The 128,219-nt window shown below is 45.4% G+C and overlaps 1 protein-coding gene across 1 annotated transcript; it reads right to left on the bottom strand.

The window, feature by feature from the left end:
- Positions 1-12,700: 12,700 nt before the first annotated feature.
- Positions 12,701-74,286, bottom strand: GPC2 (glypican 2). The gene is made up of 11 exons (XM_082255956.1): positions 74,152-74,286; positions 61,012-61,182; positions 59,059-59,217; positions 47,662-47,975; positions 37,536-37,616; positions 35,114-35,279; positions 23,811-23,941; positions 17,735-17,869; positions 17,511-17,647; positions 17,242-17,417; positions 12,701-13,196 (listed from the first exon to the last, which is right to left on the bottom strand). Exons 2-11 carry the CDS (start codon positions 61,163-61,165, stop codon positions 12,940-12,942), a joined length of 1,710 nt encoding a protein of 569 aa, XP_082112082.1. The 5' UTR covers positions 61,166-61,182; positions 74,152-74,286; the 3' UTR covers positions 12,701-12,939.
- Positions 74,287-128,219: the final 53,933 nt, after the last annotated feature.

Consider the following 128,219-nt stretch of genomic DNA (forward strand, 5'->3'; position numbering starts at 1 on the left):
ACACTCATTACAATCACAACAGTTTCAGGAAACCAATTACAGGATTTGTTGCTCTTCCTGTCACTTTAAAGGAAGATTCCACTTTTAACTTGTTTTCAAAGTGTCTCTAGGCAAATTTTTTTTTATTTTTTTGGGGTTTTGGATGGAGTCGGCAAGAGTTTGGCCTTCTGGGGGAGATATAATAAAACTGGTGTACCGTATTTTCCGGCGTATAAGACGACCCCCCCTAATTTTCAAGTTAAAACATAGGTTTTGGGCTATACTCGCCGTATAAGACTACCTCCCTTCCGAAGCAAGGCAACACCATTGTAAAACAGATTTCTTATAGATCTCCAAGGTTCCCTAGTACTGTAATACATGTAATCTCTCATAATATCTCTAAGGTACCCTAAGTATTACCAGTAGATGTAATCTCAAGACGCTGGCTGTGCGGGAATCCTGTACTGGTATACCGTATGTACCGTAGATTCGGCTACATACAGTATACAGCGCTGAGCCAATCACAGTGAGCGATGTATTCTATTATTGAATGCAAAGCCTGCTCGGATTGGCAGAGTCAGAGAGGCGGGCTAATGTCACTATGCAAATCCGAGGAGGCTTTGCATTCAATAATAGAATACATCGCTCTCCCTGATTGGCTCAGCGCGGTACACTGTATGTAGCCGAGGCTACGGTAAATGCGGTATACCGGTACAGGATTCCCACACAGACAGCGTCATGAAAGATTACATCTACCGGTAATCCTTATACTTAGGTTACCTTAGAGATATTATACTCGGTGTATAAGACGACCCCCCCATTTTTGGGGGATTCTTTTGAGGTTCAAAAGTAGTCTTATACACCAGAAAATACAGTATACAGAATCTGGTGCAGCTGAGTATAGTAACCAATCAGCTTCTAGGTTTATTTGACAATGCGCAATTGAACAAGCCAGAGTTAGAAGCTGATTACTAATGCTGGTCCACTGAAGCCACTCTGCATTGGACCTTTTTGTTGCCCCTTATGTCTATGTCATTACGCCTGCAGGATCATTGTCCACATCATGGGTGTCCAACCTGCAGCCCTCCAGCTGTTTCAAAACTACAAGTCCCATCATACCTCTGCCTTTGGGAGTCATGCTTGCAACTGTTAGCCTTGCAATGCCTCAAGGGACTGGCCTTGCAATGCCTTATGGGACTTTTAGTTCTGCACCAGTTGGAGGGCCGCAGGTTGGACACCCATGGTCCACATCATCAAGCTGGGGCATGGGGGCTGCCAAATGTGTCCCCCCACATTCCAGTGCTGATGAGTAGACATGTGCACGTCGGAAATGTTTGTTTAGTCTCTTTTCTTTTCAAATGCATCTATTCATTGAAGAAATGTATTTCGTCATATTTGTTATGTTGACTCGACTCGTTTTCAGAATTTGTTTTGTATATTCGGCATTAGTTTTGTATATTCTAAAAATGTTGATGTTTTTCTAGAAGATTGATATATATTTCCTATATATTATTAAATCAGATGCTAGTCCAACCCACCAAGAGAAATAGCATTAGCTAATTGGACAATATCGACCAACGTCATGTGCATCCAAATTATTTAATGGAATAAAATTTGGATCCATTTGTTATCCAAATCCAAATTATTGAACGAATTTGAAAATATAATTAATTTCCCAATGGACACAAACTACTATTGCATCATGTGACATCCGAATGAAACACACATGCATTTGACAATTTCGATATACAGTCAATTATTTTTGGATTTATCGATTCGTTATGGAATGAAATTTACGTCCGAAAAAGCATACTAAACCGAAACACACATGTCTACTGATGAGTAGAGAACTGGAAAGCTAGAGATCTCCAGACCTCACATTTTGGTGAGTATTTCTGGCAGGACACTTCTTTAGAAGCAAAGCAAGACATTGTTGAGGAGCAGCCACGGAATTCAGTTGGAAATGACTGTGGCCTACATTAATCAAGGGGGCATTGAAGAGGGTGCAGCTCAGAAGGAAGCAGATTTGGGCCTGGGCAGAATTTCAGGTTCTGGCCCGTTTGCTGTTCACATCTATAGAAATCCAAAATTTGAGACCGCACTCAAGGTATATGGTGAAATCAGAAAACTTTATTTTATTCTTCATAAATGAAATAGACAGACAGTGTGCAAACAGACGTGTCGGGTTGACGCGTTTCACGACGCTGTAGGTTGCTTACTCAAAATCACACGGTGTGGTTATGAGTAAGCGACCTACAGCGTCGTGAAACGCGTCAACCCGACACGTTTGTTTGCACACTGTCTGTCTATTTCATTTATGAGGAATAAATTAAACTTTTTTGATTTCACCATATACCTTGAGTGCGGTCTCAAATTTTGGATTTCTTCAGTTCTCGGATGTCGGATCTGACCTGCACCAGGACACACCTGAACACACACCTGAGCGGCTTCCCCCTTCTCATTGCTTCTGCTGTTCACATCTAAGGCATGGAAATATGGCCGGTGGGCTTTCTTGCTTATCGGCATCTGGAACTGAGAGTTCCTTATTCCATGGCCAGTGTTCTGCGTTAAGGACTCCTTGGCTCACAGTGTCTCCCCTTCTTCTCCTAGTCTCCAGTTATACCGATGTGCAGGAGATTACAGGAATCTACTACATGCACAGATTGAGGCCCTTTAAGCATTAAATGTATTTTTTAGTAAAAAATTAACTGGAATAAATGTGACTGTTTTATAACTGCTTACATTTTAAATGCACCTGCATGCTACTGATTGAGATGTCTGCATGTTCAAGGTGGAAGCTCTCAAATGATGTGTGCTTCCTATCCACTGCTCTGCACAGACCCAGAATTATCTGTCAGATCCACATACATTTGTAGAGATAACTAGGATGGTGCAGAATAGCAGACAGAGGCAAACAAGGGTCAGAAGTCTCTGAAGATGCAGACCCCTGGAACGTGGGCATGAGGATAAGTGGAGCCTACTTCAATTTATCCTCCTTCCTTAATATGAACAACTATTTTTTTTACCTGAATGTGGGTGATGTCATGGCGCTCTCTGATATTGTTGGGTAGTGCAAAATAAGGAGGGGGGGGGGGGGGAGATGGTGTATGGAGCAGTGGAGAAAGGATTCCAATAGGTGGTAGGGGGGGGGCCACGTTCGGCGGCTGCCAGCTGGAGCATGGAGGCGCTCTAAGGAATATAAAGCAGGAGAGAGCGGTGCCGGTGTTATGTGAGAATTACCTACCCGTGAGAAAAACCTACCCTCGTCACTTCCGATGCACGGCACTATATGTAATGCAGTGGTTACATTAAAAACAACTGTGCTGCAATATGAGTCATCTCCGCTCCTGTCCCTTCCCTGCTCTCGGCAAGTAAATATAAAAGCGGCAGCGGGTGTATGAAAACATAAATCACGGAGCCGAGAGCCGCTTTTATATTTACCAGCCCAGATCAGGGAAGTGACAGGTACAGGAGCGGAGATGACTCATATTGCAGCACAGCTGTTTTGATGTAACCGCCGGATGGGTAGGTTTAGGTTTTTTTCACGGTACACCGTGATCGTTTCATACTAGTGCGCATGCGCACTAGTCAGCTCCTCATCTGTTGCATTACGTATCCGGGGCTGGGAGCATGCGCACTGCTGCGCTGCTCAGCTGTTCCTGGCCGGGAGTGACGAGGGTAGGTTTTTCTCACGGTTTAGGTAATTCTCACGGAACACCGGCTTAGTGTAGCATAAAATTAATGAATACATAATAAATATAGCAACTTACTCTGAGGTAAGGGTAAACAAGTAAGATGGGTATAGCAGGATCATCTATGAGGTAAGTTACTTAGAACCTAGGAGAAGAAGATAGATGATCCTGCCATACCCATCTTTCCGGTTTACCCTTACCTCAGAGTAAGTTGCTATATTTATTATGTATTAATAAATTGTATGCTACACTAAGCCGGGGCTGCTCTCTCCTGCTTTATTTTTTTTACCTGGCCTTGACCCATAATGAGAAACACAGAGTTGGTCAAGCTCACAGAATAATATCACCTTAAAGTGGATAAGCCCTTTAAACCATCATCTTACTGGGCATGAAAATAAATATAACCAGAGTAAGGACCCATTCACACGTGTGTTGAGACTGCATTGGGCAAGGATGCCCAACACAACCCACAGATTAGCATTACCCAAAGAAGGAAAAATGATTTGAACCATCATTTTACTGGAAATAAAGGTAAAGACAACCACACAAGAGGAAGGGCTTATTCACACTATAAGGAGGGGGGTGGGGGGAGATGGTGTATGGAGCAGTGGAGAAAGGATTCCAATAGGTGGTAGGGGGGGCCACGTTCGGCGGCTGCCAGCTGGAGCATGGAGGCGCTCTAAGGAATATAAAGCAGGAGAGAGCGGCGCCGGTGTTCCATGAGAATTACCTACCCGTGAGAAAAACCTACCCTCGTCACTTCCGATGCACAGCACTGTATGTAATGCAGCGGTTACATTAAAAACAACTGTGCTGCAATACGAGTCATCTCCGCTCCTGTCCCTGTCACTTCCCTGCTCTTGGCAAGTAAATATAAAAGCGGTGGCGGGTGTATAAAAATATACAAGGGCAAGGGCAAAATATGCAAGGGCAGCCCATAGACCAATCTCATCTAAAAGGTGGAAAACCTCTTTCAACCATCATCATCTGGGAATAACTGAATACAACCAGAATTATTGTCAGCTCTCTAGATTTCTATAGGAATACATGGGCCTGTACAGAACAACAGGCAGAGGTAAATAGGGGCCTGAGGTCTCTGAAGATACAGAACCCTGGAACATGGCATGGAGATAAGTAGAGTTAACTTTGATTCACCTCCCTATTGCTTTTTTTTTTACCTAGCCTTGTCCTCTAGTGAAAAGCCCTTTACACCATCATCTGGGAATGACAATAAATATAAGCACACCAGAGTAAGGACCCATATGTACTAGACCAGCCTTGTCCAATGCAGTCCCAACTTACAGACAGGGCAATCAGCCCTTTGTCCTATCATCCTAGTTCAAAACAATGCTCTGCATTGGTGTGCACTGGAAAAAGTAATACAGGATGCATTTTTAGGCTGTGAGTTGTGAGGCGAGTTGTGAGTTGAGGTGTGTTGGGATGCACTACACAGCAAAAAGTGTGCCTTCTCCCAAATCTACTCAGCTATTGGAACTAGTATGATATCAGACAAGCATTTGAACACGTAGGAGGTAATATGCTACCATCCCCCTAATAACTCAGTTTAGATTTTAAATTGAAACGAGTCTTGCTCCAGCCATCATGTGGCCACAAACAAAGGCTGCTGGTCACATCATGTAGATATTCTAAATTACAGGAAGTTGCTCAGAGTGTCCTACTGGTCTTCAGAACCAACCATCAGCAACCAGCCAGTATGTATCCAGTGGAATATAGGCACCTAACCAGCATCTTTGTGTGGTCACAATTGTGAGCAAGACTCGCTACGCACCTATATTTGTTTCCAGGTCAGCAAGACAGACAGGCAATGAGCTTTATCAAAATGAGTCGTGGATACATTTTGTTGATATATTTCTCTCCAAAAAAAAAGAAAAAGGCATTTTAACAAAGATGCAGCACGTATCATGTTTTCAAAAAGTGATATGGAAAGAGAAAAAAAATTGTATGAATTATATTGAGAGGAAATACCTACTCAGCACCACTAGGAGGTGATGCAGCCTTTTATTTTCAGACATATTCACTTTCACTTATTCTCTCTAGCCATGCAGCACCCCATAGTGGCTGTTGGGTGGTAATGCATGTAGTCTTTACACAGCCCAACAAAAAAAATCTTTTTAATTTGTGTCTTGCTTTTTAGACTTGTTCTTGGTGTTATTTGGTGTGCGGATTCAGAAAATTGCTTTGGCTAGACTGCATCAGCTCTAGTTTCTTAGATATGGTTGAATTTATATAATATTTTTACTCCGCTTTTTTAAAAGATCTTGCGGTTTAACTTGTTCTTCTGTTACCTAGTTTATGTTTTTGCATACAAGTTAGCTGATATAGTGAGTGTTTATGTACTTTCAACTGTAAATTTAAATTGGAAACATTGGATTTGCAAGTGTAAGTTATTACCTCAATTATAATCATGATTATATAGGAGGTGTGTGTATATTGCCACCTATATTGTGTAATGCTTGCAGATCAAGCACCGTAGAGGTGATGGCTACTTTAAGACGGTGCTGTCTCAATCATCTCAACATATTTTGCTATATTTATATCCTGATTGGAAGAGTGGTGTATGGCATTTATGTTGCATCTCAAAAACCAGAGCTGATAGGGAAAAACTGGTACCATTTTTGGAATCAGCGGTCAAATTTACCTAGGAACAGGTCTAACATTCAAAGCACAATGGGGTTGATTTACTAAATGCAAATAGACTGTGCACTTTTCAAAATGCAGTTGCTCCAGAGCTTAGTAAATGGGGGAGAGCTCTGCTGACTCCCATCATCCAATCATGTGCAAGCAAAAATGCTGTTTTCTTATTTTCCTTGCACATGATTGGGTATTCTTTGCAAAGTGAAGCTTTACCTCATTTACTAAGCTTTGAAACAACTGCACTTTGCAAAATGCACAGTCTATTTGCCTTTAGTCAGAGGCGTAACTAGAACCTTCAGGGTGCAAGAAACCATGAAGGGCCCCCCCCCCCAGACCCCTGGCCGGGGCCCTTCCCTTGAAGCCTGGGTCTCTTCCCACTGATCCTGGGGCCCTTTACTTTCGTTGCGGGACCCTTTATTACGGTCCTGCAGAGGGACCCTTTCACAAGTTCTGCATTGGGCCCCCTTCCTGCCATCTTGGGGCCTCCCCACGGTGGTGGAATGCCAGGGCCCGGTCGCAAGTGTGACCTTTGCGATCCTGGAAGTTCGGCCACTGGTGTCAGTAGTTTTTATTTTTTGGTATTTTAATTGTATTATTTTTTTTATCATTTTATTTTATTTTTTTACAATGTCACTGACTATGACTCTGTCCATTCAGGAAAGGAAGGAGCTGGTAAATTACATATTTACCGACCCCTTCCTGGTTCTCTATTGTAAAACATCCCCTGCAGCAGCCGACAGGAGAGGGAAGGGAGCACAATGGGGGGGGGGGGGCAGCACAGTAGAGGGGGGAGGACCAGGGGAGCATACAGGGGCCCAGGGACAGCAGAACACAAGTGAACTGGATAGGAGGAGTGGCGGGGGCAGCATACAGAGGAACCAATCTCCTTCATTTTCCTCCCGCAGCTACAGGAGGAAAAAGGAGGACAGTGATTTCTCTACATGCTGCTCCCACCGCCTCTCCTATCCAGGAGTACAGGGGAGCTGCACAGGCCTCCTGGAGCATGGGCAACCCGTGCAACCCCTGTAGTTACGCCCATGCCTTTAGTAAATCCACCCCAATGTGTGTTGGTCTGTGTTATTATTCACTAATGAAGGACAATGTAATGGGTAAACAGGATGGAAATATTGGAGGTGCCATGCTGACATGTATTTAAAGTTGGATACCCAAGGTATATTATCCTTATCCTTCCTTCCAGTCACTGACCTAAAACAGGCATCAGATATCCTGACAACTGACATGCATTTGCTTATTCAAGGGGTAGCTTCTGTGTAGTGAAGCAATGCAGATGACCGCCCCAGAGCCCCCACAATTATACAAGACAACAATCATGGCTCACATATTTCTACCTTAATACATTCTCTTTATCAATCCACCAACAAGTGATATTTCAGTTCTAGGAGGAGTTTGGCAGCTGTGTCACCCACCAGCTTCCTAAATGTCTACAACACTTCCGATCTCTCTGCAATATAATCTCCTACTATCTCCGACCCTAGGGCTTTGGGTATTCTCGGCCACCTTGGGTGTCTCACTTTTTTTGTCACATTCTCCAAAATATGAGCACCGTACAAATTTCCAGCACAAAATAATCCCTATTTTTTTCTAGTTTCAGGCTTTGGCCACATCTGCTCCTTGGTATATCACAGCTAAGTTGGTCTGAGAAAGCATGACATATATGAATCTCAGCTCCCATGAGGTACCAGGATCCCTCCTGGAATGAGTTGTGCAGTCACTCGGTTGATGGTATGAGTACAGACACATCATTAGGCAGTGGCTAGTTACAATAAGGACAGACTGGGCAGCTTCCAGGGGCAGTCCATGGGGATGCCCGTAAAAGTTTTGAACATTATTGCTGTTTACAGTAAGTCAAATTCAGCTTTCAAGTCCTAAATCTCAACTCCAGGAATTTTGAGAGTTCTACCTTGGAGTTGGGGCTGTGCCCACACAGCAGGAGTTCAATGCTTGCTTAGGTCTAGGGGGCATAGAAAAGATTTCCTTACCTTATCCAGTGCTCTACCATGCTGCTAGACCAGCCCCTGTAGCAGCTGCTCCCCCATGCTCCAGTGGGCTAGGATCCTGATGTCATCAATATTGATGAAGGGTCCATAGCCCTTCATTGTATGGGATGATGCAGAGGAACAGTCTACTGCTGGTCACATGGAGGAGTGTAATTTTCTATGGGAAGGGGAGGATCGGGTAGGTAAAAATGCTTTTACTCTTTCCTAAAGTAAATGCACAATTAACTCTTGAGGTGCAGGTGCAGCCCCACCGCAAGGGAGAATTATCAAATTTCCCGGAGTTATGCTTCAAGATTTATTTTTGAAGGCCATCAGCAATAGCAGCTTTAAGATTGTGCAATAGCACCTTTAAGATTATCAAATGATCGTACCTGCCACAATATGAGTAGCTTGTAAAGAGTATACTTCCGCAAAAGATCCAATTCAAAAATCAAAATCCTACATTCCATACCTTCAGAAATGCTTCACAAACCCATGTCAGAAACAAAACAGAAATATCTGCATACATGGACCCTCATGTATGATCCCATTAAACTGGCAGGGGGGCCCGTGAACTGGAAACAACCCTGGGTTTACTGTGCAATATATACAATATATACTATATGGCCAAAAGTATGTGGATACCCCACCAAATTGTTAAGTTCAGGTGTTTCCAGTGAAGGATACTGTTAATGCTACAACATATAACAGAATTTTTGTAAAATCTTACCGTAAAAATTCCTTTCTCTGAGTCCTCCGACAGTCGCCGCCCCTCACATAGTCTTCACCAATGGGTATTGACTTCTGCTCCGCAGGAGTAGCTACTCCTGCGGAGCGGAGGTCAATACCCATTGGTGAAGACTCTGTGAGGGGTGGCGACTGTCGGAGGACGTAAGAGAAAAAGAGATTTTAGACAAATCTGGGCTACCATTCTTGTGGTAAAAGTTTGTTTAAGGACTTTTTTTGTTCCAAACCCTGTGCATAAAGCCAGCTCCATAGAGACATGGTTTGAGGAGTTTGGTGTGGAGGAAGTTGAGTACTTTCACAGAGCCCTGACCGCAACCCTACAGAACACGATTGCCAACTGCGACCTACTGTGACTTTGGAATACCGACTGTAAGCTACGCCTTCTCATGGAGTGAAGTGGAGGCTGCTGTAGCTGCCAACTCCATATCAATGGCCATGGTTTTGGAATGAGATGTCCATCAAGCTAAGAGGTGTGATGGTCCGGGGCTTGGCTATTTTTAGATTGTAATCTCTCACAAACTAAGGACACTTTTTGGACCCACTTTTTGGATACTGTATCTGCTCCCCTGTGCATAAAAACAGCTCCATAAGGACATAGTGTGATGAGTTTGATGTGGAGGAGCTTGAGTGACCTTCACCGAGCCCTGACCTCAACCCTACTGAACATGTCGGATTTCCAACTGCGATCTACTGGGACTTAAGAATGCCGACTGTGGGCTATGTCTTTTCATCCAACATCAGTACCTGACCTCACAAATGCTTTTTAGGTTGAATGTGACAAATTCCCACAGACTCACACCAATATATGGATACACTTCCCAGGAGAGTGGAGGCTGGTATAGCTGCCAACTTCCTATTAATGGCCATGGTTTTGGAATGGCTTGTCCATCAAGCCCATAGAGATTTGATGGTTCAGCGTTTGGCTATTTTTAGATTGTAAGCTCTCACAAGCAAGGGACCTGTTTTGTACCAGCATACCTGTACATACACACAGATCCGTAAGGGCATGATTAGAGGAGATTGGTGAGGAGGAACTTGAGTGGCTTTAACAGAGCCCTGACCTCAACCCTACTGAACATGTTGGATTGCCAACTGTGACCTACTGGGACTTTGGAATGCCGACTGTGAGCTACGTCTTCTCATCCAACATCAGTACCTGACCTCACAAATTTTTTTTTTGGTTGAATGTGACGAATTCTCACAGACACGCATCAAAATGTGGATAACCTTCCCAGAAAAGTGGAGGGTGGTATAGCTGCCAACTTATTATCAATTGCCATGGTTTTGGAATGGGATGTCTATCAAGTTCATAGAGATGTGATGGTTTGTGTTAGCCTATTGTTAGAATGTAAGCTCCCACAAGCAAGGGTCCTTTTTTTTTTTTGTACCGGCATATTTGTGCCCTTGTACATAAACACAGCTCCATAGAGACATGTCAGACCGCTGACTGCTACCGACTTGGACATGGGAATGCCGACCTGACCTTACAAATGCTTTTGTGGCTGAACATGACAAATTCCTCAAAATGTGGATAACCTTCCAGAAGAGTGGATGCCGCCATAGCTTCCAACTCGATATCATTGGCCATGGTTTTGGAATAGGATGTCCATCAAGCTCATAGAGGTGTGATGGTCCAGTACTTGGCTATTTTTAGATTGTAAGCTCTCACAAACTAAGTTGCCCTACATACTGCATATGTGCCCCTGTGCATAAAAAAGATACATATGGACAATGTTTGATGAGTTTGATGTGAAGGAACTTAAGAGGCCTACACCGATCCCAGACCTCAACCCTACTGAATATGTTGGATTGCTAACTGTGACCAACTGGATGTTTGAATGCCGACTGACAGCTATGTCTTCTCATCCAACATCAGCACCTGTTTTCACAAATGCTCTTCTGGTTAAATGGGACAAACTCCCACAGATAGATTTCGAAATGTGGATTATCTTCCCAGAAGAGTGGGGGTTGGTATAGCTGCCAACTCCCTATTAATGGCCACGTTTTTGGAACTGTATGTCCATCAACCTCATAGAGGTGTGATGGTCTGGTGTTTGGCTAGTTTTAAAAATGTAAGCGCTCACAGGCAGAGTTATCCTAATTCTCTTGTATTGAATTGCACTGGTGCTCCATAAATCCTGTATCATAATAATAATATTGTGTATGTTCTGCTGATTTTAGGTACTAGAAACCTGCTAATTTACATATTAGCTATTTTCCCCATTTCAAAGAAAATGGGTCAAGAAGACTGGTATTTTGTATTTAATTATTTCAAGTGTCTTATTTTGGAACAAAATACTGACATTTGTTATCCTAAAAACTATGTTTTCACTAGACACGATGAGACTCATTCTATAATTGTTAAATATCCATTTCGTCCGATGATACTTCCTGTCACAGAAAATCTGTAGTTAAAATGATGTAGCCCCACAATACCTTAAAGGGGGTAGAGTATGTTGGAGAGTATTTACTTTGAAATGGAATAACACTTTAAAGAGAACCTGTCATGTTTCTATTGTGAGAAAAAAAAAACCCTGCCCCCCTGATAGTCACCTTAGCTGCAATGCCCCGCCACTCAGAGCCCTCAGTAAATACCTGCTGCAGTATAGGGAGCATGTGACCTCCTCCCAATAAGCAGTACTCAGACCTCAGTGCCCAATCAGCAAGCTTAAACACTGTGACCCGACAAGGAGAAAGAAGTAACACTTTGTACTCTGTGACAAAGAGCTTACACAGCGACAAGACCCCCCGGGTTAGACAACAGAATGGAGGGGTGGAGGGAAGCTAAGAAAGTGAGTGGCAGCGGGTAAGGTGGCTTTCTTAAAAGAGAACCTGTCATTTTTTGCCCTGAATGAGTCTCTTTCAAGAAAACTTTGCAAACCACTACTGGTATAGTACCTGGGTTTGTTACAGGCATTCTGGGTTGAGTTGCTATTTAAAAAAGGCAACACAGACCTATATTTAAACCTTAAAGTGATAATAAACCATCATTTTTTTTTTTTTTTTTTCATTTTAGGAGAAAAGGTCCCCCCGTTCCCTGTTTGCAGGTGTCTACTACAAAGCTAGCTGGGTGCTCTGGAGACATCCTTGGGGGTGTGCTCTAGTCAGAGACCTGACCCGAGCTGTATGCGTCCATAGACACACAATGCACCTGGCAAGCCACACCCCTGTTCCCTCTTCCTCCTAACAATTAGACTGACTGCAGCAGGAGCACATTGTTCTGCTGCCCTTTGTGTCTCCTGTGGAACAAGGAAGTTAGCTGTTCAATCCAGAAGCTGGCAGCAGTAAAATGACACCAGGTGTTATGGGACGGGGGGGGGGTGATTAAACCCACATACTAGGGTGTTTTACCTTAATGCGGTGACTGCATTAGGGTGAAATATGTCTTTAGTACTACTTTAAAGCTATGTTAACACTCTCGCTGAGATGGATATATAAAGTTAAGCAAAATAACTAAAACACTTCCTCTTCCTGGTGCAAATCCTGCTTTAGGCTCCTGAAATTACTGCTCACCACACCCAAAGTCCAAAGGGGAAAATCAGAATTTTTCATTTATCAGCCCCTTCGTGATCATGTGACCAAACACCTAGGCATTTAAAATGTACTAGCAGCATATTCACCTGGAAAGGTAAGCATTTTTTCACCTTTTGTTACTTCTTTTTAACCATCTCAGTAATGCTGTTAACATTTGCCTACAGGTCCATTTTAACCCATTTGCTGTATCCAGTGCTAAAAAAATATGTAGGCTGTATGTTTATAACAAACAATAGGATAAAGGCACACATGTATGTACAGCGATGTCCCATACATGTGCACATGTTGGAATGTATTGGCAAACACACTTTCATTCAGACATTGCAGCTGGTAGGTCATGCAGATATTACAAGTCCCACAAGCAAGACCCCAAATGTGATACTATACTTAGGGGTTATAGACCACCCTGCATCAGCACCGAACCTTCTTCTTTTACGCCCGTCCCCTTTTTTTCCACCAGTATCCTTCTTCTCATCCTTCTTCTTGTCCTTCCCCAGATACTTCTTGTCTTTGGTGTCTCGGTTCTGGACCTTGATTACAGGTTTCTCTGTTACTGGGTCCCCTCCGCCCGAGCTTCCACTGCCTTCGTCAACTGATAGAAGAAGCAAAAATGATAAACAGTGTGACCAAACACGACATAGGGCTTTGGTTTCCTACAGATTACAGTCCTCGTTAAGTAAGCTATACATTATACCATTTTCTTTCCCCTAGTTGATGGAAAGAAAATTGCTTGATTCCCTCATCAACACTGAATGTGTTGATGGAGAAGTCAAACTATTTTCTTTCCTTCAATGCTATTCTATTGCATCTGCTAACAGCATCTGCTATGCTATTGTATTCTGACAGTGGGAGAAAAAAAAACTGACAGGCTGGTTGTACTGAAGTCAATCTATAGAATGACTTTAATTCAAACCATCCTGCCCATAGACGGATCCCGCTAAACCGGAGAAATTTTGATTAGTCAATGGTTGGCCTTATGGTGGCTACCAATATGGAGGAACTGCCAGGGGAGCGAATTGGGGAGCTGCCCTTGCTGAAATTACCAGGCCAAGCACTAACAGTTTCCAGAGGAATGAAGCAGCAGACAGAAATTACACTTAGTGCTCTTGATTGAGACAGGTACACACTATGGATATGCTTTGTTCTTATTATGTCTGAGGTTTACAACCACTTTAATCATAGCATAGTTTCAAACACTCACTCACATGCTGTGTTACGTTGCGTTTTAAAATGTACTATAGCAATTAACTTCAACTAAGTATATTAATTCCCACATTCATATGCGTTACAATACACTCACATGCATTGATGTGCGTTGCCTTACGTAGATTTTACAAATTACATATAATACACTGTTCAAAAAAAATTAAAGGAACACTTTTTAATCAGAGTATAGCGTTAAGTCAAATAAACTCCTGGGATATTGATCTGGTCAGTTAAGAAGCAGAGGGGGTTGTTTATCAGTTTCAGCTGCTTTGATGTTAATTAACAACAGGTGCACTAAATGGGCAACGAGACAACCTCCAAAAAAGGAATGATTTTACAGGTGGAGGCCATTTTTTCCCTAATCATCTTTTCTGACTGTTTTTCACTAGTTTTTCATTTGGCTAGGGTCAGTGTCACTACTGGTAGTATGAGGCAATACCTGGACCCTATGGAGGCTGCACAGGCAGTCCAACTCCTCCAGGATGGCACATCAATACGTGCCATTGCCAGAAGGTTTGCTATGTCTCCCAGCACAGTCTCAAGAGCATGGAAGAGATTCCAGGAGACAGGCAGTTACTCTAGGAGAGCTGGACAGGGCCGTAGAAGGAAATGAATGAAATACACCAGGACACCATCCGTTGTTTATTAGAAGCATGCCCGGACATTGTCAGGCATGCATACAAGTACGTGGGGGGCCATACAAACTACTGAGTATCATTTTGAGTTGCTGCAATGAAATTTCAGCAAAATGGACCAGCCTGCTGCATAATTTTTTCACTTTGATTTTTGGGGTGTCTTTAAATTCAGCCCTCTGTTAGGTGATATTTTATTTTCCACCAAACTTTGTGGCATCATTTTATTCCTAACACATTACCCAGTCCATATCCGTATAGATATCCAGCATGAGATTTTTCCCCATTGAAATCTAAAGTGTTTTCAAAGTGTTCCTTTAATTGTTTTTTGAGCAGTGTATAATAAACACATGCCAGTATTTCCAGGGTGACTTTTGACTTTAGAACCACTTTAGTAATACATTTTTTATCTGTACATTTGACCAGAAGGAGATAAGGGACTGAGGAATTTATTGCTAAAAGAAGAATAGTCCCTCCAAATGAGGGACTGTTGGGAGCTGTATTCTTTATTGGCTGTGCAGATCAATTATGTATGAATCAGAAAGTCAGTATCTTCGTATCCTCTAAACAAGTGTCCATGTGGTTGGAATTTTGCTGAATATGTTACGATTTAAAAAAAACATTTAAGTCTTCGATAGATGGCTCGAATTTTAGACCATTCCTACTGAGTCAGATGAAATGTGAGCCGTAGGTGGTCCTGCAGGTATTACACTCTGCTCCACAAAAATCAATTTAGAAGGTGGAAAATGATCTGCTGAACAGTGACTGCATCCTATAATGATGCTGCGACTGCCTGAATATAATAGCCAGCAGCAGAGATTTGTCATCCATGCTGTTAGCTCTGATGGGAAGGGCGATTGATTTTTCTCTCATTCAGCTGAACAAAAGAAAATTGAGCAACATATGGCAGTCTTAACACTTGCTAATTTACAGTGGCAAGGATAGTGTATTTAAAGCCCAAATCCAGGAAAAGCAAAAAACCCTCCCATGCAATGGGGCTGCACTCTTGCTGCAAGGGTACAATATTTACTTCTGTCTATGGGATGAGAAAAGCACTTTTACTTACTTGATTCTCTGCTCCCTTGGCAGAGGGCATGCCCTCATCTCCTGGCGGTGGATTGTTTCTCAGCGACATCACATCCAATGTAGGGCTATGGGCCCTACATCGGTCTTGATGATGTTAGAGAACCTTAAGCCTGGTACACACAGGCCGAATGTCAGGAGGCATTGGCCGGTTCAATAGAAACCGTCTGACAATAGGCCCGTGTGCACGGCAGCCGTACTGATTGTCATTATGTGATAGATTTGGATACAGTGATACAGCCACAGATGAGAGAAGACCTGTCATGAATCCAGTGCCACCAGCAGTGGAAGACCTCAGAGACAGTGGTGTGCAGAATATGGGGTTATAGGAAAAGCAGTGATAGAACAACTGCACAGAGGCTTAAAGCCCATCTACAGGCAAAAAAAAAAAAAGTTTTCCCTTGCAAGGGTTAATATGCTCCTTTTTGTATAGGGGATTTACCAATGTAAATATACTTACCTGATCCTCTGATCTCCCCACACAAGACTGATCCCTGCAGCTCCTGACCTCGCCCCGCAGTCTAGCGGTAGACTATTCCTGACATCATAAGGCCCATAGCCCTGCTATGAATGTGATAACATCAGGAAAAATCCACCGCTGGATCGTGGGGGAGCGCTGTTCACCAGTGGAATGAGGGATTGGGTGAGTATAAGCTTTCTACTCGCCCCTGGACCAAACAAGCAGTTCACCCTTGCAGTGTGGGCACAGCCCCACTGCAAAGGAAAACTTTTTTTTGCCCGGATTTGGGCTTTAAAGCAAAGCTAAAAGTCTGGAATACTAACCTCTGCTCCAACGGTCTGACGCCCCGTGAGGTCCCTCGCCATTACCGGCATCTACTCTTTTTCTTCTGAATGTTATTGTTCTTCTCTCTTAATTGGCTGGCACGGGATGATGTCATTCACCCCTGCACACTGATACCATGCTGGGAGTGTGAACTGATCTGCGCATGCGTACAGCAGTAAGTGGCCCTTTCTTGCACCTGCTGCTGAACCTTTAGACTTATGGCACTTTTCCACTGCAAGTACCGGATCGGCTCCACTCGGCCCTGCTTGGCTCGGTTTGGTTTTCCACTGCATGGTACCGCATGGTACGGTGTTGGAACGGTTCGGTACGGTTTAGTATGGTTTGCTTTTCCACTAATAGTAAGTGGGTGGGATAACAACGATTCTCTGACCAATCAGTGGCTAGTAGTGACAAACAGTCAAGGCTGCATGCAAGGGATTGTGGGATATGGTACGGCCCTCTTGGAACCACAACCGAGGTTGTACTGTTTAAGCGAGCAGTACCGTTCGGTTCCATGTAGTGGAAAAGCGCCGCCGTACCGTACCAAACCGTTCCAACACCGTACCATGCGGTACCATGCAGTGGAAAAGCGCCATTAATTTTCAGAGAACCAGTACATTTTCTACTTGAACCTGAATAAGTATGTAGCATCGATTACTAAATTCTCCACTCGTTATTGGATTTTTATGAGGAAATATTGTAAATACACTTGTATACACATTTGATTCCTACAGTATATATGTAGTAATTTATCTCTAAAAAAAAAAAAAAAAAAAAAGCTTAAATACTTTATTCTAAAAAGGATGGTGGGGGGGGGTGTTATCAATTGAAAAATATTATTTTGAACTGGAATGCCCCTTTAAGACAAGTTTTAAGTTTATTTTAAGAAAATACCTGGATTTGTTATGCTAGAGTGGCAGATGATCACTTACAAGCATCCTGGGTATCGCTGTCCCTCCCGCTGTATGCGGCCCGCAGTTTGCTCCTGACTACACGCAGTTGTATGCCCAGCTGGCGTGTTCTAGGGTCCGGCGGTGACATCGGCAGCTCCACCTCAGGGTTATTAATCTGATTCACCACACCGTCACCCGTCACCTGTGGGAGGTACCTGTAGGGTCACAGGAAGAAGCCACAATCAAGGCATGTCTTCTTTTAACATATCAGATTTATCCCTTTTGTGTCTTTAAATCTCAATACTCACCGCCCCCTCGACTGTCCATTCCAGCATTTATCTTGGTTACTAAGACCAGCAGAGACTCTGCTATCAGAACAAAGGGACAGAGGGAGGAGCTTCCAGAGACCACGCAGTGGGCGGAGCTTGGACACCACCTCTGACACCTATCACAAAGAAAAGGATTTACAAGGTAAGAAAATACATAGAACATCCAGTATTATTGTATATTCTATGATGTAATCTTTGCTCACCAGTCTGTCTATGTTGGTACCGGCTGCTGACGTAGGCTTCTCATCATTGCTGTACACTCTAAACTTTCTCTTGGGATCTTCTGGTGGGGAGCGTCGTGAGCGTGCTGGAGGCGGAGTTCCACAGGACTGGAAGATCTACAATATATATTGGTAATAATTTAGCAAAACATATCCATAAAAAAAAAAAGAAAGACACTAACTGCATTGTAAATATCTTAACTCTCTTTCCTTGCAACTATATTATTACAAACATTACACAACATTAAAAGGAAGCTAAAATGTATTCTCAGTGTGGTATTACCAGGGCTTTTTTTCTCAGAGAATAGGTGCAGGAACTCCCTCTTTTAGACTTACCCCTTGTCTCCGCCCCTACCTACCTCCGTGAACCGTTCCTTGGTTCCACCCACTATCCACCTCCCAGTACAATCCCTTTTAGAAAATACAGAACAAAGTAGAATTTGTGGTACTAAGTAATTTGTATGGAATTTGTTAATGATAACAAAAAAGCAGTAAAATAGATCCCATGCAGCCAACAACAATAGATCCCCCAGCAACAATAGATCCAGCCAGAAACAATGGGCCATCAGCAGCAACAACAGATCTCCCAGCAGCCAGCATCAATAGACTGCTGCCTAAACAGTAGATCCCTCCCAGCAACAACTGACCCCTCAGCAACATAAGACCCACCCCAGCAACAATAGACCCCCCTGCAAAACAAGATCTCTTCCAGAGACAATAGATCCCCCAGCAGCCACACCAGATCTCCCCAGCAGCAATAAATCCTCCTGCAGGAATAGATCCCCTCCAGCAACAATAGGTTCCGCAGCACCCAGCATCAATAGACAGTGCAGCACAACCCAGCACTCCTTGCCATTACATACATTCAGTGCTGGAGGTGCCGGAACTGCGTTCACCCGCGTTCCCGCTGAAAAAAGCCCTGGGTATTACTGTAATGTTTGTCTGAAAGTAATTCTTCACTTTTTCCTTATATACAGATTTAAAATTTTTTTCCTCTGCTATCTGTATGTCAGTACCACCAAAATATTCAGCCTAGAATAATTTATGAATAAAAAACGTTTCTGAATTGAGTCAGTGGTTCTTCTACATTAAAGTCTAAGCGGCAAAGACTTTCATCTCCTCATTCCTCTGCCTCCAAAACTGCTGACACCAGTGAAAATCCTGGACCAGATCCTTGACCATCAACGAAAAAAGGGGAGAAATCTTTACTGTTATGAATGTAAATTGACACAACCAATGTAAATGCGCACATCACCACTGACCACCAATTTGAGAGAGCACTACACTGACCACTAATGTAAAGGGGCACTACAGTGACCACCAATGTAAAGGGGCAATACAATAACCACCAATGTAAGGGATACTAAGCTGAACACCAATGTAAAGGGTCACTAGAATGACCACCAATGAATAAAAAAAATTTTTCCACTGTTGCACCAATATGAGGGAACACTACAATGAACATTACTGTAGGGGCGCTTCTTCACTGACCAGCAATGTAAGGGGGTGCTTCACCTCCGACCATCAATACAAAAAAAAATACTTCTCCACTGGCATCCATTGTTAGAAGGTACTACACTGACTACCAAAAAAGGGGACAGCCTTGGTTTCTTCTTCAAAACTAGACTATCTGGGGCTGACTCTGGACTCGGCCTTAGCCAGAGTATTTCTTCCTCCTGACAAAATTCAGACACTGCAGGTTGCAGTTCATCTTCTGCTGTCCAGCAGATGGTCGTCATTCCAGACTTGTATGCGGGTACTGGGCCTGATGGAGTCAACCTTCGAGGCGGTCCGGTTTGCGCAGTTCCATGCGGGGTCCATGCAATAGAAGATTCTCATCACATGGGTCGAGAATTAGCAGTCTCTGGGCAACCAAATCCACCTGAGCTAGGGTAGGAGATAGTCCCTGATTTGATGGCTTTGATTCCTGGCGCTCCGGCAGGGCAAAATTATTTTACCCTTGTATTGGACAGTGGTCACCATGGATGCCCGCCTGTCTAGGTGGGGAGGCATCCTTGGCAGAAGTTCTGCCCAGGGGGTCTGGACCCTGGAAGAATCCGGACTACTGTTTAATGTCCTGAGTTACGTGTGATCAGGCTGTGCCTGGAACATTGAATGGATTGTCTACAAGGCTGTCCAGTGTGCATTCAATCAGACAATGCCACGGCCGTGGCTTATGTCAATCTCCAATCGGGCATAAGAAGTGTCCTGGCAGCTCTGGAGGTAGCGGGCATTCTCAGATAGGCAGAATGTTTCGTTCCAGCCCTCCCTGCCGTTTACTTTCCCGGAGTGGAACAATGGCAGGAGGATTACCTCAGATGGCAGACGTTAGACTAAGGGGAATGGTCTCTTCATCCGGAGGTGTCTCCTCAGTTGTATCTCCGGTGGGGCTTCCCCAAGGTTGATCTATTGGCGTCTCGGCTCAACAGTAAGGTACATAGGTTTGTGGCTCGGTCTCGGGATCCTCTGGCGGATGCCACAGACAAGCTGGTGGCCCCGTGTGATCAGTATCATAAGTTTTACGCCTTCCTTCCTCTCAAGCTTCTGCCAAGACTTCTACAGGATCGAGGCAGAAGAGAACTCCTTCAGAGTTTGTATGGTGATCTCCAGGTTTTCCACCAGCGCAGCAGATAATTCTGCTCGCCTAAAGAGATTGTATAAATAGCCCAGGACCGCGATCCCCCGCTGGCGTAACAATGCCAGCACCAGGGCCAACACTGTAATGAAGACCCGGGGAGCAGAGGCAAGACCAAATTGTAACGCCCCAAACTGATAATGTTCCTCTCCCACTGCAAAGCAGGGGAAGCGTTGGTGACCGACACATATTGGAATGGGAAGGTAGGCATCTTTCATGTCTATGGAGGCAAGAAAATCCCCCTTATGCAGGGAAGCCACCACTGTGCGAATGGACTCCATCTTGAACTCCTGCACCCGTACAAAGCAGTTCAGCACCTTGAGGCCCAGGATTGGACGCACCTTGCTCTCCTTCCCGGGAACTGTGAACAGGCTGAGTAAAAACCCCTTAAAAACGTTCCACAATCGGAACCGGGACAATCACCCCTTGAAGCAAAGAACTTGCACCGCCCTAAAGAGGGCCTGTAAGGCGGACTGGGGACAGTCGCACGTTGGAAGGAAAGAACCTTTCCGGAGGGCGAGCATGAAACTCAATCTTGTATCCAGATGGTATAACTATGTAGACCCACTTGTCATGTACTAGGGAAGCCCACGGGTCCAGGAACCAGCAAAGATTGTCACCCCAGATACGGGGGAGGGTGCACCTTCATGCTGAAGGAGCCTTGTCTGCGGATCTGGAGAAGCCTGCTCTCGACTTGCCAGACCAAGTTCACTTAGATCCATCAGGAAAAGGAGGGCCCATTGTCTGCGACAAGGGTCCTTGCCCTTAGTAGTCTGTGGAAGAAAGATACTCTTCCCCCCTGTGAGACCCTAATGATGTCATAATGGTCCACAGACCAGCATGTTAGCCAAGGATCACCGCCAAAACAGAGAGCTGAGCCACTAGGGGAGCCGCATCCAAAGATGCAGCACAGATAAACTGCAGCCCCTGGACCAGCTGGTCCGCCAGCTCAGCAAAGTAAGGTGGGAGCTGTTCTCCCTCCAGGTCACAGCGCAAAACTTATCCCACTCAGTCAGAGTTTGCAACACCAGGGCAATGGTGAACACCGGCCTCAATGCCGAGCCAGCCAGGGTGAACATATTGTGGGCTACAGCCTCCACCTTTTTTGTCAGCTGGGTCCTTAAAGGCCGGAGACTCTTCAACCGGAAGCATGGTTGCTTTGTTTAACCTGGAAATCGGAGGGATATTGCCTAGCAAACCGCTTAGGGACCCCAAGCAGACGCTTTGGTCGTCCTCACTCTTTCGCAACACTTATGACAAAATAGGCGAGGAAAGGGAAACACCTTTCGCCGCTGTGGGTGGTTTGTGAGTGCCAAGGGAACCTGCGCCCTGTCGCAGTCACAGCTGCGTCCCTCCTTTTTAGAGGCTCATGAACAAATACAATCAGTGCATCCACCAGTGCCTTTTCGTGCCAGGTTGCAGACGTGGAGGAATCATCCTCACTATCTGAGTATTCAGGGCACGTGGTTGCAGACCCATCAGGATTACCCACATCCGCAGCGGCTGAATCAGATTCAGGATCTGATGAGACAGGGGAAGGCGGAGGGTGCTTTTTGCTAGCCCGCCGCCCGAAAGCCACCTTCACCTCCACCCAGGACACAAGGGACTCCAGGACCGCCATCAGAGCATGGATGGATGGTTGGGACCCGGAGGGCCCTGTAGCCTCAGAGAGGGGATCAGGTGGGGAGATGTGCTCCAAAGACTCCATTAGCACACCGGGAGGACCCAGAGAATAATTGTAAAAACACTGCTAAGGGACACCCGCGCTGGCAGCACCCCCCGGTCGCCAGCTACAAGCACCAATCGACCCTTTAGCAGAGAGGGAGAGGACCCCACCAGACTCACCACTTGCAGAACCAGGCACCGCTAGTCACCAGGAGAATCTGCACTGCACTCCCACCTTGAACCTCATTCATATAACAGGGTCTGAAACTGCTTGCTACCACTCAGGAGGTAACTGGTAGACCGTAAATAAAACTTGCAGGGTCAAGGTCATAGCAGCACAGAAACAAGCACAGAGAGATCCCAATCGAGCTTTCCACGGGATCCAAACTTGTGAACTTGCTTGTGTGGACTATTTTCCTTTTATCATTGCACTGTCTACACATATTGTGGGATTGTTATATACTAGCACTTTATGATTAGTATTTACACACATGCACTTTACTGTATTGTGGTATAAGTGATGTTTTGTTGATCTGACACATTTGTGTTTTTTATATTGCACAAATACATATTTTATTTGCATAAGTATAGATATTATAAAAAAAAACTAGTAGGCATAGGCTGTGTTAAGTGCTACACTCTATTTGATTGGTTTGTGTACTGATTTGTGTTTCAGACACTTGAGTGTTGCCTTGCTGAGGGGAGGTTGGATGCAGCGCAGACGTTTCTTTTTAATTTATTGTACAGGGATGCTTTTTGAATTATTTTAAGGGGAAGCTTCTCTACTGACCCCTAATTTAAGAGGGCACTTCTTCACAGGCAACCAATGTAAAGGGCTATTTCTCCACTAACCAACAATGTGGAAGCATTACTCCACTGGCAATTATTGTAAGAGGGGCCTTCTTCACAGACTAACAATATAAGGGGACCCTTTACCACTGATGTAAGAGGACAATTCTCCACTGTAAAGACCCTCTTCTCCATTAGCCACCAATGTAAGGAGAACTGCAACAACCATTAATATAAGGGAACACTTCACTGTACACCAACATAAGGGGGCTCCTCACCACTGACCACCAATATGGGCTAATGTTACATATTTACTATCAGTGTAACCAGGGCATTTACACTGTCTACCAATATAAGGAGGCTTTAAATACGGGGTATTGTCCTTTCCACTGGACACATGCATACAGAGGACTTTTACTGAAGGGGGCTCAATGTACATGAGTGTAAAAGTGGTTGAAATATGAGGGGTGCATAGGACACCACAGAGTACCAGAAATTAGATGGTATAAATAAGTAACCAATATAGGTTAATGGTCACCAGTGCTAAAGAGGCTGTAGCTAAGGGTGCAAAATACCAAGTGTTGCAAAGATGCTACTGGAAAAAGGAGGGGAGATTACCAAGCTGTGGGGGTCATTAAAACTTTGCTATGGGGCCTTTTGATTTTTAATTATGTCCCTGCCACTGACCCATCTATGGTGTGCAGTCTGCAACTAAAGGTGAAACACAACATTGCAGTATTTAGCCACCTAATAAAATCTCCTGTATTTGATCCTAGGAAAACAAGGTAGAGGGGAAAAAAAGCAGCATCACTAGGGAGGATTACATCTTTAAATGGACCCCTGGAGCTGTCACGTAGTTTGTATTTTAACAGCCATGCCCCAGGCATTGCAATTATAGAACCCATATACAGTATGCATGCATGCAACAAATTAGGATAGAAGACCCGTTTGATGTCCTTGAGCATATACCTGAGCAGTTAGCTGTACACTCTCCTCCTGCAGTGTCATTATGGCTTCAGATATTTTCACTGCAATTGACTCTGCAGCAAGTTCCACATTAAAAGGTCCTACCAATCGCTCTGCCACCTCCTGCAGTCCATCTGAAGGATGAGAAATAAAAGACACGTTGATACTTTTTCTTTTAACCTTCCCTATTTGTTAACATGTATTTAATATACATTTTTAAAAGCATAGGCTATACAAAGGTAACATTTTAGTTAGAGCTGCAGTTTGCTAGGACAATCATCCCCTTCTATTACTCAAAGCAATGGAAATATGATAATAGTACCCCTTTTATTGGCCATAACAGGTATGCATGTATTTACCGCAGTCCGCAAATGTGAATCCGACACTAAAACATACCAAGATCATATATCACAGAAAGAAGTAAATATTTAAAAGCAGTTTATCCAATCTATCCCTATCATAGAGGTAAGATACTTCTAGAGGAAAGATGCTCCTAAAGGCAGCCATCGGCAGAGCAAATTTTGTTGCTGCAAACACGTGTTGACAGGGGAATCCCTCCCATTGCGTTCTCCTGGTTGGGGTGCGGGATGCCGTCCCCGCTAGGAGAACACAGTAATTATTGCTGGTGGCTATAACAGCTACTAGCAATAACCGCATGTGAAATCCGGTAGGCTGGTTGTACCCTAGTTGATCAATCATTCGGTATATTCAGCCTGCCTATAGAAGGTTACTGCTGAACCTGCCGAGATTTGAAATGTCTATGGCTGGCTTAAGGTACAACTTAATGACACAAATGGGTAGAAGTCTGTGGAATAGACTGAGCAAGAAAGCAGTCATTGTCTAAGAACAAGTAACCAAAATATACTGTATACCTAAAAACTTTAGACTAGTCAGCCTAACATCAATAGTATGTAAACTATTAGAAGAAATGATAAGGGACCATATCCAAGAATTTGATGATTAAAATGTTTATGTTTATATGTATTTTTCTACAAATCTCAATAAATATAGTATAAAAAAAAAAACCGTATTATTATTATTAGTAACCATTATAGATTTATGAAATATCGTTCTTGCCAGCCCAAATTTTTAACATTCTATGAGGAGGCCAGCTGTCTTTTGGATAGAGGAAGGCCTGTGGACATTGTATATCTAGATTTGACACAGTACCCCATAAACTCATAATTTACAAATTAGGATCTTTTTGGATTGATAAGATCATATGTACCTGGATAGAAAACTAGATTTATAAGCAGGGTGCCACAGGGATCAGTCCTGGGACCAATTCTGTTTAACTTGTTCATAAATTATATAGAGGTTGGTATAAATAGTTCAATCTCAGTGTTTGAGGACCATACCAGCAGGGAAATAACTTCACAGCAGGATGCAGCAACTTTACAAGAATACCTTGATTCTATGGAGGGGTGGGAAGCTATATGACAAATGAGATTCAATATTGAATAATGTAAAGTAATGTATTTGAGGTCTAAAAATATGAATGCAAGCTACTCGCTAGGGGGAGAACCTCTGGGGGGAATCAAGGATGGAAAAGGACCTGGGGGTCCTAGTAGATTACAGGCTTAGCAATAGCATGTAATGCCAAGCTGCAGCAAGAGAGGCTATCAGACTATTAGCAGGGTTAAAAACTGATTTTCCTCAAAAAATAAAACTATAATGCTACCATTTTGCAAAACTCTGACTTGGCCACATCTTGAGTATGCCATCCAGTTTTGGTCACCAAGACTTAGGAAAGTGGTGCTGGAACTGGAGAAAGTTCAGAGAAGGGCAACAAAGCTAATAAAAGGGCTAGAGGACCTCAGTTTTGAGGAGCGACTACAAACATTACATTTATTCTCCTTGGAGAAGACGTGCTTAGGAGGGGATATGATGGAAATATACAAAGCTTTAAATGGTGACACTAGTATTGGGAGGAAACATTTTAATCTTAGGTCTTTAACCACTTAAACCCTGGAAGATTTTACCCCCATTCCGACCAGGGGGTATTTTGCGATTCGGCACTGCGTGATTTTAACGGACAATTGCGCGGTCGTGCGACGCTGTACCTAAACAAATTTGGCGTCCTTTTTTTCCCACTAACAGAGCTTTCTTTTGGTGGTATTTGATCACCTGTGCGATTTTTTGATCACGCGCTATAAACAAAAAAAGAGCGTCAATTTTGCAAAAATAGCAATATTTTTCACATTTTTTATATGAAATTCCCCCCAAAAAAAATGTAAAAATCAAAATTTTTTAACATTTTCGGCCAATTTGTTTTATGCTACCTATGTTTGGTAAAAATCGCAAAAAGCGTATTTTGATTGGTTTGCGCAAAAGTTATCGCGTTTACTAACAAAGGGAAAGATTTTTTTCATTTTTGTTGTTTTTTTTTTTAACGCGTAATGGCGGCGATCTGCGATTTTTTTTGCGGTACTGCGACATTGCGGCGGACAGATCGGACCCTTGACTGACATTTTTGACACTTTTGGGGTTACCAGTGACATTTCTACAGTAATCAGTGCTATACATATGCACTGTTACTGTAAAAATACACTGGTAGTGAACGGGTTAACTTTATTAGAGAGGGAGGGGCTGTGTGTGTGTCCCTAGGGGCGTGCTTTCTACTGTGATTGGCTGTGGCTTCAGATGTATGAAGAGTGATCGACGGTTCTACATAGTAGAACCGTATGATCAGCCTTCATACACCGGGGAGAATGACAGGTGGCTTGTTTACACAAGCCGCCTGACTTTCTCCCTCTCCCCCGCCGATCGCCGAGTGACCGGCGGACATTGGGTCCGCTGGTCACACGCGCGGGGGGGTCCGTGACCACGCGGGAGCAGGGGCGCGCGCTCGCTCCCTAGACCCTCACAAGCTAGTGACGTAGCCCTACGTCACTTTGCCTGTGAGGGGCTGACTGCCGACGTAGATCGGCATTAGGCAGTCGGCAAGTGGTTAAAAAAGATATGCAGCTGCACAATGAAGTTGGATGATAAGTAATTCAATCCCAAACTGAGGTTCTTTAGGGCCAATTCACACTAGGAACTGCATGTGAATTGCACAAGTTGCACTACTACTTACTACTTGGTTGCGGTTCAGTGCTGTGAACAGAGCTGCATGTGAATTCATCACAGCACTGAACCGCAACGAAGTATTGGATGCACTCCTTTTGGAATGGCACTGCAACCGAACTGCATGTTACTTTTATACTAAGCGATCCGGTGCGGGCAAACACACTGTGTTTTTGCAAGCTGTGTTTGGGGTGTCATTAACTTTGCTCTGACACCCACAGCAGATCGCTAGGGCAGTGTGATCGAAATGGGGTGCAGGAAACCAGCAAGGTACACAGGTTTCACACACAGCATTCTAGTGTGAAAGGGCTCCTACTAGCGGTAAAGATGTGAAACTCCCTTCCACAGTTGGTGGAGTCATCGGAGAGTGTAGATAAATTCAATATACTTTTGGATGTGTTTCTTAGTGAACACAATGAACAGGGATATGGAAAACGATAGTAACATACACATACACTCAGGTTAAAGTGGATGGACAGGTGTCTTTATTCAACCTTAAAGTGGTTGTAAAGTCAGAAGGTTTTTTTAGCCTAATGCATTCTATGCAGTGGCGGCCCGTTCATTGGGGGTGCAGGGGTGCCGCCCCCCCCCCCCCATCCATGCATCCGGCCCCCTAATCTACATGCAGGGCACCGGACGCATGTATTCCAATAGGGGATTTTTTTTTTGAAGCACATGATTAGAGCCAGAGGCTCTAATAGGCTTCAAATAAGGGTGGGCTCAGGGCGCAGTGAGCCCACCCAGTTGTATGGCAATAGTGCATAAATATTCGCTATTGTCACACTGACTCTCCTCCCAGCCAATCAGGAAAAGTGTTGTGAGACCCCTTTCTCGATTGGCCAAAAGGAGAAGTAATCTTACTGGCCAGTGGCCAGGAAGAGGCAGAAGACACACGGCTGGAGCAGAAGCACAGTGGCTCAGCCATCCAGTACTCCCTGGCTCGGACAGGAGGAAGGAGGAGGTAAGGAGGCAGACCATTCGGGGGGGGAGGGAATGTGTTGCCTGCCGACTGACTGACTGATCAACCGACCAACCGACCGAGGAGGAGGGGGGGGAGTGCATTGGGTTGCTGCCTCCCCCCCGAATTACCGAGCACCAGCCGCCACTGATTCTATGCATTAAGATAATAAGCCTTCGGTGTGCAGCAGCTCACCTCAGCCCCCCTAATACTTACCTCAGCCCGCTCTCGATCTAGGGATGTCAACAAATGCCTCAGCAGTCCTGGACTCTCCCTCCTGATTGGCTGAGGCACAGCAGCGGAGCCACTGGCTCCCGCTACTGTCAGTCAAACTCAGTTAGCCAATGGCGGCAGGGCCAAACCGCAGCTCTGTGTCTGAATAGATACACTGAGCTGCAGCTCGGCTCGGGTGCCCCATAGCAAGCTGCTTGCTGTGGGTGCACTCAACAGGATGGAGGGGAACAAGCTCAAGCCAGGGTCCCGAGAAGTGGAGGATCGGGGCTGCCCAGTGCAAAACCACTGCACAGAGTGGGTAAGTATAAGATGTTTGTTATTTTAATAGAAGAAAAAATGAGACTTTACAATCACTTTAAAGTAGAAATCCGTCTAAGACGCAAATCCCTGCATCTACGAACATCTGTGATCTAACACTAATCCATCTAGCCCTGTAAAGAAGAAATCAGCATACATACATACATACCTTTTTGAAGCCGATCCGACCCAATTCCATGCTGAGCTGTCAGCTGCGGCTTCGCTGTGGAGGCGTGTGCAGGGGACACAGCCGACAAAGGAAGCCCCATGGTAAGTCTATGGGTGACGTCACTTCCCAATCATTTCACAGCCATTGTCAGCTGTGTCCTCTGCAGAGCTTCTGCCGATGGAGACCGGATCGGATCGGCTTTTTTACGGGGCTACATAGGTTCGTTTTAGATCATAGAGGTCTGTATATGCAGGGATTTTAGTTTTAGGGTGGACCTACACTTTAACAATTATGTAACTGTCCTGAGTCCTCAACAACAATAAAAAGGTAGATGGTCAAATACTCACAAATAGGTCCACTTGCACTTAATGTAGAGCAGCCTTTTTCAACCAGGGTGCCTAGGCACACTGGTGTGCCTTCAGAGGTCTTCAGGGGTGCCTTGGCAAAATGCCTAGAAACTGCCCAGAAACATGTATACAAGTAGGCGGGTGGATCAAGCCTACCTATTCATTACACAAAGCCACAGGTTTTCATTGTGCACCATTACAACCTTCTAGTTGCCAGTGTCCTATTATCATCAGTTGATAAGGACATTGGATACCTGCACAATACTCTTATTTGCCCTTCTCCTGCCCCTGTCCATCAGTACTGGGGTAACATTAGCTGAGTGAGGAAGAGAAACTGAGGGAGAAGAGAAACACTGGAATACTAGTCAGTACCAGTGTGCAAAAGTGTTTGTTTTGGAAGAATAAATCACTACTAATGTTGGGTGTCCTACACATATGGGTGTCCTGCATTATGTAAATTTTTTTATTTTGTTTTTTAAATTTTAGAATGGGGTGCCTCGAGATTGTGCGGAATTGTAAAGGGTGCCTTGACTGAAAAAAGGTTGAGAAACACTGATGTAGAGGATCCATTGGCTTGAAGAGGGGCTGAGCAGTTTCCTACAGACAACTTCTTTTACTCTTCAGATTAACGTACCCAGCAGCACTCCAACCTCTTACACCCAAGGAACATACCCAACAGTGCTCAACCATCCATTGATGGAGTTCACCACCAAGCACTGTCTAACAGGAGTCTCACGCAAGTTCCTCAGACAGAATACTAAGAATACTAAAGCGGTTTCTGATGAACCAGACAAAATTTGCTAAGTGAGTAGCCCTGTCGGCAAAAACCAAGAAGCCAGGCGAAAAGATGGTCAGCTGAACAACACCTGCATCATATACAGGCACTATTGGGGTATATTGACAGATGGCGGGGCTGGTTGTCAAAATACAACGTACAGTAGCTGCAGTGGCCGATTCATCCATCTGTGTTACATTGCGTTAATGGAGGAATCTGTGAGGTTTTTTTTTCCATTCAGCCTACAGGCTATCTGTGTGTATGGCTAGCTTAAGCCTTGGTGACCTCACAACAGTATGATACCATCGTCTTTTTCTCTTGGTGCTCCACATATGGCTCAAGGCTTCTCAGATAGGTCTCTCTCTACTACAGTATTTACACTCGGAGATTAATTCCTGTGGCCTAGAATGAGCCCTCCTGGACCCGACAATGACATGAACCTTTGAAAAGGTCCGGTCTCCTCTTTACATATGCAACAGCATTTTACAATTTACCACACTCAGGTCTCACTATTTGGCATTACATATGCATAGAAATGACTGTCCGTGTTTACCTAAATCCAGCTCAAAGCCACACACTAGCTCTACTTCTGCTTAGTGAAACCTACATACAGAGGAAAATCAAAATGTATCCATCCCAAAAACAAAAATGTCATTTATTGCATCTTCCAGTCATTAGATGTGGTGGTTGTATTAGTTTTTTTTTTCAAACTGAGAACATTTTCAGCAAGTACAAAAATCACCTGTTGATCCTGCCAGAAATACAGTGTTCTTGTCAATTTCTGTGAGCTGAAATGACAACATAAACAATGTTATCTCTCTTTTGTAAACTACTGGTCCCTTCAATCCACCATGTAATGGAGATGGTCAAAGGCAGGCATTCCATCCTGTGTGACAACCATGGCTCCTTCCGAAGAAACAGTGGAAAAATGAGTGAAGTCATGAAGAGGTAGAAATGAGTGAAGTCATGAAGAGGGAGAAAGTGTTATTTGCAGCATTAGCAGATAAAAAGAAAAAAAAGCCTGAAAGCCAATGCAGCCACCACCTCCAAGGACTGGTAAACTGCAATATATTACATTTTTGTTTTTGGGTTTCGATACATTCTAAGCCACATTTCACACTGATGCTTAGCCACTGACTATTCATGGCTGTATGTGGATGAGAAGACAATATATGCTGAGAATAAACCTGTCTTTTGCCCATGCAAGACAAGCAACATGTTCACTTTAATGCAGACCTTTCCAGCAGCAAATACTTACCCTACTTTCTTTCCTCCACCTGTTGCATTCCACTGCCAAGAAAAAAAAAGCTAGCCCATTGTAAATTTGGAAAGAGAAAAGCACAGCGCCTTCTAAGTGCAGCAGATTGACAACTTTAGTGTAGGTTTAATAAAAACTTACTCACAAAGGTAAGCTTGTTAAAAGCATGTTTGTTCCACAGAATTTCCCATCTATTGCTTTACCTGCCCCTGCGGTCAGTTCTACTTAGGGCAAACCATTAGAACCCTGAGAAAACGTTTTGGAGAACACCGCCGCCTAGTTGAAGGAGGAAAAGACAAACACGGCGTACCCAGACACTTTGCTGAGCAACATGACCAATCCCGGATTCTTTCACACAGGCAGAGCGCTTCAAACAACTCTGTCGCATGGAAACCTTCTGGATTTACACCTTAGACCAGGGGGTGGGGAACCTACGGTCCGGGGACCGTATGCGGCCCTTGAGGTCATTTGGTCCGGCCCCCCATGCAGCTGAGTCTTTGTCTATCAGCTGATCTGTCAGAATGGAGCCGATGCTTCCTGTATAGTTTCGGCTCCGTTCTGACAGTCTGAGTGAGTCACAGGCAGAGTGATATCAAATGTACTCTGCCTGTGACCAATACAGGAAACATTGCCTCTTCCTCCAGCACGGCGCCGCTGCTAGCCAGCATTTCCCGCCAGCAGCACAAACAGCAGTACCAGCCAGAGCCAGCAGTATTCACAGCAGTACCAGCCAGAGCCAGCAGTACCAGCCAGAGCCAGCAGTACCAGCCAGAACCAGCGGTACTCACAGCAGTACCAGCCAGAGCCAGCAGTACCAGATAGAGCCAGCAGTACCAGCCAGAGCCAGCAGTACCAGCCAGAACCAGCAGTACTCACTGCAGTACCAGCCAGGACCAGTAGTACAAGCCAGAGCCAGCAGTACTCACAGCAGTACCAGCCAGAACCAGAAGTACTCACTGCAGTACCAGCCAGGACCAGCAGTACAAGCCAGTGCCAGCAGTACTCACTGCAGTACCAGCCAGAACCAGCAGTACTCACTGCAGTACCAGCCAGAACCAGCAGTCCAAGCCAGAGCCAGCAGTACTCACAGCAGTACCAGCCAGAACCAGCAGTACCCACAGCAGTACCAGCCAGAGCCAGCAGTACCCACAGCAGTACCAGTCAGAACCAGCAGTACCCACAGCAGTACCAGCCAGAGCCGGCAGTACTCACAACAGTACCAGCCAGAACCAACAGTACCAGCCAGAGCCGGCAGTACTCACAACAGTACCAGCCAGAACCAACAGTACCAGCCAGAGCCAGCAGTACTCACAGCAGTACCCACAGCAGTACCAGCCAGAGCCAGCAGTACCCACAGCAAGACCAGCCAGAGCCAGCAGTACCAGCCAGCAGTACCTACAGCACAGTACCAGCCAGCAGTACCGGCCTGAGCCAGCAGTACCAGCCAGCAGTACTAGCCAATAGTACCAGCCAGAGCCAGCAGTACCAGCCAACAGTACCGGCCTGAGCCAGCAGTACTAGCCAGCAGTACTAGCCAATAGTACCAGCCAGAGCCAGCAGTACCAGCCAACAGTACCGGCCTGAGCCAGCAGTACTAGCCAGTAGTACCCGCCTGAGCCAGCAGTACAAGCCAGCAGTACCCACAGCACAGTACCAGCCTGAGCCAGCAGTACCCACAGCAGTACTAGCCAGCAGTACCTACAGCACAGTACCAGCCTGAGTCAGCAGTACCAGCCTGAGCCAGCAGTACCCACAGCAGTACCAGCCAGCAGTACCCACAGCACAGTACAAGCCAGCAGTACCAGCCTGAGCCAGCAGTACCCACCAGCAGTACCAGCCAGCTATACCCACCAGCAGTTTTTACTTACCACCACAAAGAGTCGACTGCGCTCCAGACTGACCGACACAAACCTGGAAAACCAGTTGCGAGTAGCATCATCATCAATACCAGCTAACATCACACACCTCACCAAAGAGAAACAGTTGCAGCTATCACATTAGGGGTGAGTTAATTAAATGTTTGACCAAATATAACAGGCACATTTTTAAGTTGATAATTTTGTACGGCCCCCAAATGATTTTATAAATACCCAAATGGCCCTTGGCAGATAAAAGGTTCCCCACCCCTGCCTTAGACACACTCACGCGTGGGGGCCTCGATGAAGGGATCGAAGTTAACACTCCATTATAATAAAACCACCCTCCTCCAAACAAACCCCCCCCCATAACAAAAAGGCCCAGTATTACTAATCCTTCTTCTCAGGCCTACCCAGACCCTATACAAGTCCCAAATGTCCACAACCTGTCGTATATGTCTCTACATCGTGACCTGGAAGTGACGTCATGGTCTGTCGGAGTTGATTCCCTGGGTTCCACGGACCAGGGAAACCACAGACACCACCCAGGAATCCCTCCACTGTGAGAGCCAGCGGGTATTTTGCCACCAAGTACCCCCAGCATTGCAAGGTTTAGACGTCCCTGTTTATACTACATGCTTTTAACAAGCTTACCTTTTTGAGTAAGTTTTTATTATATGCACTTAGAAGGCGCTGTGCTTTTCTCTCTCCTTGTTTCTCCAGAGTTGCTTCTACCTCCTCCACTAGCAGCCACAACAGTGAGCAGTGTCCATATTGACTTTCCATGCCGATTCCCCCCCTCCCCCTTCCTCACATTTATCCACATCTTGTTGAGGTGACACTGTGAACTCTGATTTGCACCAAATTACCTTGTTTCTTGTAAATTTGGAGCAGCTCCAGAAGGACTTTATACAGGGCTGAGCACTTTCCTTGGCCCTGTCTGACAGCCCTAGTGCATAAACCAAGCACTAGTGTTGTTGCACATAGTGGGGTTGATTTAATAAAGGCAACCAAGCTGTGCTACAGGACTTTGTAAATGAGGTGAAGCTTTACTTTTCAAAGAATCCCCCATAATATTCAAGGAAAATAAACAAACCACAATTTTGCTTGTACATGACTGGATGATGGAACTGCAGCAAGCAAGGCCAGTAGAATATTATCACACATCTAAAAGGGTATTAACTCAAGAGAAACGACTAGAATTCTTTGGTTCAGCCACATCTTGAGTATGTTGTCCAGTTCTAGTCACCCATTCTCAGGAAGGATGCACTGAAGCTGGAGCAAGTCCAGAGAAGGGCAACAAAACTAATAAAGGGTCTGGAGGACCTCAGTTATGAGGAACAATTACAAACATTAAACGTATTCTCCTTGGAACAGAGACGCTTAAGAGGGGATATGATCGCAATCTTCAAATATCTTAATGGTGATTCCAACATTGGGAGGAAACTATTCAGTCTCAGGTCACTCAAGAAGAAACGTGGCCCTCAATGAGGTTGGATGAGAAGCGATTCAACCTTAAATGGCATAGAGGGGTTTTTTTTACTGTTGGAGCAGTAAGGATTTGGAACCCCCTTCCACAATCGGTGGTTTCAGCAGGAAGTGTCACTAATTTAAAAAAAACTGTTTAGGTGGGCATCTAACTGAACACAAAATACAGGGATATGGGAAGTGGTAGAGACACACACACACACACACACCCACACAGGTTGAACTAGATGGACTGTCTTTATTCAACCTTACCAACTATGTAACTCAGTAAAGCTTCCCCTCATTTACTAAGCTCTGGAGCAATTGCACTTGCAAAGTGTGTAGTTTATTTGCCTTTAGTAAATCCACCCGACTGAGTCTCATGCTCTTCTATACTTTGAAGTATCAGATATTTTCTTTGTTTCAGGTGGCTGAATTGAGCAGAGGGGGAGTGGAAGAAAGGTGGGCATGTTCTGCTGGGGATGGGGGTATTAAAGTGGATCTAAACTCTGCTTTCCTCCCTCTCCCCTGCGTTGCCCACTATGCCAGTCCCGGGCCCGCAGATGGGCAAGCGGAGTCTGGGATACATAGCGGGAGGGGCGCGCACAGCAGTCGCACAGCAGCCCAGGCGCCAGGTTGAAACATCTGGCTGCAATGGCAAGCTGGTGCCTAGGGTTAGTAGAGCCCTAAATCACACAGTCAGTAAAGCCTGAAAAGTCTCACCTTGTATGCTTTATCTAGATCAGTGGCTCACTTCAGTGATGGAGGACTGAATCTACTTGCTACCAAAAGATGTATGTTAAAGCAACTAAAATAAAATAAAACTTTTGACAATAGAATAGAACTTTCTTAGAATAGTAAGTTATCAAGGGCACAAACCTATCAAACTGTTCCAGTCTGCATCCATGTCCGCCTGGTGTGCGAGGCAGCCTTTCATGACGTTAAGGCAGAGCCCGTGGCAGGGCAGGAGGGATGTATAACCTCGGCAGAGTGGGCAATACCACATGCGCATGGCAGCCCGGAGACAGTCAGGAGGTGGCACAGCCTGAGCATAGAGAAGTAACAGTTGTAATTACAGAAAAAAGACCAACGACTTATTACACAGGTGAACCATATATGAAGTGTTGGTAATAAAAATCTGTGTGATTCTGCCAATAAGAATTTGTCAAAATCAACAGAATTAGGATCGCCAAGGGGCTGCCTGTTTTGGCCCCATAAAATTGATTGCTCCCCCTGTAGCTGAGGCAGTGAGAGGTCGCTCTCATTGCTAGCGATAGAGATTCAGCAGTGTTCAAGCCAGTGACAGAGAGACATCTTGCTGCCTGTGGCTACAGAGGAAGCGATTCCAAATGGATACACAGGCAGCCTTTTTAATGATCTTGCTGCTGGCAATTTGTCACTAGTGTCATCAGTTTACAAAAGGGTAAGAGACACTTTTACAAGTCTTGTGTTTTTTTCTTCAGTCTTTTCCTTAAAGTGGAATTCTAGGCTATTGGTGAACAATGCTTAAACCTGTTCCCACCCCCTTCTAAATAATATTTAAACTACCCTGTAGAACCTTGGTGCCCAACCTGCGGCCAGAGGGCCACATGCAGCCTTTTTGTATATGATGTGCCATCCTCAGACCTCAGCAATCTGTAGTGGGAACATTGATCAGGGTAATAGCATTAATCATCTCTACTAGCTAATTTCTCTGGGACCAGGGGGGCAGGCGCTTACAAGGAGGGGGGGTGGGATTAGTGGTGGGATATTCATGGTTTTGGTCCTTGGCACTCTAATGTAAAGGGGCATTGCGATATAAAGGGGACTGCACTCCACAAAGGCACTGTGATATAAAGGGGACTGCAGGATTACAGTGCCCGTTTACAGTGCAGGTCCCTTTATATCACAGTGCCCCTAGCAATCAAAGACTCATAGCTGCCCTCTGTCTGTATCACCCTGCAGGGGAGGACAGACTTATAGCCCCCTTCTGTCTGTATCACCCTGCAGGAGGAAGACAGACTCATAGCTCTCTTTTGTCTGTATCACCCAGCAGGAGAAGGGCAGACTCATAGCTTCCTTCTATCTGTGTCACCCTGCAAGAGGAGAGCAAGCTCATAGCTCTCTTCTGTCTGTATCACCCTGCAGGAGGAGGACAGATTCAGCCCCCTTCCATCTGTATCACCCTGCAGGAGGAGGACAGACTCACGGCTCCCTTTCTGTCTGTATCAACCTGCAGGAGGAGGACAGACTCATAGCCCCCTTCTGTCTGTATCACCCTGCAGGAGGAGGACAGACTCCTAGCCCCTTCTGTCTGTATCACCCTGCAGGAGGAGGACAGACTCATAGCTCCCTTCTGTCTGTATCACCCTGCAGGAGGAGGACAGACTCATAGCCCCCTTCTGTCTGTATCACCCTGCAGGGGGAGGACAGACTCATAGCCCCCTTCTGTCTGTATCACCCTGCAGGAGGAGGACAGACTCAGCTCCCTTCTGTCTGTATCACCCTGCAGGAGGAGGACAGACTCATAGCCCCCTTCTGTCTGTATCACCCTGCAGGAGGAGGACAGACTCAGCTCCCTTCTGTCTGTATCACCCTGCAGGAGTAGGACAGACTCATAGCCCCCTTCTGTCTGTATCACCCTGCAGGAGGAGAACAGACTCAGCTCCCTTATGTCTGTATCACCCTGCAGGAGGAGGACAGACTCAGCTCCCTTCTGTCTGTATCACCCTGCAGGAGGAGGACAGACTCATAGCCCCCTTCTGTCTGTATCACCCTGCAGGAGGAGGACAGACTCAGCTCCCTTCTGTCTGTATCACCCTGCAGGAGTAGGACAGACTCATAGCCCCCTTCTGTCTGTATCACCCTGCAGGAGGAGAACAGACTCAGCTCCCTTATGTCTGTATCACCCTGCAGGAGGAGAACGGACTCATAGCTCCCTTCTGTCTATGTCACCCTGCAGGAGGAGGACAGACTCAGCTCCCTTATGTCTGTATCACCCTGTAGGAGGAGGACAGACTATTTACTGTAACAGGAGCACGCAGAATCCGGTGCAGCAGTAAATAGTAGCCAATCGGCTTCTAACTTCATCTTGTTTATTTAAGCTTTGACAATAAAACCTTGAAGCTGATTGGTTTCTATGCAGAGCTGCACCAGATTTTGCACGCTCCAATTTTTGGTAAATCTACCCCAAAGATATATTTTTTTTTTTTGTATGTGCCTATGTTTGGGGGGGGGGGGAACATAGACTACCGTTCCCCTTCAACTTTGTCACCCTTGCTGTCTGTGTCATTACATCACCTTACAGGGTGTACTGCTGTACCTTAGCGGCTCTGTTGACAATGTCACTTCCCGTTGCCAAGCCTTGCACCAGTGTTCTGGCAGCTCCCAATGCTCGTGTTATCTGAAAAACAACACAGTCACAAACACTGACACAGAAAATCTCCAACAAAACCAAGCTTTTCTATAAGATAACAATACACAGGAAGACACTTACAAAATCAGAAGTACTAACAGCCTAAAGTGCCTAATAATAAATCATAAAAAACTATAAATAAATGGGGTATTACATGCTGGCCATACTCACTCACTCACTATGAGATTTGTATTCTGTTTTCTGCAAACAAACTGGTTGATCCTGCTGTTTTTTATTTCCCCCTTCTGTCCATGTCCCCAATTCAGCTAGGGTTTTTTTTAGAGCAGTGTTGACAACTCTGCACATGCTCAGTTTTTTAATGAATTTCTATGCCGAGCATTTCCTCCCTATTACATCTCAGCAGCCCATGTGACCATAGAGTCACACGTGGGCGTATACACAGTGGTAAATGACAGCCCACTCCCTCCCTCCTCTTCCATGCCCACTAACCATTTAAACATAATGGGGGGCAGGATATTACATATAGATTGATGGAGGCTTCACCTTCCTTTTATTTTAAGACATTTTAAGGCTGAAGGGGCGTGACATAGTCTGTGACTGGCAGAAATCCGCCTACATCATGTTATTGCCGAAAAAAATAAATATTTTATTTCAAATATATATTTGTATGACAATTTGAAACAGTTTATTAATATTACATTATTATGTTTACTCTGTATTCCAAAGGATGTTTTTTTTATTTTGAACATGTGACCAGCAGCAGAGGACTAGAGGCTCCTCCTGCTTATGTTTCCCTGTAGACTGGTTGGGAGAGAGCTGGGTCATGTGACAGCTGTAAATCGATTAGGAAAACGGTACTTAGATCTTTTTTTTTTTTTTTATTGAAACAATTACAGTGCCATCATCCACATACAGAAATAGAAGGGGTAATGTAATTTAAACAGTGTATTTAGTATAACTTTAACAATCAAAATGCCTTAAAGTTTAATTAAAAGCTGTGGTCTTTGCATTCCTAGAACCCCGGGCTCTCCTACGGTTTACTCTGGGGGCTCCAGCTTTCTGCTACATACTGGAAACATGCTACTAGCTTATCTGGCCCCACTCTGTGTCTGTATGCCTGTCATTATGTGGTGACATTGAAATACAGAACCCTCCAGAACATGGATTGGTATAAGGCTTGGTTCACACCTATGCAGTTTGCTTATGATCCGTTTCTGCAGTGCTTTTTGCTGTTGGTTTTGTGTATTTTCACACATGTTTTTACCACGATTTTGTCACAATTTGTGTTTTACATTTTTATGCTTTTTTTTTTTTGGCCAATTTGTTGTTGAGCAGATTAATAAACGCAAAATGGAAATCGCAGCAACTCGCATTTGCAAAAACGAGCTACATGCTTTTTTGCAGCTTCTCCATTGAAGTCTATTGAACCCCAAAAAAAAAAAGCACTGTTTTGCATTTAAAAAAAAGCATAGATGTGAATGTGTTCCTCAGTAAAGAATGTCAAATGAACTGCAGTGCATTTCAGAAAAAGCACCAAAAAATGCATAGGTGTGGGCACTATTCCTTCCACAGACACCAACAATGGGGCACTATTACTTCCACTGACGTTAATGATGGAGCACTATTCTTTCCAATGAGACCAACAATGGGTCACTATTCCTCCCACTGATACCAAAGACGAAGCATTATTTATTTCCACTGATGCCAGAACATTTTCCATTCCCACTGGCCACACTCCGGGCCCCAATGTCTGAAGGACAACAAACTTGGCCCTTTGTTTGGAAAGTTTGGAGACCCCTGCTTTATATTAATAAAAAATAAAAGTGTAGTTTTTCATCCTGTAGGGGGTCTTCTATTTTATTCTCTTGTGAACAATGGTTGGCGTATAAAACCCAAATCAGCAGCAGAACACACTTTATACCAGTCTTATTAAAATTTCAGGACTAAAGGAACCTCTGACAATAATTACTTTATCCATAACTCATGTTACATTAGCATGGTGATCATTGGGAGGAATGTACCTTATATTGGTGGTCAGTAGGAAGAATGTTCCTTATATTGGTGGTCAGTGGGAAGAATGTCCCTTACATTGGTGATCAGTGGGAAGAATGTCCCTTACATTGGTGATCAGTGGGAAGAATGTTCCTTAGATTGGTGGTCAGTGGGAAGAATGTCCCTTACATTGGTGGTCAGTTGAAAGAATGTCCCTTACATTGGTGATCAGTGGGAAGAATGTCCCTTACATTGGTGATCAGTGGGAAGAATGTCCCTTACATTGGTGATCAGTGGGAAGAATGTCCCTTACATTGGTGATCAGTGGGAAGAATGTCCCTTACATTGGTGATCAGTGGGAAGAATGACCATTACATTGGTGGTCAGTGGGAAGAAGGAGGAGGACACACCCAAAGAGCTCTCTGTGAGATCCAGCCCTTTTCAAGCCTGGGCCTTGCTTGCTAGCTTGGCCCAGGAACAATGCCTGATCCTGGGGGAGGCCCTGGGAGGGATCCCCCTGATGACACGGGGCCTAGTGAGGAGGAGGTGGAGGACCTGTCTGTGGGTCCAGGCCCTGGTGAGAATGCGGATGTCTTCAGCCAGAAGGTTATCAATCGTTTTAGGGCGATTGGGAGAGCGGAAGAAAAACTTAAAGTTTTGAAGGCTGAACACAAATCCTTCAAAACTAAGTATTTCCAGGCCTGGAGTAAAAATCGCACAGCCATGAAGCCTGAGTTACAGGAATTGGAAGAAAAGGTAAAGGAACAATCTTTATTATTGGAAAGGCTGAAAGACCGAAGTGGAGCATTTAAAGAAAAGTTTGACAATGAGAGGCGTTTTACCAGCCAAGCATCAGCAAGTTCTGTGGATCAGCAGGCTCAGTTAATGGATGACCAGGCTCCATCTGCCTCTGCACCTCTCCCCCCATGCCAGAACTGGGAATCACCAGCGGCAACCAGCCAGGGGGTTGAGAGTGGACATGGATCCCTGACATTTATCCAGGAGATGGAGTCACCCCTGAAAGCAGACAAGTTTGTCTTTTCTGATGATCCATCAGAAATCCCTGAGGATGGGCAGAGGAGATTCAAGTCAGCAAAGCCAGTAATGGTGGAGAAATCCCAGTACATCATGCTGCCTTCCAGCATGTCTGCCCCACTTGCTGTAGTGGATGGTGTCCCAGGTGAGAAGGAGCTCTGCATACAGCTACCTATTGGAGATTCTGCTGTGGAGAAACCGAGTGCAGACATGCAAGGAAAATCCCTGACCAATGAATTCCCGGACAATCAGATGAATGTGGATGGACCTGCATCTAACAACCCAGGCATGGATTTTGCTGGTCTGGCTGAGACCAGTAGTCCCACAGCAAGCAAAATGGCTGCCAGCTCCAAAGAGCATGCTTCATGTTCACCTGAGCCTCCCAGTCTTCCAGTGCTGATTGACCAGCTGACTTCTGGTGGGGGAGGGGATCAACATAGTGCTGGAAGTGAAGCAGCTATGGAAGTCTCCTGCAATGTTTCACCTGTTGCTGTGTTAAAACAGAATGCTATTTCCACAGCTGAAAACCCTGTCCTAGTGGAAGAGAAGATGACAGCTGGAGTTCTTACCAGTGCAGCAGCAACTATGGATTCTGCTGTGAAGACAACAGCAATAATAAATATCCCAGCAAGTATAAAAAATGACATTAATGTTAAAGCAATGAATGTGGTGGGTGGTGGTGAAGGGGTTAGTAATGCTGGGAAAAATAAAAATGACATTTCTCCTCCTGCTCAGCAGAGGAAAGATTCGATTGCACAGATCAATCCCGAATCTGTGCAATCGTTATCTGCTAAGTGTGTGTCAGATAATTTAAAAAAAACTGATGGATTTTCTGCTGGGAGGAATGTTGGAAGCTATGCTTCAGCTTTGGGGAGTCACACCAGGGTGGGTGGTGGGAATTCTGTTATTAGTCAAAATTCAGGGAGGTTTGGTGGGTATAGGAGGAGGAATGTGGTACAGTTGAGGTGGGTGGGGGATGGAACTCCACCAGTAAGGGGGAGGGTGGCTGAGTTGATTTTGGAAATGGGGTTTAAAGCCTGTGATATTTTTGCTTTAATTTGCCCGGTGGGGAGTTATGAATTTGATTTGTCGTTTGTAAAACCTGAAAGTTTGGATCTCTTCTGGGAGAGATATAGGAGGTGCAAGGGCCTTCAGCAGTGGAGTGGTTTGGTGCCAAAGGTTATCTCAAGACAGCCTCTGATAAAATCAGTGACCATTTTGGTGCGTAACGAATCCATACCAGAGGCTGATTTATTAGTATGGCTACGCCGATATGGCGAGGTCCTCACTCCACTGCGGAAGGTCCTTGATGAGCATGGGATATGGACAGGGGCCTGGACAGTGTCACTAAAATTGGGGGTGCTGGGCGATGTAGTTCAGCACCTTCCCTGCTCAGCCTTTCTGGGTAGGGATAGGCTGACCATTTTCTACCAAGGTCAGCCTAAGGTGTGCAATAAATGTGGTGATAAAGGCCACTTTGCATCGTCCTGCACCCACAAGAAGTGCTCACTGTGCCAGGATTTAGGCCATTTGGCCAGAGAATGCACCCAGATTCGGTGCAATTTGTGCCAGCAGCTGGGTCATCCATATAGCCAGTGCCCAGAGGCACTGCATAACTTGCCAGGATTGGAGACTGAGCTGCAGAGGCTTGATAAAGAAGATGAAGCAGCTGAAGTTAGAGAGGAAATTGTTGCTGCCCCTCCTGTGTCTGTTGTGTCAGATTCTGTTTCCCCTGGTGATGTGGTCCCTGAGTCTGTCCTTCCTGTGTCTGTTGTGTCAGATTTTGTTTCCCCTGGTGATGTGGTCCCTGAGTCTGTCCCTCCTGTTGTTCCTACATCTACTGTGCGTAGATCCTCCAGACTAGCGGAAGCTGCTGGGGGGGCGGGTATAGTGGATCTTCCCCCTCGGCCTACTCCACCTCCAGTCCCTGTCTCTCGACACCGCAAACGTGGCCAAGAGGGTGCAGGGGTGCTGGATGGTGGTGGGGTCGATGGGGTTGAGGGAGGGGTGTCCATGTCCCATGTCTCACCCTCTGTTGTGGAGGATTCGGATGAGGAGGGGTGGGAGAGGACAAAGAGGAAGAAAAAGAAGAAGAGGAAGACCAGTAAAGCGGTCGTTTCTTCCTTACAGTTAGAGCCAGGAGGGGTTCCTCTTGGCAACACATTTTCGGTTTTATCAGGGGAGGAGTTGGTGTCGGATTTATCTATTTGTTTATCATCTATGGATGAGGGGGAGTCACATAGTGTAAAGAGAGCTGTTTCGGGTGATGAGAGTGTGGTGGAGGTTAAGAAACGACTACCCCAATCATCCTGATGGCAGTGCCCGCTCTGATAAAGGTGGCGACCATTAATGTCGCCAGCGTGAAATCTGCAAGAGCTCGTGATATTGCCTTATTTTTGCTCAGTGAGTTTGATGCTGAGATTTTATTTTTGCAAGAGACCTGGCTCAATACTTTGGCCGATGTCCATCTAGCAAAAAGGGAGTGGAGATGCGGTCCCTCCTTTTGGTCTCTTGCGGCTGAGCCTTGCAGCGGAGTTGCGGTTCTTTTTAAAACCGATATGGTAACGTGCCGGCGGATAATTGAGGTAGAAATGGGGAGATGCATGGTCTTAGACGTCTCTGTTAGGGGGCAGGACCTGCGCCTGATCAATATCTATGGACCGCAGTCAAAATGGGACAGGAAATGCCTCTTCACAAAGATCAAGCCCTTCCTTTTTACATCCCAGCAGGTTGTCTTTGGAGGTGACTTTAACACCATAATTAGGCCTGAAGACAGGAGGGTCTCCATAGACAGGCTGGGTTATGATAGCGTTTTTCTTAGAGATATGGTTAGACAAGCAGGCCTGGTAGATGTGCACATTAAGCACTGCCCTGGCAGCACGGGATTCACGTTTCAGAGAGGGAATAGTCAGAGTAGGATAGATAGGTTTTTTTTAAAGGAGAACTCTGCTTTCTCGGCTCCTGAGTTGAGGGCGGTGGAGTTCTCTGACCACTGTATGCTGTCTGTGACTCTGAATGCCTCGGACACTCCACCCAGGGGAAGGGGTACCTGGAAACTGAATTCGGCTCTCCTGGAAGATGTAGAGGTAAGACAATCCTTTGAGGATTTTTTTCAGGCACAGGTTTCTATTCTGGACTTTTGCAGCAGTAAGTCAGAGTGGTGGGAGCTTGTGAAACAAAGGGCGATTGGACTTTTCAAGGCCATAAGTAAGAAGAAGCAGCTTGGTATGTATATTGCCTACCAGCATTTGCGGAGGAAGCTTGATCGTCTTGTATCGTATGGAGGAGATCCAGGGGAGATCTCGGAGGTAAAGCTTCTTCTTAGGAAGTGTCAATACGACCGGCATGCCTCCTTGGTTCTGGAGAGAGATTATGGGAAATATCACTCGCCTGATCCTTACCAGAACTGTAAGCAAGGCATAGCAGTTAAGACGGTCATAGGTCTGAGGGATAGTACGGGTTCCCTGGTGAAGTCCAGATCAGGGATCCTGGAGATCTTCAGGTCATATTACGCAGACCTTCTGGGAAGAAAGGACCTTAGTCGGGACAGGATGGAAAGCTTTCTGGATTCTACTCCAGGATTGGGAAACGATACATTGCCTTTGATGGATTTGACAGAACCAATTTCAGCGGATGAGGTAGTTCGTGCTATAGAGAAGCTGGCTACCAAAAAGTCGCCTGGGCCAGATGGGTTGACAGCTGAATTTTACAAGTGTTTTAAGTCCATTCTGGCTCCCTTTTTAGCGGAGGTTTATAACAGCTGTTTAGAAGAGGGTTCTCTCCCTCCCTCCATGAGGCAATCCGCTGTGATTCTTCTGTCAAAAGGTAAAGACCCCTCAATAATTGAGAACTGGCGCCCCATCAGTCTTCTCAATGTTGATAGAAAGATCTTGGCGAAGATTCTTTTTTGGCGCTTGTCGTCAGTAGCAGGCGATTTGTTGTCCAATCATCAGCACTGCTCGGTCCAGGGCAGAAGTACCTTTTCAGCAATTTTAGCTGTCCGGGAGGCTTTGGAGCGATGCAGGGCTGCTGGATGGAGAAAGTACTTGCTGGCATTGGATCAGGCGAAGGCTTTTGATCGAGTCAATCATGAGTACCTGTATTTGCTACTTGGTAGATACGGCCTGCAGGGGAGGTTTATTGATTGGCTGAAAACATTATATAAAGGGGCTGAGAGCTTCCCACTTGTTAATGGTTGGGTTGGACGGCCTTTTGAGGTTGGCTCTGGGGTGCGCCAGGGATGTCCTTTGAGCCCCCTGCTATATGTATTCGCAATCGACCCCTTCATAAGAAGGTTAGAGAGTGGATCGTTGTGTGGGGTGCCTTTGGGCATTGCTGGTGTGCCGCCTTTGAAGGTCGTGGCCTATGCCGATGATGTGTCTGTTATTATCTCTGGGATGGAGGAGGCGCAGGAGGTGGTCTCTGTGATAGAGCAGTACACTGAGGCTTCTGGCTCTAAAATCAATCATGAAAAGAGTGAAGTTTTCTGGATGGGTGAGGAGGGTGAAAGCTTCGAACTTCCGGATGCCTTCCCAGAGCCCCAGCAGGAAATTAAAGTGTTGGGCATCAAATTTGGTCCTGGTGACTATGGTCATCGAAATTGGGAAAGCAGGTTGTTGAATGCCAATGCCAAGGTGGCAAGCTGGAAGAAATGGAAAATTTCCTTGAGGGAAAGGGTTGACTTGATTAAAACTTACCTGATCCCAATCTTTTTATATGTCAGCTTTGTCTGTATCTTGCCGGAATCTCTCTATGCAAGGGTGTACAGCTGCTTTTTCCAACTGTTATGGGGAAATAGGCTGAACCTGATCAAACGCAATGTAACTTACCTGTCCAGGCGGGAGGGTGGTCTAGGAATGGTCAACCCTATAGTTTTCTTTTCTCTGCTTTTTTTAAAGTATAATCTTGGTAATATGTTAGCAGAGACCCCGCCGGGATGGGTGGGTATTTTTCAATCTTGGTTTAGGCCTTTTCTGCGATGCTGGGAAGATGGCGGGCCAGTGAAAAGTCTGAGAGTCCGACATGGCAAGCTTCCGGCTTATGTTGCCCCGTGTCTGAAAATACTTAGGCAGTGGCAGGTGACAGTGGGGGATATCAAGTCCCTCCCCAGAAAGCTTCTGGAGAAGAGGATTTTGGGCTCTGCTTTCAGTGTGTCGCTGACCTTAAGGGATTGCCCAGGCCCCGTAATGAGGGAGGGGTTGCGTTTAATTAACTTAGGAAGAATCCCTTTGAAGTTTAGGGATCAAGCCTGGCTCGCTTTCCATGGAAGGCTCTATGTGAGAGGGAACCTGAAGCATCGCCCTGTGGATGATCGGGATTGTCCTAGAGCGGAGTGTGTTGGTAAAGTGGAGTCTATGGACCACTTTTTGCTCCAGTGTCCCTTTAACATAGAGGTGTATAAAAGGGTGGGGAGGGCTCTAGGCATCCCCTTTCTCTATCGCATGAGTTATGCGGAGTGGGTGTACGGGGCATTCCCGACTTGCTGGGATTTTGATTTGGATACACTTTTTCTAGTTAGTATAGTTGTCCGTTACTTCACGTGGAATGCACGGTGCCAGATTACCCTGCGGAAGAAAGTCCTCCCTGTCGAGGTGGTGGTGTACGATATTCTGGGTGAGGTTGGGAAGATTCGGGGTCTTGAGAAGGGCAGGGAGCCTCGAGCGGTCTGGATAAGGGCGTGGAGGAATATCAGACCTGCTTTTGGTGAACTGTCCATCTCTGGGTGAAAAGCTTTTTTCCTATGCTATTTCTTTCACACCCTTAGCTTTTGTTAGTTAATATCTTCATTTTTGAAGAAGGGCTGCATGCATAATGGGAGTGGTTTTTGTTTCTTGACCTCGCAGGTTTGATGTCTGGTGTGGTGGTGTGAGTCTAATTAAGATTATTTTTCCCGGTAATGATGTGTTTCATGATGTGAGTTTTGTTTTTGCTGTAAAGCCATTCTTTATTTGAGAGCAGAACTTGCTATGTATTTTTTTCCCTTTTCATGTAAATATGTATATATTTATTTATGTATATTGATTTTATGATTATTGATTGCAAGACTTTTAATAAACAAAATTTGGGAAGAATGTCCCTTACATTGGTGGTCAGTTGAAAGAATGTTCCTTACATTGGTGATCAGTGGGAAGAATGTTCCTTAGATTGGTGGTCAGTGGGAAGAATGTCCCTTATATTGGTGGTCAGTGGGAAGAATGTCCCTTACATTGGTGATCAGTGGGAAGAATGTTCCTTACATTGGTGGTCAGTGGGAAGAATGTTCCTTACATTGGTGGTCATTGGAAAGAATATTCCTTATATTGGTGATCAGTGGGAGAAATGCTCCTTACATTGGTGATCAGTGGGAAGAATGTCCCTTGCATTGGTAGCCAGTGGGAAGAATGACCCCTACATTGGTGGTCAGTGGGAAGAATGGCTCTTACAATTGGTGGTCAGTGGGAAAAATGTCCTTTAAAGCTAGTTATAAACATAATTTATGTCAGTGGTAACTTAACTCAGAGTCAAAGGCTCGTTGCTCAATGAACCCCTAGAAATCTGTTTAAGAAGGGATGCTTTATAACAGGGGTCTCCAAACTTTCTAAACAAAGGGCCAGTTTACTGTCCTTCATATTTTAGGGTGGACAGATTAGGGCCAGTGGGAATAGAAAATGCCCTGGCATCCAGTGGGTGTAAATATTGGTATCAATTGAAGGAATTGTGCCCTATCGTGGTGTCAATTAAATAAATGATGCCCTATTGTTGGTGTCAGTGGGAGGAATAATGCCATTTTGATGGTGTCAGTGGGAGGAATAGTGCCCCATTGTTAGTGTCAGTGGATGGAATAATGCCTCAAGGGCTGGATAAAGACAGGCAAGGGGCCACATCCAGCCCCTGGGCCACAGTTTGGAGACAACTGCTTTCTACCATTTATCTGTTAAATTGTGCCACAGCTCTAACTTTAGCTTCAGGGGCATTCTGACTTGAACAAAATGAATGCATCCAACTAATAAGACTGCGTCAGTATTATATAATTTAGAACTTCTGTGCAGTTAGGAAGCTATCAGACCTGTAGTCGAAGTCTTCTTGGAGTTTCGCCAAAAGGCCTCAGCTCCTCAGCACGGCGCATAGCACACTCCATGTAGTCGGCATTCAGCTGGTAATGAGGAAGCAGAAGACGGAGCATGCGCTCCAGCAGTCCGACCCAGAATTCGGAGAGAGCCTCGGCCAATCTGGAGGCTCCTCCCCCCATGTAGAAAGCACGTAGCTCTGAGAAGAGAGTACTGAAGAGAACGGCATTCTGGGAGTACAGGTGTCCATAGGAAAGTATGAACATGGTGGAGAGGGAATGCTCGGAAGAGTCAAGGAGTGCGAGGAAGAACTCTGCAACACATAAGCAGAACATATGTCAAATTCATTGTGCAGGCATTGATCACATGTAATTATTGTGATATTAATGTCATACATTTCTAGATTTCCGTAGCATTTTTTTTTACTGGGGACCCAAAATGCTTTATCTGCTGTTGGGGCAGTTGGTGAAGCAGCCATCTAGGGCGAGCTCAGTAGAGTCTCACGCTAGGACCAATTTTAGACAAATAACCTACCAGTATGTCTTTGGAGCATAGGAGGTAACTAGAGTATGTTGAGCTCAGTCAGACTTTTATGTTTTCTTTTTCTCATGAAATTAGAGTATGCAGAGGAAACCCACGTTAGATCATGCAAACTCTATGCAGATAGGGTCCTAAGTGGGACTTGAACTGAGGACCCCAGTGCTGCAAGGCATTATTGGACTAACCACTAAGTCACTGTGTTGCCCCCAAAATATCAGATAGATCATGCTACTTATAGGGGCTGATGTAGAACTGAGAGCAGATATCTTTATCTGTTTTCTGCTATACATCGCAAAAATGCTCCACACCTGCATTTTGCAGCCCATTCATAAAATGCATGGTGCATGTGAAGTTGGAGTTCTCTGTGTTTAATACATAGTTAGTCAGGTTGAAAAAAGACACAAGTCCATCTGGCTCAAGCAATAAAAAACAGTAAAGAAAACCCAACCATACAATCCCATATATACAATCCTATACCCGCAGTTGATCCAGAGGAAGGCGAAAAAACCCCAGCATAGCATGATCCAATTTGCTACAGCAGGGGGAAAAAATTCCTTCCTGATCCCCTGAGAGGCAATCGGATATTCCCTGGATCAACTTCACCTATAAATATTATTACCCATTTATATTAATCCCCCCCCCCCCCCCGGAAAGAATCCAGGCCTTTTTTAAAGCAATCTTGTGAGCTGGCCAGAACCACCTCTGGAGGGAGTCTATTCCACATTTTCACAGCTCTTACGGTGAAGAAACCTTTCCTTATTTGGAGATGATATCTGTTTTCCTCTAGATGTAGAGAGTGCCCCCTTGTCCTCTGTGTTGACCTTAAAGTAAATAACTCAACACCAAGTTCACTATACGGACCCCTTATGTATTTATACATGTTGATCATATCCCCCCTTAATCCCCTCTTCTCAAGAGAGAATAAATTCAATTCCTCTAATCTTTCCTCATAGCTGAGGTCCTACATGCCTCTTATCAGTTTGGTTGCCCTTCTCTGCACTTTCTCCAGTTCCCCGATATCCCTTTTAAGAACTGGTGCCCAAAACTGAACTGCATATTACAGATGAGGTCTTACTAATGATCTGTACAGGGGCAAAATGATATCTCTCTCTCTGGAGTCCATGCATCTGTTAATACAAGGACTTTGCTTGCTTGCTTTATCTACAGCAGATAGAACTCACAACTAGAGAAAAGGTCAGTCACATGTCTTTGACAGGTCATGTGACAGGGCTCTCTTCATTGTTTCTAGCTACCCTCCACCTTTTACAGTTTTAATAGTGCTCTGCAGGCCCCAGAAACATGAAGACAGCGGAGTATGTAGTACATTTGTAATGCATATTTCTGGGCTTTACAAATGTGCCTCTTTTTAAGAAGTGGGACTGCCGTAAGGCTCATGCTCCTTGGGTCTTTATTGCTTCACATAGAGAGCAAGGGTCTGTCTATACTGCATGCTGCCAGAGGACAGGCTTTTCTATTCCTGATGTGACTGTTTTGAAAAGTAAATTAACTGTAGGACCTTGCACACCTTTTTTTTTGATACACCTGGAATATACACTGCTCAAAAAAATTAAAGGAACACTTTGAAAACACATCAGATCTCAATGGGGAAAAATATCATGCTGGAAAACTATACGGATATGGACTGGGTAATGTGTTAGGATCTATACTGGTATGGACTGGGTAATGTGTTAGGAATAAAAGGATGCCACATCGTTTGATGGAAATGAAAATGATCAACCTACAGAGGGCTGAATTCAAAGACAACTCAAAAGTAAAAAAAATGATGCAGCAGGCTAGTCCATTTTGCTGAAATTTCATTGCAGCAATTCAAAATGGTCCTCGGTAGTTTGTATGGCCCCCCACGTGCTTGTATGCATGCCTGACAACATCGAGGCGTGCTCCTAATGAGACGACGGATGGTGTCCCAGATCTGGACCAGGGCATCACTGAGCTCCTGAACAGACTGAGGTGCAACCTGGCGGCGTTGTATGGACCAAAACATAATGTCCCATAGGTGTTCTATTGGATTTAGGTCAAGCAAGTGTGGGGGCTGTTCAATGGTATCAATTCCTTTATCCTCCGGGAACTGGCTGCATACTCTCACCACATGGAGACGGGCATTGTCGGGCACCAGGAGGAACCCAGGACCCACTGCACCAGCGTAGGATCTGGCGATGGGTCCAAGGATTTCATCCCGATACCTATTGGCAGTCAGGGTGCCATTTTCTGGCCTGTAGAGGTCTGTGGGTCCCTCCATGGATATGCCACCCCAGAACTTTGCTGACCCAACCCACGTCATGCTGAAAGATGTTACAGGCAGCATAACGTTCACCACGGCTTCTCCAGACCCTTTCATGTCTGTCCCATGTGCTGGGGGTGAACCTGCTCTCATCTGTGAAAAGCACACGGTGCCAGTGGCGGACCTGCCAATTCTGGTGTTCAATGGCAAATGCCAATCGAGCGCCACGGCCCTGGGCAGTGAGCACAGGGCCCACTAGAGAACCTAAGGTCACCTTCATGAAGTTTGTTTCTGATTGTTTGGTCAGAGACATTCACACCAGTGGCCTGCTGGAGGTCATTTTTTAGGGCTCTGGCAGTGCTCACCCTGTTCCTTCATGCCCACATAAGCAGATACCAGGCCTGCTGATGGGTTAAGGACCTTCTACAGCCCTGTCTTGCTCACCTAGAGTAACTGCCTGTCTCCTAGAATCTCCTCTATGCGTTTGAGACTGTGCTGGGAGAGCAAACCTTCTGGCAATGGCACGTATTCATGTGCCATCCTCGAGGAGTTGGTCTGCCTGTGCAACCTCTATAGGGTCCAGGTATCGCCTCATGCTACCGGTAGTGACACTCACCCTAACCAAATGCAAAACTAGTGAAAAACAGTCAGAAAAGATGTGTAGGTGAAAAAGAGTCAGTGGCCTCAACCTGTAATACCATTCCTGTTTTGGAGGTTGTCTCATTGTTGCCCATTTAGTGCACCTGTTATTAATTTCATGAACACCAAAGCAGCTGAAACTAACAACCCCCTCTGCCACTTAACTAACCACATCAATATCCCAGCTGAAACTAATTAACAACCCCCTCTGCTACTTAACTAACCACATCAATATCCCAGCTGAAACTAATTAACAATCCCCTCTGCTACTTAACTGACCAGATCAATATCCCAGGAGCAGTGTAATTAGCTGGTATGAACTGAAAGTTCAGTCGAATTTTAAACCACTTAAGCCCCGGAAGATTTTACCCCCTTCCTGACCAGGGCCTATTTTGCGATTCGGCACTGCGTGACTTTAACGGACAATTGCGCGGTCGTGCGACGCTGTACCCAAATGAATTTGACTTCCTTTTTTTCCCACAAACAGAGCTCTCTTTTGGTGGTATTTGATCACCTGTGCGATTTTTTGATCATGCGCTATAAACAAAAAAAGAGCGACAATTTTGCAAAAATAACAATATTTTTCACATTTTTTTATATGAAATTCCCCCCCCCCCCAAAAAAAAATGTAAAAATCCAAATTTTTTAACATTCTAGGCCAATTTTTTTTTTTTTACCATGTTTGGTAAAAAAAAAAAAGAAAAATCGCAAAAAGCGTATTTTGATTGGTTTGCGCAAAAGTTATTGCGTTTACTAACTAAGGGAAAGATTTTTGGCATTTTTATTGTTTTTTTTTTTAACGAGTAATGGCGGCGATCTGCGATTTTTTTTGCGGGACTGCGACATTGCGGCAGACAGATCGGACCCTTGACTGACATTTTTGACACTTTTGGGGGTACCAGTGACATTACTACAGTAATCAGTGCTTTTCATATGCACTGTTACTGTAAAAATTACACTGGCAGTGAAGGGGTTAACTTTATTTAAGAGGGAGGGGTTAAGTGTGTCCCTAGGGTCGTGATTCTAACTGTGATTGGATGTGGCTGTGTGTGTAACAGCAGAGATCTACGGTCCTACATAGCAGGACCGTATGATCTGTGCTGTTACACAGGGGAGAATGACAGGCGGCTTTGTTTACACTAGCCGCCTGCCTTTCTCCCGCTGTACCGGAGGATCGCGAGTGAGCGGCGGACATCGGGTCCGCCGCTCACTTGCGCGGGGGGGAGGTCCGTGAGCGAGCGGGAGCGCGCCTCCGGCGGCGCACGCTTGCTCCCTAGAGCCTCACAGGCTAGTGACGTACCCATACGTCACTTTGCCTGTGAGGGGCTGACTGCCGCCATATATAGTCGGCAGTCGGCAAGTGGTTAAGGGCGGTTTTCTTGGACACTGTACAAGTGACAATCAACGGCTGTTCACCTACTGCTGCATTCACCTGGTGCACATGCTTCCTATTGTAAACACAAAAAAACGTGACTGTGGCATGCTAGGCAGAAGCCATTGAATATCACTTGAGCAATAGCAATGAAGGATTCACTAAGTGCATTTCCCAGTGAATCCTTCATAAAGAGACCCCTATATATCACACCAAATAGGGGGACAACTGAGGAAGATCAGAGACAGAGGAATCCAGGCTCTAATACAGGGACTAGGATAGAGACTGAGATTAAGCATCATTGAATTTTCACAATTGGATTTGCTAATTAAACTCTGTACTGAGCCAAAGCAAAATAAATACCAAACCTTTATTCCAACCAAGCCTCTTCTGGATATTGAAGTATCATTGATTTTTATTAAAAGCTGGAATTTAATCTGTTCATATTGCGTCTTGTTTACTTCCCTTCCCACTTCATCATCAGAATAAGTCATTTCACTACAAGAGAGGAGCTTGTGCAAGATTAAATGGAGTAATGGAATTCAGCATTAAGGGATCTAAAACATTCGTTGTGCAAATGTCTTAACTACTTCCATGCCTGGTACTTTCACCCCCTACCTGCCCAGGCCAATCTTCAGCTTTCAGCGCTGTCACACTTTTAATGACAATTGCGTCATGCAACACTACCCAAATAAAGTTCTTATCATTTTTTTTCACACAAATAGAGCTTTATTTTGGTGGTATTTAATCACTGCTGGGATTTTTTATTTTTTTTGCTTAACCACTTAAGCCCCGGAAGATTTTACCCCCTTCCTGACCAGGGGGTTTTTTTGCGATTTTTTACTGAGTGACTTTAACGGACAATTGCGCGATTGTGCGACGCTGTACCTAAACTAATTTGACGTCCTTTTTTTCCCCACAAACAGAGCTTTCTTTTGGTGGTATTTGATCACCTGTGCGATTTTTGGATCGTGCGCTATAAACAAAAAAAGAGCTTAAATTTTGCAAAAATAACAATATTTTTCACATTTTTTTATATGAAATTCCCCCCAAAAAAATGTAAAGGTGATTAATGTTTGGTAAATGTTTGGTAAAAATGTTTGGTTAAAAAAAAAAAAATCGCAAAAAGCGTATTTTGATTGGTTTGCGCAAAAGTTATCGTGTTTACTAACAGATTTTTGTCATTTTTGGTGGGTTTTTTTTTTTAACGAGTAATGGCGGCGATCTGCGATTTTTTTTGCGGGACTGCGACATTGCGGCGGACAGATCGGACCCTTGACTGACATTTTTGACACTTTTGGGGGTACCAGTGACATTACTACAGTAATCAGTGCTATACATATGCACTGTTACTGTAAAAATGACACTGGCTGGGAAGGGGTTAACTGTATTGGAGAGCGAGGGGTTAAGTGTGTCCTAGGGGCGTGCTTCTAACTGTGATTGGACATGGCTACTACTGTAAAAACAGAGATCAACGGTCCTACATAGTAGAACCGTCTGATCTCCATTTTTACACAGGGGAGAATGACAGGTGGCTTGTTTCCATAAGCCACCCGCCTTTCTCCCTCTCTACCGACGATCGTAGTGTGACCGGCGGACATCGGGTCCGCCGGTCACACGCACGGACTCCTTAGTGAACGAGCCGGGGTGGGCGCGCGCTCCCCCGCTATTGGCTCACAAGCCGGTGACAGGCTAGTGACGTATATATACGTCACTTTGCCTGGCCGGGGCTGACCGCCGCAATATATGTACTTGCGGCGGTCGGCAAGCGGTTAAAAAAAAACATTTTGAAAAAAAAAAAGGTTTTCTTAGTTTCTCTCAGTAAATTTTGTAAATAAGTAATTTTTTCTCCTTCACTGATGTGGGCTGATGAGGTGGCACTGATGGGCACTGATAGGCTGCACTGATGGGCGCTGATGAGGTGGCACTGATGAGGCTGTACTGTTATCAGTGCCCTGATTCACTGTACAGGTCTCCCATGCAAGAAGATGCCACTGATCAGCTCTTCTTTCCTCACACTGACAGAGTGTGAAATCGAGGAGAGCCGATAAACGGCACATCCTTGTTTAGATGTGACCGGTTGTGACTGGACACAGCCGATCACATCGGTAAAGAGCCCCGGCATCAGCTCTTTTTTTAGATCGGGGTCACGCATTGTCTTTGGCGCGACCACTGTGCCGCTCTGCGTGCCCCCGTTGGTGCGTGAGAGTGGCGAATTTGGGGCGCTGTCATATGACGTCGTCCCAGAAGGAGAGCCGCATCGATCTGTCGTCATTTTACTATACGGGGGATGGGAAGTAGTTAAAGTGGTAGTAAAGTTAGCAAAAAAAAGCCCCCCCCCCCATGCAGGTTTAAGACTTACCTTTAGAATGGATCCCTTCAGCACTGACAGGGATTGTAACTTCAACCAGTCTTCTTCCTGATTCCCATACTCAAGCCGTCTGATTGGCCGAGCTGGGATGACGTCTGTGGCAAACCCAGCCACTGGATATTGTCCTTCGTGTATGCATTATGTTTATTGCATGTGTATACCTTTAAGAACCAAGTGTTTGTAGTGTGGTTTGTGTGGAGAGAGTGAGAACTCTTTCACTTGGGACTATCATATGTCTGAGCAGTGTCCCTCAGGAGATGAGTGGGGTGGGGGTTTGTTATTGTTAAATACCTGCCTTCTATTGTCCTATTGTTTCTGTCTGGCAGAGTAAGGTTATTATGGGATGTTCAGCTTTGTGTGTGGAATGTCTCGAAGAGGGAGGGGTTTTGGCAGAGTGTAGATCCCTTGTGTTTTCAATAAACAAGGCATTCTAGTGTTTGACTTCCAAGCTATGTGTCGTCTGGTTATTGGAGGGTTGGGAATATTATACGCTACCAGGATTATTGTATGCGGTGTCTGACTACCAGTGGAGATATCGTGGATCATACTGCTACTCCGCTACAACGTCAATCCCGCACGCAGGAGCCCTAGGCATGGCACAGAGCTCTGAAGGAACAGCACGGGTATGTGGCATCACTGACTGGCTTTCACTGGAATATTTACGAAGGGGTGCATATTTAGGGGGTATTCATTTTACCTACAGGTAAGCTTTATTATAAGCTTACCTGTAAGTACAAATGGCACAAAAGAGTTTACTACCACTTTAACTATTTGCACGGGCACCAGAAACATTTGCTGTTTTGTTTGTATTATGGTTTTCTCCTCTAATCATGAGCTACATTGAGTGGCCAAAATGCATTTTTGTATGGAGGTAGTTCAGGAAAATACCACAATATGGCCACTAGATGAAGCTGACGATCATAGGAGATAATCATATGACAAGCAATAAGGCAAACATGGGTGGTGGCTAAGACATCCACAGAGCAAATGTTTTATACATAGACCCAGGGCTTTATTTCTCAGAGAATAGGTACAAGTACGCCCCCTTTCTGAGTCACCCCTTGTCCCTCCCCCCTACCCACCTCTGAGCACAGTATATTGGTTCCGCCCCTTACCCACCTCTGAGCACCATCCCTTGGTTCCGCCCCCTACCCACCTCTGAGCACAGTATCTTGGTTCCGCCCCTTACCCACCTCTGAGCACCATCCCTTGGTTCCAACTCATACCCACCTCCCAGTACCACCCCCTTTAGAGAATACAGAACCAAGTATCATATTGTGGTACTAAATAATGTGTATGAAATTTGTTAACAACAAGAAAAGCAGTAAAATAGATCTCCTGCAGCCAGCAGCAATAGACCCCCAATCAACAATAGACCCCCAGCAACAATAGGTCCCCACCAGCAACGATAGATCTCCCAGCAGCCAGCATCACTAAACTCTGCAGCAGCAACAATAGACCCCTCCCTCAGCAGTAGATCTCTCCCAGCAATATGAACCCCCCTCCCCACAACAGTAGACCTCCCCAGCAACAGACCACCACAGAACAATAGACCCTCCCACAAAAAAACACCCCCCAGTAACAATAAATCCACCCAAGCAACACTAACCCCAATCTGTCCAACTATTTCCTACTCTGTCTGCCTTACATTTGTACAGGCTCCTTCTCTTGACTGAAATTGCTTACTCTGATTTCACTGCGCACTGTGAGCTTACCACAGTATTCATTAGAAGCGGCAGCAAGCCAGATAGAGCCCGCCTCATTTCATTGCTGATGGACATCCAGCATTATCTAGCCCTTTGCTCTCCAGTCTGCCTGTCCCTGGCTCGCCCACCCCTTTCACTCAATGCATTTTGATTCTTTCAACAATGGAGGCTCAGCATCGCATGCGGATGTTACCTAGGGTGGTCTGCAAAGCCAATTCAGCCTGCCTGTTCACTCCTTCAGACTGACACATCCACCCATCAAGGCATAGTAATGTTTGTATAACTCCTCCCAAAAGTCAGCCCAATGCTTACATCACGACTGAGGCAGAGTGCTGTGATGTTTTCCAAAAATGAAGTACAGCATCCTGAGCGGCCCCTCCCACTGGCCAAAATCTGCCAGTATTGCATAGAGAAACACATAGACCTATTGATGACATCATTGTTTCTAAAATAAGGTAAGTAACGAAATTGCAAAGGTTTTATTTTAAAATGCAATTAGCATACTGACTGGGCGGAGGAGGAACTAAGGAGAACAAAATATAAGAACATTAAACTTCAGATTTAAGCACTAGCATCCTATTTGTTTCATTTTCCAGCTTGTTAAATCAGCTTTCTTTCTTTTCACATTTTTTACTATGGCTGTGCACTAGTTAGGTGGGCCTTGGTGCCAAGAGGCCGCATATTTGTGTACCAATTTGCAGACACAGCTGTGCTAATAGAGTGTGCCCTGTATGCCTAACAGAAATAGCCTCTTGCGATCAGGAGCTTTCCAATCATGTGACAACCGTGACAGCCAATCACGGCGGTCACATGATCATAAACCCAGTCCCGCCTCCCAGCATCTGAAATCCCTCTAAGGGCCGGGAGTAGGGTTGTCACCTCATCCCTTTAAACCGAGACACATAATAATTACACAGGTTCTGTGGCTGATTAAGGTGGTAATTAAACTTACTTAGTGCCTTATGTGCATTATATTAGCCTCAGAACCTGTGTAATTAATATGTGTCCTGGTTTAAAGGGATGAGGTGGCAACCCTAGCTGGGAGGCGCCAGCACAAAGGGGTTAACAACCAACAGAAACCACAGGCAAAAAACACATTTATTACCACGTTCCAGTGCAGTTCCATGCAGAAAAAATGCAGCATGTTCTACTTTTGTTGACTGCACTGGTGTGAACTATGCCATTGAAATACATTTTAACTACTGTCCACACATTTTTGATACAGATTAAATACGCACAAGACTGCAAATGGTGTGAACCAGCCCTGAGGCAAAGACTTGGACTAAGTATGGTGATCCAGATTTGTCCTGTGATTTGGGGCTGCAATGTCGCATGACAAGTTGTACTCCATGATTTCCAATGAGTACCATTCATATCTGTGCGACTTCAAGTTGCAACAACTTTAACCACTTAAGCCCCGGAAGATTTTACCCCCTTCCTGACCAGGGGGTTTTTTGCGATTTGTTTACTGCGTAACTTTAACGGACAATTGCGCGGTCATGCGGCGCTGTACCTAAACGAATTTGACGTCCTTTTTTTCCCACAAACAGAGCTTTCTTTTGGTGGTATTTGATCACCTGTGCGATTTTTACTTTTTGCGCTATAAACAAAAAAAGAGCGTAAATTTTGCAAAAATAACAATATTTTTCACATTTTTTATATGAAATTCCCCCCAAAAAAATGTAAAAATCAAAATTTTTTAACATTTTTGGCCAATTTGTTTTCTGCTACATATGTTTGGTAAAAAAAAAAATCGCAAAAAGCGTATTTTGATTGGGTTGCGCAAAAGTTCATGCATTTACTAAGGGAAAGATTTCTGTCATTTTTGGTGTTTTTTTTTTTAACGCGTAATGGCGGCGATCTGCGATTTTTTTTGCGGTACTGCGACATTGCGGCGGACAGATCGGACCCTTGACTGACATTTTTGACGCTTTTTACTGTGAATGGACATGGCTACTGGTGTAGGAACAGTGATCAACGGTCCTACATAGTAGAACCGTATGATCTCCATTCCTACACAGGGGAGAATGACAGGCGGCTTGTTTACATCAGCTGCCTGCCTTTCTCCCTTCACGGAGGACGATCGCTAGTGACCGGCGGACATCGGGTCCGCCGGTCACACGTACTGACTTCCCAGTGAACGAGCCGGGGCGGGCGCGCGCTCGCCCGCTCTTGGCTCACAAGGAAGTGACAGGCTAGTGACGTATATATACGTCACTTTGCCTGGCCGGGGCTGACCACCGCCGTATATAGTCGTGGGGCGGTCGGCAACCGGTTAAAGTAGTCCCTGCACTACTTTGGTCCAACCTTGATGCGTTTTGAGGTCCATATACATAGGCATTGCTTCAAATCCAGTCAAAATTAAATTGCTGTAAAATTGCAGCAAAATCGCATGACTTTTAGGTTGCACAAGTGTGAAAGGAACCTAAATTGAAACTTTGACCAAGAATGTACTACAATTGTAGTTCCACAATTTTCTTTAAGGTAATGCTTCTGAACAAAATAACTAACATCACAGTGCACACTCACCCTGGAATCTTCTTCTCGCCCCAGTTAATACCCCCATTGGGTAACTGACACTTTCATTCACGATACGAGCCAGATCTCTCACACTCTCCTCGCTCAGTCTCTGCTCCGTCTCACTTGGGCAACACGTGTACTCCTGGGGGCATATTCTCAGGTGCTCTCCTACAAAAAAATCCAAATATATATATTTACCATGGCAATACAATAAAATTACCAACCAGATAAATGTAATTTACAATTTTTGAAAGAACAAACAAATGCATAATTACAGGCATAAGCCAAAGCATCCAATTGGATTAATTAATCTGAAAGATGGAAAAAGGGTTGGTTGCCATGGCATGGACAACTGTTCCAATTTTAGTCCGGTCCTCTTTGCAGCTGCCTATGTAAATCAGGTCCATCTGTGCTAGTGTGGATCAATACCAGTTAAAAGTCAACTCCACACAAAAACATTCTGGGTGGGCACTGCAAGGATGAATCACTCACCAGATGTCATGGTTGAAAATAGAGAAAAAAATGACAGTGTAGACAAGAACCTGAAAATGAAGTAAACTCTGCATGGCCATAGTCCAAAGGCCTCACCTCTCACACCTTGCTGCTTACATCTTTATTATGTTTGGTATTTCTGACTATGAGAAGCATGGGACTTCCTAGCCTTGCTACCACAATGCAGACTCAGGGCTGCCAACTGTGAGCAGGTCCTGGGCAAACTCTGACCAACTTGCAATTTACACACAGCCTTTTTAAATGAATGAACAGGATGAAGGGGGGAACAAGTGAAAGGAAAGTATAAGAAACACAGGGAGAGAGGTGGGCTAAAGCCCCATACACACGTCCCGAATGTCGGCCGAACGATCGGCCGTCTTTTGTCAGGTGCTGTCCTGTCGGCTGAAAACTGCAAAAGACTGCACACAATTTTGTCGGCCAACAACAGCCGACGGCAGAAGTGATGTCATGTGATGTTTAACTTTCCGTGTGTTTTTTCTTTTCTGAGCATGCCCAGTCTTGCTAATTGGCTGTTTGTCGGCCGAAATCTGTACTGACTGGCGAACAATCGGCCGTTCTGGTGTTGGCCAACAAAAATTTTAATGCCTGCACAACAGATTCTGTTCGGCCTAAAAGTCGCTGTCGGTTGTCGGAAGCATCATACTAACAAGCTGACAATCGGCCGATCGTTCGGCGGCCGAATATTTACGGCCGACAATCGCTACGTGTGTACGGGGCTTTATACAAGCAAAGAGTGGGTATTTAAAAAACAAACCTAGATGGCTGAAGCATCAATCCCATGCTGCAGCTGTCCCCACACCGACTCTACACTGAGAACTGAGCGTTCAAAGCCCTCTGATCACTCAGTTCTCAGGTCTGCTCTGAGCACAGAATGATGACTGTCAGTGCTTTGCCCTTCCACCACTCTCTGGAGCACTGGGTTGTGGCATCTGGGCAGATTCCAACATTTATGTCAGGATCTCTGCAGAGCCTGGACGGACTCTGTGATGTCAGCCAACAGTGGACCTTAGCATGCTGTCTGCTGAATCTGGGTCACAGGAGTGCACTCCTATGACAACAACTAAGTGCACTCCTATGACCCACAGGGGATGTATGGCCAAAAGAGTTTTTCACTTTGTGTTGGCACTCCCATTGAACTTTTTGTACACAGATTTCAAACTTTGGATCCCCCACCTATGGGTACCCTGTTTGTGCAGAGAACAGCCACACCAGGGACATTGCAACCTATGTGAATTTGATTCACTTTAACTCTTTGATAAGTTAAATCCAGCACCTCATTCACACACATAGCATTAAAATTTGAGAGGGCATTAAGTCTTCCCAAATTTACCCAAAGCTAGGGGAAAAGGTTTTGGCTGGAGTTTCCCCCTAAAAGTGTCGGCCATGCAGATCCACCAAACAGGCCTGGAAAGGATAACATTTAGCAGCACATATACCATGTAGACGTACCAGATATTGGTGTTCTGACACCAGGGATGCCTCCCAGACCTCTCTCCCTCAGCTCTCGGGCAGCATCTGCACAGTTACGGATTTCACTGACAGCTGAACTGCTTCCTTCCTGAACGGCCATCAGGAGAAGAACAAACCAGGGGCCACACATCATGGCCAGGACACGGAGATCTGGAGATACAACAAAATAACACAAAGAAGCATCAGTGTAGGAAGATAGGGAACAGCAGTCAGTGCACAAAAAGCCTTCTACTGACATGGTGGCTCAGTGGTTGGCACTGTGGCTAGGAAAACTATTTAATGATCATCAGGAACCAACTCTGCAGGTGTGGGTTTCTACCCAAACAAAAAACATGCTACTAGGAAGTTTAGCTTCCCCAAAAATTAATGCTGATGTGTGAATACTTGCTTGACCATAGTCAGGGCCAGCTTTCCTTTGGTGGAGCCTGTAGACATACAGGGGTTGATTTACTAAAGGCTAATAGACTGTGCACTTTGCAAAGTTAAGTTGCTCCAGAGCTTAGTAAATGAACAGATGCTCTGCTGCCTGCCATCATCCAATCACGTGCAAGCAAAAATGCTCTTTTTTTTTTCTTGCATGCGATTGGTTATTCTTTGAAAAGTGAAGCCTTAAATCATTTACTAAGCTCTGGAGCAAAGTGCATAGTCTATTTGCCTTTAGAAAATCAACCCCACAGTCCTCGGCACACAAGGCAACACCCCTTTGCTAGAATTTCCTACATTTTCTTGTTTTCCTGGCTCTAGCCTGTCTTAGAATATTGTGCCAATGTGCACATAAGCTTAAATTAGATGACTGTATTTCCAGTATGTGGCTAATACAGATATATTCCACCACTTCCGCTTATGGGCACAGGTCTACCATTCAAAAAGTTACATTTTAGATAAAAAAAATTAAAACGAACGACCAGGCAGGCTTTTTATTTTTGCAAAAGGAGATATATTGGGGCAGAGGCGTAACTAGAACCTTCAGGGCCCTGATGCAAAAAACCATGAAGGGCCCCCCAGACCCCTGGCCGGGGCCCTTACCTTCAAGCCCAGGGCTCTTCCCACTAATCCTGGGGCTCTTTACACTCGTTGCATGGCCTTTTATTACGGTCCCACAGCAGGATTGTTTCACAAGTTCTGCAGTGGGCCCCCTTCCTGCAATCTTGTGGGCCCCCTTCCTGCAATCTTGGGGCCTCCCCACAGTGGTGCAACACCAGGGTCCGGTCGCAAGTGTGACCTTTGCGATCCTGGAAGTTCACCCACTGGTTTGCTACCGGGCCCCCTGGAGCATGGGGCCCGGTAGCGATTGCAACCCCTGCAACCCCTGTAGTTACGCCCCTGTATTGGGGTTGATTTGCTAAAACTGGAGAGTGCAAAATGTGGTGTAGCTGTGCATGGCAGCCAATCAGCTTATAGCCTCAGCTTATTCAGTTAAGCTTTGACAAAAAAAAAAAAAAGCTGGAAGCTGATTGGTTTCTGTGCAGAGCTCCACCAGATTTTGCACTCTGCAGTTTTAGCAAATCAACCTTGCAAAAAAATAATAAACAGTAATGGGATTCTTACCTACTTTTTCACAATCTTCTTGACAGTGAACACCAAGTTGTGCATACGCAGCTCAGTGTGCAACTTCAGCATTTGCTGGGATGAATGAATCCCAACACAACCGATCAGGATGATCTAATATTCTGAACCTAGTAGAAGACTGGGCAAAGATGTCAGCACCGCCAGGGCAGCTCATGGGGTTGCATTGCCAGTGGCGAGTGTAGAGTATAGTTCCATTTTAATGGCAAATTCCATCCAATGGATAAATGTTTTTTGTAAGCCCTTTGTGTGCAGAAGTGGCCATACATGGTGTGTTTAGCCAGCCTCCTGTGAAGTTTGGAGCGATGACATGGGTTCCGATGTTTGGAAGACCTCTCTGTTGTATGTGGAGATGTTCCAGCTTGTCAGAAAATCTTTTTGTAAAAGGACCAAGTATTCTATTTGTGCACTAAAGATGACTGACATATCTAAACTAGGGTTGCAACGTTACCAATATTGGTGCTGATACCAAGTATTTGCAGGACTACTCAAACTCATGCTCCGATACCCAAAACGGATACCTTTGCAGTGTGATTTGAGCCCATAGTAAATGAATGAGCTCAAATCGCACTGCAAAGAATTGCATGTGATTTGAACAGGACTGTGGTGTCATTCCTGTCTGAATCGCATGCAGTTTCCCGCACCACTCCTGTGTGATCCCAGGTTTGTTACAGTAAGCCTACAGGCAATATCTTTTGAGAAAGAGAGGCCCGGAGTAAAGGAGAGAAGAGACATGGACCGGCATGGAGGGCCGGCATGATAGGGGTTAAAGGGGTTTGGGAAAAGGAGGAGTTTTCAGCCCAGTACGATAGAAAATATAAGTGGTGGGACTTTTAATCAGTGTTTTGGACAGGAAGGGTGGAGCTACAGGGAGAGGTCAAGCTAGGTGCCTCAGGAAGTCTTCAGTCAGAGGAAAGCTGCATTGGAGAATATTTCCAACCCTCCCTCCCATTTTCTTGTTTTTTCTGATTTTAGGTTGTGCGGTCAACCGCCCTTGTTTGTGTTTTAACAGAGGCTTTCTTCTTTTGGGGTGGTTCTTTGTCATGGCAGCAAGCGGGGTACAAGGTCCTGGTAGGTTAGTATGGTGCAAACCTATACTTGGTAGGGACCCGTCTGAGGTACGGCTCCCAAATGGTGCAAATTTATACTTGGTAGGGACCCGTCTGAGGTACGGCTCCCTGATGGTGCAAACTTATACTTGGTAGGGACCCGTCTGAGGTACGGCTCCCAGATGGTGCAAACTTATACTTGGTAGGGACCCATCTGAGGTACGGCTCCTTGATGGTGCAAACTTATACTTGGTAGGGACCCGTCTGAGGTACGGCTCCCAGATAGTGCAAACTTATACTTGGTAGGGACCCGTCTGAGGTACGGCTCCCTGATGGTGCAAACTTATACTTGGTAGGGACCCGTCTGAGATACGGCTCCCAGATAGTGCAAACTTATACTTGGTAGGGACCTGTCTGAGGTACGGCTCCCAGATGGTGCAAACTTATACTTGGTAGGGACCTGTCTGAGGTACGGCTCCCAGATGGTGCAAACTTATACTTGGTAGGGACCTGTCTGAGGTACGGCTCCCAGATGGTGCAAACTTATACTTGGTAGGGACCCGTCTGAGGTACGGCTCCTTGATGGTGCAAATTTATACTTGGTAGGGACCCGTCTGAGGTACGGCTCCCTGATGGTGCAAACTTATAAATGGTAGGGACCCGTCTGAGGTACGGCTCCCAGATGGTGCAAACCATACTTGGTAGGAACCCGTCTGAGGTACGGCTCCCAGATAGTGCAAACTTATACTTGGTAGGGACCCGTCTGAGGTACGGCTCCCAGATGGTGCAAACTTATACTTGGTAGGGACCCGTCTGAGGTATGGCTCCCAGTAGTTGGTATGTTGGTACGTGCGACTGGTTGTCTCCGAGCCGGTGCTGTGGCGGCTGGAGGCCTAATTAAGTCGGATGCAGGTACCTCCTTCTTTGATGCCTACCGGGACCTTGAGGCTCCAGTAAAAAACTGGGTTTAATGTGTTATTTACCTGTTATGTATACAGTTTGTTAATAAAAGGCTGCTATGGCCATTTAACTCCAACCTGTGGTCACGTGGTTATTTATAATGGAGGAGGAGAGTGATGGTCAGAGCAGAATGGAGACAAATCATCTTTAATCCCCTAGTCAAGGCATTTTTGTTGAAATGCATCAAGACCACGCCGCTGACAGCCTTATTTATGTATTCTTGATGTGTGCATATCCCTGGGATGTCTTTAAGTGTACTTGCTTTATTTTAATTAATACATTTTTAGCAGTATTACACTATATTTGCTCCTTTTTGGTTCATTCCCTAAACACCGGTTGAATTGGAGCCTTTACTATGTATATATTCGCTACTGGTCCACATTGGAACATCCGAGGGCATCACATCTGTTTGGACAACCCACCATACACCATATGAGCTCCTTTGACCCACGTACTATATGGTATTTTGGGTCCTACCCTTCTGGTGAGCGCATAGATTATTCCCTGTTGGTGTTGGGATTTGACACGCACTGTGACCACCTACTGCACTTTGGATAATTTTCTTTCCCCATTTTCACTTGGGACTAATAACTATGTTGGATTTTCATTTCATTTCCACTTGGGACTGATTATTATATCAGATTTTCACTTTATTATATATGATCACACATATATATTGTTTTATTTAGCGCTGCAATTTATATATTGTTTACATTTTGGTCAACTTTTTTGTCAGTTGGTTTGTGCAAGCAGCTTATTTCCACGGCTAGCGCAGTATTTTATTTGTTTTTATGCTCCTGCACTGTCACCCTTTCACATGCAGAGACTGCAAGCAGCCATGTTGACAAAAATTGCGCATGGCATTGTTCAATTTTAGGCCCCATGCACACTGTACCTAAAAAAAAAAACTAAAAAAATAACACCACTCTTAGAGGTGTTTGATGTTTAATTTTTTTGTCAGCCTTTAAACTTACCTCTAAGCCTTTAAGCCTATGTGTCCATACACACATAGGAGTTTGCAGGTGTATTAGAAGAGGAGTGTTCAGAGGCTGACAAAAAAAAACATCACTTGTTTAGTGCCGGTTCACATTAGTGCGATCACAGAGATCGCATGTAATTCGGAGCGCACTGCTCCTAAATTACATGCGATCTCTGTGCGGTGCAAATTTCAGCCATACAGTTTGTATGGCTGAATTCGCACTGCAATTGCATTAAACACGCACATGACTCTTTTTTTATCTGCAGCAGAATCGGGTGGCATGGTGGTTCACACTAGTGCGATCCGATTCTGTGCGAACTTTCAGATCGAACTGCGAACTCAACTGGGGTTGTCGGTAACTATTAATTGACACCCCCTGCGTATTGCATATGGCAGTGTGAACTGCCAGGGATGCGGATGCGATGCGGGAACAGGCTGCATATTCGCAGTGTTCCCGCATCTCAGAAGTGTGAACTGGGACTCAGAAGAGGAGCTTTTGAATAGAAAAACCACTGAAGATGCCTAGACGCATGTAAACACACTTAAACACATCTAAACGCACCTAAACGCTAGTGCTTGAGTGTTCATTGATTCCAATGGCCAGAATAAAGTTATTATTCTGACAAATGAAATCAATGAATGACCAAACAATTGATGCACCTAAATGTGCATAATTACCTGTGCAAAACGTGGAGCTTTTTTTTTAAGCTGTCTTTTTTCTGCCAGGAGCAAAGGTGTCCAGGGAAGAAAAAAAAAAGAAAAACAGCGCTGTGTTAGTTCATTTTATCATTTTTTTTGTTAAAAGGTGAACATATATGTATACTTAACTTAACTTAACTTAACTTATACTTAAGTATATCATAGAAGAGACAAAGGTTAACAAAATATATGGTATATAATATATATATAAATATATATATACACATACGTACACACACATACATACACATACATACATACATACATATATATATATATATATATATATATATATATATATATATATATATATATATATATATATATATATATATATATATACATTGTGTGAATTGTACATTCATTTCAATCAAAAAACAGCCGTGACCAGACATCTACTGGTATATCTGAGTAAAAGACATAAAAATACATTGTACACCGGACAGTTCTATAAATAGGAAAAGCACAGACAGGCAATTATAGTATAAAAGTACAAAATGTACAAAACTGAACTGAGACAAGCCATGCACAGACCCTGACAGACCTTAGACAATACATACAAGATTACAAATGTAGACAATACTGTCAGTGATACATGCACAGATAATGTATGTAATGATACATACACAAACATAACACATAATACATACAGACATTATATGTCTCTCTATACAGAGCATTTATGCAGTGATACAGACAGATACTAATAAACGTAGTGATACATACAGACATACACAGATTATAGTAAATGCAGTGATACTTACAGACATACATAGATAGCTAATAGTGAATGCCATGACACATACAGACAGACATACATAGATAATAGTGAACGCAGTCATACATACAGACATGGATAATAGTGAACGCAGTGATACTTACAGACATACATAGAGAAAGGGGAACGCAGGGATACATACAGACATGTATAGAGAATGGTGAACGCGGTGATACATACAGACATATATAGATATTGTGAACGCGATGCTACATACAGACATGTATAGAGAATGGTGAACGCAGTGATAAATACAGACATGTATAGAGAATGGTGAACGCAGTGATACATACAGACATATATAGAGAATAATGAACGCAGTGATACATACAGACATATATAGAGAATAATGAACGCAGTGATACACATACAGACATATAGATAATAATGAATGCAGTGATACATACAGACATATATAGAGAATGGTGAACGCAGTGATAAATACAGACATATACAGATAATGGTGAATGCAGAGATACATACAGACATATATAAAGAATGGTGAATGCAGTGATACATACAGACATATATAGAGAATGGTGAACGGTGAACGCAGGGATACATACAGACATATATAGATAATGGTGAACGCGATGCTACATACAGACATGTATAGAGAATGGTGAATGCGGTGATACATACAGACATATATAGAGAATGGTGAATGCGGTGATACATACAGACATATATAGAGAATGGTGAATGCGGTGATACATACAGACATGTATAGAGAATGGTGAATGCGGTGATACATACAGACATGTATAGAGAATGGTGAACGCGATGCTACATACAGACATGTATAGAGAATGGTGAATGCGGTGATACATACAGACATATATAGATAATGGTGAATGCGGTGATACATACAGACATATATAGATATTGTGAACGCGATGCTACATACAGACATGTATAGAGAATGGTGAACGCAGTGATACATACAGACATGTATAGAGAATGGTGAACGCAGTGATAAATACAGACATGTATAGAGAATGGTGAACGCAGTGATACATACAGACATATATAGAGAATAATGAACGCAGTGATACACATACAGACATATAGATAATAATGAACGCAGAGATACATACACACATATATAGATGATAATGAACGCAGTGATACACATACAGACATATAGATAATAATGAATGCAGTGATACATACAGACATATATAGAGAATGGTGAACGCAGTGATACATACAGACATATATAGAGAATGGTGAATGCAGAGATACATACAGACATATATAAAGAATGGTGAATGCAGTGATACATACAGACATATATAGAGAATGGTGAACGGTGAACGCAGGGATACATACAGACATATATAGATAATGGTGAACGCGATGCTACATACAGACATGTATAGAGAATGGTGAATGCGGTGATACATACAGACATATATAGAGAATGGTGAATGCGGTGATACATACAGACATGTATAGAGAATGGTGAATGCGGTGATACATACAGACATGTATAGAGAATGGTGAATGCGGTGATACATACAGACATGTATAGAGAATGGTGAACGCAGTGATACATACAGACATATATAGAGAATGGTGAACGCGATGCTACATACAGACATGTATAGAGAATGGTGAATGCGGTGATACATACAGACATATATAGATAATGGTGAATGCGGTGATACATACAGACATATATAGATATTGTGAACGTGATGCTACATACAGACATGTATAGAGAATGGTGAACGCAGTGATACATACAGACATGTATAGAGAATGGTGAACGCAGTGATACATACAGACATGTATAGAGAATGGTGAACGCGATGCTACATACAGACATGTATAGAGAATGGTGAATGCGGTGATACATACAGACATATATAGAGAATGGTGAACGGTGAACGCAGTGATACATACAGACATATATAGAGAATGGTGAACGCAGTGATACATACAGTCATATATAAAGAATGGTGAACGCAGTGATAAATACAGACATATATAGAGAATGGTGAACGCAGTGATAAATACAGACATATATAGAGAATGGTGAACGCAGTGATACATACAGACATATATAGATAATGGTGAATGCAGAGATACATACAGACATATAAAAAGAATGGTGAATGCAGTGATACATACAGACATATATAGAGAATGGTGAACGGTGAACGCAGGGATACATACAGACATATATAGATAATGGTGAATGCGATGCTACATACAGACATGTATAGAGAATGGTGAATGCGGTGATACATACAGACATATATAGATATTGTGAACGTGATGCTACATACAGACATGTATAGAGAATGGTGAACGCAGTGATACATACAGACATATATAGATAATGGTGAACGCAGTGATACATACAGACATGTATAGAGAATGGTGAACGCAGTGATACATACAGACATATATAGAGAATAATGAACGCAGTGATACACATACAGACATATAGATAATAATGAACGCAGACATACATACAGACATATATAGATAATAATGAACGCAGACATACATACAGACATATATAGAGAATGGTGAACGCAGTGATACATACAGACATATATAGATAATGGTGAATGCAGAGATACATACAGACATATAAAAAGAATGGTGAATGCAGTGATACATACAGACATATATAGAGAATGGTGAATGCAGTGATACATACAGACATATATAGATAATAGTGAACGCAGTGATACATACAGACATATATAGAGAATGGTGAACGCAGTGATACATACAGACATATATAGAGAATGGTGAATGCGGTGATACATACAGACATGTATAGAGAATGGTGAATGCGGTGATACATACAGACATATATAGAGAATGGTGAATGCGGTGATACATACAGACATTTATAGAGAATGGTGAATGCGGTGATACATACAGACATGTATAGAGAATGGTGAACGCAGTGATACATACAGACATATATAGAGAATGGTGAATGCGGTGATACATACAGACATATATAGAGAATGGTGAATGCGGTGATACATACAGACATATATAGAGAATGGTGAATGCGGTGATACATACAGACATGTATAGAGAATGGTGAATGCGGTGATACATACAGACATGTATAGAGAATGGTGAACGCGATGCTACATACAGACATGTATAGAGAATGGTGAATGCGGTGATACATACAGACATATATAGATAATGGTGAATGCGGTGATACATACAGACATATATAGATATTGTGAACGCGATGCTACATACAGACATGTATAGAGAATGGTGAACGCAGTGATACATACAGACATGTATAGAGAATGGTGAACGCAGTGATAAATACAGACATGTATAGAGAATGGTGAACGCAGTGATACATACAGACATATATAGAGAATAATGAACGCAGTGATACACATACAGACATATAGATAATAATGAACGCAGAGATACATACACACATATATAGATGATAATGAACGCAGTGATACACATACAGACATATAGATAATAATGAATGCAGTGATACATACAGACATATATAGAGAATGGTGAACGCAGTGATACATACAGACATATATAGAGAATGGTGAATGCAGAGATACATACAGACATATATAAAGAATGGTGAATGCAGTGATACATACAGACATATATAGAGAATGGTGAACGGTGAACACAGGGATACATACAGACATATATAGATAATGGTGAACGCGATGCTACATACAGACATGTATAGAGAATGGTGAATGTGGTGATACATACAGACATATATAGAGAATGGTGAATGCGGTGATACATACAGACATGTATAGAGAATGGTGAATGCGGTGATACATACAGACATGTATAGAGAATGGTGAATGCGGTGATACATACAGACATGTATAGAGAATGGTGAACGCAGTGATACATACAGACATATATAGAGAATGGTGAACGCGATGCTACATACAGACATGTATAGAGAATGGTGAATGCGGTGATACATACAGACATATATAGATAATGGTGAATGCGGTGATACATACAGACATATATAGATATTGTGAACGTGATGCTACATACAGACATGTATAGAGAATGGTGAACGCAGTGATACATACAGACATGTATAGAGAATGGTGAACGCAGTGATACATACAGACATGTATAGAGAATGGTGAACGCGATGCTACATACAGACATGTATAGAGAATGGTGAATGCGGTGATACATACAGACATATATAGAGAATGGTGAACGGTGAACGCAGTGATACATACAGACATATATAGAGAATGGTGAACGCAGTGATACATACAGTCATATATAAAGAATGGTGAACGCAGTGATAAATACAGACATATATAGAGAATGGTGAACGCAGTGATAAATACAGACATATATAGAGAATGGTGAACGCAGTGATACATACAGACATATATAGATAATGGTGAATGCAGAGATACATACAGACATATAAAAAGAATGGTGAATGCAGTGATACATACAGACATATATAGAGAATGGTGAACGGTGAACGCAGGGATACATACAGACATATATAGATAATGGTGAATGCGATGCTACATACAGACATGTATAGAGAATGGTGAATGCGGTGATACATACAGACATATATAGAGAATGGTGAACGGTGAACGCAGTGATACATACAGACATGTATAGAGAATGGTGAATGCGGTGATACATACAGACATATATAGATATTGTGAACGCGATGCTACATACAGACATGTATAGAGAATGGTGAACGCAGTGATAAATACAGACATGTATAGAGAATGGTGAACGCAGTGATACATACAGACATATATAGAGAATAATGAACGCAGTGATACATACAGACATATATAGAGAATAATGAACGCAGTGATACACATACAGACATATAGATAATAATGAATGCAGTGATACATACAGACATATATAGAGAATGGTGAACGCAGTGATAAATACAGACATATACAGATAATGGTGAATGCAGAGATACATACAGACATATATAAAGAATGGTGAATGCAGTGATACATACAGACATATATAGAGAATGGTGAACGGTGAACGCAGGGATACATACAGACATATATAGAGAATGGTGAACGCAGTGATACATACAGACATATATAGATAATGGTGAATGCAGAGATACATACAGACATATAAAAAGAATGGTGAATGCAGTGATACATACAGACATATATAGAGAATGGTGAACGGTGAACGCAGGGATACATACAGACATATATAGATAATGGTGAATGCGATGCTACATACAGACATGTATAGAGAATGGTGAATGCGGTGATACATACAGACATATATAGAGAATGGTGAACGCAGTGATACATACAGACATGTATAGAGAATGGTGAATGCGGTGATACATACAGACATATATAGATATTGTGAACGTGATGCTACATACAGACATGTATAGAGAATGGTGAACGCAGTGATACATACAGACATATATAGATAATGGTGAACGCAGTGATACATACAGACATGTATAGAGAATGGTGAACGCAGTGATACATACAGACATATATAGAGAATAATGAACGCAGTGATACACATACAGACATATAGATAATAATGAACGCAGACATACATACAGACATATATAGATAATAATGAACGCAGACATACATACAGACATATATAGAGAATGGTGAACGCAGTGATACATACAGACATATATAGATAATGGTGAATGCAGAGATACATACAGACATATAAAAAGAATGGTGAATGCAGTGATACATACAGACATATATAGAGAATGGTGAATGCAGTGATACATACAGACATATATAGATAATAGTGAACGCAGTGATACATACAGACATATATAGAGAATGGTGAACGCAGTGATACATACAGACATATATAGAGAATGGTGAATGCGGTGATACATACAGACATGTATAGAGAATGGTGAATGCGGTGATACATACAGACATATATAGAGAATGGTGAATGCGGTGATACATACAGACATTTATAGAGAATGGTGAATGCGGTGATACATACAGACATGTATAGAGAATGGTGAACGCAGTGATACATACAGACATATATAGAGAATGGTGAATGCGGTGATACATACAGACATATATAGAGAATGGTGAACGCAGTGATACATACAGACATATATAGATAATGGTGAATGCAGAGATACATACAGACATATAAAAAGAATGGTGAATGCAGTGATACATACAGACATATATAGAGAATGGTGAACGGTGAACGCAGTGATACATACAGACATATATAGAGAATGGTGAACGCAGTGATACATACAGACATATATAGATAATGGTGAACGCGATGCTACATACAGACATATATAGAGAATGGTGAACGCGATGCTACATACAGACATATATAGAGAATGGTGAACGCGATGCTACATACAGACATATATAGAGAATGTTGAATGCGGTGATACATACAGACGTATATAGAGAATGGTGAACGCAGTGATACATACAGACATATATAGAGAATGTTGAATGCGGTGATACATACAGACATATATAGAGAATGGTGAATGCAGTGATACATACAGACATATATAGAGAATGGTGAACGCGATGCTACATACAGACATATATAGAGAATGGTGAACGCAGTGATACATACAAACGTATATAGAGAATGGTGAATGCGGTGATACATACAGACATATATAGAGAATGGTGAACATAGTCATACATACAGACATATATAGATAATAATGAACGCAGTGATACATACAGACATATATAGATAATAATGAACGCAGTGATACATACAGACATATATAGAGAATGGTGAATGCAGTGATACATACAGACATATATAGATAATAGTCATACATACAGACATATATAGATAATAGTCATACATACAGACATATATATATAGATAATGGTCATACATACAGACATATATAGATAATGGTCATACATACAGACATATATAGATAATGGTCATACATACAGACATATATAGATAATGGTCATACATACAGACATATATAGATAATAGTCATACATACAGACATATATAGATAATAGTCATACATACAGACATATATAGATAATAGTCATACATACAGAGGAGCAGCAGCTGGAGCAGAGCCGGCTCTGGATCAGCTGGAGGACAAAGAAGATGGGATGAGCAGCCCCCGGTCCTAGTGCCGCCGGCTCTGAGATGGTAATGCTAGCTTCATTGCTGGCAGGGCGTGTGCAGGGGAGAGAGAGAGAGAAGATATCCCACCCACATGTCAGAAAGAGAGATTATTCACCCTCCACGTATCTTCCTAAGACAAAGACAAGGAAAAAGAGTGAAAGAATAGACATAGGTCACATGCAATGTAACATGGTACATGGCAAATTTCTATGGAGGAGATAGGTTAGGTGAGAGAGAAAAAAAAAGAGAGGAATAAAAGGAAAGAAAGAAAGAAAGAAAGAAAGAAAGAAAGAAAGAAAGAAAGAAAGAAAGAAAGAAGGAAAGAAGAAAAGAAGGAAAGAAGAAAAGAAGGAAAGAAAGAAAGATTTAGTAGAGAGGTAGATATGAAATAGAAGGGATACATACATAATAGAATGAGGGAGAAACATATAAAACAGAGAGAGATAGAGAGCACAATAGATAGATAGATAGATAGATAGATAGATAGATAGATAGATAGATAGATAGATAGATAGATAGATAGATAGATAGATAGATAGATAGATAGATATACACCTCCTCCTCCCTCTCGGTGGTCCCATCTGTCATTCTTCCCCTGGGGGGGGGGGGGGGTTATGTGTGAATTGCAGTTTAAGTGACATTAGGGATGGCAGCAGGTGCCAGGCACACACTCCCCGCCAGTCCCAGCTGATTAATTACCTCTGACCTTCTGGGGCTCTTGTGCACTTGCAGCCTGACAACTCTGAATGGGAGCAGTCTCATGGTCAGAAGTCTCAGTGTCACACAGCGGTCTCAGTGTCAGAGGTCTCAGTGTCACCCAGTGGCACACAGCGATCTCAATGTCAGCGGTCTCAGTGTCACATAGAAGTCTCATTGTCAGAAGTGTCAGTCTCAGTGCCACCCAGCAGTATAAGTGTCAGCAGTCTCAATGTCAGAGGTCTCAGTGTCACCCAGCAATCTCAGAAGTGTCAGTGTCACACAGCGATCTCAGTAACCGAGGTCCCAGTGTCATACAGCAGTCTCATTGTCAGAAGTGACAGTGTCAGCAGTCTCAGTGTCACACGGCAGTCCCAGTGTCACATAGCAGTCTCAGCATTGAATAGCAGTTTCAGTGTCAGAAGTCTCAGTGTCACACAGCGATCTAAGTGTCAGAAGTCTCAGTGTCAGCTGTCTGTGTCAGAAGTCTCAGTGTCACACAGTGATCTCAGTGTCAGCTGTCTCAGTGTCAGCAGTCTCAGTGTCACACAGCAGTCTCAGTGTCACACAGTGATCTCAGTGTCAGCTGTCTCAGTGTCAGCAGTCTCAGTGTCACACAGCGATCTCAGTGTCAGAAGTCTCAGTGTCAGCTGTCTCAGTGTCACATACCAGTCTCAGTATCAAAGGTCCCAGTGTCACACAGCAATCTCAGTGTCAGAAGTCTCAGTGTCAGCTGTCTCAGTGTCACATAGCAGTCTCAGTGTAAGAGGTCCCAGTGTCACACAGCAATCTCAGTGTCAGAAGACTCAGTGTAAGCAGTCTCAGTGTCACATAGCAGTCTCAGTGTCAGAAGTGTCAGTGTCACACAGCAGTCTCAGTGTCAGAAGTCTCAGTGTCACACAGCAGTCTCAGTGTCAAAAGTCTCAATGTCCCACAGCAATCTCAATGTCACACAGCAGTCTCAATGTCACACAGCAGTCTCAGTGTCACACAGCAGTCTCAGAAGTCTCAGTGTCAGCAGTCTCAGTGTCACACAGCAGTCTCAGAAGTCTCAGTGTCAGCAGTCTCAGTGTCAGGAGTCTGAGACTGCTGTGTGACACTAAGACCTCTGACACAGAGACTGCTGTGTGACACTGAGACTTCTGAGACTGCTGTGTGACACTGAGAAGTCTCAGTGTCACACAGCAGTCTCTGTGTCAGAGGTCTTAGTGTCATCCAGCAGTATCAGTGTCAGAATTCTCAGCGTCACACAGCAATCTCAGTGTCAGAAGTGTCAGTGTCACACAGCAGTCTCAGTGTCAGAAGTTTCAGTGTCACACAGCAGTCTCAGTGTCAGAAGTGTCAGTGTCACACAGCAGTCTCAGTGTCAAAAGTCTCAATGTCCCACAGCAATCTCAATGTCACACAGCAGTCTCTGTGTCACACAGCAGTCTCAGAAGTGTCAGTGTCACACAGCAGTCTCAGTGTCAAACAGCAGTCTCAGAAGTCTCAGTGTCAGCAGTCTCAGTGTCAGAAGTCTCAGTGTCACACAGCAGTCTCAGAAGTCTCAGTGTCACACAGCAGTCTCAGTGTCAGAAGTCTCAGTGTCACACAGCAGTCTCAGTGTCACACAGCAGTCTCAGTGTCAGCAGTCTCAGTGTCACACAGCAGTCTCAGTGTCAGAAGTCTCAGTGTCACACAGCAGTCTCAGTGTCAGAAGTCTCAGTGTCACACAGCAGTCTCAGTGTCACACAGCAGTCTCAGTGTCAGCAGTCTCAGTGTCACACAGAAGTCTCAGTGTCAGAAGTCTCAGTGTCAGAAGTCTCAGTGTCACACAGCAGTCTCAGTGTCAGCAGTCTCAGTGTCACACAGCAGTCTCAGTGTCACGCAGCAGTCTCAGTGTCACACAGCAGTCTCAGTGTCACGCAGCAGTCTCATTGCCTTTGCAGAAAATTAGCAGTTTAATTGACAATCTACACTGGCCGTGTCTCATTGTGCTACTTTACAGTGGCCTGATGTGGGTCTGCCATTGTTACCAGTTACCTCTCCAGCCCATGTGAGCTGCGGCCCTGGGTGTGAGAACTGACACATTGACAACTCCGGCATCTTTGTTTGGTTGTTTTATTGTAGTTTTAGGGGATGGGAGAAGGGAATGAGTGGGATACTACTTTGGCTCGACTATGTACAATTCTGGGACTTTTATAGTAAAAATGCCCGTTAGCGCTGTCTTGATGCTAGCCAACGCTTACTGACGCTTTGAACACACTGTATCTCTGAAAGCTGTGCTGGAACTCCGACTTAAGTCCAGAAGATCCAAGACTGTGAAACATTGAACATCTGACACTGCTTGCACTGCAAAGTCACTGACTACTCTCTCCAGCCTTGCCCTGGCTTGAGGTAGCTTGCTGTGTATTCCTGTATGGCAGCAGCTCTCAACTGATGCACTCACACTGTGCATTAATTCTTCAGGGCCCAACTGCAGGTGCCCCCTTTACCACTTCAGGGTCCTCAACCTAGGTACCCCCTCTATCAATTCAGGCTCCTCTGACTAGGTACCCCCTTTACAGCTAGCTGACACTTGGATCCTAGAACCTTGGTCCCCACTGACTCTAGGCAGACCCCCAGGGGAAATCCTCAGTACTCACGACCTGTGTAGGCTTTCTTGGGACTGGACCCCTCTCTCTCACTCTCCGCTGGTTCTCGGCACACTGGATCCCCCTCAGCTCTACTCAGCACTCTCTGGATTCTCAGGCAAAACCCGAGACATCCGCTTCCTCTGACAGGAGGAGAGACAGCCATCCTCTCCTGGGACTCTGCTTCCCGCCAAAGACAATGAGTCATGCCCTCCCTCAAACTTATACCCACTCCCAGGATCCTTTGCGGCAGAATCTGCCTGCTGGGGTAGTTACAAGCCTGAATGTATCCCTGATTGGGTTTCCTCCACTGATTGGGTTTCCTCCACTGATTGGGTTTCCTCCTATGAGAAGCCTCTCACAGAGCCAGCCACCCACCCCACACCAAATTGAGTCAGGTCCCTCCTGTCAAAACTCTGCCAAAAAATCAGGAGTATCCCACAAACCTGGAAAGGGGGAAAAGGGAAAAACAAATTTACAAATAAATTACTGTGAAAAAATAGATCTTTACACTCTGCTGTACAAATTTTACAAACAGTTTAAGGTGCATGAAAACTGATGCAACCCCACCAAATAAACTCACTTGGTGGAGAACAGCAAAGAAAAATACAATGCAATCATACTGACTGTCTATCTCTAAGGTGGTCCCACCTATATAGAGAAAAGGAAGCAAAAGTTAGTCAACTACATACACATATGAAAATGCAAGCCTAACTTATCTGAACAGTTGAATGGAAAGGCCCTCCTTCACTGGTTGTAAGGGCGACCTTTCCATTCCTTCCCTGACTGCCTCTGCTAGCCAGTGTCTTGCCATGCCGGGGTCCTCTCCTCCCTTGAAGAGCTTGTCCCCTAACACTAGCTGTCTAGGCAGTGTCCTTTTTGTAGAAGTGAAACGCAGCGCCCTCTGCTGTCCTTCCAAGCACTTCAATAAGGAAACAGGGCAGGTCACAGTCTTTCATGACCTACAGTCCTGCTGAGTCAAGGAAACATCCCAGGGGTCCAGCAGGGCAACCCCCCACTAAATTTCCTGGACACACTTGAACTTTGTAGCAATATCTTCATCTGGCCCAAGGGATCTAGCATAAATCAACTTTCCAGCAGACCCAGGCCCGATGGCCCTAAAAGGTCTGAAACTGCAACACTTGACTTTAAAAAGACCCTGGCCCGATGGCCCAAGGGGTCTACTTTAAACTTCAAACACTTGCAACTTGAATTCAGCAGCACATCTTTTATTTTTAAGTTTCCTTGGTCAGTTGTGGTAGCCAGTCGGCCACAAAAATATATTTTTTTTCTCTGCTCCAGGATCTCCTCCCTTGTAATGAAATACTTATCCTTATATATAATATTCAGGGTGGGGCACTTGAACATACTTCCCTTGTTCATTTTTGACCCGGATGGACCAAGCGAACCTCCACCCCATCTATATAAATAGAGCGCCCGTAGTACCATTGAGTTTTCACCTTGTTAAACTTGTCTTTAAGCCCTTCCTCAGGAGAGTCTTGATAAGGTTTTGGGACAAACAGACAGTCCCAAATGAGTTCATCGCACCAGAAGTCCCTGAACTTTTCCACCAATAGCGTTACCTCCCTTGGTGCGTAGGGGTAGTCATAACCGTACTCCAGTGCAAGCTTCTCCTGCATCCACCGTTGCATCCTGGACAACCAGGGGAGGGATTTCCAGTTTCCTTTCCCTGGTGGAGAAAATGGGGTACATACCCTCTGTATCATTTCCTCGTATGCTGTATTTTGGTCCCTGGCCCTAGCAATGTTTCCTGGAGGGGTGAGGTCTGGGGCCCTTGTGACATAGGCGTCGCAGAACCCCAATTTCTGGGCCAGTTACCCCCTTTCAATAGCCTCCTGGGCTTCCTGGTCTAAAGGTACAGTCACTTCGGGACCTGGAGAGCTGCTCCCAGCTTCTGACCCCCATTCCCACTCAGTTCCGTCAATTGATCCCCAGTCATCCATTCCTTCTTCAAGTGATCCATACTTCCTGTAGAAGGATGGGAAATCAACTCTTACAGGGCCCCTCTCACCCTCACTAATGGTACTGGTAGGTGACGCTTGAACTGCACCTGGTTCTACAGGCAGTGGGATACTGATGGGGGCGGATCCTGCTATGGCCCTTGAGGTAGGTTTCTCTGGCCACTCTCCAACTGTTTGGGTGGATACGGATACCCTCCCTCGGGAGCTCTGCGACTGAACTCCCCTCCCGCATACTATAGGCCCACCGACTGCTGGCGGGGCCTCCAGCTGCATCATGAGCCTGTACAGACCCCTCCCAGTTCCGCAGAGGAACTTTGACTCATTCTCAGTCACCTTCTGAGTGAGGCCCGTCTCCCACATAAGGGTGAGCTTCTTGGGACAGCCCTCACTTTTCTCTGCCCTGAGCAGCAGATCACTGCATTGCCCACATTGAACCCACGCCTGCATCCTCAGAGTAACAGTGGCACACTGGGGACATACCACCCCAAGGAACTCCCGATCTCCTCCGGTGCACAATGTGAGTCCGCCGTCCGGCACCATCCGGATACCGGTATCCCAAACTAGCTGGCGGATCTGCTCTCGGTTCTGCTCCGCTGGATTTTCACCCATGGTGGCAGTAATAGCGGGAACACTCTTCGCTCCTCTCACGAACTACATGTCTCTCTCTCCTCAACATGTCTCCCGCACGGCCGCACCCGAAAGAGGGGGTATTAATAGGGTCCCCTGGATCATTCCCGATTGGCCGGATGTTCCCGCTGTCTCCACCCTTTCGCCATATTGGGCGGTTACTCCTCCCACTGAGCAGATCTGCATGTGGCGCGCTTTCCTGCGTGGTACTGTAACTCTTTCCCTGCCATGCTTCTTCACTGCAAACCTTTGGGAAATAGCTGCTAAGCGGATCAGGTCACTTGCTAGACATACAGCCGCCCACCTCAATTGCACTAGGGCCAAAACTAAGCCTTCCTGTACCAAAGCCAGCTGTCCCTTCTTGCTCAGCAGGAGTAGCATCCCGCTGTCGGTCGCACGGCCGATACTTCTCTTCCTTGCCACACACGTGCATTCCTCATCTTCCATACTGGCTCCGGAACTAGCCCCATTGCCCATCTCGGCATGGCCGACTACGATCCCCACAGTATAAGTGCAGCAACTATACAGAATAAATGTCCCGCTGTCAAATGCACAGTCAACATCCTTCCCCACAGCATACACAATCACCAGGCCCCTGGCACCTCTCTTCCATGCCCATGGCCTCCATCTTCACCGCCCACACTAGGACCTCCGGTATCCTCTTCTCCATCCTCCCTGGGACCCCTGACGCCATCTTCACTGCCCACCCTGGAACTTCTCACTGTTAAGCAGTTGCAGCATTCATACACACTGACACTTTTACCACCTGCTCTCCATTTCCTGATCGCAGAGTACATTTCATAGTCCATACGGAAGGTCTTCATCACATTACAATTTTTCTTAGAACATTTGGGTTGCAATAAACATCCTTCTATGTGTAAAAAGAAGGAGTAAATCCGCGCTAAGGATAAAGATATGTCAATATGTAATGGGCTGCTGCCTACCTCCAAAGTATAACTCAATAGAGATATACAAGAACTGATAAGAGGGGGGTTGAGGTAATTGGCGCTGCCTAATATAATATACACGGTAGACCAAATATAACAGAACAATATGCAAAATAAAAATGCAAAATAAGCACAAAAACTCTTATATCAAATACATGTAAAAAGTGTCATAAAGTGCAAGTGGAAAAGGTAAAACTGCTAAAATCTTAAGGCAGTATGGAGATGGTAGTGAATATAATGTGCACAATAAATACAAGGTTGAAAACTACCATAAATTCTCTGGAGAGGAGAAGACAAGACAAGACAAGAAGAGCGGACAGCAAAAGAGCAGAAGACCGGAGAGGAGAAGACAAGAAGAGAGGACAGCAAAAGAGCAGAAGACCGGAGAGGGAGAAGACCGGATGAAGATTTTTAATAAACTTTCCAAAACGTCTCCTGTCGTTATTTACACACACTGCCTTTTATGGGATGAATGGGTAGGGGTACAGTGTGACCCATACCCATTCACATAGGGAGGGGGTCCGGGATCTGGGGGGGCCCCCTTGTTAAAGGGGGCTTCCAGATTCTGATGAGCCCCCTGCCCGCAGACCCCCACAACCACCGGCCAGGGTTGTGGGGATGAGGCCCTTGTCCTCATCAACATGGGGGCAAGGTGCTTTGAGGTGGGGGGTGCAGAGCCCCCCCTGCCCCAAAGCACCCACACCCCTCCATGTTGAGGGCGTGTGGCCTGGTATGGTCCAGGGGGGGTGGGGCCGCTCGCTCGTCCCCTCCCCTTTCCTGGCCTGCCGGGCTGCATGCTCGGATAAGGGTCTGGTATGGATTTTTGGGAGGACCCCACGCCGTTTTTTTGGCGTGGGGCTACCCTCAAATTCCATACCAGACCCAAAGGGGCTGGTTTGGAACCTGGGGGGGAACGCCACACCGTTTTTTCCCCATTTTGGCATGGAGTTCCCTCTCAAGATTCTCACAGCGCAAGTCACGCCGCAAGTCGGATCATCCTGATCCGACTTGCGGTGCGACTTCCATTCAAATCAATAGGCTCCCAAAAACGTATAACGTGGCTTAACGCACGTTAAGCAACGTTATTCAGCCTTTAGCAGCGTCAGACGTTTTTACAGCTTGACGCTGCAGCTCCAGAACGCACAGTTCCTGGGTTTTTTTTGGAGCTGTAAAACGCCTATGCCACTTGGAGCTCCTAAATGTCATTCAACAGCTGAGCCGCTTCCCACTGCGCATGCTCACAGCTGCGGAGGGTAGGGAATTTTCACGGGGTAGTGTTTTTTAACGTTACACCGCATCAGCTGTTGCAGCGTGTACATTAAATCATCTCCGCTCCAACCCGTCAGACTTCCCTGATCTCGGCTCCAAAATGTAAAAGCAGCGACGGGTCTATGAAAATATAAATCACGGAGCCGAGATCATGTGGGACGCCGCACCTGCTGATGAATGACGGGTGCCCGCAGGGAAATCTCAGGGTTGGAGCGGAGATGATTTAATGTAGTGGCTGCCCATGCGCAGTGGGAAGCGGCTCAGCTGTTGAATGACGTATGTGCACAGGAAGTGACGAGGGTAGGGAATTTTCACGGGGTACGGTTTTTTAACGTTACACCGGCGCCGTAATCTGCACTCCAACTTGCGTACCACGGACAACCGGATGTGACAACACTGAGAGACCGGAATCTGAGTCTACGCGTTTTGCCCCTCCCACAGGGCGTTCTCAAAGACGAATATTCGCGGTCACTCAGCGGATCTAAGTAGTCGTGCACGGATAGACATCCGCTCACTTGACTTCCTGTTACCTTCCTGTTGGGAGTACTAGGCTTCAAAGCCACCTACTTCATTGACTTCCTGTATGTATAAACCCTTATTGAGAAACTTGAAGCCAATGGTATGAATTAGATAATAAATAAACCTTGCCCATATTACCCAATATTAATTTTTTTTTTGAACTATTGCATTACATGCAGGTTTAAATGGTGAATTTTTTATTCTTATATTTACATAATTTTTATTTTAATTTTTATTTCATTTTCATCTTTTATCTAATATTATTCAATAAAATACATTTTTATATATATTATTTCATATATAATATTTTTTAATATTTTTTTTCCTTTTTCCTCATATTGTTTTTTTTTAACAAAAAGCGTAAAAGGTTATATTGTTTGAGATTGAGATCGCTGTGTGACTTCTTAGATCCACTGAGTGACTGGGTATCTTTGTCTTTAAGAACACCCTGTGGAAGGGGCGAAACGCGTAGACTCAGATTTCGGTCTCTCAGTGTCGTCACTTCCGGGTTGTCCGTGGAACGCATGTGGAGTGCAGATCCCAGCGCAGGCTTTTGAATTTATTTAAACATCACCTTTGCCCTCGCATACGTTTGGAACCTTTGTGAATTGATTTCTGCGTTATTGTAAGTGCAAATTTTATTGTTTAAGTTTACAATAAAAGGACGTACAAACACAGCACTCAGCTTCACAGCGTTGACTTCCTCGGTAGGGGTCGGTAGAAGGCACTCTGACGTAACGCGTATTGGGGGCGGAGCCTGCGTACCTGACGCTGCATCTCTTCCGAGTCTGAAAGCATGCACCGCTGAGTGCTGTGTTTGTGAGTACCGCTTTCATTCAATAAATTGCCAAAGAGCTTTCAAAAACAGAGAACACTAGATCTCCTTCTTTTCCCTTATGTGCCTTATCGTTTTTTGGCGGTGAGGGATTGTATACAGCTGTCCTCCACGAGTCTCCTGAGTAAAGGATATCGGGCTGGTATTGACCCGTGTATCTGGGTCTGTCAGTGAGGTGAGAGGCCAATCTGTCTGGTGAAGGGATCTTTTTTACACACAGTGGTGTTTTCTATTTGGAAATCGGATGCAATATATGGACTGTTTTTTGGCACTGTTATTTTGAGCATTCACTTATGGACACTTATTGATTTGCACATATTTATGCACTGTTTTATATTTATAATTATGATTCATACCATATATATTTTTTGAGTATTTCACTGTTTATCTGGTGCATCACTATATTAATTTGCATATTGTTAGAACTGATCACTGTATTAGTGTCACTGGTCTCCAAAAAAGTGTTAGTTAGGTGTCCGATTTGTCCGCCACAATATTGCAGTCCCGCTATAAGTCACTGATCGCCGCCATTATTAGTAAAAATAAAAAAATATATCCTATAGTTTGTAGAACTTTCGCGCAAACCAATCAATATACGCTTTTTGGGATTTTTTTTTTTTACCAAAAATATGTAGTAGAACACATTTTGGCCTAAATTGATGAAGAAATTAGATTTTTTTAATTTTTTTTATTGTAAAGGTTTTAAAGCAGAAAGTAAAAAATATTGTTTTTTTTTTTTTTTTTTTCAAAATTGTCGGTCGTTCTTTGCTTCTAGCACAAAAAAATAAAAACCACAGAGGTGATCAAATACCACCAAAAAAAGCTCTATTTATGGGGGGGCATACATTTTATTTAGGCACAGTGTTAGTTAAGGCAACGCAATGGTCATGAGAGGGGTGGGGGGAATCTTCCAGAGCTGAAGTGGTAAAATATCCTTTGCAATTAGAGTAATGCAAGCCTGAATTTAAAGGCAGATTAAATCTTATGCGTTTCCCATCCAAAATACGTCAGCAATTTAAAAAATGCCAGATGTCAGTTAAGCAATTTGCAACAACAGCCATTCCTTCCTGCTTAACAGAAAAAAAAAAAAAAATAATGACAAAAAAAAAAAAGAGTGCAAATTCAAATGCCAGACCAAGGGTATACTTATAAAATAGAGAATGTGACTTTCAGCACACATTTACTAATGGTGAATCAATCACTGTCATCCACTGGCCGACCGCCCCACGTAGATTTACTGCGGCAGGGCGGCTCGGCTGCGCAGAATCACGTAAGTGACTAGACTCACCGGGAGCCAGACTGCGCAAGGAGTGGGCTTGATCGCCGCTGGCCTCCCCTGATCTTCGGGGAAACTGACAGGAGAGCCCCTGCCTATGTAAACAAAGCAGGTGGCTCTCCTGTCAGACAGGCACAGTGAGATCGTGTGTCTCAGCTAAGCTAAAACCCCAATCTCTGTGAGCCTGTCACAGAGCCCTTCTCCCTCGCACAGTTAGAAAGCACAATTCAGGCTCACACTTAACCCCTTGATCACCCCCAGTATTAACTCCTTCCCTGCCAGTGTCATTTATACAGTAACAGTGCATATTATTTAGCACCGATCACTATTGGTGTCACTGGTCCCTAAAAAGTGTCACTTCCGTGTCAGATTTGTCCGCCACAATGTCGCAGTCCCGTTTACATCTCCCAAGCCACGCCCCCCCCCCCCACAGTTAGAATCACTTCCCTAGGGTCACATTCAACCCCTTGATTACCAACACTGTTAACCCCTTCCCTGCCAATGGCATTATTACAGTAACAGTGCATATTTTTAGCACTGATTACTGTAGTAATGTCACTGGTACCCCTAAAAATCGCTGATCGCCGCCATTACTAATAAAAACAATAAAAAAATAAAATAAAAGTCCAAAAATCTATCCCATAGTTTGTAGACGCTAAAACTTTTGCACAAACCAATTATTATATGCTTTTTGGGATTTTTTTTGTTACCAAAAATATGTAGCAGAATACAAATTGGCCTAAACTGATAAAAAAAAAATGTGATTTTTTTATATTGGTTTATTGGGAATGTTTTATAGCAGAAAGTAAAAATTATTGTGTTTTTTTTCAAAATTGTGGCTCTTTTTTTGTTTATAGCGCAAAATCTAAAAACCACAGAGGTGATCAAATACCACCAAAAGAAAGCTCTATTTGTGGGGAAAAAAAGGACATCAATTTAATTTAGGTACATCGTCGCACGACCACGCAGTTGTTAGTTAAAGTAACACAGTGCCGAATCACAAAAAATGGCCTGGTCATTAAGGTGGAAAACCTTCCGGGGCTGAAGTGGTTAAAGACGAATTCCAGGTATGGGTACATTTACATAGTTACATTGGTCCAACTTGGTTTATTATACAGTATCTCACAAAAGTGAGTACACCCCTCACATTTTTGTAAATATTTTAATATACCTTTTCATGTGACAACAATGAAGTTTCATTTACTATTAACATTTCATTTCATACTTCGCACCTTGGTGAGAAGTATTCAAGGGAGGCAGCAACTTCAATTTCAGTTTTATATTCGTTTTTCCAACTTGCGCAGGATCCCTATACCATTACCTTTACTATTAACATTTAATGAAGAAATGAGTGTACAGCTTGTATAACAGTGTAAATTTGCTGTCCCCTCAAAATAACTCAACACAGCCATTAATGTCTAAACCGCTGGCAACAAAAGGGAGTACCCCCCTAAATGAAAATGTCCAAATTGGGCCCAATTAGCCATTTTCCCTCCCCGGTGTCATGTGACTCGTTAGTGTTACAAGGTCTCAGATGTGATGGGGAGCAGGTGTGTTAAATTTGGTGTTATCACTCTCACTCTCTCATACTGGTCACTGGAAGTTCAATATGGCACCTCATGGTAAAGAGGTGAACTCTGAGGATCTGAACAAAAGAATTGTTGCTCTACATAAAGATGGCCTTGGCTATAAGAAGATTGCCAAAACCCTGAAACTGAGCTGCAGCACAGTGGCCAAGACCATACAGCGGTTTAACAGGACAAGTTCCATTCAGAACAGGCCTCGCCATGGTCGACCAAAGAAGTGGAGTGCTCAGCGTCATATGCAGAGGTTGTCTTTGGGAAAAAGACGTATGAGTGCTGCCAGCATTGCTGCAGAGGTTGAAGGGGTGGGGGGGTCAGCTTGTCAGTGCTCAGACTAGGGATGCACCGAATATTCGGTGGCCGAACATTATTCGGCCGAAAATAGAGAAAATAGCACTTTCGGCGTTCGGCCGAATAAGTCAAAAGGCCGAATAATTTTGAGCCAAACAATGTCAGCTTCCGCCCTGACCGCTCACCTTCCTCATTGCGGCTCGCGGCTCCCTTCTCACACGCCGCCGGTGTCCTGTCCGGCCGCGAGTAGGGGGTGTGACGTCACGCGCGCGTCCCGGCCCCTGCTCCTGACTGCGGCTCCTTCACACTAGGTCCGCGCCCCGCCCCCCTGTTCGCGGCTTTTGGCTCTGGCTGCAGTTCAGGTATGTGATGTGGAGCTGAGCACATTTGGGGGAGAATACGGTAGCTGGCAGCTGCACAAGCATTAGTGTGCAGACTGCCATATGTTGTTGCCACTTGCCATGCTCATTACATTAGAGTGCCCTATAAAGTGCCCCTTAAAAAAAAAAAAAAGAAAAAAAATGTGCCCAACAGAGTGCTCCCTTGACATAAAATGTGGCCATCAGCGTGCCCCTTATTTTATGCTAAGGGACATGCTGATGAGCATATTTTATGTTAAGGGGCACTCTGATGGGCATATTTTATTTTAAGGGGCACGCTAATGGGCAAATTTTATGTTAAGAGCAACGCTGATTTAAATGTTTTGTTTTGCCCATCAGAGTGCCCCCTAACATAAAATGTGCCCATCAGCGTGCCCCCTAACATAAAATGTGCCCATCAGCGTGCCCCCTAAAAATTGGCAAAATAAATGGAAAAAATGCGAAACACCGCGTTCGGTATTCGGCCTTCGGCCAAGCATTTCATTATTATTCTGCTTCGGCCAAGAATTTCATTTCAGTGCATCCCTAGCTCAGACCATACGCCGCACACTGCATCAAATTGGTCTGCCTCTTCAGAAGATGATGCACAAGAAAGCCCGCAAACAGTTTGCTGAAGACAAGCAGAGTAAGGAAATGGATTACTGGAACTGTGTCCTGTGGTCTGAGACCAAGATAAACGTATTTGGTGTCAAGTGTGTGTGGTGTCAACCAGGTGAGGAGTACAAAGACAAGTGTGTCTTGCCTACAGTCAAGCATGGTGGTGGGAGTGTCATGGTCTGGGGCTGCATGAGTGCTGCCATCACTGGGGAGCTACAGTTCATTGATGGAACCATAAATGCCAACATGTACTGTGACATACTGAAGCAGAGCATGATCCCCTCCCTTTGGAGACTGGGCTGCGGGGCAGTATTTCAACATGATAACGACCCCAAACACACCTCCAAGATGACCACTGCCTCACTAAAAAAGTTGAGGGTAAAGGTGATGGACTGGCCAAGCATGTCTCCAGACCTAAACCCTACTGAGCATCTGTGGGACATCCTCAAAAGGAAGGAGGAAGAGCACAAGGTCTCGAACATCCACCAGCTCCGTGATGTCGTCATAGAGGAGTGGAAGAGGACTTCAGTGGCAATCTGTGAAAATCTGGTGTACTCCACACCCAAGAGGGTTAAGGTAGTGCTGGAAAATAATGGTGGCCACGCAAAATATTGACACTTTGAGCCCAATTTGGACATGTTCACTTAGGGGTGTACTCACTTTTGTTGCCAGCGGTTTAGACATTAATGGCTTTGTGTTGTTATTTTGAAGGGACAGCAAATGTACACTGTTATACAAGCTGTACACTCACCACTTTACATTGTAGCAAAGTGTCATTTCTTCAGTGTTGTCACATGAAAAGATATAACAAAATAATTACAAAAATGTGAGGGGTGTACTTACTTTTGTGAGATACTGTAATTATGTGCATACCATACCTGTGAGATCCCCCTGGAAACTGGAAATCCTTGTAGTAGACAGCGCTACTCCAGAGATCTCCAGGTCCTGTACGGAGCGGCTGCCCTGCTGCATTCTGAAGACAGGAGGTCGGCATGGGCACCATTCAGAGAAAGCTTTGCATTTCCTCAATGAATGGAAAGTATTTTCTGATTGGAGAAGGTGGAGAGCGTGACATCACCGCTCTGCCTCTCCATCTTGTCCAATCAGAGAATGCTTTTCATTCATTGAGAAAATGTAAAGTAATCTCCCAAAGTGGCGCCAGTGTAAGTGGCCGACCTCCAGTGTTCACAATCCAGCAGGGCAGCTGCTTAGTCACAGGACCCAGAAACTAGTAGAGATCACTGGAGTCTATTGTATACTTCAGTGATTTCCAGCTTCCAGGGGGATCCCACAGGTATGGTTTATACAAAGTTATATTGGTTTAGCTTGGACCAATGTAACTATGAAAAAATAATCATGTCCTTAACCACTTGCCGACCGCCGCAAGTACATATACTGCGGCGGTCAGCCCCTCACAGGCAAAGTGATGTACCGGTACGTCACTAGCCTGTGAGGCTCTGGGGAGCGAGCGCGCACCGCCGGAGGTGCGCTCCTGCGGGGTCACGGACCCCCCCGCGCATGTGAGCGGCGGACCCGATGTCCGCCGCTCACTCACGATCGTCCGTGACAGCGGGAGAAAGGCAGGCGGCTAAGTGTAAACAAGCCGCCTGTCATTCTCCCCTGTGTAGAAACAGTGATCATACGGTTCTACTATGTAGAACCGTTGATCATTGTTCCTACACTTCAAGCCACAGCCAATCACAGTTAGAATCACGACCCTAGGGACACACAGCCCCTCCCTCTCAAATAAAGTTAATCCCTTCACTACCAGTGTATTTTTACAGTAACAGTGCATATGTATAGCACTGATTACTGCAGTAATGTCACTGGTAACCCCAAAAGTGTCAAAAATGTCAGTCAAGGGTCCGATCTGTCCGCTGCAATGTCGCAGTCCCGCAAAAAAAAAAAAAATCACAGATCGCCGCCATTACGCGTTAAAAAAAAAAACAACAAAAATGACAAAAATCTTTCCCTTTGTTAGTAAACGCGATAACTTTTGCGCAAACCAATCAAAATACGCTTTTTGCGATTTTTTTTTACCAAACATATGTAGCATAAAAGAAATTGGCCGAAAATGTTAAAAAATTTAGATTTTTACATTTTTTTTGGGAATTTCATATAAAAAATGTGAAAAATATTGTTATTTTTGCAAAATTGACGCTCTTTTTTTGTTTATAGCGCATGATCAAAAAATCGCACAGATGATCAAATACCACCAAAAGAAAGCTCTGTTTGTGGGAAAAAAAGGACGTCAAATTCGTTTAGGTACAGCGTCGCACGACCGCGTAATTGTCCGTTAAAGTCACGCAGTGCCGAATCGCAAAATAGGCCCTGGTCAGGAAGGGGGTAAAATCTTCCGGGGCTTAAGTGCTTAAAAATAAATGCATAAAGAGGATTCACATATAATGAATGTTTGGTTAGCGCCAGATTTACTGCTTTGATATATACCCCCCCCACCCCCTCCTAAGTTTCTTTTCTTCTTAATTTTGGATAGTGTGAGGGAAGGATCAGAACATCCGCCAGGTGTACATTTCCCTTTGTTTCCTGTCTCAGCGACATTTAGAGCATTTCTGTTAGTTGGATTTCCTGTTTTACATCTCTGCATGTCTATGAAAAATTCACGAATTCACTAAAAGCAAATAACCTGTTCACTTTTCAAGGGAAGTTGAACTTTGCAAGGGATCTTTCCTCAGAGCTTAGTAAATACCCAATCACCTGCAAGAAAAATAAAATAAAATACGAATAAAAAAAGGCATTTTTGCTTAGACATGATTGGATGATGGAAGTAAGCAGAGCTCCCAAAATGTAAAAAAAAAAAGAGGAAACCCCAAATCTCCAACCAAGGAGAATGGAGTAGCGGCGGGATGTAAATGTGTTGTAACACACACGAAAAAAAAAAATAGTATTTGTGTAGAACTGCCCTTGTGCACACTCATCCGCTCGTTATCTAGGGGAATTGTTTTTTTGTATTTATTGGTAGAACTTGGATAGGAGAAGGGATTAGTGGGATACTATAATTTTAAACTATGTACAGATGAGGACAACTCTCACTTTGTTGAAATGAATAGCAGGCCCTATGCTGAACCATACAAAACTTGTATGGAAGAATAAGTTCTTTGCTCGATCTGGTAGCAGACTCAATGAATTCTGATTCTTCGGGACACTAACCAGTACCCCCTTTAGTTGGCACCCGTCCACTGACTTCACTAGATTAAAAAGGGATGGCCCTTACCGAACAGGCCCCTGGACTTCGGTCTAAACTCACAGTAGCCAGGAACAGATCCTTCTATGCGTGTCTCCGTCCCAGTCAGCTCTGCAGGACATCTGGGTTGCAGCTTCTGCAACTCTGGCCCTCAGGTCGACCACCTGAGACCGCATGGCAGCCTGTACAGAGGAGGGGGCAGCCAGCCCCCTCCCCCTGGGACCCTGCTCTACACCCGAAGACCCCGTGCACACGTGCTCTCTTGATGTCACCTAGCATGTCTTGAGGAACTTTACTCTGCAATGGCCAGGGCTGTATCTACACCCATGCTCCAATTTGTCAGGTTTCCTCCCACTGTCTAATATGCCCCTTCCTATTGGACCAGTGTGAAACAGGCAGACAACATGAGCAGCATCTGATCACACTGAGCAGACCCTATCAATGGATCACTGCTTTCTGTTAGGCAGAGAGTACTTACATTTGCCTGACAGTCCCCCTGTTAAGCAGATAAACAAAAAAAAAACTATGCACTCTCTAGCACCTACCTAGGTAGGTGCTACATCTGTTTAAAAAGACAGTATCTTGAGGGGGGAGTGGCCTGGCGCGGCATGTAAAAGGATGTGAGTGAGCGGAGCTCCGCTGGACTGATCTCCTGTACCGCTGATCCTGCAGACCTGTGGGCACAATAATCCTCCATACGCCTCTCGCAGATCCTTGGCAGCTACCTCATCATGTCCCCGCCGAAGAAAGGCTCCGAAGCCGTGGCGAAACTGGCTTCATTCCGGCGACAGGACAAGGAGGCCCCAACCCAAGATGGTGCCGATCCAACTCCCGACTGAGGGCCCTGCAAAAACCAGGGTACTGGAGGCAATCTCTACATGCCAGGCAACGCTGACAACCAAAATTGAAGAGGTAAAAGTTGATACAAGTTATAAGTTACAAAAGTTTGTTAAAGCAGGATATGCAGAAGCTAAGGGACAGGGTCACTGAGACTGAAAACAGGATTAGTGAGGTGGAAGACCCCCCCCCCCCCCTGCAAAACTCCTCAGACAGGCTGCAGCACCAAGTGAATCTTATTCTCCAAAAGCAAGATGATACGGAAAATAGGCTGCGCCGCTGCAATCTGCGGTTTATAGATCTTCCAGAGGGCTCTGAGGGTGCAGACCCTTCATCCTATTTGGAGCAATTACTCATACAGGCCTATGGCAGGGATTCCTTCTCACCTACTTTTGTGGTGGAGCGTGCACATCGCCTTTCGGGGCACCCCCCACCCCAGGGAGCACCTCCCCGCACCTTCATTGCAAAATTCCTGAACTATCGGGACAGGGATGCCATACTGCGACTGGCCAGAGTAAAAGGGAACATCCCACTTGGAAACCACAGAGTGGCCATCTTTCCAGACTTCTCTGCGGAAGTTCAGAAGCGCCGCAAGAGCTTTTTGGAGGCCAAACGTCGTCTGCCCATTAAAAATATCAAGTACTCCATGTTGTATCCAGCCGCCTCAGGGTGGAGTGAGAGGACCGTGCACACTTTTTTGAGGACCCTGAATCCGTCATCACCTGGTTAGAACACCTGGAAGCTAGAGCTTGATCACCTCAGCCTGCCACTTTCAAGTTTTTTATCTGACTCCTGCCTATGGCTTGTCTACGGGTGTTTCCGGGTGGAGGGGTATTATAGATCCTTTGGAACAGGAGACATTGACACCTTTACCCCCCCCCCCCCCCTGCAGTGCCTAATGGGCCTACCACCGTCATGTTGTACCGGCGGAGCACCCCAGCTCCATGGATGGGACTACCTTCCCTCTACCTTCCCGCACATCAAGCGCTTTTTCAGATCCTGAAACTTCACCCTCCACTGTTGGATCCCCCCAGTGAAGTCTGGATAGAAGGAAACATTCACACCATTTTATTGAATATTTGCTTTTTCTTTGGCTAGGCGCAGGATGACCTCGCGATTCCTGTAATTCAAAATGCGGGTCAGCATGAACTAGGGTTGGTTTCCAAGAGGTAGGGGGTCTCGGTGGTGTACGATGTGCCCGCTCTACTGCGAAGAGGGGTCTAAAGACATCCCTGCCAAAGTTCTCCAGCAGCCATCCCTCACCAAAGCAGCCATCCCTCACCAAAGCAGTGGGGTCACAACCCTCCACTTTCTCCAGCAGCCCCACAATGTATACGTTGTTACAGCGGAAGCGGGTTTTGTAGCGGCGACCTGCTGGGCAGCCATTCTAGCATCGAGTTGGTCCTCTAGATTAGTGGTCCTCAACTCTGGCCTACAGGGCCCACTAACAGGCCAGATTTTAGGTATTACCTTGGGGAGATACAGACTAGAGTACTGCAATCACTGAGCAGCAAATGATATCACCTGGGATGTATTTCAGTTATCTTGCAAATCTAGCCTGTTAGTGGGCCCTGTAGGCCAGGGTTGAGGACCACTGCTCTAGATCACTGATTCTGCGCTCAGCCGCAGTCGCGCGCTCCCTTATTTTTTGCAAGTCTTGGCGGAGGAGAGACACCTCCTCCCACAACCTGCCACACTGTTCTTTCAGGTCATCCACTGATGCAGTGCATTTCTGCACAGCCTGCAGAATATCACCTAAAATGGGCTGTCAACCATCAATAGCTCGTGTCCCTTCAGAGGGAACACTATCCTCACATGTAACGGTCCCAACTTGGGTCACAGGAATATGGGCAGAGGGAGACTCAATGTCCCCCAAAGCAGATTGACCTGGTATGGCAGACAGCTTCTGGGTGTAGTATAACATGTCCTTACTTTGTTGCTTAGGGCAGTGGTCCTCAACCCTGGCCTACAGGGCCCACTAACAGGCCAGATTTTCAAGATAACTGAAATACATCAAAGGTGATATAATTTGCTGCTCAGTGATTGCAGTACTCTAGTCTGCATATCCCCAAGGTAATACCTAAAAACTGGCCTGTTAGTGGGCCCTGTAGGCCAGGGTTGAGGACCACTGGCTTAGGGGGTTTGGAAGTGCCACTCACGTTTCCCTTCTGTTTGTCCCCTGCATTAGGGAGCCATTGCTGTACAGGCTGCTGGGCACCATCTTGGATTTCAGAAGCTGCCGAGGCTGTGGCTTCTTCTCGGCCCTTGCAGGTCATCATACAGAATATGAAAAAAAAAAGAGTTGTGGAGGGTAAAGAATCCCCCCACTGTAAAGAGACCAACAAAGAGCACCACTGGGATAGTGTTCAAAAAATTATATGGAAACTTTATTTAGGCACTTATGCCAAAAACAAAAATTGAAATATCAAATACATGTGAAAAAGTGTGGCACATAGATAACAATAAAAGAATCTAAAACCAAACAGACAGTATGACATGGACACCCTCCCATCCAGATGAACTGAAAAAGGCTGATATGGAATACACAGTAACCTGTGATGACAAGTGAGGCTAAATATTGCACAGTCCCAGAAAAGGCCAGTAGCCAATGGCTGAAGTAGAAAACTTGAGCAGGTAAATCCAGCAAAAATCCCAAACGTAAGTAACATCCAAGATGTAATTGAATTACACTCAAAAAGGCCTCATTGAGGGCGAACTGGTGTTGGGACCCTTCACAACTCTTTTTTTTCATATTGTTTATAAGCCTGATCAACGGTCACCCTGTGGAAGAGATTTACCCCTGAGTGAATCTTTTACCCATACAGAGTTAGGGCCGTATACAGGAACACCCCACATGCTTTTTCTAGGTCATCATACAGGCTGCTGGTAAAAGGTGACACTACCCAGGACTGCCAGGGACACTGGGTAACAGGTTGGACTGATGTGGAGACGGGGAATGCAGAAGGGAAGGATCATATCAGGATCAGAAGTGAGAGCCTCGTGAGATACAGCCGCTCACATGCCCATGCCGGCCACGCCCCGGGCTTGAGGGGTACGGCAACACAGAGTCCTCAGGTGTTATTCTGGAAAAAAAATAAAAAAAATTGTAAAGTCGTGTCAATTGTTGTGCTACTGTGATATCTTTCACTAGAATTGTTCTTCTTCCTAATAATCGGATGCAGATGGACTACAAGCAGAAGAGCCTTCAAATCGGCATTTGACATCCACTAACACTGTTAACCACTTGCTGACCAGGCCTTTTCTGGCAATTTTTGTTTACAAGTTTATATCAGTATTTTTTTGCTAGCAAATTACTTAGAACTCTCAAACATTATACATTTTTTTAGCAGAGACCCTATGGAATAAAATAGTGATTGTCGCAATTTTTTATGTCACACGGTATTTGCACAGTGGTTTTGCAAACTAAGTTTTTTTTTTTTTTTAGGAACAATACACTTTGATAAATTAAAAAAAAAAAAAAAACCACGATATATACTCCATTTTTTTTTTTAAATGTGAAAGATGATGTTACATCGAGTTAAAAGATACCCGACATGTCACGCTTTAACCGCTTGCCGACCGCCGCAAGTAGATTTACTGCGGCGGTCAGCCCCTGCCAGGCAGAGTGACGTTAATTAACGTCACTAGCCTGGGAGGGTCTGGGGAGCGAGCGCGCTCCCGCTCCCGCGCGGTCACGGACCCCCCCGCACGTGTGACTGGCGGACCCGATGTCCGCCGGTCACTCGGCGATCGTCGGGGGAGAGGGAGAAAGTAAGGCAGCTTGTGTAAACAAGCTGCCTGTCATTCTCCTCGGTGTAAAGACACTGATCACACGGATCTACTATGTAGATCCATTGCTCAGTGTCCTTACAGCTCAAGCCACAGCCAATCACAGTAGAAAGCACGCCCCTAGGGACACACACAGCCCCTCCCTCCCAAATAAAGTTAACCCCTTCACTACCAGTGTATTTTTACAGTAACAGTGCATATATATAGCACTGATTACTGTAGAAATGTCACTGGTAACCCCAAAAGTGTCAAAAATGTCAGTCAAGGGTCCGATCTGTCCGCTGCAATGTCGCAGTACCGCAAAAAAAAATCGCAGATCGCCGCCATTACGCGTTAAAAAAAACAACAAAAATGACAAAAATCTTTCCCTTTGTTAGTAAACGCGATAACTTTTGCGCAAACCAATAAAAATACGCTTTTTGCAATTTTTTTTACCAAACATAGGTAGGATAAAACAAATTGGCCGAAAATGTTAAAAAATTTTGATTTTTACATTTTTTTTTTTGGGGAATTTCATATAAAAAAATGTGAAAAATATTGCTATTTTTGCAAAATTTACGCTCTTTTTTTGTTTATAGCGCAAAAAGTAAAAATCGCACAGGTGATCAAATACCACCAAAAGAAAGCTCTGTTTGTGGGAAAAAAAGGACGTCAAATTCATTTAGGTACAGCGTCGCACGACCGCGCAATTGTCCGTTAAATTCACGCAGTGCCGAATCGCAAAATACCCCCTGGTCTTTTAGCAGGAAAATCCTCCGGGGCTTAAGTGGTTAAATTGCGCATGGCGTCAAACTACGGTACTGAACAATCTCCATAGGCGATGTTCTAACAATTTATACAGGTTACCTGTTTACCGTTACAGAAGAGATCTAGTGCTAAAATGATTGCTCTTGCTCTAACATTTGCGGCGATACCTTGCACGTGTGATGCGAACACAGTATACATATGCATGCGCAACCTACCTATACATTCGCTTCTGAGCACGAGCATGAAAGGATAGGAGTGCTTTACATTATTTTTTCTTATTTATTTTACTTTTTACACTGGCCCTTTAATTTTTCTTATCACTTTAACCACTTCCATACCGCGCAAATTTCTGGCACTCCTCTCCTACATGTAAAAATCATAATTTTCTTGCTAGAAAATTCCTCGGAAACCTCTATATATATATATATATATATATATATATTTTTAGCAGAGACCAAATAAAATGGCGGTCATTGCATTTTTTATGTCACACAGTATTTGCGCAGAAATTTTTCAAACTTGTTCTTTTGGAAAAAAAACGGTTTTATTAATTAAAAAAAAAAAAAAAAAACACTAAAGTTAGTACAATATTTTTTTTTCTATAATGTGAAAGATAATGTTATGCTGAGTAAATAGATACCTAACATGTCACTCTTTAAAATTGCGCATGCTCGTGAAATGACGCCAAACTTCGATACTTGAAAATCTCTATAGGGGACGCTTTACATTTTTTTTTTACAGGTTACCAGTTTAGAGTTACAGTGGAGGTCTTGGGCTAGAATTGTTGCTCTCACTCTAACATTCGCGGCGATATCTCACATGTTTAAACGCCGTTTACACATGTGGCCACGACAAACGCATGCGTTCGCTTCCGCGTGCAAATACGCGGGGACAGGGCACTTTACATTTTTTTTTATTGTTTATTTTATTTTTATTTTTACACTTTCCCTTGATTTTTATTTTTTATCCCTTTCAATCCTATTACAAGGAATGCAAAACATCCCTTGTAATAGGAATAGTGAATGACAGGTCCTCTTTATGGAGAGATCTGGGGTCAATAAGATCTCAGATCTCTCCTACAGGCTGGAAATCCTGAAATAAAATAAAAAAAAACGAAAAAAAGTATTGAAAACTGCCAGGCTGGTCGTGACGTCATCACATCACACACAGGCCTCCGAGAGGCTTAGAGACTGCCAGGGGCAATCTGGTCCTTGCAGTCTCTATGGTGACACTTCTGTTGGCAGCCGATTCCTTCTCCGGCTGGCCAATCGCACGGGTGAGCCGGTAGAAGCACCGGAGGCCGGTGGGGGGGGGGGGGATGTCCCCCTCCCTCGCCTGTAAGAACGATCAAGCGGCTGAACAGCCACTATGATTGTTCTTATGGTGAAGGGAATCGCCGGTGTAACGGGAGAAAACCATACCTCGTGAAAATTCCATACCCACGTCACTTCCTGTCAGAAACGTAATTGAACAGCTGAGGAGCTCGCTAGTGCACATGCTCGGAGGGTATGGAATTTTCACGGTAGTGTAACGTTACACCGCCTCAGCTCTTACATTAAAACAGCTCAGCTGCAACATGAATCATCTCCGCTCCTACTCCTGTCACTTCCCTGATCTCGGCTACTAAATGTAAAAGCAGCGGCGGGTGTATGAAATGTAAATCACGGAGATCTCGGCTCCGTGATCCGCTTTTACATTTAGTAGCCAAGATGAGGGAAGTGACAGGGGTAGGAGCGGAGATGATTCATGTTGCAGCAGAAATGTTTTAATGTAACCGCTGCAACAGCTGATGCGGTGTAACGTTATAACACTACCGTGAACATTCCCTACCCTCCGAGCATGCGCACTAGTAAGCTCCTCAGCTGTTCACTGATGTAGGTGCTGACGTAGGTGCACCGGAAGTGACGAGGGTATGGAATTTTTATGGGTATGGTTTTTTTCACGGAACACCGGCTGAAAAAAATGATATCTGAATGATGCCTGCAGCTGCACCCATCATTCAGATATCCCCACTCAAGGCCCAGAATGTCCTATGATGTCTACCTCAGGAGAAGTGGTTAAGACTCTGATCGCACCTGAGCGATTCAAATCACGGGCAGAATTGACAAGATTCTGCCTGCAATTACAAATTGCGGCAACTTGCGGGACGCTTGTGTGATGCCATTACTTCCCCCCACCCGCACTAATTTAACACAACTAGAGGATGACGAAATGAAATGTAATGTAATCAGTATACAGAGGTTTACTTCTTCTGAGAGATATTAACCACTTAAGCCCCGGAAGATTTTACCCCCATTCCGACCAGGGGGTATTTTGCGATTCGGCACTGCGTGAATTTAACGCACAATTGCGCGGTCGTGCGACGCTGTACCTAAACAAATTTGACGTCCTTTTTTTCCCACAAACAGAGCTTTCTTTTGGTGGTATTTGATCACCTGTGCGATTTTTTGATCACGCGCTATAAACAAAAAAAGAGCGTCAATTTTGCAAAAATAGCAATATTTTTCACATTTTTTTATATGAAATTCCCCCAAAAAAAAATGTAAAAATCAAAATTTTTAAAAATTTTCGGCCAATTTATTTTATGCTACCTATGTTTGGTAAAAAAAATCGCAAAAAGCGTATTTTGATTGGTTTGCGCAAAAGTTATCGCGTTTACTAACAAAGGGAAAGATTTTTGTCATTTTTGTTGTTTTTTTTTTTAACGCGTAATGGCGGCGATCTGCGATTTTTTTTGCGGTACTGCGACATTGCGGCGGACAGATCGGACCCTTGACTGACATTTTTGACACTTTTGGGGTTACCAGTGACATTTCTACAGTAATCAGTGCTATACATATGCACTGTTACTGTAAAAATACACTGGTAGTGAAGGGGTTAACTTTATTTGGAAGGGAGGGGCTGTGTGTGTCCCTAGGGGCGTGGTTTCTACTGTGATTGGCTGTGGCTCTAGCTGTAAGGACACTGATCAACGGATCTACATACCAGATCCGTTTTATCAGTGTCTTTGCAGCGAGGAGAATGACAGGCAGTTTGTTTACACAAGCTGCCTGACATTCTCCCTCTCCCCCGCCGATCGCTGAGTGACCGGCGGACATCGGGTCCGCTGGTCACACGCGCGGGGGGGTCCGTGACCACGCGGGAGCGGGAGCGCGCCCCGGGGGGCGCGCGCTCGCTCCCTAGACCCTCACAAGCAAGCAACGTAGCCCTACGTTAGTTTGCCTGTGAGGGGCTGACCGCCGACGTAGATAGTCGTGCGGCGGTCGGCAAGTGGTTAAAGGAACACTCTAACCACCATGACCACTTCAAAGATTTGATAGGTGGTAGGAGTCAGAATCACTGCACATGCTGGGATATTAACAGTTATGTGCTGGGGGATAGTTGCACCCCTAGCATATGTGATTTAGGCAGCAAGAAAATGTCATGTCCTTACTCATACATGTATGAACAAGGACATGACATTTTATTATGACAAAACACAACTAATTATTAAAAAACATATTGTAACAATTTACACACACTAATGCACATACCTATTCTACTTCTTTTGCAGACTGTTGGCGGGTACTGCTGGTGCGGTTACTGCTGTTGGGTAATGCTGGCGGTTACTGCTGGCAGGTAGTGCTGGCAGTTACTGCTGGTGGGTAATGCTGGCGATTACTGCTGGTGGGTAATGCTGGTGGGTACTGCTGGTGCGGTTACTGCTGGCAGTTACTGCTGTTGGGTAATGCTGGCGGTTACTGCTGGCAGGTAGTGCTGGCAGTTGCTGCTGGTGGGTAATGCTGGCGGTTACCGCTGGTCGGTAATGCTGGTGGGTACTGCTGGTGCGGTTACTGCTGGCAGTTACTGCTGTTGGGTAATGCTGGCGGTTACTGCTGGCAGGTAGTGCTGGCGGGTAATGCTGGTGGGTACTGCTGGTGCGGTTACTGCTGTTGGGTAATGCTGGCGGTTACTGCTGGTGGGTAATGCTGGTGGGTACTGCTGGTGCGGTTACTGCTGGCAGTTACTGCTGTTGGGTAATGCTGGAGGTTACTGCTGGCAGGTAGTGCTGGCGGGTAATGCTGGTGGGTACTGCTGGTGCGGTTACTGCTGTTGGGTAATGCTGGCGGTTACTGCTGGCAGTTACTGCTGGTGGGTAGTGCTGGCGGTTACTGCTGATGGGTAGTGCTGGCCGTTACTGCTGGCAGGTAGTGCTGGCGGTTACCGCTGGCGGGTAATGCTGGCGGTTACTGCTGGCGGGTAATGCTGGCGGTTACTGCTGGCGGGTAATGCTGGCGGTTACTGCTGGTGGGTACTGCTGGTGCGGTTACTGCTGGCAGTTACTGCTGTTGGGTAATGCTGGCGGTTACTGCTGGCAGGTAGTGCTGGTGGGTAATGCTGGTGGGTACTGCTGGTGTGGTTACTGCTGGCAGTTACTGCTGTTGGGTAATGCTGGCGGTTACTGCTGGCAGGTAGTACTGGCGGTTACTGCTGGCGGGTAATGCTGATGGGTACTGCTGGTGCAGTTGCTGCTGGCAGTTACTGCTGTTGGGTAATGCTGGCGGTTACTGCTGGCAGGTAGTGCTGGTGGGTAGTGCTGGCGGTTACTGCTGGCAGGTAGTGCTGGTGGGTAGTGCTGGTGGTTACTGCTGGCAGGTAGTGCTGGCGGTTACTGCTGTCAGGTAGTGCTGGTGGGTAGTGCTGGCGGTTACTGCTGGCAGGTAGTGCTGGTGGGTAGTGCTGGCGGTTACTGCTGGCAGGTAGTGCTGGCGGTTACTGCTGTCAGGTAGTGCTGGTGGTTACTGCTGGCAGGTAGTGCTGGTGGTTACTGCTGGCAGGTAGTGCTGGCAGTTACTGCTGGTGGGTAATGCTGGCGGTTACTGCTGGTGGGTACTGCTGGTGCGGTTACTGCTGGCAGTTACTGCTGTTGGGTAATGCTGGCGGTTACTGCTGGCAGATAGTGCTGGCGGGTAATGCTGGTGGGTACTGCTGGTGCGGTTACTGCTGGCAGGTAGTACTGGCGGTTACTGCTGGCGGGTAATGCTGATGGGTACTGCTGGTGCGGTTACTGCTGGCAGTTACTGCTGTTGGGTAATGCTGGCGGTTACTGCTGGCAGGTAGTGCTGGCGGTTACTGCTGGCAGGTAGTGCTGGTGGGTAGTGCTGGTGGTTACTGCTGGCAGGTAGTGCTGGTGGTTACTGCTGGCAGGTAGTGCTGGTGGTTACTGCTGGCAGGTAGTGCTGGCGGGTAATGCTGGTGGGTAGTGCTGGTGGTTACTGCTGGCAGTTACTGCTGTTGGGTAATGCTGGCGGTTACTGCTGGCAGGTAGTGCTGGTGGGTAGTGCTGGTGGTTACTGCTGGCAGGTAGTGCTGGCGGTTACTGCTGGCGGGTAATGCAGGTGGGTAGTGCTGGCGGTTACTGCTGGCAGGTGGTGCTGGTGGGTAGTGCTGGCGGGTAATGCAGGTGGGTAATGCTAGTGGGTAATGCTGGCGGTTACTGCTGGCGGGTAGTGTTGGTGGGTGATGCTGGTGGTTACTACTGGTGGGTAATGCTGGCCATGCGGTTACTGCTGGGGGAAGCAGCCGCTGCAGTAGAGAGCAGAGCCGCTGCTTCCTGTATGACTTCCTGTATGTCACAGGCGGAGGAGGGGTGCATTTCATATCACTCAGCCTGTGACAGAGCCAGAACTACAGAGCCAGAACTACACAGGAAGCACCGGCTCTGTCACTGACTGCAGACATCCTAAGTCTCCCCCTCTCTGAATGTCAACCCAATGCACCCCACAACAGATAGTGTTGTAGTGCATTGGCAGAGCACAGTGCAGCTATTTGCAGCAGTGTGCCGTAAAGCAAGGTGTCACCGCTCACTGCACTGCAAGGCACATCTGTCCACCAGTGGGTCCCGGGACTATTCAGAATGAATGGCAGCGCACTGCACCAAGGCATGCAATGTAATGGAGATCAGTGCTGGGACCAGATCCTCATATTCTTCTCACCTCCATCTCAGCTGCACTGAACCTCCACCTGACCTGCAACTAACTGCTAACAGGTGGGGGAGCAGATATAAATACCACAGGTGGGAGGAGCAGATATAAATACCACAGGTGGAGGAGCAGATATGAATACCACAGGTGGGGGGAGCAGATATGAATACCACAGGTGGGGGGAGCAGATATGAATACCACAGGTGGAGGAGCAGATATGAATACCACAGGTGGGGGGAGCAGATATGAATACCACAGGTGGGGGGAGCAGATATGAATACCACAGGTGGAGGAGCAGATATAAATACCACAGGTGGGAGAGCAGATATAAATACCACAGGTGGAGGAGCAGATATGAATACCACAGGTGGGGGAGCAGATATGAATACCACAGGTGGGAGGAGCAGATATAAATACCACAGGTGGAGGAGCAGATATGAATACCACAGGTGGGGGAGCAGATATGAATACCACAGGTGGAGGAGCAGATATAAATACCACAGGTGGGGGGAGCAGATATAAATACCACAGGTGGGAGGAGCAGATATGAATACCACAGGTGGAGGAGCAGATATAAATACCACAGGTGGGGGGAGCAGATATGAATACCACAGGTGGGAGGAGCAGATATGAATACCACAGGTGGAGGAGCAGATATGAATACCACAGGTGGGGGGAGCAGATATGAATACCACAGGTGGAGGAGCAGATATAAATACCACAGGTGGAGGAGCAGATATAAATACCACAGGTGGGGGGAGCAGATATAAATACCACAGGTGGAGGAGCAGATATAAATACCACAGGTGGGAGGAGCAGATATAAATACCACAGGTGGAGGAGCAGATATAAATACCACAGGTGGAGGAGCAGATATAAATACCACAGGTGGAGGAGCAGATATAAATACCACAGGTGGGAGAGCAGATATAAATACCACAGGTGGAGGAGCAGATATAAATACCACAGGTGGAGGAGCAGATATGAATACCACAGGTGGGGGGAGCAGATATGAATACCACAGGTGGGAGGAGCAGATATAAATACCACAGGTGGAGGAGCAGATATGAATACCACAGGTGGAGGAGCAGATATAAATACCACAGGTGGGGGAGCAGATATGAATACCACAGGTGGGAGGAGCAGATATGAATACCACAGGTGGGAGGAGCAGATATGAATACCACAGGTGGAGGAGCAGATATGAATACCACAGGTGGAGGAGCAGATATAAATACCACAGGTGGGGGAGCAGATATGAATACCACAGGTGGGGGAGCAGATATGAATACCACAGGTGGGAGGAGCAGATATAAATACCACAGGTGGGAGGAGCAGATATAAATACCACAGGTGGAGGAGCAGATATAAATACCACAGGTGGAGGAGCAGATATAAATACCACAGGTGGGGGAGCAGATATAAATACCACAGGTGGGGGAGCAGATATGAATACCACAGGTGGGAGGAGCAGATATGAATACCACAGGTGGGAGGAGCAGATGGGGGAGCAGATATGAATACCACAGGTGGGAGGAGCAGATATAAATACCACAGGTGGAGGAGCAGATATAAATACCACAGGTGGAGGAGCAGATATGAATACCACAGGTGGAGGAGCAGATATAAATACCACAGGTGGAGGAGCAGATATGAATACCACAGGTGGGGGGAGCAGATATGAATACCACAGGTGGGAGGAGCAGATATAAATACCACAGGTGGAGGAGCAGATATAAATACCACAGGTGGAGGAGCAGATATAAATACCACAGGTGGGGGAGCAGATATAAATACCACAGGTGGGGGAGCAGATATAAATACCACAGGTGGGAGGAGCAGATATGAATACCACAGGTGGGAGGAGCAGATATGAATACCACAGGTGGAGGAGCAGATATGAATACCACAGGTGGGAGGAGCAGATATGAATACCACAGGTGGGAGGAGCAGATATAAATACCACAGGTGGAGGAGCAGATATAAATACCACAGGTGGGGGAGCAGATATAAATACCACAGGTGGGGGAGCAGATATGAATACCACAGGTGGAGGAGCAGATATGAATACCACAGGTGGAGGAGCAGATATAAATACCACAGGTGGGGGAGCAGATATGAATACCACAGGTGGGAGGAGCAGATATAAATACCACAGGTGGAGGAGCAGATATAAATACCACAGGTGGGGGGAGCAGATATAAATACCACAGGTGGGGGGAGCAGATATGAATACCACAGGTGGGGGAGCAGATATGAATACCACAGGTGGGGGGAGCAGATATAAATACCACAGGTGGGAGGAGCAGATATAAATACCACAGGTGGAGGAGCAGATATGAATACCACAGGTGGAGGAGCAGATATAAATACCACAGGTGGGGGAGCAGATATGAATACCACAGGTGGGAGGAGCAGATATGAATACCACAGGTGGGAGGAGCAGATATGAATACCACAGGTGGAGGAGCAGATATGAATACCACAGGTGGAGGAGCAGATATGAATACCACAGGTGGAGGAGCAGATATAAATACCACAGGTGGAGGAGCAGATATGAATACCACAGGTGGGGGAGCAGATATGAATACCACAGGTGGGGGAGCAGATATGAATACCACAGGTGGGAGGAGCAGATATGAATACCACAGGTGGGAGGAGCAGATATAAATACCACAGGTGGAGGAGCAGATATAAATACCACAGGTGGGGGAGCAGATATAAATACCACAGGTGGGGGAGCAGATATGAATACCACAGGTGGGAGGAGCAGATATGAATACCACAGGTGGGAGGAGCAGATGGGGGAGCAGATATGAATACCACAGGTGGAGGAGCAGATATGAATACCACAGGTGGGAGGAGCAGATATAAATACCACAGGTGGAGGAGCAGATATGAATACCACAGGTGGGGGAGCAGATATAAATACCACAGGTGGAGGAGCAGATATGAATACCACAGGTGGGGAGCAGATATAAATACCACAGGTGGAGGAGCAGATATAAATACCACAGGTGGGGGAGCAGATATAAATACCACAGGTGGGGGAGCAGATATGAATACCACAGGTGGAGGAGCAGATATGAATACCACAGGTGGGGGGAGCAGATATGAATACCACAGGTGGGAGGAGCAGATATAAATACCACAGGTGGAGGAGCAGATATAAATACCACAGGTGGGAGGAGCAGATATGAATACCACAGGTGGGAGGAGCAGATATGAATACCACAGGTGGGAGGAGCAGATATGAATACCACAGGTGGGAGGAGCAGATATGAATACCACAGGTGGAGGAGCAGATATGAATACCACAGGTGGAGGAGCAGATATGAATACCACAGGTGGGAGGAGCAGATATAAATACCACAGGTGGGGGAGCAGATATAAATACCACAGGTGGGAGGAGCAGATATAAATACCACAGGTGGGGGAGCAGATATAAATACCACAGGTGGAGGAGCAGATATGAATACCACAGGTGGAGGGAGCAGATATGAATACCACAGGTGGAGGAGCAGATATAAATACCACAGGTGGAGGAGCAGATATAAATACCACAGGTGGAGGAGCAGATATAAATACCACAGGTGGAGGAGCAGATATAAATACCACAGGTGGGAGGAGCAGATATAAATACCACAGGTGGGGGGAGCAGATATAAATACCACAGGTGGGGGAGCAGATATAAATACCACAGGTGGGGGAGCAGATATAAATACCACAGGTGGAGGAGCAGATATGAATACCACAGGTGGGAGGAGCAGATATGAATACCACAGGTGGGGGAGCAGATATGAATACCACAGGTGGGGGAGCAGATATGAAATACCACAGGTGGGGGAGCAGATATAAATACCACAGGTGGAGGAGCAGATATGAATACCACAGGTGGGGGAGCAGATATAAATACCACAGGTGGGGGAGCAGATATAAATACCACAGGTGGGGGGAGCAGATATAAATACCACAGGTGGGGGGAGCAGATATGAATACCACAGGTGGGAGGGAGCAGATATAAATACCACAGGTGGGGGAGCAGATATAAATACCACAGGTGGAGGAGCAGATATGAATACCACAGGTGGGAGGGAGCAGATATAAATACCACAGGTGGGAGGAGCAGATATGAATACCACAGGTGGGAGGAGCAGATATGAATACCACAGGTGGGAGGAGCAGATATAAATACCACAGGTGGAGGAGCAGATATAAATACCACAGGTGGGAGGAGCAGATATAAATACCACAGGTGGAGGAGCAGATATAAATACCACAGGTGGGAGGAGCAGATATAAATACCACAGGTGGGGGGAGCAGATATGAATACCACAGGTGGGAGAGCAGATATAAATACCACAGGTGGAGGAGCAGATATAAATACCACAGGTGGAGGAGCAGATATGAATACCACAGGTGGGGGGAGCAGATATGAATACCACAGGTGGGAGGAGCAGATATAAATACCACAGGTGGAGGAGCAGATATGAATACCACAGGTGGAGGAGCAGATATAAATACCACAGGTGGGGAGCAGATATGAATACCACAGGTGGGAGGAGCAGATATGAATACCACAGGTGGGAGGAGCAGATATGAATACCACAGGTGGAGGAGCAGATATGAATACCACAGGTGGAGGAGCAGATATGAATACCACAGGTGGAGGAGCAGATATAAATACCACAGGTGGAGGAGCAGATATGAATACCACAGGTGGGGGAGCAGATATGAATACCACAGGTGGGGGAGCAGATATGAATACCACAGGTGGGAGGAGCAGATATGAATACCACAGGTGGGAGGAGCAGATATAAATACCACAGGTGGAGGAGCAGATATAAATACCACAGGTGGGGGAGCAGATATGAATACCACAGGTGGGAGGAGCAGATATGAATACCACAGGTGGGAGAGCGATGGGCAGATATGAATACCACAGGTGGAGGAGCAGATATGAATACCACAGGTGGGAGGAGCAGATATAAAATACCACAGGTGGAGGAGCAGATATGAATACCACAGGTGGGGGAGCAGATATAAATACCACAGGTGGAGGAGCAGATATAAATACCACAGGTGGGAGAGCAGATATAAATACCACAGGTGGAGGAGCAGATATAAATACCACAGGTGGAGGAGCAGATATAAATACCACAGGTGGAGGAGCAGATATGAATACCACAGGTGGAGGAGCAGATATAAATACCACAGGTGGGGGAGCAGATATGAATACCACAGGTGGAGGAGCAGATATGAATACCACAGGTGGGGGGAGCAGATATGAATACCACAGGTGGGAGGAGCAGATATAAATACCACAGGTGGAGGAGCAGATATAAATACCACAGGTGGGGGAGCAGATATGAATACCACAGGTGGGAGGAGCAGATATGAATACCACAGGTGGGAGGAGCAGATATAAATACCACAGGTGGAGGAGCAGATATAAATACCACAGGTGGAGGAGCAGATATGAATACCACAGGTGGGAGGAGCAGATATGAATACCACAGGTGGGAGGAGCAGATATGAATACCACAGGTGAGGGAGCAGATATAAATACCACAGGTGGGAGGAGCAGATATAAATACCACAGGTGGGGGAGCAGATATAAATACCACAGGTGGAGGAGCAGATATGAATACCACAGGTGAGGGAGCAGATATAAATACCACAGGTGGGGGAGCAGATATAAATACCACAGGTGGAGGAGCAGATATGAATACCACAGGTGGGAGGAGCAGATATGAATACCACAGGTGGAGGAGCAGATATGAATACCACAGGTGGAGGAGCAGATATGAATACCACAGGTGGAGGAGCAGATATAAATACCACAGGTGGGGGAGCAGATATAAATACCACAGGTGGAGGAGCAGATATAAATACCACAGGTGGAGGAGCAGATATAAATACCACAGGTGGGAGGAGCAGATATGAATACCACAGGTGGGAGGAGCAGATATGAATACCACAGGTGAGGGAGCAGATATAAATACCACAGGTGGGAGGAGCAGATATAAATACCACAGGTGGGGGAGCAGATATAAATACCACAGGTGGAGGAGCAGATATAAATACCACAGGTGGAGGAGCAGATATGAATACCACAGGTGGGAGGAGCAGATATGAATACCACAGGTGGAGGAGCAGATATGAATACCACAGGTGGAGGAGCAGATATAAATACCACAGGTGGGGGAGCAGATATAAATACCACAGGTGGAGGAGCAGATATGAATACCACAGGTGAGGGAGCAGATATAAATACCACAGGTGGGGGAGCAGATATAAATACCACAGGTGGAGGAGCAGATATAAATACCACAGGTGGGAGGAGCAGATATGAATACCACAGGTGGGAGGAGCAGATATGAATACCACAGGTGGAGGAGCAGATATGAATACCACAGGTGGAGGAGCAGATATAAATACCACAGGTGGGGGAGCAGATATAAATACCACAGGTGGAGGAGCAGATATAAATACCACAGGTGGAGGAGCAGATATAAATACCACAGGTGGGAGGAGCAGATATGAATACCACAGGTGGGAGGAGCAGATATGAATACCACAGGTGAGGGAGCAGATATAAATACCACAGGTGGGAGGAGCAGATATAAATACCACAGGTGGGGGAGCAGATATAAATACCACAGGTGGAGGAGCAGATATGAATACCACAGGTGAGGGAGCAGATATAAATACCACAGGTGGGGGAGCAGATATAAATACCACAGGTGGAGGAGCAGATATAAATACCACAGGTGGAGGAGCAGATATGAATACCACAGGTGGGAGGAGCAGATATGAATACCACAGGTGGAGGAGCAGATATGAATACCACAGGTGGAGGAGCAGATATAAATACCACAGGTGGAGGAGCAGATATAAATACCACAGGTGGGAGGAGCAGATATAAATACCACAGGTGGAGGAGCAGATATAAATACCACAGGTGGGGGAGCAGATATAAATACCACAGGTGGAGGAGCAGATATGAATACCACAGGTGAGGGAGCAGATATAAATACCACAGGTGGGGGAGCAGATATAAATACCACAGGTGGAGGAGCAGATATAAATACCACAGGTGGAGGAGCAGATATGAATACCACAGGTGGGAGGAGCAGATATGAATACCACAGGTGGAGGAGCAGATATGAATACCACAGGTGGAGGAGCAGATATAAATACCACAGGTGGAGGAGCAGATATAAATACCACAGGTGGGAGGAGCAGATATAAATACCACAGGTGGAGGAGCAGATATAAATACCACAGGTGGGGGAGCAGATATAAATACCACAGGTGGAGGAGCAGATATGAATACCACAGGTGAGGGAGCAGATATGAATACCACAGGTGAGGGAGCAGATATAAATACCACAGGTGGAGGAGCAGATATAAATACCACAGGTGGGAGGAGCAGATATGAATACCACAGGTGGAGGAGCAGATATGAATACCACAGGTGGAGGAGCAGATATGAATACCACAGGTGGGAGGAGCAGATATGAATACCACAGGTGGAGGAGCAGATATGAATACCACAGGTGGAGGAGCAGATATGAATACCACAGGTGGAGGAGCAGATATGAATACCACAGGTGGAGGAGCAGATATAAATACCACAGGTGGGGGAGCAGATATAAATACCACAGGTGGAGGAGCAGATATAAATACCACAGGTGGAGGAGCAGATATAAATACCACAGGTGGAGGAGCAGATATAAATACCACAGGTGGGGGGAGCAGATATAAATACCACAGGTGGGGGGAGCAGATATGAATACCACAGGTGGGGGGAGCAGATATAAATACCACAGGTGGAGGAGCAGATATAAATACCACAGGTGGGAGGAGCAGATATGAATACCACAGGTGGGAGGAGCAGATATGAATACCACAGGTGGAGGAGCAGATATGAATACCACAGGTGGAGGAGCAGATATGAATACCACAGGTGGAGGAGCAGATATAAATACCACAGGTGGGGGAGCAGATATAAATACCACAGGTGGAGGAGCAGATATAAATACCACAGGTGGAGGAGCAGATATAAATACCACAGGTGGAGGAGCAGATATAAATACCACAGGTGGGGGGAGCAGATATAAATACCACAGGTGGGGGGAGCAGATATGAATACCACAGGTGGGGGGAGCAGATATAAATACCACAGGTGGGGGGAGCAGATATAAATACCACAGGTGGAGGAGCAGATATAAATACCACAGGTGGAGGAGCAGATATAAATACCACAGGTGGGAGGAGCAGATATAAATACCACAGGTGGGAGGAGCAGATATGAATACCACAGGTGGAGGAGCAGATATAAATACCACAGGTGGAGGAGCAGATATAAATACCACAGGTGGAGGAGCAGATATAAATACCACAGGTGGAGGAGCAGATATAAATACCACAGGTGGGAGGAGCAGATATGAATACCACAGGTGGAGGAGCAGATATAAATACCACAGGTGGGAGGAGCAGATATGAATACCACAGGTGGAGGAGCAGATATGAATACCACAGGTGGGGGGAGCAGATATAAATAACTCCCCTTCTATACCAGGCTCCTGCTGTATCCGTGACAACGCCTGAGCCATTATGTCTATCTATGCACTTTACCAATACACAGGAACCAAAACAAGGGTGGCGCCACTTCACATATTCCTATCATGCTATTGGCTATTACTGCGCCTCAGGGGCGGGGCTTATACATGTTGCTGGGTGGTTACAGCAAACGATAGGATTGGCTGTTCAGCGTGTTGCTGAGTGTGAGGGAAAGTGGGCGGAGCTTGCTGCAATTGCGGACCAGGGGGCGTACCGAGCTGTGATTGGAGATGAGATGTGGGCGGGTCTATGTTGTCTGCGCTGTGGAGCGGAGTGTGAGGTGACGGGAGAGGAATTGTCACCGAGTCCTGAGTGCGGCCTGAGCTGTGAGTGAGGCCTCCATAGTGCTGGATTATTATTATTATGGAGTAGAGACATGGTGTGTGGAGGGATATTTATCCACTTTGACTAACCCGTTCTTTTAGAATGGGGGAAGGGCACCATGTGTACCTGTATACTGGCTGTTACTTTGTATGTGTGACCTGTGTGGGGTCAATGTATTATATACTGTGTATGTGTGTAATATTATGTGTGTGAGGGTTCTATAGTTTGTATAGACTATTGGGTCTGGCTTGTATAGGTGATTGGATGGTAATGCCTGGCTTGTATAGGTGATTGGATGGTAATGCCTGGCTTGTATAGGTGATTGGATGGTAATGCTTGGCTTGTATAGGTGATTGGATGGTAATGCTTGGCTTGTATAGGTGATTGGATGGTAATGCCTGGCTTGTATAGGTGATTGGATGGTAATGCTTGGCTTGTATAGGTGATTGGATGGTAATGCCTGGCTTGTATAGGTGATTGGATGGTAATGCTTGGCTTGTATAGGTGATTGGATGGTAATGCCTGGCTTGTATAGGTGATTGGATGGTAATGCTTGGCTTGTATAGGTGATTGGATGGTAATGCCTGGCTTGTATAGGTGATTGGATGGTAATGCTTGGCTTGTATAGGTGATTGGATGGTAATGCCTGGGTGATTGGATGGTAATGCTTGGCTTGTATAGGTGATTGGATGGTAATGCCTGGCTTGTATAGGTGATTGGATGGTAATGCCTGGCTTGTATAGGTGATTGGATGGTAATGCTTGGCTTGTATAGGTGATTGGATGGTAATGCCTGGCTTGTATAGGTGATTGGATGGTAATGCTTGGCTTGTATAGGTGATTGGATGGTAATGCCTGGCTTGCTGACATTACCACTAGTTGCATGGAAGCCAGGGAAAAACTAAGGGATATGTTTCCCTATATTTTTTTATTTATTTATTTTTTGCCAGCAGTGTGGGATGGGACCTACACTAATTAATGTGATATTATAATGCTTACTTTTTTATTTTTTAAGATGCTGGTGAGTCACTTACCCCAACTTTTGAAAGAACTTTACAAAATGAAGATGATCTTGTAAAAACGATTTAGAATTTAGCCCATCTATTGGCATTGCCCACCTTTCATAACATTTTGGCAATCTGTCCACACATTTATCCATCTGATGCCTGGATCCCCTTCACTATCTTCTGGGTCTTCCTCCACCTCTCTTCTCTAAGGCTCCATGTACACGGGACGCTGGAAATGGCCGTTTAGGAGCAGTTGGGCGTTTTTTTCAGAAGCCCCTGAACCCATCTACATTTTATCTTATCTGCCCATGTACACGGGGTCGTTTACAGTCATTTGCAGGCAGTTGCGTTCAGGGACTTTTTTTAGAACGCAATTATTTGCGTTCGGACGCGTGTTTCCAGGCGTTTCAAACGCACAAACGCGTCTGAACGCGATGACCCGCGTTTAGCGTTCGCGTTTTTCCATTTTAAAGGGGAATCATTTTTTTGACCTCTAGGAACGCTTCTAAACGCAAACGCCGCTAAACGCCCGCTAAACGCGGGTACAAACGCGACCGAACGGACGTTTCAAACGTCCTAAAAATTCCAGCATTCAAAGGGACTTTTAACAACGTCCCGTGTACATGGAGCCTACCAGCTGGAAAATTGTTGTTCCATATAATTACAGCAGCAAGGTGTGTCTGGTAGCCCTTAACCACTTAATCCCCGGAGGATTTGGCTGCTCAAAGACCAGGCCCTATTTTGTGATTCGGCACTGCTTGAATTTAACAGACAATTGCGTGGTCGTGCGACGCTGTACCCAAATGAAATTGACGTTCTTTTTTTCCCACAAACAGAGCTTTCTTTTGGTGGTATTTGATCACCTGTGCGATTTTTACTTTTTGCGCTATAAACAAAAAAAGAGCGTAAATTTTGAAAAAATAACAATATTTCTCTTACGTCCTCCGACAGTCGCCGCCTCTTCATATTCGTCACATATGGGGTATTAGACTTTGCTCCGAAGGAGTAGCTAGGCAACAGAATATGTTAACAACAAAGCTTTTAACATATCCCACCCTCAAGGGGTGGTCCCCTCAGTCAATACCCTCCTACTTCCTGCAACCATATCTCAGTTTTAATGTCTAGCTTGTCAGGAGTGGCTGGCTCTCTCTGTGCTGGGACTTTCTGTCCCAGACTCTTTCTTCTTTTTAATATTTTGTTTGAGTTTTTCTCTCTACCTTTATTTAGCTGTTATTTTGTCAGCGTTAGTTAGTTCTTCGGATGAAGAGGATCATGCGGGCTGGGTCTCGTGCTGATCCCCCTGGTCGCAGGTCGTGGGTCAGTGGCTTCCCAGTCTGCCATCGAGCGTTCAGCCAGGTAACGCTCCTGGCATAGTGAACGACCCATCCCTGTTCGGTGCAGGGATGATTGGTGAGGTGGCTACCTCACTGGACGCTGTGCGGTTTCTTAACCCCCATTTTGTGCGTCTTGTATGCGACTCTCCCTGCTTCATGTGCAGCGGCTTGTTCGCCTGTGCGGGTCCCCCACGCCATGTGAGGTAAGTGTATTTATGTGGGGACCTGTCTGTCTGGGGGGGTGTCAGTCTGGGACTGTGTAACCTGCCTCTATTCACACTGCTTGTCTCCCTATCTCTCGGCTGCATGCTGTGGGCTGCAAGGGGGGGGGGGGGGAGCTGTATGACACTGTGTGTGTCAGACTGGTCAGTGTGAGAAGCTGTGTGCTGTGGGGCATGTTTTTTTTTGGCATGTTTGGGCATATACAGCGATCGCTGCGGCGATCTGACATGTATTCTGATATTGGAATGTAATGTGTGTTTTAATGCACTGTGGATCGGCGGTTTCGGCGCCAAACGACGCCATTTTGCCTACACCCGCTCCGGCCGCATGGTTTACATGCATGGCGGCCATTTTCTTGTAGCCTCCATAGGCTTTCATAGAGCGCCCTGGCAGCATCACTTCCTCTTTCCAGGAACACCGATCGAGGCAGCAGCAGCGGCGAGGGTCTCCTCAGGTTTTATCCTTCTGTTCTTGCTATCCATTGCCTGTGTTCAGTTTGCATATTCCCTGTGGGGGTCTCATTGTGCTTGAGTGTGGTGCGGTGGGCTGCGCTTGCCGCGCTTGCTTAAAAGGGGCAGTTAACCCTTGGTTGTCTGGCATTACAGGGGCAATGGATTCTCAGGAGGGCAAATTTCCTACAGTATTGGTGGAAAGCCAGGGGACCGCTGTTTCCCCCCCAGGGGGGGATTTAGCCACTATTGTGGCTGGCCTTGCTGCTCAGGTGCAAATGCTGGTGGCTGCTCAATCTACTAAAAGGCCCAGAGTTGCTCTTTCCTCTGATTCTGAGGGTGAAGGTGATGGGGCTGTTATGGCAGGGGCCTCCTTATCGGGGTCCCGCTCCTCTCTTGATCTAGTGGGGTCTGAGGTGGAGGCTGAAGTTGAGGGGGTTGATAATTCTCCCCCTGGCTCGCCTGAAGAGCTTGCAATCATGGATGAGTTGATTGCTTCCATTAAGCAAACGCTGCGTTTGCAGGACGAAGTGTGTCCCCCCCGCTGCCTTGGCGGCTTATGGGACGCAGAGGAAACGCAGGACGCCGCAGGTTTTTCCCTGCAATGCTGATTTTCAGCGCGCTGTTAAGGATCAATGGCGCGATCTGCGCAAACCTTTTGCGGTACCAAGTAAATTCAAGCTGCGTTATCCTTTTTCGCCTGCCACTGATGAAAGGTGGTGTGTGCCTCCACCAGTGGATCATGCAATTGCGGTTTTGAACAAAGCCACTGCGATTCCTGCAGAGGGTTCCCCTGTTTTCCGTGATGCCACGGATAGGAGACTGGAGTCTCTTGCCCGTCATACTTATTCTGTTACGGGTTCTATGCTTAAGGCTCTGTTTGCTTCTCTCATGGCGGCCCAGGCGATCGCAAGTTGGACGCAGATGCTTAGGCGCGTCCTAGTGGCCGATTCGGCCTCGCCGGCGACCCTGGATATGGTGGATCAGATCCACCAGGGTGTCATGTATCTGTGTGATGCGGACCTGGACCTGATTCCGTTGGCTGCACGTGTGCACAGCGTGGCGGTGTTGTCTCGCCGCCTGGTTTGGTTAAAATGTTGGTCGGTGGACCAATCTTCACGTAAGACCTTAGCCAATCTGCCTTATGATGGGTCTCGCCTTTTTGGGGAGTCCCTGGATGTGTTGATTAAGGGGATCACCAGGGGTAAGAGCACTCTCTTGCCCCATTTCCCCAAGGCTAAGGGGGCTTCTGGGAAGAAGCATGCTAATTTTCGGCCCCCTCAGGGGTCCTTTCGTGCCTTTCGGCCGCACTACAAGGGCAAACCGTTCAAAGGTCAAGGCTCTCAGAAGAAGCCCTGGTCTGGTAAACAGAAGTCCGGCCAATCCGGACCTGCAGCCCATAACAGTTCGGCCTGAAGGGGCGCCCTCACCCAGTTTTGGGGTGGGGGGACGCTTGCTCGGTTTTCTTCAGCCCTGGTTGGCCCGTGTGCGGGACAGATGGGTTCTGGAAATCGTTCGATCTGGTTACAAGATCGAGTTTCTCTCTCGGCCGGAGAGCAGATTTTTTCCCTCAAATCTTCAACTGTCTCCAGAGCGCTTGCGGGACCTGCACCTGGCGGTGCGGGACCTGAGGGCTCAGGGAGTGGTGGTTCCGGTGCCTCATCGGGACAGGTTTCGGGGGTTTTATTCCAATCTGTTCACCGTGCCCAGAAAGGAGGGCAAGGTTCGTCCGATTCTGGACTTGAAGGCTCTGAACCGCTCTGTGCGGGTTCGCAAGTTCCGCATGGAATCCCTGCGGTCGGTGGTGGCTGCCCTGGTTCCGGGGGAATTCATGGCCTCCATCGATTTGAAGGATGCGTACCTTCACATCCCCATATTCGAGGGTCATCAGAGGTACCTTCGATTTGCCATTGCGGAGGATCACTACCAGTTCGTGGCGTTGCCCTTTGGTCTCGCCTCGGCTCCGCGGGTCTTCACCAAGGTGCTTGCACCGGTTCTGGCATTATTGAGGGCCCAGGGCGTTTCTGTCCTGGGGTATCTGGACGACATTCTGGTTCGGTCTGCGACCAGCCAGGGTCTGGAGGAGGACCTGTCTGTCACGATGCAAACTCTGCAGGAGTTTGGTTGGACGATAAATTTTCCAAAGTCGACACTGAGTCCGTCGGTTCGTCTCCCCTATCTGGGAATGATACTGGACTCGGTGCAGGCGAAGGTCTTCCTGCCGGAAGACAAACTCAGGACTCTCCGGGAGGAAGTCAGGTCCCTCAGGGACGTTCCGAACTCGTCTCTGCGGACGTGTATGAGATGTCTGGGATTGATGGTCTCGGCCTTCGAGGCGATTCCTTTCGCCCAGTTTCACACGCGGGGTCTCCAAGCGGAGATCCTGTCCAGGTGGGACGGGCGACCTCAATCTCTGGATCTTCAAATCTCGTTGAGTCTTCGCACCAGGGAAAACCTTCTGTGGTGGCTCCAGTCCCCGTTGGTGTCCGGGGGCAAGTCGTTTCGTCCGATCTCGTGGACGGTGATCACCACGGATGCCAGCCTGTCGGGCTGGGGTGGTGTTCTGGGCGTTCTGTCCGCTCAGGGGACTTGGTCGGAGGGGGAGTTTTCCCTTCCGATCAACATTCTGGAATTGCGTGCGATAAGTCTCTGTCTTCATCGCTGGACGGACCGGCTGCAGGGTTGCCCGGTTCGGGTGCAGATGGACAATGCCACGGCGGTGGCCTACATCAACCACCAAGGGGGCACCTGGAGTGCCCGAGCGGCTCGAGAAGTGGCCGACATTCTGTCTTGGGCCGAGACTCATGTCCCGGCGATAACGGCGGTTCACATTCCGGGAGTGGAGAACTGGCAGGCGGACTATCTGAGTCGCCAGACCCTGGATCAGGGGGAATGGTCTCTCCATCCGGCTGTCTTCCAGATGTTGTGCGCGAAGTGGGGTCTTCCAGATGTGGACCTGTTCGCGTCTCGTCTCAACAACAAGGTGAAGAGGTTCGTGGCAAGGACGCGCGACCCTCGGGCAGACGCGTCGGACGCGTTAGTGGCCCCGTGGCATCAGTACAGGCTGATGTACGCGTTTCCACCGATTCAGTTGCTGTCCAGGTTCCTTCGCAGGTTACACTCGGAACGCAACACGGTGATTCTTGTGGCACCGGACTGGCCTCGCCGGTCCTGGTACGCAGACCTCGTGAATCTGGCGGTCGACGCCCCGTGGCGTCTGCCTCTTCGAGACGATCTACTGTCTCAAGGACCGATATACCATCCTGCTTTACAGTCGCTGGCTTTGACGGCCTGGCTGTTGAGACCGAGGTCCTGAAGGAGAGGGGTCTCTCTTCGGAGGTCGTTCATACTTTAATCAACGCGAGGAAGTCTTCCTCGGGGAAGGTTTATTACCGTACTTGGAAGGCCTATTTTGCCTGGTGTGAGTCCAGGGGGTTTTCACCCCGCACGTACTCGGTGTCCCGTGTGCTGTCTTTCCTTCAAACGGGTGTTGATCAGCGTTTGGCGCTGGCTACGATAAAGGGTCAGGTGTCTGCTCTGGCCGTTCTGTTTCAACGTCCCGTGGCTTCTAACCCATTGGTTGGCACCTTTGTTCAGGGTGTGCGGCATCTGGTTCCCCCGAGGCGGGATCCTCTGCCCCCTTGGGACTTGAATCTCGTTCTATCTGTGTTACAGCGTGCTCCTTTTGAACAGATCAGGGAGATCTCGTTGTCTATGTTGTCCAAAAAGGTCGCCTTTTTGGTGGCGATCACTTCGGCTCGCAGAGTGTCGGAGCTGGCGGCTTTGTCCTGCAAGTCTCCGTACCTGGTTATTCATTTGGATAAGGTGGTCTTGCGACCTAATCCTTCTTTTCTTCTGAAACGAGTTTCGGAATTCCATCTTAATGAGGATATTGTCTTGCCTTCGTTGTGCACGAAGCCTAAACATCCAAGGGAGGTGAGGTTGCACTCTCTGGATGTTGTTCGGGCGATAAGGGTTTACCTTAAATCGACTGAGTCTTTTCGAAAGACGGACTCCTTGTTTGTTCTTCCAGAGGGTCCTCGGAAGGGCATGGCGGCTTCGGCCTCTACCATCGCCAAATGGATCAGGCAGACCATTGTACAGGCCTATGCTTTGCAGGGGAAGGTTCCCCCTGTGCCTGTGAAGGCGCACTCTACTAGATCTCTGAGTACGTCTTGGGCCTGTCGTCATGGGGCTTCTGTAGCCCAGGTGTGTAAGGCGGCGACTTGGTCGACCGTGCACACTTTCACAAAATTCTACAAAGTAGATGTTCAGGCATCGGCGGATGCTTCCTTTGGCCGCAAGGTTCTTAGTGCGGCTGTTCCCTAGGGTCCCTTGTTGGGGACTCCTGGCTGTTGGGATAAGTCTTGTATCCCCTGGTTTTTTGTCTTTTCCTGGGTTGTTGCTCCTGTTGAGCACTTGTTTTTTGCTGTTGCCCAGCTGGTTTCCTTCCTTTGGTAAGGTTCCTTCTTTGATGCGGAGACTGCGTTGCCTTGCGGCGCGGATGCGTTTCCCACCCCTCATGTTTGCACTGCTTTGGGACGTCCCCATATGTGACGAATATGAAGAGGCGGCGACTGTCGGAGGACGTAAGAGAAAACGGAATTTTTGTAAAATCTTACCTGTAAAATTCCTTTCTCTGAGTCCTCCGACAGTCGCCGCCCCCGCCCCTCTTTTGGGGTTTGCTGTATACTCTACTGCTATTCCACTGAAACTGAGATATGGTTGCAGGAAGTAGGAGGGTATTGACTGAGGGGACCACCCCCTGAGGGTGGGATATGTTAAAAGCTTTGTTGTTAACATATTCTGTTGCCTAGCTACTCCTTCGGAGCAAAGTCTAATACCCCATATGTGACGAATATGAAGAGGCGGCGACTGTCGGAGGACTCAGAGAAAGGAATTTTACAGGTAAGATTTTACAAAAATTCCGTTTTTTCACATTTTTTTTTATATGAAATTCTCAAAAAAAAAATGTAAAAATCTAATTTTTTTAAACATTTTAGGCCAACTTGTTTTCTACTACATATTTTTGGTAAAAAAAAAAAAAAAAAAATCGCAATAAGCGTATTTTGATTGGTTTGCACAAAAGTTATCGCGTTTACTAACTACGGGAAAGATTTATGTCATTTTTATTGTTTTTTTTTTTAACTAGTAATGGCGGCGATCTGCGATGTTGTTGTTTTTTTTTTTTTTTTTTTTTTGCGGGACTGCAACATTGCGGCGGACAAATCGGACCCCCGACTGACATTTTTGACACTTTTGGGGGTACCAGTGACATTACTACAGTAATCAGTGCTATAAATATGCACTTTTACTGTAAAAATGACACTGGCAAGGAAGGGGTTAACTTTATTAGTGATCAAGGGCTTAAGTGTGTCCCTAGGGGCGTGATTCTAACTGTCAAGGGGCGTGGCTTGTTAGATCATCACAGAGACATACAATCCTACATAGCAGGATCGCATAGCCTCAGTGATGATCTAAGGGAGAATGACAGACGTCTGCCTTTCTCCCTCTCCTGAGCGAGATTGCGAGTGGCCGACGGACATCGGACCTGCTGGTCACCGCGCGGGGATGTCAGTGAACGAGCGGGGGCAGGAGTGCGCCGCCGGCGGTGTGCGCTCACCCCCTACAGGTTCGTGGGCGAGTGACATACCCATACATCACTTTGCCCAGGAGAGGCTGACCAGAAGTGGAAGTGTACTGCACCTCTGTCTCTAATTGATTTGGATGTGAGGAGAGGGGACTTCATACAGATGGAATGTCTTTACAGCCTCACTCAGCGACTCGCAGCAGCAATTTTACAAAGTTTGGAATCTATGGCACGCTGCGGAAGCCAGCTAAAAATTTTAGGAGCCAGTTTGTGCTGCGTAGCGATATGTAACGTGTATCGCATTCAACGGTTTCATGTGTTGACGGCTCAGCACATTTAAGTTTGTATGTGGGGTTGAGGGGCCTCAAATTTTATTTTTTGGAGCAGTGGGGTGGATTTTATGTGCTTGGGTGTAACTTAAAATTTTTTACAATGAGGGAAAAAAAGTTGTTTTTACTTAACTTTTTTTTTTTTTTTTTATTATCACATAGGGCAGGGATCCTCAAACTACAGCCCTCCAGTTGTTGCAGAACTACACATCCCATGAGGCATTGCTAAACTCTGACATACACAGACATGACTAGGCATGATGGGAATTGTAGCTCCTGAACAACTGGAGAGCCATAGTTTGAAGACCCCTGACATGGAGGATGATTTTTTTGGTGACCAGTTCTCTTTACCACTTCAGCTCCAGAAGGTTTACCCACCCTGTCATGACCAGGCCATTTTTTTGCGATACAGCGCTGCATTACTTTAACTGACAATTTCACAGCCGTACAACACTGTACACCAATAAAATGTTTGTTCTTGTTTCCCACAAATAGAGCTTTTTTTTCTGGTATTTGGTCACCTGTGCAGTTTTTTTTTTTTTTTGCGCTAAAAACAAAAGACCGACCATTTTGAAAAATAAACAAACAATATTTTTTACTTTCTGCTATAAAACCTATCCAATAAATCAATGTAAAAAAAATAATTATTCTGCTACATATTTTGGTAAAAAAAAAAAAATCCCAATAAGTGTATATTGATAGGTTTGCGCAAAAGTTATTGGGTCTACAAGCTGTGGGGGATAGAGATTATATATATATATATATATATATATATATATCCCCCACAAAGTGTCAAAACCGTCAGTTAGGTGTCTGGATTTGTCTGCCACAATGTTGCAGTCCAGCTAGAAGTCCCTGATCGCCGCCATTTCTAGTGTAAAGTGTAAAAAAAAAAAATGTGTGTATATATATATATATATAATTAAAAAATAAAATAAAAAAATATGTAATATATATTTAATATATATAACATATTTTTATTTATATATATATATATATATATATATATATATATATATATATATATATATATATATATATATATATTTTTTTTTTTGTGTTTTTGTTTTTTTTTTACACTAGAAATGGCGGCGATCGGGGACTTCTAGCTGGACTGCAACATTGTGGTGGACAAATCCAGACACCTAACTGACGGTTTTGATACTTTTTAGGGACCAGTGACAATAAAATGGTGATCAGTGCTAAAAATATGCACTGTCACTGTACTAATGACACTGGCAGAGAAGGGGTTAACATCAGTGCCGATAAAAGAGTTAAATGTGTTCCTAGGGAGTACTTTCTAACTGTGGGGGAGGTGCTTTGACTGGGGGAAGGTAAAGATCTGTGTTCCTGCATAGCACATACACAGGATCAGTACATTCCCCTCTCACAGAAGGGCGATCTGCCTTGTTTGCATAGGCAGGCCCCCGTTCTTTCTGCCTGTCTCCTAAATGATTGGTGGGTCCCGGTTGGCGTTGCGCTTGCCCCAGACCCGGAAGTGTCAGATCATGTACTAGGTAGGTGATCTGGCACAGAGCAGCCGCAGTATAAGTGGGTAGGGAGGTCTGCAAGCGGTTAATGAGACATGTAGGAGACCCCGCATGTCTCCCCTGTGCTCCACTAAATGTAATGCAGTACAGAACGCACTGTATTTTCCCATCCATGCTGGCAACGGGGACCTGAAATGATGTCATACAAACGAACATGTGTCTGTTCTCCTCCCTCCCCTGTACCCTGCATCTCCCACTATGCCGGTCCCGGGCCCTCAGATGGGCAAGTGGAGCCCGGAATACATGGTTGGGGGCACTTTACCAGCGTGTGTGGAAGCAATCAGGTGGCAGCAGAGCCGCCCAAATGCTTTCACCTGACAAGTGTAGAAAAAAAAGTAACTGCCGGTGCCTGGGACTGCATGTCCCGGGTGTCAGCCAATACAAATTGTGCATCCCTGCAACAGTGAATGGTCTGACTTGTTGGTGTATTTAAATCTGCTAGTACATTTAAAGGATAAGTCCACCCTAACACTAAAATCCCGGCATCTATAGATCTCCACGATCTAACACTAACCTATCTAGCCCTGTAAAGAAGAAATCAGTACTTACCTTCTTTGAAGCAGATCTGACCTGATCCCATTCTGAGATGTCAGCGGAGTCGGGTGCAGAGGATACAGACGACAACGGAAGCCTCTTAAGCCCCGTACACACGCAACGATTGTTGGCCGACCGATCGGCCGTCTTTTGTCCAGAGTTGTTGTGTTGGTTGGAATGTGCCTAGACTGCACACAAATTTTCTCGGCCAACAAAAACAACTTCAGAAGTGATGTCATGTTCTGGTTTACTTTCCGTGTGTTATTTCTTCTCTGAGCATGCTCAGTCTTGCTCATCAGATTTTTGTCTGGCGAAATCTGTACTGACTGATGGAAAATCGGCCGTTGCGGTGACGGCCAACAAAAAATTTATAGTCTGCACACCAGATTTTGTTCGGCCGAAAAGTCGCAGTCGGTTGTCGGAAGCATCATACTAACAAGCCGAAAATCGGCCGATCGGCCGTCGGCCGAAAATTCACGGCCAACAATCGTTGCGTGTGTACGAGGCATTAGTAAGTCCTGTTGGTGACTTCGCATCCCATTAATTTCACAGCCAATGTCGGCCGTGTCCTCTGCAGAGATTCTGCCACTGAAGATTGGGTTGGATCTGCTTCAAAAAATCATACTGATTTCTTCTTTACAGATGGTTAGTGTTAGATCGTGGAGATCTATAGATTCAAGGACTTTAGGTTTTAGGGTGGACTTATCCTTTAACACTCTTCCCCCCCCCCCCCCCTTTAGACTACAATGCTGCTGCCTGCTGTGCCTCCTGTGCTCATTCATCCAGAGTTATGTAGGAGGTGTGTTACTGGCCAGATTACCAGGTGAAAAAGGCAACAGAGAAAACAGATTCATCCACCACATCTAATAATTGGTAAGCTGCACTATATTACATTTTTGGTTTGGGGTTTAATATTGCTTCAGGGGTCAGGTAAATTGTTGTCCAGTCTGCTGACTCTGCTTACTGCATTGTGAACCTTCTTATGTGATGATTGACTGACAGGTTGCCCCCCCCCCCCCCGGGTGTTAATGCCTTTCTGTTGTAAGCTACCCTGTACACCGGGGTCTGTGATATTCACCCCGCTTTAAATGTTCGAAGCAATGTATCATCAGCCTGACATTTCTGTCTACCAACCTCTCACGCTGCCTTCTCTATTGTAAACTGTGTGACTCAGCCAGGCTATTTGTCATGATCTGTTGTTGAGATCTACTGAAAATTAATTAAAGTCATTTTTCAAAAGAAATAGATGGTGCCCTGAGCGCTGGCCTGACACCAGGATTTGGGCCTCTATCACATGGGTGCTGAGACAGACCAGGTGCTGTGCAGACCATGTGTGTACAGGATCGCGCACCCACATACCTGTCAATTTAGGATGAGCAGCTGTGTCCATGCAGCTGCTGCATCCCCATAGATCTACATAGCTGCCTGCACACAGCCCCTTGCAACTCCAGCCACATAGACCAATAACTAGTTGTCACTGTATGGCCTCAGAGCCCCTGTGAATGAAGCTTTAGGGTGGCTTTGTTCTTATGCAAAGGTCCTATTGAGTGATCCTTGTGTGCAACTGCCCTGTGTGTCCATACAAACACACAGATATAAAGCATTGAAATGGCAAACCACACCCCTGCTCCTGTCTCTTCTCTCCCCTTCAAGCTCATAGATGGACAGCTGCACCTTCTGATCCCTGACGGGCAGGGCTTTTTTTTTTTTTTTTTCATAGAATAGGTGCAGGAACTCCTCCCTTCTGAGTCACCCCTTGACTCCGTCGCCTACCCACCTCCGAGTATCGTTCCTTGGTTTCACCTCTTACCCTCCTCCCATTAACACCCCTTTTAGAGAATTAACGATAACAAGAAAGGCAATATAATACAGTAATCCCCCGCTACATCGCGGTTCAGTTTTTGCGGTCCCGGTAATTTGCGTTTTTTTTTTTGTAATGTTATTTTACTATATAAATCATTAAAAATGAAATATTTTTGTGTTTTTCATAGCTCTTGCTCTGTCTCTTAGTATCTTTTATGTGTTTAAATGAGTTTCTATTGTTTTAAAAGTGTGTTTAAAGACCTTAAAATGCTTCTACACGTACAGTGACAGTAAAAAAATCATGCCTACAATGCATTTTAATAGGGTTTTTCTATTTCGCGGAATTTCACTTTTCGCGGCTGGGTCCAGAACGTAACCCCCGCAATGGAGGGGGGTTTACTGTAGATCTAAAAACAATGGACACCACAGCGACAATAGATCCACCCCTGCAACAATGGACTTCCAAGAGTCAGCATCCATATACTCGCCAGCAGCATTAGACTCCTCCCTCAACAGTAAATCCCTTCCAGCAATGATTGATTTCCTGCAACATGATACCCCACCAGCAACAACAGACTTCCCCAGCAACTATAGACCCTCTGCACAAATAGATCCCCTTCAGCAACACTAGATTCCCCAGCAACCAGCATCACTAGAACCTCCAGCAGCCAGCGGCAAAGATCCCTCCCAGCAACAACTGACCCACCCCAGCAACGACACATCCCCCCATGAGCAACATAAGACCCACCCCAGCAACAATACCTCCCCAGCAACTATAGACCCCCATCCTCCGCAAAAATAGATCCCCTCCAGCAACAATAGATTCCCTTTTAGCCAGCATCAATAGACCCTCCAGCACACCCCAGCACCCCTTGCCATTACATACATTCAGTTCTGGAGGTGGTGGAACTGCTTTCCCCCGCGTTCCCGCTGAAAAAAAGCCCTGCTGACAGGAAATTTGGGGAAGTGGCGCTGAGGGAACTGGAGCTGGTGGTGAGAAAACATGATTATAAGCATTTGGGCACAAAACCAAATAAATCATTTGTTGGGCAATGTATGTTCAACCACTTTACGACTGCCCGCCGCAGATGTACTGCAGCAGGCAGCCTCTCCCAGGAAAATCGCAGTACATGTACGGTGCTCGCTCTTGGGAGGCTAGGGGGCGAGCGCGTGCTGCCGGCGGTGAGCTTCCGCCCCCGCTCGTCAGCGGGGAAGTCGAAAATTGGGAAAGAGAAAACCATGGCCAACAGGCCAATGCACAATGGAAGATTATACTTTTCCCATGAACACAAGAATTCTCCAAACACCTTGCACAATAAAATTATTTACTAAGTTTTAACTCTTTCACATAGGATAACTTGTTAGAAGACATACCTCCATACCCTCCTCCAAACAGGAGGACTGTTAGGTGCCACAAACTCAGACTTGAAATAGTCTTTGCATAATCAACTTAGCCGGGGCTATTCCAGGGGTGTCCAGCCATGCCTGCCAAATTGAGAAAAAAATTCTTGTTAGCACTTCTATGCTGATAGGGTTAACTTTTCATGGATAAGTGTCTGATTAACCTGTTCTCTCCAATGTTCCATGGAGTGGATGTGCTATTTGTTTTCTGGCAAGTAATAACAGTTGTATCACAGCGATATTCACTGGGGGGGCTCTTCGTCTATTACTCCCAATAAACAAACTATGGGGTCCAATGGGTCCTTGATCATATATACTCCGGAGATAGTATCAGTCACTCCCCTCCTGTATCGGAAGAGTTTAGGACATCGCCACATCAAGTGTATAAGCGTTCCGTCTTCGCCACAACATTTCAGACATATAGGCAAGTCTTTTCTCCCCCAATGATAAAGCTGCGGTGAAGTCCGGTATGCCCTGTACAGTAGAAAAAGTTGGGACAGTTTATGTGATGGCGAGACTGAGACGGATGGAATGGATTGTAGGCACGTCTCCCATGTTTCATCATCAATAGCACCCAAGTCTCGTTCCCAACCTCGCTGCCTGCACGGTAAGGTGGTTGAGTCTTGTATTGTTGTCAGAGTAAAGTAGTGAGATCATTCCTTTTTTGCTAGGCTCAGTGAATACAGTATTTGGGAGTGGGTGGGTGTTTAGACAAAACTAGGTGAGAGTGCTGCTGTTGAGCCTGCAATGCGTGTCGTAGTTGCAGATATTTGTAAAACTGATGCTGTGGTATCTCAAATCCTGACTGTAGCTCTGAAAACTATTTGAATACATCTTGACGGAATTTTTGAGACCTGTACCGAACATCCAGTGTCTCCCGTATTTGAAAGCCCTTCCGTTTATCGAATTCTGCCTAAGTGTGATTGCCCCATATAGGGGTTTCCAGAAGTAAACCCGACCGCTTTAAGTTTCCCCTAAGGAATGGCCAAAGCTTTTTGAAGAGGAGTATCGTAGGTTCTGAACCTGAGAAGGCCGCGAAACTGGCTTCTAGATAAGACCGTGTTGTATAATGTAATTCATCAGGAAGGAGGACTGCCCAACTAGGATCAGAGGCATCTGGGATTCCCCATCCCCCTAGATGTTGGAGTTGGGAGGCCATCTAGGATTTGGTACTGCTAGTCCCCCCCCCATCCTTAACTGTACAGTGGAAAGGCATATCCTGGCAACCTTCTTCTTCCAGATAAGGTATCTGAATAAAGATTCAATGCTTATAAACCACCTCCAAGGTATCCATTGAGGGGAATTGTGGAGGATATACAATAGTTGTGGAGCCCAAACCATTTTAATTAGATTCACTCTACCTACGACCGAAAGTGGCAATTTGCACAGGGAATTACATTTAGTTTGAAATAGTTTGAACAAAAGGAGCAAATTCAGTTCCAGATTTTAAGTTTGGATCAGGAGTGATGAGGACTCCCAAGTATTTGAATGACATGAGCAGTTTGAGAGAACTCGTGCAGTCTGGGAGAGCAGTGTACAGCTCATCCAAGGGGAGAATAACTGATTTGCTCCAATTAATGGAGAATCAAGACAGGGAACCAAAGTATTTCATAAGGCACTAGAGCTGCACGATTCTGGATAAAATGAAAATCGCTATTTCTTTTGCTTAGAATAAAGATCACAATTCTTGGCGTAACATCTTTTACATTATACAAAAAATTGGGTTAACTTTACTGTTTAGTTTTCTCTTTCCTTCATTGAAGGACACAGCTCCTGGTTCTTCTTAACCATTGTGTTATACTGCCCCCCTATGGGAGTAGGACACTAGGCAGGAAAAAGCTTGACTACGCCTATGGGCAGTCCCAGGGGGTATACACCCACTTTTGGCTATAGACACTCAGTTTTTTTTCTGCCTAGTAAGGTGGAAGGACCTAGTTCCTTGCTGGGATCTCTGGTCCTGGCGATTTTTTTTTTTTTTTTTTTTTTCCATTTAAATGGATTTTTTTTCCTTTCTTTGTTATTTTGTTCCTTTTGAGAACGTTATCCTGTCGTTCACCTTATTGGTGATTGACAAGGATAAGGTGGTGCTCCTTCCCCCCTGTCTGTCATTCCTTCCCAAGGTTGTCTCTGACTGTCATTTGAATGAAGACATTGTGTTGCCTTTCCTGTGTCTCGGGCTAAATATCCGAAGGAAATTACTTTGCATGCCTTGGATGTGGTCCGGGCAATTATGGCGCTTTTCCACTGCATGGAACCGAACGGTTCGGCTCGCTCTTGTGCTTTTCCACTGCATGGTACAGCATGGTACGGTGTTGGAACGGTTTGGTACGGCGGCGCTTTTCCACTACATGGAACCGAACGGTACAGTTCGCTTAAACAGTACCACCTCGGTTGTGGTTCCAAGAGGGCCGTACGGGTACCATATCCCACAATCCTTTGCATGCAGCCTTGACTGTTTGTCACTACTAGCCACTGATTGGTCAGAGAATCGTTGTTATCCCACCCACTTACTATTAGTGGAAAAGCAAACCGTACCCAACCGTTCCAACACCTTACCATGCGGTACCATGCAATGGAAAACCAAACCAAGCCAAGCAGGGCCGAGTGGAGCCGAGCCGGTGCTTACAGTGGAAAAGTGCCGTTAGGGTGTACCTGGCAGCTACAGAGTCT

This window comes from Pelophylax lessonae, assembly GCF_965119305.1.
Source record: "Pelophylax lessonae genome assembly, chromosome: 4".
NCBI lineage: Eukaryota > Metazoa > Chordata > Amphibia > Anura > Ranidae > Pelophylax > Pelophylax lessonae.

Excerpts from the sequence above, each read along its gene's own strand:
- GPC2 (XM_082255956.1), bottom strand. The coding sequence starts at position 61,165 with ATGATGTGTGGCCCCTGGTTTGTTCTTCTCCTGATGGCCGTTCAGGAA. Across the intron at positions 35,280-37,535 it reads TTGTCAACAGAGCCGCTAAG|GCTGTGCCACCTCCTGACTG; the intron begins GTACAGCAGTAC and ends CTCTATGCTCAG. Across the intron at positions 17,648-17,734 it reads GTACCAACATAGACAGACTG|GTGTCAGAGGTGGTGTCCAA; the intron begins GTGAGCAAAGAT and ends TCTTTGTGATAG.